Source organism: Mercenaria mercenaria, chromosome 1, assembly GCF_021730395.1.
Source record: "Mercenaria mercenaria strain notata chromosome 1, MADL_Memer_1, whole genome shotgun sequence".
Classification (NCBI taxonomy): Eukaryota; Metazoa; Mollusca; class Bivalvia; order Venerida; family Veneridae; genus Mercenaria; species Mercenaria mercenaria.
Window position 1 is genome coordinate 4,225,971 of NC_069361.1, and position 144,179 is coordinate 4,370,149.

At 35.0% G+C, this 144,179-nt stretch overlaps 4 protein-coding genes across 8 annotated transcripts; 3 read left to right on the forward strand and 1 right to left on the reverse strand.

Annotated features, from left to right (window-relative positions):
- Positions 1-4,677: 4,677 nt before the first annotated feature.
- On the reverse strand, positions 4,678-34,143 carry LOC128555584 (cyclin-K-like). Of its 3 annotated transcripts, none has more exons than XM_053538340.1 (10): positions 34,041-34,143; positions 22,105-22,271; positions 20,990-21,071; positions 20,429-20,560; positions 17,736-17,856; positions 16,148-16,205; positions 15,689-15,864; positions 7,753-7,898; positions 6,420-6,608; positions 4,678-6,219 (listed from the first exon to the last, which is right to left on the reverse strand). In XM_053538340.1, exons 2-10 carry the CDS (start codon positions 22,239-22,241, stop codon positions 5,530-5,532), a joined length of 1,731 nt encoding a protein of 576 aa, XP_053394315.1. In that variant the 5' UTR covers positions 22,242-22,271; positions 34,041-34,143; the 3' UTR covers positions 4,678-5,529. The 3 variants fall into 3 exon arrangements, with proteins under 3 accessions (XP_053394315.1, XP_053394321.1, XP_053394310.1); XM_053538346.1 differs by having other exon boundaries at positions 17,751-17,856; positions 34,020-34,126; XM_053538335.1 differs by having other exon boundaries at positions 34,020-34,126.
- Positions 34,144-44,065: 9,922 nt separating this feature from the next.
- LOC128555593 (CAAX prenyl protease 2-like) lies at positions 44,066-79,867 on the forward strand. The gene is made up of 9 exons (XM_053538353.1): positions 44,066-44,184; positions 64,074-64,179; positions 64,551-64,631; positions 65,443-65,503; positions 66,487-66,545; positions 68,357-68,465; positions 69,092-69,163; positions 70,071-70,133; positions 73,616-79,867. The coding sequence occupies exons 1-9, from the start codon at positions 44,069-44,071 to the stop codon at positions 73,816-73,818; spliced, it is 870 nt and encodes a 289-aa protein (XP_053394328.1). The 5' UTR covers positions 44,066-44,068; the 3' UTR covers positions 73,819-79,867.
- Positions 79,868-80,810: 943 nt separating this feature from the next.
- Positions 80,811-111,323, forward strand: LOC128555594 (golgin subfamily A member 6-like protein 22). 2 transcript variants are annotated; one of them, XM_053538364.1, is made up of 9 exons: positions 80,811-82,143; positions 84,274-84,399; positions 89,875-90,126; positions 95,768-95,847; positions 100,964-101,135; positions 106,699-106,779; positions 109,282-109,448; positions 110,018-110,153; positions 110,821-111,323. In XM_053538364.1, the coding sequence occupies exons 1-9, from the start codon at positions 82,114-82,116 to the stop codon at positions 111,058-111,060; spliced, it is 1,284 nt and encodes a 427-aa protein (XP_053394339.1). In that variant the 5' UTR covers positions 80,811-82,113; the 3' UTR covers positions 111,061-111,323. The 2 variants fall into 2 exon arrangements, with proteins under 2 accessions (XP_053394339.1, XP_053394334.1); XM_053538359.1 differs by having other exon boundaries at positions 81,366-82,143; positions 110,568-111,323.
- Positions 111,324-122,325: 11,002 nt separating this feature from the next.
- On the forward strand, positions 122,326-128,011 carry LOC128553353 (uncharacterized). Of its 2 annotated transcripts, XM_053534578.1 has the most exons (4): positions 122,326-122,403; positions 125,474-125,639; positions 126,176-126,311; positions 127,312-128,011. In XM_053534578.1, exons 2-4 carry the CDS (start codon positions 125,530-125,532, stop codon positions 127,831-127,833), a joined length of 768 nt encoding a protein of 255 aa, XP_053390553.1. In that variant the 5' UTR covers positions 122,326-122,403; positions 125,474-125,529; the 3' UTR covers positions 127,834-128,011. The 2 variants fall into 2 exon arrangements, with proteins under 2 accessions (XP_053390553.1, XP_053390495.1); XM_053534520.1 differs by lacking the exon at positions 122,326-122,403 and having other exon boundaries at positions 124,342-125,639.
- The last annotated feature ends 16,168 nt before the right edge of the window (positions 128,012-144,179 follow it).

Sequence of the window (144,179 nt, forward strand, 5' to 3'; positions counted from 1 at the left end):
ATCAATTTTGATGTCATATCTTCATTGATTTTGTACTTGAGCAACAAATATGTTTGACGTAACAACATAATACAAGGCCACCGCCTGAAAGTGTCTCGCCCATAGGAGCTTGACTCATGAAATAGGTGCAAAATGAGTTTTAAAACCATCTTCATTGAAAACATGTCAATTTTGTGAATTTTCAAAGGCTTATTCCTTCAAGGTCAATGTCACTAGGGGGCCGGGACTCGCTGTAGATAAGTAAAATTTTGAACCATCCTTACAATTTTAAAGCAATATGACATTGTGAGTAAATGTCATTTTTGTGAATTTTCAAAGAAAAAAAAAGTGCTAATTTCTTCAAAGTCAATGTCAATAGTGGGCCAGGACTCACCAGAGGAATGTAAAACGATTTTTGAGCCATCCTACAAAGTTACAAAGCAATATGTGTAACTTTTTTGGGAAGTCATTTTTGTCAATTTTCAAGGCATCAAACAATCTCACCATGGCAGTGTAAAACGAGTTTCACGGTTTCAAAGCATTATATATGTAACGGGTTTTGAGAAATTGTCATTTTTTTGTGAATTTTCAAAGGCGTCAAGAAAATCTAACAAAAAACTAATTTCTTCACGGTTAAGGTTACTAGGGGGCCAGGACTCACCATGGAGTGTAATATTAGTTTTTAAATCATCCTACAAGATTTAAAGGAAATATATAAAACTATTTTTGAGTAATTGTTGACGCCGTCGCCGGAATTTGGATCGCTTAGTTCTCTAAAAGTGGGCGAGACAAAAATGCTGATTTTGTCAAGGTCAAAGTCAGTAGGGGATAAAGACAGTTTCTAAATCATCCTACAAGATTTAAAAGAAATATATGTGACGGTTTTGAAGTTTTTCCCAACAGTTTCTGTTGATGTCGCTGCCGTCGCCGCCTCCGTAATTTGGATCGCTTAGTCTCGCTAACACTAATAGTGGGGAGACAAAAAGGAAGGACATAATCTCCCAACGATCTCTTATAAAAAATATGTGTGAAGTTTGAATAGGATCCCCTCTGTGGATACGGAGATACTAGCTCGTAGACAGAACATAACCAATTCAGGATGCAGACACAGACGAGAGCATTTATCTCTTCCTATGCCTTGAAAAGTCTAGCAAAAAATTATATACCCGGTATTGCAATTTTCTCATTGTTGTAAGTTAAACAAGCTGCAAATCATATTTTTGATATAAGGAGTTTTGTATGTACAAATATTTTTACATCACTCATTTGAAACTGTATAATATAATAAAAATGCATACATGCATTTCATTTGATTACATATTTCCTGCCTTACCTATGCTAATTTTGGCAGACATTAAAACTGTTGCCACTATAACAGTTACAAAATTTAATTATGCCCACCCCCCACCCCTATTGATTTTGAGGTCTGTATGTCAAGGGTCAAGGTCACAGTGACCCTGAACAGTAAAACGGTTTCCGGATGATAACTCAAGAACACTTAGGCCTAGGATCATGAAAGTTAATAGGAAGGTTGGTCATGACCAGCAGATGACCCCTATTGATTTTCAGGTCAGTATGTCAAAGGTCAAGGTCACTGTGACCAGGAACAGTAAAATAGTTTCCGGGCAATAACTCAAGAGTGCTTGGGCCTAGCGTCAGGAAAATTGAAAGTTAGGTTGGTCATGACCAGCAGATGACCCCTATTGATTTTGAGGTCATTAGGTCAAAGGTAAAGGTCACATTGGCCAGGAACAGTTAAACGGTTTCTTATCTTCTTGTCCAAAACCATAGGCCCTAGGGCTTTGATATTTGGTATGTAGCAAAATCTAGTGGTCTACCAAGATTGTTCAGATTATTTCCCTGGGGTAAATATGGCCCCACCCCGGGGGTCAAATGGTTTATATAGGAAAAAACTTTGAAAAACTTCTTGTCCAAAACCACAGGGCCTACGGCTTTGATATTTTGTATATGACATCATCTAGTGGTCCTCTACTAAGATTGTTCAAATTATTCCCCGAGGGTAAAATATGGCTCCGCCGTGGGGGTCACATGGTTTACATAGACTTATATAGGGAAAAACTTTGAAAATCTTCTTGTCCAATCCACAAAGACTATGGCTTTGATATTTTGTAATGTAGCATCATCTAGTGGTTCTCTACCAAGTTTGTTCAAATTATCCCTCTAGGGTCAAATATGGCCTCGCACCAGGGGTCACATGGTTCATATAGACTTATATAGGGAAAAACTTAGAATCTGCATGTCCATAACTTACATCATTCAAATTTGGACCACATGTACAGTTTTGAGTGGCAAGATGAACCGTGACATGAGTTGACCTAGTGACCTACTTTCACATTTCTGTAGCTAAAGCCTTCAAATCTGGACCACATGCATAGGTTTGTGTACCGAAAAAAAATTTGACCTTGTTATTGACCTAGTGACATACTTTCACATTTTTGAAGGTACAGGCTTCAAATTTGGACCACATGCATAGTTATTTGTTTCAAAATAAAATTTTACCTTTATTTTGACCTAGTGACCTACTTTCACATTTCTGAAGGTACAGGCTTCAAATTTGGACCACTTGCATAGTTTTTGTGTTCCGAAATAGAATTTGACCTTGATTTTGACCTAGTGACCTACTTTCACATTTCTCAAGCTACAGCCTTCAAATTTGAACCACATGCATAGTTTTGTGTACTGAAATGAACTTTGATCTTGAGATTGATCTAGTGACCTACTTTCACATTTCCTCAAAATTGGACCGCATGCATATTTTTGTGTCCTGAATTGAAATTTGACATTGATTTTTACCTATTACATACTTTCACATTTCTCAAGATACAGCCTCCAAATTTGAAGCAAGTGCATAGTTCTGTCTACCGAAATGAACTTTGACCTTGAAATTGATCTAGTGACCTACTTTCACATTTCTCAAGCCACAGCTTTCAAATTTGGACCACAAACACATTTTGTACCGAAATGAAATTTGACCTTGATTTTGACCTTGAGCTAGTCTTGAAATTTGAAACATTCAAAAATGGCTCAGTGGATGGCGCTAAGATCACTCTGTAATCTCTTGTTAGGTTAATAAGTTAAAGGTCAAGGTCAGATTAAACCAGAATGGTAGAACTTTTGTTTACAGCGAGCATATAATTTCTGTTCCTTGTGCGATTACTGAATGCATCAATGGGGAGCATTTCGTGTTCGACGAGCTCTTGTTTTTTATTTGATATAACATCAAGCGACTATTCGAAAAATTGATGCAATTATGGGGTCAAAATATTACCAGAGATTTTCAGACAAAAGAATTAAAAATAGAGAAAACAAATAATGTGCCTGTGTTTGTGGAACTGGATGAATCTTGCACTATATGGCAATGCATGACCATGATGGTAAGCAAGTGTTCAAAGTTTCAAAGCCATACAGATCAAACAGTTCAGACAAAATATGGAATGGTATGCAAAACTCAACTAATGTCTATGTCAAACAAGTGTTCAAAGTTTCAAAGCCACATGACAAAACGTTTTTACAATACATAGACTTGTACGAAATCTGAGCCGATTTCCAAGTCCAAAAAGGGCCATATTTCACCCAAAATACTTGACAGAGTTATGTACTCTTGCCTGCAGGTAGAAACTGTTATAATGAACAAGAGCTCAAAGTTTGAAGAAAAAATCTTTGATGGTATACAAGATATTACCACTTCATACAAACTTTAACGCCGACCCCGGGGTGAGTAATATAGCTTTCCATATTCTTCGAATATTCGCGCTAAAAACCGAATATTTTCCCAGATTGTTTGAACTGTTTATTATGCCCCCCTTCGAAGGAGGGGTGTATTGTTTTGCAGATATCGGTCGGTCTATCGGTATGTAGACCAATCCGTTTCTGGATGATAACTCAAGAACGCTTGGGCCTTGGATAATGGACGTTGATAGGGTGGTCGGTCATAACCAGATGACCCGTTGATTTTGAGGTCAGTAGGTCAAAGGTCAAGGTCACAGTGACCAGTAACAGTTTAACGGTTTCCAGATGATAACTCAAGAACGCTTGGGCCTAGGATACGAAAGTTGATAGGGAGGTTGGTCATGACCAGCTGGTGAGCCCTATTGATTTTGAGGTCAGTAGGCCAAAGGTTAAGGACACAGTGAGCCGGAACAGTAAAACCGTTACCAGACGATAACTTGAGAACGCTTGGGCCTAGGATCACAAAACTATATAGGGAGGTTGACCAGCAGATGATCAGGGTCACTTTGACCAAGAACAGTAGAACTTTTGTGCACAGTGACCAAATAATTTCTTTTCCTTGTGCAATTACTGAATGCATCAAGGGGACATTGCGTGTTCTATGAGCTCTTGTTATGAGCAAGGTACGCAAAATATACATGTCATCGATTTAGCTTACAACACCAGGAGGAGGATCCCCTCTAACTGTGAATTTACTTCATAAACACCCCTGTGACCAGACACAAAATGTGATGGTCAACATGCACAAGAAATAGTACTTGTATGGCCAGAGAACAGTAATGTTTGTTACAATACACTATTTCTGCAATAGCAATCTATTTTTGACATCATCTGGCCATTAGTAATGATGAGGTAGACACATGACCTTATCTGTGATAATGGTCAATAGACACAGTCCACTAGATTGCAATTTGGCCAAAGTTAGGATCAGAAAGGAAAGTACACAGCAAAATTGTTAAATTTATTTCATGATCTGATTTTTAACACTTCATATTTAGAATTTAAAAGTCAATCAAGACATCCTGGGTCATGTATAATTGCATTAAGAAGTCACAGTCAATGCTGAAAAGGTCCAGTACTTCAATATTCAACACTACAAGCATAATTATGTTGTAAATTACTTAGGCAACTGCAAGATGCATGTGTTGCATGTACATCCACATTTCACTTTTAACATGCCTTATATTCACTTATTATAACATATGTTACATTAGCACAGAGGATACTTCATTTGAGTGCTTTCGTGAAACAAGGACAGTAAAAACCTCAAAAATGTTCTTTCGTCGTAAAGTTAAAATGACAAACCACTGTAGGTAAACCTGATGATGAAGAGAAAGTAATGCTCTTCTTTTTGTTTTACCTGGGTTTAACATTAGTGTTAACCCTATACAAAACCATTGTTCTGTACAAGTACTTAATCATTTCCTTTGAGGTATTGATAAATTCCTACTATAATTTCAGCAAACGAGGTGAGATGATTTCAGACAAACTGTATGGAGAAAACTGCCTTCACTGCTGGAGATCACACCTAGACCTTTAGATAATTCTTGTTAAGCTTCAGCTATTGGGCTCACCAGGCTTTCACCAGACACTGTTTAAAAGGAAATTATGTAAATGACAAATTTCTATATAAAAGATTGAATACTGTATGCAATAAAAAGCAATCATTCAATGGTGGCTTCCATGACAGATTTTATAAAAGTCATCCATAACTTGCTTTAACACAGCATGCTGCTGCTTGTCTTGACATATGTGGTAGTGAACACAATACAATAATACCAAATATCACTGTTACAATCTTCATCTGCCTGTAATCCTTACAGTTGTTATATTAGAGTTCCCCCTCGGCTGCTGGGCTCTATGTGAGGACTGGGGGGTTCTCTGTCTCTGTCCCTGTCCTCCACGCCCACTCCCGCTGTAGTTTCCCCCACTCCCTCTATACTGATCATAACTGGTCTGTTGATTTGAATGGCTTTGTTGTTGATAATTAGAGTACTGGGGATATTGAGAGTAAGATGTCCCTTGAAACTGCTGTGTCTGCTGAATGTTTTGTTGCTGGAATGGAGGCTGGGTTCCAGCCACAGGGGGTCCAGGTACCGCTGCACTGGCAGGATACTGAGAAGGGTTATAACCTGGTGGGAACTGTTGAGGTGCCCCTGGCATGGTATACTGTGTACTAGCTGGTGCCCCAGCAGCTGGTGGCGGAGGATAACCAGAATACTGTTGTTGGGTACCAGCTTGTGTGTAGGTTGAAGGCTGTGAACCCATCAAAGTCTGTAGACTCTGGACCCCTTCACCAGACATGAATGAAGACTGGTACTGATTTGCAGATACATAAGGATTATACTGTGAGAAGTCAGTTGTGGTACCAGTCTGGTACTGGGATGATGGGTAGGAAGTGGGTGGAGCCTGGGGGTTGCTGGGATTGGTTCCATACACTTCCTGTCCAGCACCACCTACACTGTTACTTGTTGATGCTGCTGCAGGAACCTAAAAATAAACATAAATTAAAGTGTGAAAATATCCAACCAGAGTAGCTGTGAAAATAAGCCCTCAGCACAACAAAATGTTTTACTTCAAATAAATGTATTCACTACCATTACTGACAAAAATTGCTTCAGAATGTTAACATTCAATGAAATTAATCTAAAATTCTGCACCACTCCCATCTAAAGAACTCTCAAACTTACTGCTGCAGCTGGGTGTGCCTGTGACTGGTCCACAATTTGTGCTTGACTGGGCTGTCTACTCAATGAAGCAGATTCTCTCCCTTTATCAATATTTTTCTGGGGAGTAGATTTTCTAGACTGGTTCGCTGGGTCAAGCTTTATAGATTTAGCAGACTGTCCCCCAGGTGTTACAGGATCTGAAGGTGTGGACTGGAAAAAGACAAATTTCAAATAATTTAATTGTAAAACAGATAAAATTTTTCTTCATCAGATTATACTTGCTTAATGTATGTCTATGAAATAGCACTGAACAAATTTTAAGATTTTTCTTTAAAAACTTGCTACTGTGAAATCATTTAAATTCGCTGGCATGAAATTTCACGCAAACGACAAAAAAGACATTTTCGCGCAGGCTTTAATTCGCACATTTTCAATTTTAAGAATTTAAAAAATAAAAAAAAAAATTCAGAAATCGCCACTATCAAACATGTCACTATCATGTACCGTCTGTCAATAAAAGCAGCCCGGTTATGACCTTGTTAAAAAAACAATATGACAGTCCAGCTGATATTTTTGTTAATTGACAGTATGGTTAGGCAAAGTGTGAAAGAGTATCAAAGGATCGATTAAAATAAAAGGAATTTTAAGTCTTATTATGAATGGCGCTTGTCCAATTACTTCAAAATAACAATGGCAGGTGCAAATAATTAGGAAGCTGTGCCGCTACATTCAATTACACAGTGTGACAAACTTGAAATTTGTGGACGACACACATGAATTCAAATATCTATATAGTTTTCTGTCAAGGATTAAATAATAAATAAAATAAATATTTCGTAGCAGTTGTAAGATGACAACGATATAAAACTAGCATCAGTAACTGAAGCGTTCGTAAAGAATAACCAATTAACCAATTAATATAAATAATTTAATCAGATTTCATAATCCATTTTGGTAAAAACAAATAAGTTCCTATCAAGACAAGCTTTAACTAACTGCAGATAAACTGTGAGGTTCTGAAAAAATTCGAAATACACAGTTCTTGATACATACCTATATTTCTGACACGAAATAAATTCGGATAACTATATACTAAATGGTTAAATAATAGCGCAGTCTTAAATTCGCGCAAAATACGCGAAAATTCGTCCTGCATGAATAAAAATGATTTCACAGTATATAATAAATCAACAACTGCAATTTATATGTCTGAAAAAATGACCAAAGTGGTTATTCTTTTAAAACATCTGCCCATTAATCTTATATATGGAGTCAAATGGATGTGTACTATAGCAGTCTGCAAAATCTTTTTTATAGTATTTAGTGTCTTACAAAGTTGATAAAATTCTATTACCTGTAAAGATCTTTTCTTGTCACTACCCTGTGAATTTGGTGTCCTTGAGGGATTCAGTGCAGGTGGGGGAGGGGGTGGGGATTCCCCAGGGTTAGCTGAAGCCTGGTTAGATGGAGAATACAGATCAAGTACTTGATGACAAACATCTGAAATATATAGGTATGAGCATACTTTAAGTACTTTATAACAAACATGTAGATACTTGTTTATAAATATCCTTAAATCCCAATAGGAAAGAAGATTTTAATCACAGCCATCTGATTTACTGAGTCCATATAACAAAACCCTTGTTACTGGAGGAGACTTCAGTTTTACACAGTATTCAGTAACAAAATCCTTGTTACTGGAAAACACTCAAATGTTGTTTCAGAGTATTCAGAGGCCATCTTACTTTTTTATGAACAATTTTAGTGTGTGATTTAACGTTCTGGATCTGTAAAATCTGGTAAGATAAAATTTACCAGTACATTTAAGTAGAGCTATGACTAATATACACATACTGAATGTCTTGCCAGTCAATACGGCTCCCAAGTTTACATATTTGAACATTGTTTGTTTGTTTTGGGTTTAATGCTGTTTTTCAACAGTATTTCAGTTATGTAATGACAGGCAGTTAATCTAACCAGTGCTCCTGGATTCTGTACCAGTACAAACCTGTTCTCCACAAGTAACTGCCAACTTCCCAACACAAATCAGAGATGGAGGAAAAATGATTTCAGACACAATGTCTTTTATCAAATTGTCTCAGAGAACACAAGCCCCTGGACTGAACTTACCAATCGATCCGTAGATCTATGTTCTCCTCATTGAGCTAAGCTGACAGGCTACACATCTGAACAAGTCCATTATCATAATTGATTAACATTAACAAAATGTCTACCTAGTATAATGATCACCTGTCTAACCATCAAAGTCTGTTTTTCTGCTCATAAAACAAGAAAAATTCCATATCTGAATGGAACTATATACCATGTAAATAGGCTGCATATATTGCTAAATTTGATTTGATTAAAATAAATTATTCCATTTCCTAAATGTCAAACAGTGCCAAACATCATTAAAATGTCAAAAACAGCCTTGCTTTTGTGAAAATACTACTCAAGATTTCTTTGAATTTGTGAATGCTTTTCCTTGTCACTTCGCGAAAAAAATGCATTTATGACTGTAGACCCCTTTAGAAGGGATGGGGGGAATTAATTAAGCCCTGTGTCATGAATGAAGGCAGTAAGTGAAGGCAGTTTCAATAGTATCATTTCGAATTTGAAAGATCCTGTAAATGTTTACTAAATTCTGTAAGGCCTTATCAATCAATAGTTAAAAACTATTTGCCCAAGGTCGGAAAAGTCCTCGAGGTCAGAAGGAATGAGCACAAATAGTTCTGACTATTGACTGGCAAGCCATTCAGTTAGAGATTTATTACAAGACATATGGTAATAAATAAAGTTTGTTTTTTTTGTTTTGTTTTTTTACTTTAGCCCAGCAAACAGGTGTTGAATACAGACCAGTCATAAAGCACAAACTATAGATAGGAAATCTTTAATAAGAAATCATGTCAGGAAGGTGGTTAATACCCCAATATGGTGTTTTGATACAGAGGAAGTAACAGTGAATTAAACATTTCATTAAATGATTCCACTTAATTCAACCTTAATTAAAGCTTGATCTAGACTAACGTGGAATGGTAGAGTGAATTCTCATGCTAAAACTATATAAACGAGAAACAGACACAGTCTAGTGTAAATGTCATTCTGTAAAGATCTAGTGTGCAAAGATAGCTTATTTATCAATTAACAATATTCAACAAGAAGATCCATTAGAAGCATAGAACACAACCAAGTAAAGTTATAGTAGACTTTGTCTAACTGAGTCTATTAAACGTGAAACACTCCTCAAGCCCCATTGGCACCCACTTAAGCAACAAGAGCTGTCACAGGAGACAGCGCGCTCGACTATTTCGATGTTGGATAGGGAAATTGGGCACATCTGAGGAAGCTGAAGCTGTCACTGGAGTGTTTAATGACTCAAATGTGGATGAAGATATTGGACAATAGCTTAAGTCTCAAAACATTAAATCAGTACAAAAGGAACTTAATTCATGGAAAACTTCTGCAAAAGTAATGCATCATGTGTCATATCATGCAGGTATTTCGGAACAACTAATTTAAGTTTGAATCAAATCTATTTAGTAATACTGGAGATACAGCAAAAGTGCATCGCAACTTGAACTGGAAATTCTATTAGTAACAAGAGGGCCATGATGGCCCTATATCGCTCACCTGTTATCATTGCACTTGAGGACAAGAAGGTCCTCAGAAAAAATATCTAAGTCCAAAGGACAGGAACAACAAAATGAAGAAATGAAACCAAAAAGAAAAAAAAAATTCTTACAAGGTACAGATATGTCAAAATACACCTAAAACTTGGAGGTACCATCCATGTTGTAGCACAGAAAAGTGGTCTCGGTTTTTCCCTACTGCCAATAATAAAAAAGTTACTAAAAACAAGCTATTTATAGTAATGTAAAAGGGAAGTAATTAAAAAAAAATGATTGTAAGTTAACAAAAGAAGGATCTGACAAATAAATCTGCTGACATAAATGAAATTTCAGATCAGTATCTTCATTAGTTACAGAGATATACCCATTTTCAGTGTGCGACATTAACTTTTTAACACTGTAGCCAATGGGGCTACGGACTTCCAATTTTTTGTAGCCCGACAGAATTTTTCGTAGCCCCACTAATTTTTCACTCAAGAATGAACAAGACTTTCATTCTAGTAATATTTAATTTCTTTCAATATACTGCTGTAGGTTGGTGAATACTGATATATTTCAGAAATTTGTATGAGGTTTTCAGAACTGATTTTAAAATCTGAAACAGTGTTCACAAAATTGTGCAGAAAGTCAAAGACACAGAGTCATGAAAAGAGATCTAAACAGCTTTGTAGACATGGTAGACAAGAAATAGCTTGGCAGTAGACTGACCAGGGGTCTCGCTAGGCCCATTATTTTTTTGGGAGAAGTCAATTATCCCTCAAACTGATTTAAGGAGAAATGGGGAGACTTTAGGGAGAAGTTGGAAGACTCCATTAATTTTTATATTTCTACCTCGACGCTGTGAATTGACTCAATGACCATTCATTTTCTTAGTTACATCATTTTACCATACACATTTATACCCAGTCACCACTTGTGTGAACAGTTTCTCATTCGAATAAAACTGAAAGTAAACTGTGTCAAATCTAGAAATACATACCAGTATTCAAATCAATTCATCCATCAAAGTTAGTTTTACGAAGTTAATACTTTACATGTCGTTCTTTTACCATGGATACCAAATAATTGTGTCTATAATTCCAATTAATCGCATATGTAAACTGACAATTCTTTAGAAAACGACTCGCACGTGTTGACAATTAAATGCTAAGTGTCAAAGACGTAACCGCAGCGCTGATTGGCCTATTACAATTGCCTCTGGTGAAACCGATAATTTGATTTGCTTTCACACTTCTCGCGAACATCTCACAAGTACCTGAAGTAGGCGGAGCTTAAATTATGCTATCGGCGAGTGTGTATGTGTATTCAACGCACATTATGACATGGTGGTGCAAATTGTCAAAAGATTAGCGGGTGCACATCCAAAAAACAAGAGGACCATGATGGTCCTGAATCGCTCACCTCTTCCCACATGACCCAGTTTTGAGTATGACTCCCTTTTTTCTATTATTTGACATAGTGACCTAGTTTTTGAGCTCATGTGACCCAGTTTTGAACTTGACCTAGATATTATCTAGATAAAAATTCTGACCAATTTTCATGAAGATCCATTGAAAAATATGGTCTCTAGAGAGGTCACAAGGTTTTTCTATTATTTGACCTATTGACCTAGTTTTTTAAGGCTCGTGACCCAGTTTCAAACCTGACCTAGATATCATCAAGGTGAACATTCTGACCAATTTTCATGCAGATCCATTCAAGGGTATGGCCTCTAGAGAGGTCACAAGGTTTTTCTATTTCAAGACCTACTGACCTAGTTTTTGATCGCAGTTGACCCAGTTTCAAACTTGACCTAGATATCATCAAGATAAACATTCAGACCAATTTTCATACAGATCCCATGAAAAATATGGCCTCTAGAGAGGTCACAACATTTTTTCATTATTTGACCTACTGACCTACTTTTTGATGGCACGTGACCCACTTTCGAACTTGACCTAGATATCATCAAGATTAACATTCAGACCAATTTTCATACAGTTCCCATGAAAAATATGGCCTCTAGAGAGGTCACAAGGTTTTTCTATTATTTGACCTACTGACCTAGTTTTTGATGGCACGTGACCCACTTTCAAACTTGACCTAGATATCATCAAGATGAACATTCTCACCAATTTTCATGAAGGTCTCATGAAATATATGGCCTCTAGAGAGGTCACAAGGTTTTTCTATTTTTAGACCTACTGACCTAGTTTTTGATCGAACGTGACCCAGTTTCGAATCTGAACTAGATATCATCAAGATGAACATTCAGACCAACTTTCATACAGATCCCATGAAAAATACGGCCTTTAGAGAGGTCACAAGGTTTTTCTATTATTTGACCTACTGACCTAGTTTTTGAAGGCACATGACCCAGTTTCGAACTTGACCTAGATATCATCAAGGTGAACGTTCTGACCAATTTTCATGAAGATCTTGTGAAATATATGGCCTCTAGAGAGGTCACAAGATTTTTCTATTTTTAGACCTACTGACCTAGTTTTTGACCGCACGTGACCCAGTTTCAAACTTGACCTAGATATTATCAAGGTGAACATTCTGACCAATTTTCATGAAGATCTTGTGAAATATATGGCCTCTAGAGAGGTCACAAGGTTTTTCTATTTTTAGACCTACTGACCTAGTTTTTGATGGCACATGACCCAGTTTCGAACTTGACCTAGATATCATCAAGATGAACATTCTGACCAACTTTCATAAAGATCCCATGAAAAATGTGACCTCTAGAGTGGTCACAAGCAAAAGTTTACGGACGGACGGACGGACGGACGGACGCACGGACGGACGGACGGACGGACGACGGACGACGGACACCGCACGATCACAAAAGCTCACCTTGTCACTTTGTGACAGGTGAGCTAAAAATTCGGACGACTTGAATTCGCTTTGAGATTGGATTTGAGCGAAGTTTGAAGCTTCAAAGCAACTATTTTGCTCCGACATTTGCATTGATCTTTTTGGTAAATTTATTCCTCAGAATTTTTCATAGCCCGACGGGCTACGATCTGCCGATTTTCTGTCGCCCGAGCCGAATTTTCGTAGCCATTGGCGATCGGGCTACCGTTAATGTCGCACACTGCATTTTAATTTGAAATAAAGGGAGGTAATTTGACATAAAATCAGTCCACAGTTATCTACCCTCATTGACTCAGTCCAACTAATGACAATAATGAAATTTCAAATAAGTACTTACAGATATAAATCCATTTTGATTACAATCAGGGGAGGTAATCAGGTATAAAATAACTCTGGAACCTTTGAAGGGATCTGATTTGTCATGGAATCCAAGATTTATTGTTGTTGAAGATATTTTGGAAGTTTGTATCAAATAAAACCATAAATGAAGTCTCTATATGGCTGCAAAAGCCAAAATAGACAATTTTGGACCTTTAAGGGGCCATAACTCTAGAACCCATGAAGGAATCTGGCCAGTTCAAGAAAGGAACCAAGATCTTGTGGTGATACAAGTTTTGTGCAAGTTTGGTTAAAATCAAATCATAAATGAAGCTGCTATTGTGCAGACAAGGTCAAAATAGCTAATTTTGGCCCTTTCAGGGGCCATAACTCTGGAATCCATTAGGGGATCTGGCCGGTTCAAGAAAGGAACCGAGATCTTATGGTGACACAAGTTTTGTACAAGTTTGATTAAATTCAAATCATAAATAAACCTGCTATTGTGCAGACAAGGTCAAAATAGTTAATTCTGGCCCTTTCAGGGGCCATCACTCTGGAACCCATAACGGAATCTGGCAAGTTCAAGAAAGGAGCCAAGATCATATGGTGATACAAGTTGTGTGCAAGTTTGGTAAAAATAAAATCATAAATGAAGCTGCTATTGTGCAGACAAGGTCAAAATAGCTAATTCTGGCCCTTTCAGGGGCCATAACTCTGGAACCCATAATGGAATCTGACCAGTTCATGAAAGGAACCAAGATCTTATGGTGATACAAGTAGTGTGCCAGTTTGGTAAAAATCAAATTATAAATAAAGCTGCTATTGTGCAGACAAGGTCAAAATAGCTAATTTTGGCCCTTTCAGGGGCCATAACTCTGGAACCTGTAATGGGATCTGGCCAGTTCAAGAAAGGAACCGAGATCTTATGGTGATACAAGTTGTGTGCAAGTTTGGTTAAAATAAAATCATAAATGAAACCACTATCGTGCAGACAAGAAATTGTTGACGGACGAACGGACGCACGCACGAGACGGACGGACGGACCGACGACGGGTGATCACAAAAGCTCACCTTGTCACTATGTGACAGGTGAGCTAAAAAGAGGGCATTACTCACAACAGACTGGGTGATATGTGGAACAACCATTTTAAGTTTGATTAATACCATTAAGTAACAACAGATATAAAAAGTATAAAAATTAAACTGAAATTCTAAGTAAAAAAGGGATTTAACTCATAAAATATTTGCACCAGCGTTAATGACCTTGTGTCATATAAAGAGGATGAGGATCTGGAAAAACTAATTTAAGTTTTAATCAAATTCATTAAGTAATGCCAAAGATACAGTGAAAGTGCACCATAATTTAAGTGCACCTTTAATTCTAAGTAAAAAGGGGACATAATTCATACAATATTTGTGCAAGAGTTACGGCCCTTGTATCATTAATGTGGGTGACAATGTGGTACAACTATTTTAAATTTGAATCAAATCCACTTGGTAATAACAGAGATAAAGTGACAGTGCAACAAAACGTTAACCTGAAATTTTAAGCAAAAGAAGGGGGATAATTAAAAAAATATTGTGCAAGAGTTATTGTCCTTGTGTCATATTATGTGGATGATGATGTGGTACAACTGTTTCAAGTTTTAATCAAATCTGTTTGGTAATAACAAAGATAGAGTGAAAGTGCATAAAAACTATAACCTGAAATTTTAATTAAAAAGGGGGATAACTCATAAAATACAGGTGTCACAGTTATGGTCCTTGAGTCAAATTATGTAGGCGATGATGAACAATTATCTAAAGTTTGAATCAAATCCCTTTTGACAAACAGAGACATAGTGAAAATGCATCAAAATTAACATAAAATTCTAAAAGGGGGCATAATTCATTAAAAATTGGTGCCAGAGTTATGAATCTTGTGTCATATGATGTGGGTGATGATGTGGAACAACTATTTTTAGTCTGAATCAAATCCATTCAGTAATAACTGAGATAAAGTGAAAGTGCACCAAAACTTTAACCTGAAATTCTAAGTAAAAAGGGGGATAGTTCATGAAATATTGGTGCCAGAGTTGTGACCCTTGTGCCATATGATGTGGGTGATGATGAGGAATAAATATTTTAAGTTTGAAGCAAATCCTTAAGTAATAATAAAGATAAAGAGAAAGTGCATTAAAACTTTAACCAAGGTGGGGATGCAGAAAGACACAGACACCGGGTCTAGAAGAATAGCTCTCCATACTTTGTATAGTTGAGCTAAAAATCTACTATAATTAAACTAGATACATGAAGGACCAACTCAAGTCCTACGTAAAGTACAGCAAATTTCATTGACTAAGAAAAGTATACAGCCAGACTGGTCCACAAACTTATAGCCACAGAAAACTGTTTTGATCTTCTACTGACTGAACTTCCTACAATGTTGAAACAAGTTCTAAACCTTGAAGAATTCATATTTATATAAGACCAGTAAGTACTAACCTTCCATTAATTCTACAGTTAGATCAGGTACAATGGATTCCCACCATTTTTGTTTAGTTCCAGGAACTTTGCCTTGCCACTCTGTAATTTCAAATTTGTTAAGCCGGGTACCAAGATACATTAGTGAAATAGCAATTATTTCTGGCTCCCACTGCAGACTTAATGTTGTACACAGGCTGGAAAAAAACATTTTAAAACAAATCTAAATATTTTCTAGTGTAAATGCATTACAGGTATCATCGACTATGTGAAAACGTTTCATGCAAGTATGAGAACAAGGATTTCCAAAAAATATGAATAAGTAAAATTGCTGTAAGAAAGTAAACAACTGACCAGGTATCTACCGGTAGGTCAGACCATGCATCAGAAGCAGTAAGATCTGTGAACTTGACTGGGAATTTAAACTAGTATAAAAAACCACTTAAGTTCAACTGATTGTTGTCATGAAATTTCAAATACCTGTCATTTATAAATGTCCATGCCATCTGAACTAGCTTCTGTACCTTCTCCTTGTCAGCTGAAATACATTAAATGATTCCTACAGTGACTTACAATGACATTACGTCACAGAAACAATTTTGTCTACATTCAACAAAACACATTTGTTATCAATATAACTTTACTAAGTGCTACAACACATTATCCATAATTGGTCAAGTTTGAGGAAATGCTGGGGATAACTTCAGATCACTTGCCGCTCATTACTTTGTGTATCTATTTCATAGAGAACATTCTGACAAGGTTTCTGAATATCAAACAGAAAATGTGGCCTCTAGACAAATAAAAAGGTTTTTCTATTTTCCATTTAACCATGTGACCTAAGGTAATTCAATTTTGAACTTGACCCAGATGTCATAGAGACAAAAATTCTGACAAAGTTTTAAGAAGATGTGGCCTATAGTGTTTACAAGTTTTTTTGTATGATTTGACCTAATGGTCTTGTTTTCAACCTCTGGTAACCCAGTTTTTACCTTGACCTAGTTTTCTAAGGGACAAACATTCTAAGAAAGTTTTAAGCAAAACAAACAAAAAAATGTGGCCTCTAGAGTATTAACAAGATTTTTCTATGAATTCGCCAAGTGACCCAGTTTTTGACCTCAGGTAACCAAGTTTTGAACTTACCCTAGATTTCATGGAGAAAAACATTCTAACAAAGTTTCATAAAGTTGAGGGTGAAAATGTGGCCTCTAGAGTGCTAACATGGTATTCCTATTAAATGACCTAGCGACCTAGCTTTTGACAAGATGACCCAGTAGTGAACTTGTACAAGACTTTATTTACGGTAATATTCTGATGAAGTTTCATTAAGACTGGGCTAAAACTGTTACCTCTAGAGTGTTAACAGTCTGAGTCAAAATGCTGACAATGGACAACAGACAACACATGACACAGGGTAATCACAATAAAAGGGGCATAATGTTGTAAACATGCAAAGGAGAGTTATGGTGTCAGATTATCACAGTGTACAAGTATATGAAGTTTCAATCCATTCCTATTAGTGGGTTCTGGGATACCCGCTAACATATAAAATCTTTACCAAAAATTATTAAGTCAAAAAGGGGCATGTTTGTTAAAGAGCAAAATAGCGTTATGAAACCTGCGGACTGCAAGTCAATTCATCATAGTGAATATATGTGTGAAGTTTCAATCCTTTCCGACAAGTGCTTGCTCACATACAAAAACTGAATCAAACTGAGATACTGGAGCAGACAAATGGGCGAGTGCAACAGCTCTACCTGTTCTTAACATAGCCCAGCTAAAAAATTATAACACATGCTAAGAAAAGTCTATTATCCCTATACATGCCACATTTAACAATAAGATCTGAATGTGCAAGAAGTCTACATTTAGTATGTGGATTTGTTTACAAGAAAATCATCTTTTGCAGTGAACATCACTTTCTATAGATCTCCATGTGACAAGTTACCAACCAACGAGATAACCGCTATTTACCACTCATAATATACATGTTTTTATATACATATATACAGTGCAAGAGAAAATATGTAAAATATTTACCTTAACAGAGAATAAAAAACATAGATACCTTTAGGACAGTTACCTTTAACAAGTTTAGCAAACTTTATAAGGTAAGCATAAGGATGTTCAGCCTGAAGATCAAACTTTATTGTCTGCAACAAAATTCTTTCCAGGATCATAACTTCCTCCTGAAAAAAAAAAAAACAACAGTTAACTGAAATCCATCTGTGTAAATCTGCTTTAAATGAAGTGAAGACAACTTGCATAATTTGCAGTTCTGCAGTCCAAGTCAAAGTTTCAAGCTTAAAGTAGTTCTGCAAATTTTTTCTGCAATGTAGAATTTGATTAAATGCTGATTTTTCAATACTTCAAAATACACCTAAAAAATTCAGCAAATAACAAGAGCTGTCCGTAAGACAGCCAAGCTCGACTATTCGAAATATTGTCCCAGAAGCAGGAAAATATTACCCAAAAAGGTTAAATATCAAAAGAGTTTTAAGTTCAAAAAAGGGGGCATAATTTGACCAAAATGCATATCAGTTATGGGACTTGCTGCTATCAACTAGTTTTATAACCCCGAAGGCACGAAACCCCGAATATCTGCATTAGTTTTGGAGATAGAAACTCGCATATAAAACTTTAACCAGAATTTTCAAAGTCCAAAAGGGGGCATAATTTGCCCAAAATACATGCCAGAGTTATGGGACTTGACCCAGTGAGGTTGGTAATTGATCTAGAAAAAGAAAAAGTAAGTTTCAAATCTATATGCCTTTTAGTAATTGCTGTATGTACTTGCACGCAAAACTTTAACCAGGATTTTCTAAGTTCAAAAAGGGGAATAATTTGCTCAAAATACATGTAAGAGTTATGGGACTTGATCCAGTGAGGTTAGTAATTGATCTAGAAAAAGAAAAAATAAGTTTCAAAGCTATATTCCTTTTAGTTATAGCTCTATGTACTTGCACGCAAAACTTTAACCAGAATTTGCTAAGTCCAAAAGGGGGCATAATTTGGCAAAAATGAAAGTCAGAGTTATGGGACTTGATGCTATCAACTAGTTTTATAACCCCAAAGACACATGTGAAGTTTCAAATCAATATCTGCATTAGTTTTCGAGATAGTAACTTGCATGTAAAACTTTAACCAAAATTTTCTAAGTCTAAAAGGGGGCATAATTTGCTCAAAATACATGTCAGAGTTATGGGACTTGACCCAGTGAGGTTGGTAATTGATCTAGAAAAAGAAAAAATAAGTTTCAAATCTATATGCCTTTTAGAAATAGCTGTATGTACTTGCACGCAAAACTTTAACCAGAATTTTCTAAGTCCAAAAGGGGGCATAATTTGGCCAAAATGAAGGTTTGAGTTATGGGACTTGCTGCTATCAACTAGTTTTATAACCCCGAAGACACATGTGAAGTTTCAAATCAATATCTGCATTAGTTTTGGAGATAGTAACTTGCATGTAAAACTTTAACCAAAATTTTCTAAGTCCAAAAGGGGGCATAATTTGCTCAAAATACATGTCAGAGTTATGGGACTTGACCCAGAGAGGTTGGTAATTGACCTAGAAAAGGAAAAAAATAAGTTTCAAAGCTATATGCCTTTAATTGATGGCTGTATGTACTTGTATGCAAAAACTTAAGAAGGTGTGACGCCGAGCTGACGCCAGGGTGAGTAGAATAGCTAGACTATTCTTCGAATAGTCGAGCTAAAAATGATTGGGTCGTATGTTTGATTTTTTGCTAGAATAATTTGAACAAGAGCTGTCCTTAAGACAGCCAAGCTCGACTATTTGAAATATTGTCCCAGAAGCAGGAAAATATTACCCAAAATGTTAAATATCATAAGAGTTTTATGTTCGAAAGGGTACATAATTTGACCAAAATGCATATCAGAGTAAAGGGACTTGATGCTATCGACTAGTTTTATAACCCTGAAGGCACATGTGAAGTTTCAATTCAATATCTGCATTAGTTTTGGAGGTAGTAACTTGCATGTAAAACTTTAACCAAAATTTTTTAAGTCCAAAAGGGGGCATAATTTGCCAAAACTACATGTCCGAGTTATGGGGCTTGACCCAGTGAGGTTGGTAATAGATCTAGAAAATGAAAAAATAAGTTTCAAATCAATATGCCTTTAAGTAATAGCTGTATGTACCTACACGCAAAACTTTAACCAGAATTTTCTAAGTCCAAAAGGGGGCATAATTTAGCCAAAATAAAGGTCAGAGTTATGGGACTTGGTGCTATCAACTAGTTTTATAACCCCGAGACACATGTGAAGTTTCAATTCAATATCTGCATTAGTTTTGGAGATAGTAACTTGCATGTAAAACTTTAACCAGAATTTTCTTTCAATATCTGCATTAGTTTTGGAGATAGTAACTTGCATGTAAAACTTTAACCAGAATTTTCTAAGTCCAAAACGGGGCATAATTTGCTCAAAATACATGTCAGAGTTACGGGACTTGACCCAGTGAGGTTAGTAATTGACCAAGAAAAAGAAAAATAAGTTTCAAAGCTATATGCCTTTTGGTAATAGCTGTATGTACTTGCATGCAAAAACTTAACCAAGGTGTGATGCCGACGCCAGGGTGAGTAGAATAGCTAGACTATTCTTTGAATAGTCGAGCTAAAAAATTCCAAAAAAACAATTTTTCCAACCTACCTACCCTTATTTTATTGAGCATGTTACCGGAAACAAAGATTTTTTTTAGGCCTTATAGGGAGAATTATCATAATTATACTTTATTCCTTACCTTTGGATCATTGCCAAACTGTGCAAACTGTTTCGAGTTGAGAATCTGCTGGGAGATTTTGATTATATCTTTACATTTCTTGGGTGTTTCCTCAACCTTCCCTGCTAGAAATAGGCAACAAGCTGCAGATACCTGTACAATAAAGAACAGTGAATTCTGGGAGAAGATATCTACCAACACTGAACAAGTATAAATTAAGATTTCATAAATTTACAATTAAAAGTATCCAATAGCTTGACATTACAAAATCTTATACTCTGGTTTGCATTACATTATTATTAATTTATACCATGCATCAGTTCAAAATGTCTCCTTTTTTTACCTTTAAAACCAAACATTGATCTAGATAAAAACAAGACACGTGTCCATTGGACACAGGTGCCCCCTATTCCTGTTTTCATGACTCTAGGTGAAATATTTAACATAAACTTTGTGTTGTTTTTTTCACTAAGGCATACATGGACAGGGCTAACACTAAAAACCCTCCACTAACAATTTAAATACATGTAATTGTTATTAACAATCTAATGTTCTGTCACAAGCATCATCTGTGGTACTTACATATCTAGGGAAGTCTTTGAAGGAATGAAACATGTAGAATCTATGAAAATACACAACTCCTGTCGCACAAGTGTCATATCTCCTGTGACTAGTTAAGGAAATAATCTGAATACAAAATTCATCTAATGAGAAAATTCAACACAGAATACTACAGTTACATTAACATCCAGTCAAATACAAAGAAAGTTTTCATACTTTATGACAATCAACTGTTACAATGGACCAGGTACAAGGCTGTTTTTATGACTTCTGACCAATGCTGATCTCCACTTTGACAACAGAAGCTAAGAAATTGTACATTACAAACTAAAAATCTTCCACAGACACATAATTATGAATTATATAAAACAGGCAAATTCAACGAATTTATATCCTCCACCGAATAGGTTGTTTTGTGGAGAGGTATAACAATTAAACTGTAAAGAGCAATAACATTTTCTATATTTTGAAGAGATCCTGATGAAAGTTGCTCATGCACCACAGCTCTGTAGTGATCTAAATTTGTATCAAGTTTCATGAAGATCCGTCAATGGGTTTACTTTATTTTGCGGGAATTTATTAATTTTAAAACAAACGGCAATAACTCCGCAGTTACTGGAGAGATCCTGATAAAAGATGTGCAAAAACCACCATCCTTTAATGATCTATATTAAATTTCATGAAGATTCATCCATTGATTAGTTTGTTATGTGAAAATTCAAGGACTGTAAAAAAATTAAAAGGCAATAACTCTACTGAAGTGATCTTGACAAAAGTTATATGTCCAACAATGTCCTACAGTGATCTACATTCATCTTAAGCTTCATGAAGATCCGTTGATTTGTTACTTAGATACAGTCAAAAATCCATACTTTTTATCCAAAAAAAGGGGAAAACTCAGCTTTTATTAAATCATGGGGGATAATACTGCATTCGAGTAAAGGCCATGTGCTAATTAGTAATTAAGGGTGGTTAAAATACTTCTTAAATTATAAGCATTTTCAATTTCAGATGGATGGACAAACAGCTGGACTGACAATGCTAAATCTCTATCCACCAACCCCCAACCTTCAGCTGGGGATAATCAAACAAGTTTTAGTGCAATACTGTTAACGAAGCTTCAGTAAAAAGGATACAGTCCAAGTTTAGTACCAGCATCAACAATGAATCTTGCCCCTTCACGTCTGTATCTTGCCTCTGTGGATGTGTCAATACCATCGCGGTATGATGGTGAGTTCTTGATTTCTTTCTTCTCATAATACCAACAAGGCATTCTTGGTTTGCATGTGAAGATTTATGTTCACTAAAGAAAAGAACAAAAAAATAATAATCACAGGATAGAGGACATCATAAATATAAGAGATGTTCATGGCCAGTCAGTAATGGGGGTGATGAAGAAATACTAACTAATTAACGTGAAACAATTTCCATCCCTGATCTTGATGTCTGATCTATTGATCTGATAAAAGATGTTAGGAAAATGTGTGAGCACAACTGAGCAGTTGGTTATTGCAGTCAAATCAGCCCTCAACCTTTGACCTATGAATCAAAATAATCTGAACAATTTTGGTAGAGCCATTGGTACATACTGGGAAAAAGTGACCAAGCCCTCTGGTGGCCATGTTTTTGATGAATCAGAACAATCTTGGCAGAGGGTCACACAAGGACCATTCACCATTGGTAAGAAATTATTTTAACAAGAGCTGTCCATAAGACAGCCAAGCTCGACTATTCAAAATATTGTCCCAGAAGCAGGAAAATATTACCCAAAATGTTAAATATCAAAAGAGTTTTAAGTTCAAAAGGGTACATAATTTGAGCAAAATGCATATCAGAGTTATGGGCCTTGATGCTATCAACTAGATTTATAACCCCGAAGGCACATAGTTTCAATTCAATATCTGCATTAGTTTTGAAGATGGTAACTTGCATGTAAAACTTTAACCAAAATTTTTTAAGTCCAAACAGGGGCAATATTTGCCCAGAATACATGTCAGAGTTATGGAACTTGACCCAGTGAGGTTGGTAATTGATCTAGAAAATGAAACAAGAGCTGTCAGTGGACAGCGCGCTCGACTATTCTCAGTGCTTGATAGTATAATATAAGCAATTACTATAAGCATATTCTAAGTCGAAAAGGGGCCATTATTCAGTCAAAATGCTTGAAAGAGTTGCCTCCTCCTTTTTACAGACTGGGGCCATGATGGTAAACAAGTATGCAAAATATGAAAGCAATATCTCAATGGACTTTGAAAATATTTGGGGTGGTACGCAAACTTTAACATTTGTGTGATGCTCACGCTAACGCTCACTTTAACATTTACTCTAAGTCGAAAAGGGGCCATAATTCAGTCAAAATGCTTGATAGAGTTGCCTCCTCCTTTTTACAGACTGGGGTCATGATGGTAAACAATTACGCAAAATATCAAAGCAATATCTCAATGGACTTTGAAAATATTTGGGGTGGTACGCAAACTTTAACATTTATTCTAAGTTGAAAAGGGGCCATAATTCAGCCAAAATGCTTGATAGAGTTGCCTCCTCCTTTTTATGGACTGGGGTCATGATGGTAAACAAGTATGCAAAATATGAAAGCAATGTCTCAATGGACTTTGAAAATATTTGGGGTGGTACGCAAACTTTAACATTTATTCTAAGTCGAAAAGGGGCCATAATTCAATCAAAATGCTTGATAGAGTTGCCTCCTCCTTTTAACAGACTGGGGTCATGATGGTAAACAAGTATGCAAAATATGAAAGCAATATCTCAATGGACTTTGAAAATATTTGGGGTGGTACGCAAACTTTAACATTTGTGTGATGCTCACGCTAACGCTCACGCCGACGCAAGTATGATAGCTCCTCTATTCTTCGAATAGTCGAGCTAAAAATAAGTTTCAAATCTATATGCTTTTAAGTAATAGCTGTATGTACTTGCACGCAAAACTTTAACCAGGATTATTAAGTCCAAAGGTGGCATAATTTGGCTAAAATGAAGGTCAGAGTTATGAGACTTGATGCTATCTACTAGTTTTATAACCCCAAAGACACATGTGAAGTTTCAATTCAATATCTGCATTAGTTTGGGAGATAGTAAATTGCATGTAAAACTTTTAAAACCAGAATTAAGTCCAAAAGGGGACATAATTTGCCTAAAATACATGTAAGAGTTATGGGACTTGACCCATTGAGGTTGGTAATTGATCTAGAAAAAGAAACAAGAGGGCCATGATGGCCCTATATCGCTCACCTGATATCATTGCACTTGAGGACAAGAAGGTCCTCAGAAAAAATAGGACAAGGAACAACAAAGGGAAGAAATTTAACCAAAAAGAAAAAAAAAATCTTACAAGGTATAGATATGTTAAAATACACCTAAAAATTGGAGGTACCATCCATGTTGTACCACAGAAAACTGGTCTCGTGTTTTCCCTAAGGCCAATAATAAACAAGAGGACCATGATGGTCCTGAATCGCTCACCTGTCCCCACATGAACTGAGTATGACGTCGTTTTTTTTATTATTTGACATAGTGACCTAGTTTTAGAGCTCATGTGACCTAGTTCTGAACTTGACCTAGATATCATCAAGATAAAAATTCTGACCAATTTTCATGAAGATCCATTGAAAGATATGGCCTCTAGAGAGGTCACAAGGTTTTTCTATTATTTGACATAATGAACTAGTTTTTGAAGGCATGTGACCCAGTTTTGTACTTGACCTAGATATCATCAAGGTGAACATTCTCACCAGTTTTCATGAAGATCCATTGAAAAATATGGCCTCTATAGAGGTCACAAGGTTTTTCTATGTTTAGACCTAGTGACATAGTTTTTGACCGCAGTTGACCCAGTTTCAAACTTGACCTAGATATCATCAAGATGAACATTCAGACCAACTTTCATAAAGATCCCATGAAAAATATGGCCTCTAGAGAGGTCACAAGTTTTTTCTATTATTTGACCTACTGACCTAGTTTTTGACCACATGTGACCCAGTTTCAATCTTGACCTAGATATTATCAAGATGAACATTCTGACCAATTTTCATGCAGATCCCATGAAAAATCTGGCCTCTACAGAGGTCACAAGGTTTTTCTATTATCTGACCTACTGACCTAGTTTTTGATTGCACGTAACCCAGTTTCGAACTTGACTTAGATATCATCAAGATGAACATTCTGACCAATTTTCATGCAGATCCCATGAAAAATATGACCTCTAGAGAGGTCACAAGGTTTTTCTATTATTTGACCTACTGACCTAGTTTTTGACCGCACGTGACCCAGTTTCAAAAAAGACCTAGATATCATCAAGGTGAACATTCTCAACAATTTTCATGAAGATCCATTGAAAAATATGGCCTCTAGGGAGGTCACAAGGATTTTCTATTTTTAGACCTACTGACCTAGTTTTGGAACGTAGTTGACCCAGTTTCGAACTTGACCTATATATGATCAAGATGAACATTCTGACCAATTTTCATGCAGATCCCATGAAATATATGGCCTCTACAGAGGTCACAAGGTTTTTTCTATTATTTGACCTAGTGACCTAGTTTTGGACCGGACGTGACCCAGTTTCAAACTTGACCTAGATATCATCAAGATGAACATTCTGACCAATTTTCATGCAGATCCCATGAAAAATATGACCTCTAGAGAGGTAACAAGGATTTTCTATTATTTGACCTACTGACCTAGTTTTTGACCGCAGTCGACCCAGTTTCAAACTTGACCTAAATATCATGAAGATGAACATACTGACCAATTTTCATGCAGATCCCATGAAAAATACGGCCTCTACAGAGGTCACAAGGTTTTTCTATTATTTGACCTACTGACCTAGTTTTGGACCGGACGTGACCCAGTTTCGAACTTGACCTAGATATCATCAAGATGAACATTCTGACTAATTTTCATGCAGATCCCATGAAAAATATGACCTCTAGAGAGGTCACAAGGTTTTTCTATTATTTGACCTACTGACCTAGTTTTTGACTGCAGTTGACCCAGTTTCGAACTTGATCTAGATATCATCAAGATAAACATTCTGACCAGTTTTCATGAAGATCCATTGAAAAGTATGGCCTCTAGAGAGGTCACAAGGTTTTTCTATTTTTAGACCTACTGACCTAGTTTTTGACCGCACATGACCCAGTTTCGAACTTGACCTAGATATCATCAAGGTGAACATTCTGACCATTTTTCATAAAGATCCCATGAAAAATGTGACCTCTAGAGTGGTCACAAGCAAAAAGTTTACGCACGCACGGACGGACGACGGACGACGGACGCTGCGCGATCACAAAAGCTCACCTTGTCACTTTGTGACAGGTGAGCTAAAAAGTTACTAAAAATAAGCTATTTATAGTAACGTAAAAGGGAAGTAATTAAAAAAAATAAATATTGTAAGTGGACAAAAGAAGGATCTACCAAATAAATCTGTTGACATAAATGAAATCTCAGATCACTATCTTCATTAGTTATGGAGATATAACCATTTTAATTTGAAATAAAGGGAGGTAATTTGACATAAAATCAGTCCATAGCTATCTACCCTGCTTGTCTCAGTCCAACTAATAACAATAATGAAATTTTAAATAAGTCCTGTAAGTACTTACTGATATAAATCCATTTTGATTACAATCAGGGGAGGTAATCAGATATAAAATAACTCTGGAACCTATGATTGGATCTGATTAGTCATGGAATCCAAGATTTATTGTTGTTGAAGATATTTTGGAAGTTTGTATCAAATAAAACCATAAATGAAGTCTCTATATGGCTGCAAAAGCCAAAATAGCCAATTTTGGAACTTTCAGGGGCCATAACTCTGGAACCCATGATGGAATCTGGCCAGTTGAAGAAAGAAGCAAGATCTTGTGGTGATACAAGTTGTGTGCCTGTTTGGTTAAAATCAAATCATAAATGAAGCTGCTATTGTGCAGACAAGGTCAAAATAGCTAATTTTGGCCCTTTCAGGGGCCATAACTCTGGAACCCATTATGGGATCTGGCCAGTTCAAGAAAGGAACCGAGATCTTATGGTGACACAAGTTTTGTGCAAGTTTGATTGAATTCAAATCATAAATGAAGCTGCTATTGTGCAGACAAGGTCCAAATAGCTAATTCTGGCCCTATCAGGGGCCATAACTCTGGAACCCATTAAGGAATCTGGCTAGTTCAGGAACCGTGATCTTATGGTGATACAACTTGTGTGCAAGTTTGGTAAAAATCAAATAAAAAATAAAGCTGCTATTGTGCAGACAAGGTCAAAATAGCTAATTTTGGCCCTTTCAGGGGCCATAACTCTGGAACCCATAATGGGATCTGGCCAGTTCAAAAAAGGAACCGTGATCTTATGGTGATACAAGTTGTGTGCAAGTTTGGTTAAAATAAAATCATAAATGAAACCACTATCGTGCAGACAAGAAATTGTTGACGCACGGACGGACGGACTGACGACTGAAACTTTAACCAGGATTTTCTAAGTCCAAAAGGGGGCATTATTTGCCCAAAATACAGAGTTATGGGACTTGACCCAGTGAGGTTGGTAATTGATCTAGAAAAAGAAGAAAAAGTTTTAAATCTATATGCCTTTTGGTAATAGCTGTATGTACTTGCACGCAAAACTTTAACCAAAATTTTTTAAGTCCAAAAGGGGGCATAATTTGGCCAAAATGAAGGTCAGAGTTATGGGACTTGGCGCTATCAACTAGTTTTATAACCCCGAAGACACATGTGAAGTTTCAATTCAATAACTGCATTAGTTTTGGAGATAGTAACTTGCATGCAAGTCCAAAAGGGGGCATTATTTGCTCAAATTACATGTCAGAGTTATGGAACTTGACCCATTGAGGTTGATAATTGACCTAAAAAAAGAACAAGAGGGACATGATGGCTCTATATCGCTCACCTGAGTATCATTGCTGTAACCAAAAACAAAAAGAAAAAAATTCTTACAAGGTACAGATATGTCAAAATACACCTAAAAATTGGAGGTACCATCCACAGAAAAGTGGTCTCAGTTTTTCCCTATGGCCAATAATAAAAAATTTACTAAATAAGCTATTTAAAGTAACATAAAAGGAAAGTAATAAAAAAAAATATTGTAAGCGAACAAAAGAAGGATCTGCCAAATAAAAACAAGAGCACTGCAATGCAACGCAAATGCAGAGCAATATTCACATAAAACAAAGTCATATGACCTTTGACCCCTAAGTGTGACCTTGACATTGAATTTAGCCATCCAAAACATGCACTCTGCACATCCTTTCAATGAGTGAACATTTGTGTCAGGTTTCTCTGAAATCCATCAAGGGATTCAAGAGTTACAGAGCGGAAGGGAAATTGCTAATTAACACACAGACGGACACCGAGGCGATAACATAATACGTCTCTGCGGGCGTATAAAAAAGAATTGAGATCTTATGGTGATACAAGTTTGGTTAAAATCAAATCATAAATGAAGCTGCTATTGTGCAGATAAGGTCAAAATAGCCAATTTTGGCCCTTTCAGGGGCCATAACTCTGAAACCCATTATGGGATCTGGCCGGTTCAAGAACGGAACCAAGATCTTTTGGTGACAAAAGTTTTGTGCAAGTTTGATTAAATTCAAATCATAAATGAAGCTGCTATTGTGCAGACAAGGTCAAAATATCTAATTCCGGCCCTATCAGGGGCCATAACTCTGGAACCCATGATGGGATCTGGCCGGTTCAAGAAAGGAACCAAGATCTTATGGTGATACAAGTTTTGTGCAAGTTTGGTTAAAATCAAATCATAAATGGAGCTGCTATTGTGCAGACAAGGTCAAAATCACTAATTTTGACCCCTTCAGGGGCCATAACTCTGGAACCCATAATGGAATCTTGCCAATTCCAGAAAGGAACCAAGATCTTATCGTGATACAAGCTGTGTGTAAGTTTGGTTAAAATCAAATCATAAATAAAGCAGCTATTGTGCAGACAAGGTCAAAATAGCTAATTTTGGTCCTTTCAGGGGCCATAACTCTGGAACCCATTATGGAATCTGGCCAGTTCCAGAAAGGAACCAAGATCTTATGGTGATACAAGTTGTGTGCAAGTTTGGTAAAAATCAAATCATAAATAAAGCTGCTATTGTGCAGACAAGCTCAAAATAGCTAATTTTGGCCCTTTCAGGGGCCATAACTCTGGAACCCATAATGGGATCTGGCCAGTTCAAGAAAGGAACCGAGATTTTATGGTGATACAGGTTGTGTGCAAGTTTGGTTAAAATAAAATCATAAATGAAACCACTATCGTGCAGACAAGAAATTGTTGACGGACGGACTGACGACGGACAAAGGGTGATCACAAAAGCTCACCTTGTCACTATGTGACAGGTGAGCTAAAAAATAAGTTTCAAAGCTATATGCCTTTAAATGATAGCTGTATGTACTTGCATGCAAAAACTTAACCAAGGTGCGACGCCGACGCCAGGGTGAGTAGAATAGCTAGACTATTCTTCGAATAGTCAAGCTAAAAACAGATTAGTGGTTTAGGATGAGATGTTGTTTGAAGATTTTTCTATTTTTAGCTCTATGTGCAACTAAGCAGAAACATTTAAAAGACCTGGTATGCAAGGAACATCCAAGTCAAGTTTTATCACCTTCCAACACACAGATTCAGAGGAGATGTCATTTAAAAAAATTGAAAAAATGTTCCAACTGAAACAAAATTATAAAGAAATATTATGGGTATTATGGGTGTGACATTGAAGTGACACTTTTATTCAGCCTGTGTTTATGACAGTGGTTTGTTTTACACATGCACCACACGGATACAGCTAGAAGTCACTTCTCCTTATAGAAAAGTGGAGCGGCTTCTAGGTGAAAAATAGAGTGTTTCCTTCAAATTAAATTTATCATTTCTGACTCTATATACACCCCCCACCCCAGCAAGCTTGTGAAGCAATTTGAAAAGATGGCTATAATTTTCTTGTTTATGGATAAAAACTCTTGATGTGACATCATTTTCCATGCAATGAGTTTTACTTCATTCCATATTCCATAATTCTGAAAAAAAGCTGTTTTCAAAAATTCAAGCAGACGCTGGTAAGTATCACCCGCTGAGTTTTTATAATATTTTTTGCTGCTATATCTTGCTGCAACATATAGCAACAAAAACAAGAGGACCATGATGGTCCTGAATCGCTCACCTGTCCCAACATGACCCAGTTTTGAACTGAGTATGACGTCGTTTTTTTTTCTATTATTTGACATAGTGACCTAGTTTTTGAGCTCATGTGACCCAGTTTTGAACCTGATCTAGATATCATGAAGATGAACATTCAGACCAACTTTCATACAGATCCCATGAAAAATATGGCCTCTAGAGAGGTCACAGGGTTTTTTCATTATTTGACCTACTGACCTAGTTATTGATGGCACGTGACCCAGTTTCAAACTTGATCTAGATATCATCAAGGTGAACATTCTGACCAATTTTCATGAACATCCATTCAAAAGTATGGCCTCTAGAGAGGTCACACGGTTTTTTTCTATTTTTAGACCTAATGACCTAGTTTTTGACCGCAGCTGACCCAGTTTCGAACTTGACCTAGATATCATCAAGATGAACATTCAGACCAAATTTCATACAGATCCCATGAAAAATATGGCCTATAGAGGGGTCACAAGGTTTTTCTATTATTTGACCTACTGACCTAGTTTTTGAAGGCACATGACCCAGTTTCGAACTTGACCTAGATATCATCAAGGTGAACATTCTGACCAATTTTCATGAAGATCTTGTGAAAAATATGGCCTCTAGAGAGGTCACAAGGTTTTTCTATTTTTAGACCTACTGACCTAGTTTTTAACCACAGTTGACCCAGTTTCGAACTTGGCCTAGAAATCATCAAGATGAACATTCAGACCAACCTTCATACAGATCCCATGAAAAATATGGCCTCTAGAGAGGTCACAAGGTTTTTTTATTATTTGACCTACTGACCTAGTTATTGATGGCACGTGACCCAGTTTCGAACCTGACCTAGACATCATCAAGGTGAACATTCTGACCAATTTTCATGAAGATCCATTCAAAAGTATGACTTCTAGAGAGGTCACAAGGTTTTTCTATTTTAGATCTATTGACCTAGTTTTTGACCGCAGCTGACCCAGTTTCGAACTTGACCTAGATATCATCAAGATGAACATTCAGACCAACTTTCATACAGATCCCATGAAAAATATGGCCTCTAGAGAGGTCACAAGGTTTTTCTATTATTTGACCTACTGACCTAGTTTTTGATGGCACATGACCCAGTTTCGAACTTGACCTAGATATCATCAAGATAAACATTCAGACCAACTTTCATACAGATCCCATGAAAAATATGGCCTCTAGAGAGGTCACAAGGTTTTTCTATTATTTGACCTACTGACCTAGTTTTTTAAGGCACGTGACCCAGTTTCGAACTTGACCTAGATATCATCAAGGTGAACATTCTGACCAATTTTCATGAAGATCTTGTGAAATATATGGCCTCTAGAGAGGTCACAAGGTTTTTCTATTTTTAGACCTACTGACCTAGTTTTTGACCACACGTGACCCAGTTTCGAACTTGACCTAGATATCATCAAGATGAACATTCTGACCAACTTTCATAAAGATCCCATGAAAAATGTGACCTCTAGAGAGGTCACAAGCAAAAGTTTACGCACGGACGCACGGACGGACGCACGGACGACGAACGCTGCATGATCACAAAAGCTCACACTGTCACTTTGTGACATGTGAGCTAAAAAGTTATAAAAACTCAGCAGGTAATACTTATTTAGCACTCAATAAAAATGAAAAGTAATTTGTAGAAAATTGCCCGATGAAAGTCAGTCTGCAACCGGTCATTTTGTAAATATTTATAAACAAGCAGCTTACGAGTCTTTCTTTTACAAACTGAGACCAAATAATTGTGTAGTAAATACCAGCTGACCGCTTAATTATTCAACAACTTGTTGAAAACACATTCAAAAACATTGTTTTTGCACTCGCACATGTTGACAATTATCGGAAAGTATCAAAGATGTAACCGCGTCGTTGACTGACTGAACACTGTTACGTCTAGTTTAACGAATAATTTGATTCCCTGTCACAGTTCTCGCGAAAATCTCACAAGTACCTGAAGTAGGCGGAGCTTAAATCATGCCATCGGCATGTGAATTCAACTCGTCTTGACACGTAGCAAATTGTAAACAGTGTAAATTGCGATAATTTGCGTGTGCGGATCAAAAATAAAGTCTGGTTGCTTGAATTTTGGCTCTTTATGGACGAACAATGTATTTTCTGTCAAATTTTTTACCCGTGCATTGTGCCCGAGGAATTTTAAAACTTGCGTGCAAGTGACTTTTATGCGTTAATTACGCAGATTTTTGGGTGAATGGGAATGCTGATATAGTCCATTATAGTCATAAGAAGCAGACAGGGGTCAGGTAATAGTCACTGCCTGGTATAACCTCAGATTCTAGAGGTACGGATCCGATCCACTCCTAGTCTAAGCTTAGGTTTATATGCAAACTGTCTAACTTGTTTTAATTTTTATATCTTGTTTTAATGGTGATTCTTAATATTTGCAACTTTTGTCTGTGATACCTAATTTATTGTTTGCCTTGTTGCCAGGGTTGGCAAAAAGACGGGAAATACGAGACGGCGGAAATACTGGTAATTCCCGGGAAATACTGGGGAATACTCTTCAGGCCTTACATTTGTTGTAAATTTGACCCAAAAATTTTATCATACTAACTTCAGACAAGATTACACTCCTTTCAAATAGTCCAATTATACACTCCAAAATACAGGGGAGGTGTTACTGCTAATTGGTACTGCTATTGACAGATTCTATTGATACAGAATAAACAGTATAGCCCCAAGCACTAAACTTAACCAGGCTGGTAACATTGCCCGATCGGGCTTATGACACAAAAAGTAATATTTCTTGAAAAATAATGAAGATATTTCTTTCAAACTTGGTCCATTTGTTAAGCATAACAAATGATACAAATTAGAATAAAAATAACTTGGTTGCCTTCAGTTTTGGTAGAATTATTTCCCCTTTTCAGATTTTTAAGACGCATAATTTTTGAAGTCCAAGAAAACAATGTTCTAATGCTAAGTTTAAAACAAAAAAGGGTTAAATGGCTTTCTAATGCTCTAAATTATTGCGCTAGTACATGAATGTAAGCATTTTACTCTGCTTTCACCTACAACATTATAGAGAAATGTTAGTCCTAAAAAAATTGCTCATACATCTGCACTAGAAACAAAGTATTTACCCTAAATATATAGAATAAAGGTATTGGCGCACAAGTTTGGAGCACTGGAAAGCCATTGAACCCTTTTCTGTTTTAAACATTGCATTAAAACATAATACTTTTGGACTTCAAAAATTATGCATCATAAAAATCTGAAAAAGGGAAGTAATTCTAACTAAACTGAAGGCAACAAAGTTATTTCTATCTTGATAATCATTATATGTAATGCTTAATAAATGGACCAAGTTTGAAAGAAATATCTTCATTATTTGTCAAGAAATATTACTTTTTGTGTCATAAGCCCGATCGGGCAATGTTACCAGCCTGTTAACTACCCTATTGGACATGTTTGTTGCAAATAAAGTAACAATACTTTGCTGTAAAATAATTCCCACCATTGTGATTTCACAAAACAGTGAAAGAAATTCATCAGTCAAACCTCTGAGCATTTATTCACTTTCTCAAAATACATGTAACTGCTTTTTATTTTTCAAAAGTACTTCATTCCGCTTTTCATCCTGTGACAGTTAGCATTAATATGAAGCCCAAAGATCCTGTGTGGAATTTTTATGATATCACAGAATCTGATGATGGTTCAAAACAAAAAGCAAAGTTTTACCAAATGCACAGCGCAAATAACAAATATGCGCGTAACAGGCCCTTCCCATCCGAAAGATTTTCTTCTGGATACTACAATCCTTTTTGCTATATCAAATTTCAGAGCAAAAGGCAGGTATTTTATAAAATAGTTTGTCAGAAGAATAGGATTTAACATACATTCAATAAATTAAACAAGACCTGGTAGAATAAAATCCGAAGAACTGTGTTTTATTACAAATTTCACAACTTGATCATGACATTCGTCGACAACTTCAGGCGGCGTATTCAATTTGCTATCTGTGATAAACACGGTTATTAATAAAACCCGGACCGGCCCGGCCCGGCCCAAACCACGGAAATAGCCGATTCTGATTGTACGGAAACCACCGGAAACTTACGGACGGAAGGCTAATATAATTACGAATGATATCGTGTCAATATCAGTTTACATATTTAGAATTTAGTAAAAAAAAAAACACTGAACTTTATGATGCCCGCGAGGAACTTCTTTGATGAATGGGTTAAAACTGCGTGTTCTTTCTGGTTGCAAAAACGTCTTAATATAATTTGTAAACTTGTACACAGGAAGTCGTTATACATAGCGTTGTTTTGACGAGCCTTCTAATTAGTTCCCGATATTTTGTATCGTTATCATTATATACTATTTTATAATCACGTTTTGTCCAACAAGTTGTTATATTTCGAAGAAAGGAATTCCTCTCGGGCCTCAAAGAGTTTTTATTTCACCTGTGCATTCCCAAAGCCTAAATAATTCTTTGTGTCCGGTAACATGCCTAAAAAAATAGGTAGTAAAAAGGCAGGATTTTTTTATACTTTTTTGTTCAATGAGACTTTACGGAAATTATTTTTATGTCAAAAAATGAATACGAATAATTTCTAATATCACTGACAATTTTTAAAGAATAGAATGAGCAGTTTTTTAAAACTTGTTATTAAAAAGTTTTTAAAAAATCTCAAAGACCATAAAACATTTAGGGTCATGTAAAAAAAATAGGATAGGTCGGGATACCGATTACGCACGAAGAATACAGCGTTGAATATTGAAAAGTTTTACACACGGTACCCCATATTTTTAAAATATTCCTGTATAAATATATAGAAACAAATACTGAGATAGGTTTGTTCACGCAGTATTCTGAGTATCTCTTGAACTTAGTCGACTGAATTGACGTACGATGAAAGTCACAAATTGAATATATTGTGGTACATTGCAGCTTGTGGCATAGCCTTTGCACTTTCGGTAATCGATTTCATATTCGGCAGGTTGCTATAATGTTTTAACATATTTTTTTTTTTAAGTTTGCAAGTAATCTCTGAATAAACTGACTAACTTAAGTTATATTCAAATTAGTTCAAAACTATATAGAGTAGAATCGAGATACAAATTTTACCTTTTTTCATTTTTGTACAGATGTCTCGTAAACCGGAGGTCGCGGGGTCGAATCCTGTCAGCGGACTTTGACCGTGACTACAACAGTCCCTTCTTTCGGTGCGAGTACTGGTTACTTTCCTGGAAGCAGTCATCGAGTGTATTTCACATTAGTTGGTGAACCAAAACTCGACGCGAAAAAGAAATCTTTTAAATGGGAACAAAATTACCATTTAACTGCACTCAATATACAGAACGATTCACACTGTTCCGTGAAAAAAGACCAAGTAAAAACTTGTTAAGGTTCGTTTGGATATTTACCAATGCTCTACACTTTCAGATTATGAATTTAGATACTTCAAAATTAAACTTCAATGGTTAGACATATCTTGCAAAACTTTGCAATTTATTTAGGTTGATTTGATATATTATTGTATACAGAATGCCTTTTCAGTCAGTTTGCTAGTGCTCGGCATTTTTGATACATAACAACTGAAGAATCGTTTGAGTCCGCTAATCATAATTTACAAATAAGTCTCGAAAAAGCAAAATAAAACTTTGAACGGATGTTGTTTCTTCAAATCTCACAAATTTCTTCATTAAGATTTTTTGTTGTTGTAAATTTATCAATATCACAATGTACTGCAGACGATTTACTCTAACACTGCTTACTTTACTATGGTTACGTGACCACACCGGAAGTGAACTGTACTTTGATCTATATTGAGCAACTTTAATCGCATTCTGAGACCTTACGTTTTGTGAGTTTTTCATTGGTAGAACTAAACCTATTGTAATTATGCAAATAAAACTGTTGCTCTGCTTTTGTATATACCGAGTAATTGTATGATAGTTTGCAGTTTTTTTACGAAAGATCTGAGTGTAATTCTTCAGCTATAATTGGTTTGTTAAACTGCCCATGTGTGGCCAAATCCATAAAGCATCTCAGAAAAGTTTTAACCTCACAATTTTTTTTTCAACTTTACGGTAAAGAAAGTGTAATGAGCGGGATTTTCCAAAAACAAGTTGCATTCTTCATAACTTGTTTAAATAATAGTAAAAGTTGATCTTCACCCGATATTACATTGTATTGAAACTCCTTACGCAAATCGCGTCGAGAAATCACATTTTAGCTCAACCCTAAATATATATAGTTGTGACGTTTCTGTTTTACGGAGATAATTTATTTTTTGGGTTTCCATTATATCCAAAAAGTAATTATGTTTCATTTGGTATAACTGGCCCATTGAAACCTATATGTTTTCAAATGGAATGACTAAGTAGTGTGTTCTTTTTTTCACAAATACAATTATGATAAAAAAAAAAATGAATTGTAATATGAGCGAAAAATAAACAGGGATCTCCTTCGTTTTCGCGGTATTGTCTTAATTTTCTCCTACCCTATTTTCACGCGCAGCTATTGCACACTCAATTTTTACATACAAATACCTGTATCTAAGGGAAAAATAAGTTAATCACCACAAAAAAGTTTACAACAGCATAAATTTCATTTAATTATATTCTTATTTTGTTAGCCATTTTCGATTTCTTTCCGATCTTTATTGTTACGCGTGTATCCCTGAATACATGTTACACACAAAAGCGGCGTAATGAAAAACATAATATAGTACTTATTATCAAACATTTTACTGGTCGTTCGCCACTTAGTATGTACCTTTTATTTTCTGAAAATGTTCCTGAAATGTTTTTGAATGAAATAAAATTATAAATGACTATCAGGTCCATTTTTATGCTGTGGTGCTAGGAAAATTTTGATTGTGCATATCAAAGTCCCGACCAACTTAAAAGTCAGAATTAGCCGGGAAAGAATTATTTCCTGTTGTGGCCTTTAGGATTTTAAGCCCATTTTCGTTAACATTTTATTATACATTTACATTTTAAATACTAAATTCTTTCTCTAAAGTAACTTACAATTGTCGCATTGAAAAATATTAGTCACGGATAGAGTTATTTGAGGGATCACTCTCTCAGGAATACATTATTTATTTTATTATACCGAAAAAAATAATGAAATGATTTATTTAACATTAAAAAGTTATTACTTACCAAATAATGAAGACAGAATTAAGGAGACTTTACTAGTAAGCACTTAGAAATTGTCGCGACTTTGCTGTATAAAAATCATTACTTTTTGATAGGTATCTATAGTCTTGAGGGTACATAACGCTGTATTTATGGGCATACTTCAACTAAATCAGCAGCAGTAACATTCGAAAAGCGGCGATAACTACGGAACATATAATGAGAGCACTCATTTTCTTAGTAGTTAGTAGTTAGTTAATTTCCAATCTGATGGTGATAGTTTCAGTTTGATATTTGATAAAAATTGTTTTCAAAATGTTGCATGTAGAACAAATCATTCAAAAGCAGAAAAGAAAAATAGGCCGGGTTCACACATGTATGAACACAAGATAAAGTAATTTAATCCTATGTATAAATAAGCGCATCATCTTTTAATCAGTACGAAAATATCGATCTCTCATAGGGAGACATGAAAATGTAATATCATATGCGCAGAAAAACAAAATAGCGTTGTTGTGCATGTGATATGAAATTATTGTTTTTATCATTAAATCTATATTTATAGTCCTTTCCATTGTTCTAGATGTAGTCACATGTTCAACGATAAAAAATCGCATTTTCTCGAAGGCAGAGCCAAACAATGCGACGTCGTATACAATTAACCACGAAAGATGACCAAAGACTGCAGACATTTGTATCTAATGTTTATACTTATGGGTAGGCTGGATCTGATAATAAAACAATTGTCGTTTTTATGTGTGGTCGATATGTGGATTTACCGACCTGTTAAAGCGATATCAAGTCTATAAATTCGCCCGAGGTTGATATTGCTTTTATCAGGCCGATAAATCCACATATGAGCCAAGCCATGAGAAAACCAACATTGTCTATTGCAATTAGTTTTTAGTTTATACAAATTTGTTTTAGCTCGATTGTGATGAAAGCTTCAAGCTTATTGTAACCACTCTCGAGTCCGCTTCCTGGAAAAACCAGTACTGGTGTCATATGAGAAGTCATGGTCGTGACCCCAGTGGGGCTCGAACCCACGACCTCTGGATTGAGCGGCCAACACCTTATCCACTAGACCACCGCTCCCTATTGCGATTAGAGAAACCGTTAGCAAACAGCATGGATCCTGACCAGACTGGGCGGATGTTGGTTTTCTCATGGCGCGGCTCATATCGACCTCACCAAAAGGCAATTATTGTATAATATCACATGCGCAGAAATTGAAAATAACGATTTTGCGCACGAGATATAAAAACGCTTATGATATATTATTCAAGTTAAACTAATGGGAAAAGTGCATTGGACATTGTGTGGGTATAATAATTTAACATCTGAATTGCACACATTTGTAATCCATGCTTTAAAATGTTCATTTTAAAAACAAAAAAGTTAACATTGTGTGAATAGTTGTATAAGCATATAGCAAAAGCATAGTTCGTAGTCCGACCGGACCGGTTTTTTTTTTAATTCTGTGTTAAAAGATATGCTAGAATTATTTCAAATATAAAAGAAAGAGAAATCAAAAATTAAGTAATCTAAAAACAAAAATAACGTTACATCAAATTGTTAAAACATGCAAGTTCATTGCTATCACTACCCTCCCATTTATCCGTATTAGATATTTACCGTTTTTTTTATTGTTTTGTTTTAAACAGACTGAGCGGGCATGTTCGTGGTGTGTGTGTGGGGGGGGGGGGGGGGGGGGGGGTCCGGGTTAGAAACTTTGCGACCGATCTTTCATATTTTATACTCCAGTTCATTCATTTCTACAACTTACTGTAACTTCGGGTATCATCTCCATACAAAATCACCCGGTTTGTTTAAAGCTAAATCATATGATTTATCATTTGAGCAACATTTTATGATATTCTTTTTTCAGTTTTCTTGTATTTCAGGAACAAAGACCTATTACATAGAGTTATACCTCTTCTGGAAATGTTTACTTTGATATTTTTTTTATGAAATTTTGTAATTGCCTTCCTTTAATATGAAAAAAAAATGTAAAAACAGCGCATAGCTTCGTAGTTCATCTATTTTCGAGCTATCTTGGTTGCGCAACCGAGATAGGCAAAAGGAGTATAATGATAATTTCATAAACTTACATTTCTAGTTAATTTTCGCAAAATATGTATTTATCAATGCAAATGTTTGACAACCTTAATATAAGAGTGATTATATTCATATGTTCCCTAAGACAAGATATTTTCATTAAATTAAAACTTAATATGCTAAAACGCTATCTTGGTCGGGCAACCAAATTTTATAAATACTTCCAGTGCACGGTATAGACCCTTTCGCCTTACTACAAAACCTAGTGTCACATCGTTAGGTGTGAAATAACGACGTACATTTAACTAGCCTGTCCAGTTCTGTTGAAAGTATCCTGCAAACTGCTATCTCGTGTCTGTCCGGTACACAAAATGACACATAGACTGCCGAACGTATTACTTGTTTGATTGAGTGTGATTCAAATACATTTGTATCTTGTTATTTTAGGTCTTTGCTTATGTCAAGTGCAATACTTCATCAAACATACGTATCATCAATATTAAATACTTTGCTTCTACTTTTGTAATAATGAAATAAAATACACATAATTGCCTTGATAAAGATGACGGTATCACCATTCGTAATTATATTAGCCTTCCGTCCGTAAGTTTCCGGTGGTTTCCGTACAATCGGAATCGGCTATTTCCGTGGTTTAGGCCGGGCCGGGCCGGGCCGGGTTTTATTAATAACCGATAAACACCAAGCGGTAGGCCTAAAGTACGAAAATAAGGTTATTTTCGCGAAAATAAGATTGTTTTACGAAAATAAGCCATATATTTTTTATTTCTTTATTTTTTAAAATTCTTTCTTTGGTTTCTTAAAGACTATATTAGTATATGCTTCCATACGAAAAATGAGCGATTTTTATCTAATAATAAAGAAATAATCATCATTTATATGCAAACCGCGCTGATTTTACTTACGAAAATAACCGTAATAAATGCGAAAATAAGGCATATATTTTATGTCAGTTCTTTTTTCTAAATTCTTTTTTTAGTTTCTTAAAGACTATATTAGCACATTCCTCCATACGAAAAATGAGTGATTTTTTTCCAATAATAAAGAAATAATCATCATTTATATGCCAACAGCGCTGATTTTACTTACGAAAATAACCGAAATAAATGCGAAAATAAGCTATTTCTTTTATATCAGTTTATTTTTTAGATATTTTTCTTTAACTTTCTTAAAGACTATAACAATACATGCCCCCATACGGAAAATGATTAGTTTGAATCTTATAATAACGAAATAGTAAGCATTTATGTGTCAGCCGCACTGATTTCAATTACGATAATAGCAGTAATAATTGCGAAAATAAGCCATATCGTTTAAACTTTTTTTAAAAATATCTTCTTTTACTTTCTTAAAGACTATAACAGTTAATGCCTCTATGTGAAAAATCAATCATTTTTATCTTTTAGTGAGAATAACGGGAATTATTAACGAAAATAACGGGAATTTGGTATTAGATTACGGGATTTTAACTACTAAAATAACTTTAATAAAGTTACATATTTTAAATCTCTTTTTATTATTTTTTTTTTTATGAATGATACATGCATCTCATTTCAATGGGTTTCATCCAAATATAAATATTTGTAATGTTATTCAAAGTAGTTTATGATGTTAATATTTACAATCATAAACAGGAAAACGTTATATTTATATATGCAGAGAGATGCAGGTTTCGCATTTTAATAAACGGGAATAAGAATTACTTTTTTTGGTGAAATTTCCGTAAAATACATAGAAAAATAGTTTATATCATACAAAATAACGACTTATGTCTCTTTGAAATAATATGGTATATAATAATATTTCTCTCCATTGTTCCCTTTAATTGCTACTACAAACAACATATCACTTTTGATTGGATTATCACACCTTGATTAATTGTTTGTTTATATAAAGCACGTGTATATTATATTATCAAGCGATTGTGCTGACATCGGGTAACGCTTTGGTGTATATACTTCAAAGAAAAGTACGACTATTGTGAAAATATTTCTTTCTTCATATAATTGATCACTATCTTATCATTAGTCTACCAAATTTCAGTAACTTATTTTCGCATATAAAAAGTTATTTTCATTACGATTTGAGGTATGTTAATAAATTTCGCTAATTATTTCATAAAATTGTTGGACTAAAATCATTAATTTTCGCTTCATAAGTGTCTTATGATCGTATCTATATAATGATATAAATTCAAGTTGAATTAGATAAAAAAAAAAAAAATAAAATATAGCTTTTTTCACATATAAAAAGTTATTTTCGCAAGCGATTTTGACGCATGTTAATTAAAATCGCTAATTATTGGACTAAAATCACTTAATTTTGCTTTATAAGTGTCTTTATAATAATATAAATTAAAGTTCATTTAGATATTAAAAGAATAATATATAGCTTATTTTCGCACAAAAAAAGTTATTTTCGCAAGCGATTTTGACGCATGATAATTAAAAATCGCTAATTATTTCATAATTATCGGACTAAAATCACTTATTTTTGCTTCATAAGTATCTAATGATCGTATATATATAATGATATAAATTAAAATTGAATTAGATAAAAAATAAATAAAATATAGCTTATTTTCGCATATAAAAAGTTATTTTCGCAAGCGATTTTGACACATGTTAATTAAAATCGCTAATTATTTCCTAATTATTGGACTAAAATCACTTAATTTTGCTTTATTAGTGTCTAATGATCGTATCTTTATGATGATATAAACTAAAGTTCATTTAGGTAATAAATAAATAAAATATAGCTTATTTTCGCACATAAAAAGTTATTTTCGCAAGCGATTTTGACACATGTTAATTAAAATCGCTATAATTTCCTAATTGTTGGACTAAACTCGTTTAGTTTTGTTTTATAAGTGACAAATGATCGTCTCTATATAATGATATAAAATAAATTTTAATTAGATATATAATAAAAAATATATGGCTTATTTTCGTAAAAAAATCTTATTTTCGCGAAAATAACCTTATTTTCGAACGTTAGGCCTACCCAACACCAAGCACACAAGCAACAGGCCTAATCATGCTAAATTTTGTGCTCAATCTAAATTTTTCTTCTTCTTTTTTTACGATAATGGCCGCATTTTAATTACTGGTACATTTTGGCCATGCGTACAACTGTTTATTAATTTCTTGTTTAAAAATTGCCGCTTATGGTCATGTTTACTAAGTGATGCTATTATTGTCCAATAGTATCGCAATTTTCCAAAAGATATACCATCATCCCTCCGCTTCTACTACTATCTTCTATCTATCTTCCGTAACCGTCAAACCCCTTGCGGGGACGTAGACGTTTTGCGCGTTAAAATCATAAAGAGAAAGAATATAGTGATAAAAATTTAGAGTGGAAGAAACTAAAAAATAACTTTGGTGAAATAAAAAGGTTAAAACTTGAGTTTGCAGGATAACTAGGGCGAGACATGTTCAAGGCTGCAAACTGCGGCACTGAACTGCTCTAGGGTAGGGAGGAGGGAGGAAGTTGGTTTCAATGATTCACAGTTCTCGGAAAATAAGAAAACTTGTAATAGTCAGATCATGGTGAATCTTATAGAAGAGTGATAACCTAGAATCTATATGCCTTAAATCCATTCGACGAAGGTTTAGGGAGTGTAGCATATCTGTTACACTAGAAGTACGGTTGCAGTCAGTCTTGATCCAATGGGCGGTTCTCCTTTGGACGCTTTCAATTTGGTCTATCTGGGTTTGGGTGTGGGGCGACCATACCTCGGAGGCATATTCTAGCTGGGGTCGGACTAGAGTCTGGTAAGCAATGGTCTTAATGGGTTGGGATTTGACCTTAATGTTTCTTCGTAAGAACCCTATCTAGGTTTGGTTAGCTTTTTAGGTTGACCTATTTATGTGATTGTCCCATGATAGGTCATTTGAGATATCCACGCCCAGGTATTTAGCTGAGCTGACCGATTCAAGTTGGACTTCATGTATGTAATACTGGGTAGGGATAGGATGTTTCCTTCTAGTGGCATGGATCACTTGACACTTGGAGGGGTTGAACTCCATATCCCACTCCAACTCCCACTTTTCTAGAAGTTTAAATTATAAGTACCCATTTTTTAACTAATTTATTATTATTATACCAGATTTATATAGCGCCCTTTTCATGATAAACACGTTCAAAGGCGCTTTACAGCAACTTCAGCCACAGAGGGCGCGAAATCATCCTCTACTAGTACAGACACAGAGCGATCTGCCCAGAGGGACAGAGTGAAATAAAACCCCCAGAACAGACAGAGAGAATGACCATATCCATGGGAAACAACTCAATATGTAATATTATTAATGTTGGCTTTACCTCCCTTTAACATTGATAAAAAGTTTGTTTCAGCTGATGTTCTTAGATGTATTTCCTTGAACAAACATATTCTAAAGGTTATTTTAACTGTATTAACATGTCTATTATATACATATATTCAATAAATGATACAAATAAATTAATATTCTAGGTGTCTTGGGGTGTTTTGGGGTGTCTTTGGGTGTCTTGGGGTGAAAAGACCTTCCGCTCATTAATAGTCACTTGTACATCCTAAGTGATCCTTAGTGCTTCCTTAGTGGTCCTTAGTGCCTCCTTAGCGGTCTTTGATGCCCCTTAGCGGTCCTTATATAGATTGGTGCGGATGGCCTCGGCCAGAATTGGTGGTCTCTGACCAAATTTTAACGACTTATCTCCCTTATTAGCTCTTCAAATAATGGCGGGTGTTGTATTCGATATTGATGCTTGGCAGTCAATTTTGCTTTGTTTTCTGTTTGCTATTCTTTATGTGGGGAGTCTTTATGTGTGGAGCGAAAGTAGCAATAAAAGCAGGTATAGCTGTTTCAGAAGCGATCAGTTCAAGTTACTTATTTATTGATTTTTATTTTATCAAAGTGAAAAAATAAGGAATTTTATTTCCACGTTTTATCGATTTGGTTAGGGTATAGCAGGTCAGAGAGATGGCCTGTTTGAACCAGGCTGGTCCATTTGACCCATAACAAGACATGTACACTTGGGCCTAATGAACCATATTTGTGCCCAGGGATGTGGAATTCCTATGTCTGACTCGGGACTTTTTGACGGCGGACAAGTGAATTTTCGCATTCCGTTTGTCTGTGGACAAGCACAAATTTTCTGGTTTGAAATAAAAAAGGAAAGAATAATTTAGAAACGCTGAACAGTGCTTCAAGGTTTTGGAGTCTATAAAAGAATTTGACGTATGAAACGGATGTTTCACCAGCCGAGGGCCTCTCGATTTCTTAAGTTTTGGGAAAACCATACTGCGTCTAAATTTAGCATCTCTTTCTCTGCATTCTGATTTGTTCCCTGTCATGCTCTCATGTGATTTTTGCACACGATATCTCGGCGAATAGAAACTGGAAACTTAAACAATTAATCAATTATCATAAACTTTTAGACAAATTCGTTGTGACAACTTCGTCTACCAACAAAAATGGAAGACAACATTCAAAGCACAAAGCACACACTAGTACGAGACAGGAAGTATGATGTTTTCTGACAGTCAGAATGTTTCATGCTTACTCACATGGCTTCACATGGCATGATGGGCAGTCTTTTAGATATTTCTGTTAACTGTTCGACAGCCTCGCAGACGAATTCAAGCTAAAGTGTCAAAAGCTTATTTTTTGAAACAGCTACAGTATTACACTTTACTATGTTTGCTTTTGTAACTACTTGTAGATTTTTGTCCAAAATAAAGAATTATTTGCATGCTGAAATGTTGAAAATCCGGGCAAGTAAGTTTTGACTCTGGACAAGTAGATTTTTAAGTCTCACTTGTCCGTGGACAAGTGAAAAATATTGAGATTTCCACACCCCTGTTTGTAGGGCTGTCATTGATTGGGTCTTTGTCATATCGACGATACTGAAATACTGGAAGACAGATATCGACAATACATCGATATATCGATTATTAAGTTAGTGTAACAACCTATTTGATCATGTACATGCTATATACCTTCTTGTTAATGTTATTTTTAGTTTAATTGCATGCCTTTCATGTGTTATATTTGAATTTATATATTTCCCCATACAGGTAGTGCCGACTAGTTGGAAAAGACTGCTACGGGACAAGTTTAGACATGACCTTTATTGACAACTTCCGTTACTTAGGGTGCATTTTTGCAGGCAGAAAAGTTGTTTTAGAGGGTCTGAGTGTTTATCTGGATAGTTTTTTTTCTCTGTGTAAAATATCGATTTTTAAAAATGGGAATCGATAATCGATCGACCAAAAAATATCGTTGATACATCGATATCGTTTCTATTGATGACAGCCGTACCTGTTTGTCATAAACTGATAAATATCAAATTTTGTTGAAATACTTGTATAAATGTGTGCTTAATTCACAATCTTGTTTTGGTGTGTACGTTTACTTCTGTGCGTGTACTTCGTGCTCAGACAAGCTATATAAGCTGCCTTGACTAGATTTTTGTCGCAGAACGAAGAGAATATAGAACAGATTTAGAACTGTCAGTAAAGCAAGAGTTACTTGCATCAAATTTACGGTAATTTTCAACTTTTATACATTACCCTCGAGTAACCAGTTTCTGTTATAGTAAGGAAACAGCATGCAATTTCGTGACTAATAATTGTATAACTAAAACTATTTTGCTTAGAAATAAAGTAAAAATCATTCCTCGTGTCATCCCCACAGTTTCAAATCGTATTTTGTGTTGCTTACTGATGGGCGCTGTCATTTTTAAACATCAACCGGAACTGACTTCTATTAAGACTGGTAGAACAGTTTTTGTTACCTTTGCGAAAAAAGTGTGGGGAATCACGTGACCCAAAATGGTATGGAACACGGAAATCAAGATGGCAGATTTTTGACTTTTTTACCAATTTTCAAAGGTTAGTAAAAACTACAGCATCTATTTCGCTCCTTTTATAGCGCAGTCTATGCGCATTTTAATGCTTTTTCCAGCGATGTATGTGTCTTGTCTACGTTCTCTCTAGTTTCTAAGTTACCTTTGAGGTTTTGACCGAAGCGAGGATAATTTTCTTTAAAAACACAATGGTACGATACACGTAATTACTCTTTGCACACAAAAATCTATGTAATTTGCAGCTGTTTTAACTTGTTTAAATCTGTAACTGTTAGATCTTTATCATAGAGTAACTATGCACAGGGTTTGTTAATAATTGTTCGCGAATTCTTGAGAAAAATCGACAAACTATCGAAATGGTACGCAACACATGCTATGATACGCAACACGTGCATGTGTCACCAACGGTGATTTAACTTCAAATTTGTGTCATAATTAATTTACTAACTGTTTCAAATGTTGTTTTCAGTTTTTAAGATCGTTCGGAAGCACTGCAATCATTATTTATGTTTAAAGAGGTGAGCACGCTAAGACTTTCAGGTTTCAAAATTACATAAAATGTTTATTTTATTTCAGAATGGCGCAGTGATCTAATCTTGTATACTTTTCCTTTACAGACATGGCCAGACCTAAGAAGAAACCGGGTCTGACACTTGGGAAAAAGAAGTGGTAAAGAAGCAAAACACGAATGTCAATAACTTTCCAATTGCAGCAATCCGTCAAGCAATCACCAGCGAGAAACCATCTAAATCACCTCTGTACAACTCATCTCCAGCAAATGAAAAAAAATAAAAGTGAATTTGGTCACCTGTCGTTTCCAAAAAACAATTTACAATAACTCCCGATAAAGGTCTTCAAGATCACTTTTTGGACATGTAGAGGAAAACAGTGATACCAGAGACGATGTAGAACATTTCTTAAACACTGAATTACTGTGTGAAGAAATCACATGTTCGATACTGCAAGCAGAAAGAGACTTCCTGTGAAAAGAAAACAGGGAACTGTTAGTACATCAAGGAACGCAGTTCAGAAAGGAGCTCTGTGTATAAGGTGGGAGAAGGCTAGGACGAATGAAATAAAATGCTACCGATGAAGAGGATGGAACTGGACTGAGAAGTGCTTATGAACGAGAAAAGAAATAGTTACGATATCAGTACCGAAAATAAAAGGAAGATAATATAAATACAACTGGAGAAAAGAAACATTATTTGAGTACTTAATGTGAAAGGGAATGTGATATAAATATACACTAAATGAGAACAAATACCGGAAGTGAAATAGATACTGAGTGAAGAAAGAACCGATGTTTTTAATAGTAAATGGTAGGGAAAATTTGATACATTCAGTAAACAATGTGAAAACAGTGTGATTAAAATCATGGGGCTAAATTTTATGCAAAAGGACATTATGTGATATAAATTGACATACTAAATGGGAATAGAAAGACTCAATGACATTGAGAAAAAGAAATTTTAAGAAGTTTAAATTTATTGTTGGAAGTTTGCTGTATAGATTCTGTATAGATAATGAAAATGAGCTTTGATAGCTTTTTTGTCAATTGAAAAAATGATATGTTCTTTTTCTTTGCACACGTTTTTGTGACAAAATTTTGTTTAATTATGTTTTTAATTGCAATAAAGAAGTAACCAAACTGTTATTCAAGTTTCTAATCACTGTGAAATTGAAAAGATAGAGGGTTTATGTTATAGCCCCACTAATACCAGCCTCTTTATATGAGAAAACTAGGTAGGATCTTGTGTTGGTTCTTCCAAAGCCTCTTTCTGCTCGTAAGTATCTGGAATACTGTTTCAATGGACAATATAGCCACCAAAAACAACGTCAGTTTAAATGATTATAATTATTTATTAATTGTCCATCTTTTGTACGTAAATATAAAATACGTATTTAACTTGAACTCCTGGTTAAATCACACTTTACTCACACATAAATAATACTTGAGCAAATTGCAAGTATATATATATATATATATATATATATATATATATATATATATATATATATATATATATATATATATATATACGGATTTACAAAACTGAAACTAGAAACAATGTCAAAATGGTGATACCGTCACATAAAAATGCCAACAATAAACATAGTAACACAAAATCCTTAAAATCGCGAGAAGAGTATTATAAAACAATTACAGATATACAAAGACGATGTATTCGCTCCAAAATATCACTGTGAAAAACATACCCCCTTGGCCAGACCCCCATATTAGTTACGCCCATATACAGTATTGTACATTCCGAGACATAAAACAATCGTACATAATGTAAAAGCTCACTCAGTTCGTAAACATGGTGTGGCGGGTGAACATTTTAAAACGTGATCCAATGAAGACTGTTTATTTTGTATGATTGTTTTATGTCTCGGGATGTACCATAACATTAAAATATACTGTACAGGGGGTAGCAGATAATGTTGGCTTGGCCAAGGGGGATAGGTTTACCAGACCCCATATACAAAATGTAGTGTAGTATTTTGTTCAATGAAACTGAAAAAAAAAACGTTTTCTGTTAAATGTTTCCATGAAGAAACTATCGGAACTATCGACTAAAACTGCGTCAGAAAGGTATATAGTAACATTTATTTAGAGTTCAATAATTAGTTCAAATTTTAAATGATGTTATTTGTTACTAAATGTTATGAACACTAGCAAATCTGGTACAGCAAAGTTTTATCAAATATGTTTAGGGTGATGCCAGCCCTTGATCTGACATTCCCAATACGTTCTCTACCCTATTTTTGTATCCGCTCATAAAACAAATAAACCGTCCTCCAAACATTCTCCAGCCAAGTATCCAAACATCTTAGTTTTGTTCGAGTATCTCATTTGTGTTGTATTAGTGCACCCAAACCAATAAACAACCTCCATCCACGAAACAACATGAATAAAATGCTATACTGTTTACTGGGATTTTTTATCTTTAGCCAATTTTAGAAATTTTATCATTACTTCATCAAGTCCATCTTCCTCTTATAATACCGAGAAAACTTCTGACAATAAATTTTCATTAATTTCTTCATCAGTCACATCAACGGGGACTACATTGTCTGTATTATGCAGCTCTTCACACTTGCAATCCAGTGTTTAAGAAGTGCTCTAAATTGTCTTTAAATATCACTGTTTTCTTCTACAGGTCCAAAAAGTGATCTTGAAGACTTTAAGTTTAATCAAGAGTTATTGTATGTTTGTATTTTTTTGGAAGCGACAAATGACCTAAATGCCTTTTTTCTTCAGTTTGCTGGATATAAATTGTAGAGTGGATTCAGATGGCGTAAGCAGTCTTTTTGTTTGTTTTCTCGCTGTTGATTTCCTGGCGCATTGCTGCAATTGGAAAGTTACTTTGATATTGATATTCTTGTTCTGCTTCTTTATCCACTTTTTTCTCAAGTGTCAGACTCCGTTTCTTCTTAGGTTTTGCCATGGCTGTAGAAGAAAAGTATACAAGATTAGAAAACTAAACAACTGCGCATTTTTGAAATAAGATTAATAGGTTTTATGTAATTTTGAAACATGAAAGTCTAAGCGTGCTGACCACTTTAAACATAAAGATTGCAGTGCTTCTGGACGATCTTAAAAACTGAAAACCACGTTTGAAATAGTTCAATAGATTAACTGTGATGCAAATTTGAAGCTAAATCGCCGTTGGTGACACATGCAAGTGTTGCGTATCAGACTGCCAACAGTTAGTACGTGTTGCGTATCATAGCACGTGTCGCGTACCATTTCAATAGTTTGTCTATTTTTTGCAAGAATTCACAAAAAATCATAAAGAAACACTGTGCATGGTTACTATATGATAAAGATCTAACAGTTACAAATTTAAACAAGTACGAAAAGCTGCAAATTACATAGATTTTTGTGTGCAAAGAGTAATTACATGTATCGTACCATTGTGTTTTTACAGAAAATTATCATCGGTTCGGTCAAAACCTCGAAGGTAACTCAGAAACTAGAAGAAACGTAGACAAGACACATACATTGCTGGAAAGAGCATTAAAATGCGCATAGACTGCGCTATAATAAGAGTAAAATAGATGCTGTAGTTTTTACTTACCTTTGGAAATTGGTAAAAAAGTCAAAAATCCACCATGTTGATTTCCGTGTTCCGTACCATTTTGGGTCACGTGATTCCCCACACTGGAAAGGGTTGAATTAAACAGAATGAAAGGTACTGCGATAACAGAGATCCTAGAACATTCAGAATTGATTTGTTTTCTATCAATTTTGACACAAATATACTGTTATGATTTCATTTGCATACACAAATTAACACTCTTATATGCCTTGCCAAGGATGGAGAATACTGTCTGAATTATTGTTTTGCTAGAGGTGGGCTTTTATAAACCTACAACGATTTTATATGGAAGTTTACAATGAACAATCTTATCTATTAATGAATATGACTGTTACCTGTGTATCGATAGCATGCTTTGACTGAAACAAATGAGCATGACCTTCTTATTAAGCAACAACAATACTTCAGGATGTTTTACTCTGTACAAAACTCTCTTCGAGTCTCTAACTATAAGGAAGTACCTTTTCCCTCCATTTCATTAAATTAATTAAAGCTTTTGAACCAGTCTTTCAAGACCGTGACTTTCTTATACAAAATGTAAACAATCGGCTGCAACATGTCATTTTAGGGAAGCCTCGATGTATTATCTATAATTTGATGGAAAAAGTAAGGTGAATTATTGCATGAATATGTTTATACTATTTCACGAGTATGGAAAGTAAAACTGTTTTCTCCGCCTCCAAGTACTAAACTGGGCATTTTTTGGGTGCAGAAAATGGCTTGACGTTTCTGAAGTTGGCTTCCAGGTTATGACATCAGAAAACACAACAGTGCGCGAGCTACCTGTAAATTTTCCGATATCACGAAATGAAGGGTATCACGATTTGGGGTTACTCGAGGGTATTTGACTGTGTTTCATCAGTTGGCCGCCATTTTACAATTTTCCCAGCTGTATTGTGATCATGTGACTGAAAGTAGTCTTTGATGCTGGTGAAAGCAGGGAGATAACCGAAATAGTACAAGGGAGAAAAATATTGCCATAGTTGTAGTTACATGTATGGATGCAGAGGGATACGAATATGTGGTTTCATCTCAAATCAGCGGAAGTCAGTATGTTTTCCTCCTCCTTTATCTCTCGGATTTTACAAATGGCCGAAATAAAGATTTTCCAACTATTACATTATTTTATTCTAAGATTTTTGTAAAATCTATGGTGACTTAAGTGTACAAAATAACGTACCTGTTTGCAAAGCGATTCGCAGATTGTTATGTCAGATTCATTAAAATGTATTTGCATAGCATAGATAAAAGTTCAGTAAACCTTAAAATGTCTTTACCATGATGCGAATATCCACATATGATTGTTAGCCCTCTTTTAAAACCAAAAAACTGTGCGTCTTACGATTTATCATGGTTCATTAGCCCTGTGTATACATGTCTTATTATGGGTCAGTTGAACTATCCTGGTTCAAACGAACCAGCCTGGTTCAAAAAGGCCATCTCTCTGACCTGTATAGCGGATGTTATAGTATAGAGGATAGGTCAATAATTTTGGCATTTAGACTTAAATGGTTATATATTTATCTCATCCATTTATTGGCTTGCACACTGACATTCATTTTAAGGCCTATGCTATTTTGAAATTATGAATAAGGTGGGTGGGGTACATGAAATTATTTCTGAGGAAATTTCAAAGTTACTGTAAAACAAACGTTATTCTAATGTGACAATACATCAAAAGCATGAAGTGCTGAACTCTTACTTTAATTAAAAAAGTAAAGTGGGAAACGTTACCAGTATGTTCGTGTCACAATTTTCGGGGTAAGTATTCCATGTCATCGTGCATAACTGCGAAAAACTATAACATACATAATAAAGGTAAACTATCCATGTAAATGAGCTGAGAGCTATTTTTAGTTCATCTGATTTTTTGAAAAAAAAATGATGAGTTATTGTCATCACTTGAGCGGTTGTCGGCGTCGGCGTCTGCGTCGGCGTTGCCTGGTTAAGTTTTATGTTTAGGTCAGCTTTTCTCCTAAACTATCAAAGCTATTGCTTTGAAACTTGGAATACTTGTTCACCATCATAAGCTGACCCTGTATAGCAAGAAACATAACTCCATCTTGCTTTTTGCAAGATTATTGGCCCCTTTTGTACTTAGAAAATATCAGATTTCTTGGTTAAGTTTTATGTTTAGGTCAACTTTTCTCCTAAACTATCAAAGCTATTGCTTTGAAACTTGGAATACTTGTTCACCATCATAAGCAGACCCTGTACATCAAGAAACATAACTCCATCTTGCTTTTTGCAAGATTTATTGCCCCTTTTGGACTTAGAAAATCAGTTTTCTTGGTTAAGTTTTATGTTTAGGTCAGCTTTTATCCTAAACTATCAAAGCTATTGCTTTAAAACTTGCAACACTTGTTCACCATCATAAGTTGACCCTGTATAGCAAGAAACATAACTCCATCTTGCTTTTTGCAAGATTTATGGCCTATTTTGTACTTAAAAAAATATCAGATTTCTTGGTTAAGTTTTATGTTTAGGTCAACTTTTCTCCTAAACTATCAAAGCTATTGCTTTGAAACTTGGAATACTTGTTCACCATCATAAGCAGACCCTGTACATCAAGAAACATAACTGTGAATATGTTTGTTTTACATGTAAGATCAAAGCATTAACCCCTTGTGAAAATATAATGCATGTGGCGTTCACTGTTGATATATAATTGTAACATTATATTTTGACGTTACACTGCAACAAACAAACCCGTTTTGCATATTCATTTATATAAAATATAAACAAACAAACAAACAAAAACGGGAACAATGTTTATTTTGTTTGAGTGAGAGTAACACCCGAAACGACACAATGAACTTTTCCCAGATTTTGTTGGTGGGGAAAGGCTCCAGTTGCCTCTCCAGACATTTTTTGGGGGCTCAGACTAGTACCTAGATCGAGACACATAACTACTCTCAATGACATTTACCACGTCGGAAATTACAAATGGTTTGCCGAATACACCATACTTTTAATTACAAAAGTTTACACACCATGTGGGTCGGAAAGCACAAAATTTACGTTCTTGAACATACATGTGAAGTCATGTTTGAAATGTAAATAAAGGCATAAAAGTAACTGTTTTCATGTTCGTGGTAAGGATCGACTTGTGATTGTCAATGTTCCAGGTACTGAATATATATGAATGTATAAACACGAGCCGTTTCATCTTACAGGACTTACAAGAACATAATAAGCGGTTGTTTATTAATTGTATTTATGTTCTAATAACCTTTGACACTGATTTCGATGGACAGGCCCAGTTTGTGACATATACATGTCTGTTGTTGGGCTGGAAAAAGATAGGTCCAAAATTTAAACTAAAAGCTATATTGCATAAATTTTTCGTTATTTCTGTACATACAGTTTGGTTGTTTAAAGGTTAGAATATCAGAAAATTACAGGAAATAAAACATATCTTTGAAGAAGTCCCGATCTTTCATCATTTGTTTGGTTGGCGCATGATTACAAATTTAACGTTAGTATGCCGTGATGTCCATGAAGCCGTGTAAAGTGATAATTTTGATGACACGTTGGTTTTATTTTGTAATTGTGAGTGATCATTAAGTGATCAGAAAGATCGGACAGTGGGAAGTTATAAAAAAGTGATGCTTTATTTAGATTAGAAAGTCAATCGTACTCTACAATAAGGAAATCTAAGGTAAAATTCTCCTTTTATTTCATTCACTGAAGAAAACATGGCAGACATATTTTTGTAAAAGAGCAGTGCACGTGTGATTCATGTAACACAGTTTTACGACGTTTTCTTAGAAAACTAACGCTCAGCTCATTTACACTAACATATCCTTGATTGAAGAATATATATATTGTATATATATGAGAGACTTACGGTACCAAATACTTACCCTGAAAATTTCTATGCATTTTCTTCTAGTGCACTGTTGGGACATGTTTTTGAGTGTCATTGATACTTTATAATTTATTCGGAGATTCATTTTTAGCTCCACTATTCATAGAATAGTAGAGCTATTGGACTCGCCCATGCGTCCACGTCGGCGTCCGCGTCCCGATTTGGTTAAGTTTTTGTATGTAAGCTGGTATCTCAGCAACCACTTGTGGGAATGAATTGAAACTTCACACACTTATTCACTGTGATAAACTGACTTATATTGCACAGGTTCCATAACTCTGTTTTGCTTTTTTACAAAATTATGCCCCTTTTTAGCTCTTCTGATTTTTTGAAAAAAAATGATGAGTTATTGTCATCACTTGAGCGGTTGTCGGCGTCGGTGTCGGCGTTGCCTGGTTAAGTTTTATGTTTAGGTCAGCTTTTTTCCTAAACTATCAAAGCTATTGCTTTGAAACTTGGAATACTTGTTCACCATCATAAGCTGACCCTGTATAGCAAGAAACATAACTCCATCTTGCTTTTTGCAAGATTTATGACCCCTTTTGTACTTAGAAAATATCAGATTTCTTGGTTAAGTTTTATGTTTAGGTCAACTTTTCTCCTAAACTATCAAAGCTATTGCTTTGAAACTTGGAATACTTGTTCACCATCATAAGCAGACCCTGTACATCAAGAAACATAACTCCATCTTGCTTTTTGCAAGATTTATTGCCCCTTTTGGATTTAGAAAATCAGTTTTCTTGGTTAAGTTTTATGTTTAGGTCAGCTTTTATCCTAAACTATCAAAGCTATTGCTTTAAAACTTGCAACACTTGTTCACCATCATAAGTTGACCCTGTACAGCAAGAAACATAACTCCGTCCTGCTTTTTGCAAGATTTATGGCCCTTTTTGGACTTAGAAAATATCAGATTTCTTGGTTAAGTGTTATGTTTAGGTCAACTTTTTCTCTTAAACTATCAAAGCTATTGCTTTGAAACTTGCAACACTTGTTCACCATCATAAGCTGACCCTGTACCGCAAGCAACATAACTCCATCCTGCTTTTTGCAATAATTATTGCCCCTTCTGGACTTAGAAAATCATTTTCTTGGTTGAGTATTATGTTTAAGTCAACTTTTCTCATAAACTATCAAAGCTATTGCTTTAAAACTTGCAACAGTTTTTCACCATCGTAAGTGGACACTGTACATCAAGAAACATAACTCTGTCCTGCTTTTTGCAAGAATGATGGCCCTTTTTAGACTTAGAAAATCATGGGTAGGACAATATTTCTATTACACAAAAAAAATCAGATGAGCGTCAGCACCCGCAAGACGGTGCTCTTGTTTGACTTAGAAATTTTTGGTTAAGGTTTTGTATGTAAGCTGGTATCTCAGTAACCACTTGTGGGAATGAATTGAAACTTCACACACTTATTTACTGTGATAAACTGACTTACATTGCACAGGTTCCATAACTCTGTTTTGCTTTTTTACAAAATTATGCCCCATTTTCGACTTAGAATTTTTTGGTTAAGGTTTTGTATGTAAGCTGGTATCTCAGTACTCACTAATGGGAATGTATTGAAACTTCACACACTTGTTCACTGTCATGATCTGACATGCACAAAGCAGGTCCCATAACTGTATTTTGCTTTTTTACCAAATTATGCCCCTTTTTCAACATAGAAATTTTTGGTTAAGTTTTTGTATGTAAGCTGGTATCTCAGTATCCACTAATGGGAAAGGATTGAAACTTCACACACTAGTTCACTGTCATGATATGACATGCAGTGCAAAGGGTCAATAACTCAACTTGGCATTTTACAAAATTATGCCCCTTTTTCAACTTAGGAGTTTTGGGTTCAATTCTTATATGTAAGCTGGTATCTCAGTACCCATTAATGGGAATGGATTGAAACTTCATACACTTGTCCACTGTCATGAGCTGATAAGCACTATGCAGGCTCCATAACCCTATTATACTTTTTTACTAAATTATGCCCTGTTTTCGACTTTCGTATTCATTCAAGCGACAAGGCTGTTGAATAGTCGAGTGTTGCTGTCCTCCGACAGCGCTTGTTTTTATTATTATTAGTTTCTTTTTGATCCCCGTGCATTTCTCGTGTTGTTACAACAATCTCAGTTTTACATAGGAATTTTGCAATGTCAAAATAGCATAGGCCTTAAGGCATCGCTACAGTCATAGCTCAATATCAGTTCATATTTTCAGGCCGAGTATTTTTCTCTTGAAAATTGCACTAAAGCCTTAACAGTTGGTCAAATTATCAACATAGAAGCATATGATGATTTGTAGTACATACGCAGCTTGTAAAAAGTTTACCCCAAAACACTGAAATCTTACGGGCAGTCAGACTCCATTATAACACATATTACAGTGACAAAATTTAGTACTTTTAAAAGTACAATATGTATACTACAAACCCTTACTGAATTTTTCTCGAAATTGTTCCTGGTTATTGCATTTGACACAAAAAGAATCACATGTAAATTTAATTTAAAATGTTGTTTGTACATGTATTACTGGCCACAGCTAGCTAGGTAACGGAAGGTCGGTGGTTCTACCCAGGTGCCCGCTCGTGATGAAATATGCACGGAGGGGCACCTGGGGTCTTCCTCCACCATTAAAGCTGGAAAGTCGCCATATGACCTAAAAACTGTGTCGGTGCGACAATAAACCCAACAAAATAAATAAATAAATAAATAAACCAGAACACATCCATGGTTCAACGCAACACTACACTAACTTGTGTGAATAGATAAAACAAATTGGATAAATTAATGGTTTGGATTTTTGTGTATAATTCAGTAACCAGGTAAAATTTCAAAATAATTTCAAAAGACTTTGTTCTTCACGGTCTGCTTTAGTTTTACAGTTAGATGTAATTATTATACGTCCGAAGGGATGTATTATGTTATACCCCCCGTGTCCGTCCGTTAGCAATTTCGTGTCCACTCTGTAACTCTTGAACCCCTTGAAGGATTTCAAAGAAACTTGATACAAATGTTCACCGCACCGAGACGTTGTGCAGAGCTCATGTTTTGGATGTCTTTCTTCAAGGTCAAGGTCACACTTAGGGGTCAAAAGTCATATCAGTTTGTTTCGTGTCCACTCTGTAACTTTTGAACTGTATGAAGGATTTCAAAGAAGCTTGGCACAAATGTTCACCACACTGAGACGACATGCAGAGCGCATGTTTTGGATGACTCGCTTCAAGGTCAAGGTCACACTAACACACTTAGGGGTCAAAGGTCATATATTACTTCGCTTTGTATATATTGCTCTGCATTGCAGTGCTCTTGTTTTTATTTGGCAGCTCCCTTTTTAGCTCGACTATTCAAAGAATAGGGAAGCTATCCTACTCGCCCTGGCGTCAGCGTCACACAAATGTTAAAGTTTGCGTACCACCCCAAATATTTTCAAAGTCCATTGAGATATTGCTTTGATATTTTGCGTAATTGTTTACCATCATGACCCCAGTCTGTAAAAAGGAGGAGGCAACTCTATCAAGCATTTTGACTGAATTATGGCCCCTTTTCGACTTAGAGTAAATGTTAAAGTTTGCGTACCAACCAAAATATTTTCAAAGTCCATTGAGATATTGCTTTGATACTTTGCATACTTGTTAACCATCATGACCCCAGTCTGTAAAAAGGAGGAGGCAACTCTGTCAAGCATTTTGACTGAATTATGGCCCCGTTTAGACTTAGAATAAATGTTAAAATTTGCGTACCACCCCAAAATTTTCAAAGTCCATTGAGATATTGCTTTCATATTTTGCATACATGTTTACCATCATGACCCCAGTCTGTAAAAAGGAGGAGGCAACTCTATCAAGCATTTTGACTGAATTATTGCTTCTTTTCGACTTAGAATAAATGTTAAAGTTTGTGTACCACCGCAAATATTTTCTAAGTCCATTGAGATATTGCTTTCATATTTTGCGTACTTGTTTACCATCATGACCCCACTCTGTAAAAAGGAGGAGGCAACTCTATCAAGCATTTTGACTGAATTATGGCCCCTTTTCAACTTAGAATACGCTTATTGTAATGTTAAAGTTTTACTCATAGCTTATATTATACTATTAAGCACTGAGAATAGTCGAGCGCGCTGTCCACTGACAGCTCTTGTTTGTTCACTTACAGTAAAAATGTTTTGAATTACTTCCCTTTTATGTTACTATAAATAGCTTATTTTGAAACTTTTTTATTATTGGCCGTAGGGAAAAACCAAGACCACTTTTCTGTGGTACAACATGGATGATACCTCCAATTTTTAGGTGTATTTTGACATATCTGTACCCGGTAAGATTTTTTGTGGACTTAGATTATTTTTTGGGGGACTTAGAATATTTTTTTGTGGACTTAGAATATTTTTTGGGGGACATAGAAATTTTTTGGAATTTCTTCCCTTTGTTGTTCCTGTCTTTTGGGCTTCAACAGTCAAGTTTTTTAAATTTTGCTCCCATCCTCTGATGTAACCCTTCGGGCGTATATTGCCCTGCTTAGCGGAGCTCTTGTTTTTTACATATATTGAATATATATACACATGTATTGAGTTTGACTGAAACTTGAAACTTGAGAATTTTCTAAAACACTTATTTCAACACACAAAGCATCTTCAATGGCGTTGTACACTCATGCATTAAAAACAGTAAAAACAGTTCATCAGTATTAACACAAAGTCTTGATTTGCTTCAATGTAATTGCTGTAGTATGAATTTTAGAACAATGAATAGTAGTCTTTGAAGAAGTGAGTTTTCAACTGCTTTTTGAAGATTTTAACTGATTCACTTTGAGATTTAATGGCAGTTCGTTCCAAAGTTTTGGCCTAACCGTACTGAAGCTTCTGTCACTGAATGTTTTTTTCTTGTTATAAGGGACAACGTAGCATCCTACTGATGATTCTGACGAACGTAGTGTACGTTTTGAAATTTTACTAGACAAAAGTTCTATTAGATATTGAGGAGCATTACCAACAAAGCAGTTGTACATATAAGTAAGGATCTTAAAATTGATTCTTGCCTTCACAGGTAGCCAGTGCAAGTCATATAATGCCTGTTTTGAACTATCACGCATCTTACGGTTGAGAACAAGTTTGGCGCACATATTCTGAATACGTTGTAATTTACCTACTTCACAATTTTAGCAACACCATAAAGAATAACATTACAGTAATCCAAGTGAGAAATTACTAATGACGAAACCAATATTTCAGTGGCTTCTTTGGTTAGGTATTTACGGATACTTTTGATCTTGAAATAATTCAACATTGCAGTCTTACATTTCCTTTTTATATGCTCCTTGAAATTAAGTGTGTCATCTAGAAAAGCGCCTAAGTATCTAATACAACTCTGCACTTAGATTTTATCACTGCATATTTTAATGTCTGTGGTGGAACACTTATTCAACTGTTGGCGACTACCAAACATTATAAATTCTGTTTTAGATGTGTTCATTTTTAGCTTGACTATTCGAAGAATAGTCTAGCTATTCTACTCACCCTGGCGTCGGGGTCGGCGTCGGCGTCACATCTTGGTTAAGTTTTTGCATGCAAGTACATTCAGCCATCAATTAAAGGCATATAGCTTTGAAACTTATTTTTTCTTTTTCTAGGTCAATTACCAACCTCTCTGGGTCAAGTCCCATAACTCTGACATGTATTTTGAGCAAATTATGCCCCCTTTTGGACTTAGAAAATTTTGGTTAAAGTTTTACATGCAAGTTACAATCTCCAAAACTAATGCAGATATTGATTTGAAACTTCACATGTGTCTTCGGGGTTATAAAACTAGTTGATTGCAGCAAGTCCCATAACTCTGACTTTCATTTTGGCCAAATTATGCCCCCTTTTGGACTTAAAAAATTCTGGTTAAAGTTTTGCGTGCAAGTACATACAGCTATTTCTAAAAGGCATATAGATTTGAAACTTATTTTTTCTTTTTCTAGATCAATTACCAACCTCACTGTGTCAAGACCCATAACTCTGACATGTATTTTGAGCAAATTATGCCCCCTTAAGGCTTTTAGACTTAGAAAATTTTGGTTAAAGTTTTACATGCAAGTTACTATCTCTAAAACTAATGCAGATATTGATTTGAAACTTCACATGTGTCTTTGGGGTTATAAATCAAGTTGATAGCAGCAAGTCCTATAACTCTGACCTTCATTTTGGCCAAATTATGCCCCCTTTTGGACTAAGAAAATTCTGGTTAAAGTTTTGCGTGCAAGTACATACAGCTATTTCTAAAAGGCATATATATTTGAAACTTATTTTTTCTTTTTCTAGATCCATTACCAATCTTACTGGGTCAAGTCCCATAACTCTGACATGTTTTTTGATTAAATTATGCCCCCTTTTAGACTTAGAAAATTTTGGTTAAAGTTTTACATGCAAGTTATTATCTCCAAAACTAATGCAGATATTGATTTGAAACTTCACATGTGTCTTCGGGGTTATAAAACTAGTTGATAGCAGCAAGTCCCATAACTCTGACCTTCATTTTGGCCAAATTATGTCCCCTTTTGGACTTAGCAAATTCTGGTTAAAGTTTTGCGTGCAAGTACATACAGCTATTACTAAAAGGCATATAGATTTGAAACTTATTTTTTCTTTTTCTAGATCAATTACCAACCTCACTGGGTCAAGTCCCATAACTCTGGCATCTATTTTGGGCAAATTATGCCCCCTTTTGGACTTTGAAAATTCTGGTTAAAGTTTTACATGCAAGTTTCTATCTCCAAAACTAATGCAGATATTGAATTGAAACTTCACATGTGCCTTCGGGGTTATAAAACTAGTTGATAGCAGCAAGTCCCATAACTGATATGCATTTTGGTCAAATTATTTCCCCTTTTGAACTTAAAACTCTTTTGATATTTAACCTTTTTGGGTAATATTTTCCTGCTTCTGGGACAATATTTGGAATAGTCGAGCTTGGCTGTCTTACGGACAGCTCTTGTTAGTTTGTTACTGTTCATCCAATCATTAATAACAGTAGCACAATTTTGAAGGTCTTGAATTGCAGTCTTTTCTGCAGTGATTGTTGGCTGAAAACGAACGTTCGCAGTATGGTCATCTGCAAATCCAAACACGGAAATAGATGGGGGTACAATGTCAAAGAGTGTCCCGGCATAGGTCAAATAGAGCCAGGGGCCCAAACAACTTCCTTGCGGAACACTACATGTTAGATCACGCTGAGATGATGATGTTTTATCAACCCTCACATTACAGCTACGAGGTCGTAGGTACGAATCCACCCATTCCAGTGCTGAACCACAAACACCTTATTGATTTTTCAGTACGTCGACAAGGATGTCATGATCAACGGAATCAGATGCCGCACTAAGGTCTATAGCTATTAAAGCTGTTACCTTGTGATGTTCCATCCCATCAAGCAAATCGTTCAGAAGTCGGAGCAAAGCAGACTCTCACGAGTGAAACTGTCTATAAGCAGACTGGTTCTTTTGGAGGAGGTTATGCTTTTGCACGTAAAATCGCAAAATTTTGTCATTGTGGCCAGAGAAAAATATTGAATAAAGGCATAATAGTAATTAATACAGGTAGTGGAATGCACATCCTTTTACTTGCATAATTATGTTCACATAGATATTTATATGTAGAACATAATTATGACAAAATTATTGACTTTATTGTTACCACTTAGTCATCATTTACTTTTTGAAGAACATTTGCATGTAAACTTTTGAGTAAAATGGCCACCACTGTGGCGATGCCTTAAGGAGGAAGTATACACCTTGTTACCAGGTATAACGGTCATAGATCTGTATTGTTGCGGTACTTGACGTACCACTTAATGTCATTAAACAAAAAGCAACACAACACAGTATTTCTGGTCTTTACCACAATATTACATGTCATATGCATAAAAAATTGTGTGAAAATGAATCAGATACCATCCATGAAACAACCATATGTACGTCAGACATCAGTAGGAGAGATCGCCGTGATGTCACGCATTGACACCTGTTTATCTGGTGGTGGGCAAAACAAAATGTTTTTACATCGTTTGTGTATGTGATCGGAATTTTTAATTCTTAATAACTTTTTCGCTCATTTATTGATTTTCATAATTCAAAAAGTTTTGAAATACTTACAATTTTCATATTTTCATATTCAAATATCTTTTTTAAATGAATAACCGTTTTAAATGACATATAATTTTAATAGCGGCTTAGTGATGTTCAAAACTTTTAGAAAACAAAGTGAGTTAAGCATTCATAATTAATCCATTTTATATCAAAGTAATAATAAAAAGTACTTAATAAATTGCTGGTTTTATAACCTTTCCGTTGATCAAAAAAATATTGATATAATTTTAAGAAAGTTTAGGCCGTTAGAAAAACATCACTGCTTACAAATAACATGGATGCTGCCCACCCGATCACTGTCTTATCAGTTCTAAAAATATGAAATACAATGGATTTGTATACAAACACGATCTCAGCTATAGTCAGCCATTGTAATCATGTGAAATCACACCACTGATTTCATGGTATAAGTCAACAACTGTGGCAATTAAACTATTATAGGCTAAAGAACACTAAATATTATTCAAACATTAAAAAGCTGTCTAACTAACAGAACATTTAAAATTCATTGAACATTAATTTAAACATTTTATATGAACTGTTAACATTGGCATTATTGCAAATATACTCCTCTGGGCAGTGGACACACCTGATACTTTGCAAGAAAATCACAAGGTCGCGGGCGGCTGCGTGGTCATAATTTTTCAGAGCCTTACTCTGGTATAATAACTGAATATTTTCTGCTTGATACTTAGTTAACATGTTCCAATTCACTGTTCAGTATCGTGGGTGTATTTAGAGGAGATGGTCCCAGGGCCCAATCTTCTTCTGCCCTTAAAATCCGTCGAGCTTAGACGTTCTGATAGCCTAATATTGATATTTCATTCATTTTTGTCTAGTAGCCTGAAGGATGTTACGTAAAATTTGTAGTTCTCTAACCAATGGGCAGGACTCAATTTGCATAACTAATGAGGTCAAATGTCGAGCGGCTATTAAATGAACCTTTAAACATTGCAAATATTTAAACTTTCTTAGGTATAATTTTATGAACTATATTAAAAATATTCTTTCATTTTTAAGTCAGTTAAGTTCATTAAATATGAAAAAAATCAATCTTGAAACTCAAAAAAAACCATGTGCTATGAACTTTGCATGACGTCATCAGTTTCTCGCGAGAGTCAGTGCGCCATAACTTAATGAACGTGACCAATAGAATATAAAAATAGCGTCAGTTAAGTCGTGGTAGCCAAAACTAGTTACCAGGGTAAATTCAAATTAATACTGGAACTGTAAATATATATTTAATAAAATTTATGCTTCTTATCTGGCAATTCTTGACGCTTGTTTGAAAAAATTGCATATGCGCAACAAATATGGGACGTACATGTATACCATTTGTGCATATAAACATAAATGCCTACAACTTTATAAACTTCTATCTTTTTCAAAAACAATGGCCAATGGATACCTTTTCATAGCAACCTTGACCATTTTGATCATTTGGATGCTCACTCATCGATTTGTAAATTCTACTTTAGGCTATGACGTCATGGAGGTACAGGTGTGCACCAAAATTTTTGTACTGCTTAATGTTAGTTTGGTTCATCCCAGTCCACTGTGATCTTTATTCGTTGCAGGATAACGAAAGCCAGTCTTCGTTGTAAATGGGTTACGCGAAGCCCGGGACAAGTAAATCCTGTGTCAGGCAAGTCAGTTACAGTGCTTATATAATTATGTTTGTTTCATGAAAAAATCTCTATAATTATGAAGGAAATAGGAAAATTAATTGTTTATTTTGCAAGTAAATAATTAATTTTAAAAGCTTTTCTCTTTTTCAGAGACCACCCTGAGACGATACGTAAACGTTTTATCAGTGTCACAGTTGTATCAATTCTTGTTGTACCAATTATTTGGTACTTTGGAACACCATCTAACACAGACAGGGTAAGTTAAATAGCTTGGTCATAAGTAAGAAATACTATTCAGATGAAAATATCAGTGACCATTTTTCCATTTTGTATAATGTGAGCTTAATTGTAATAATTAAAGTTGTTTAAGTTTAACTGACTAATTTCTCATCACATTCCTAATGTATTGAAAGAAAAACTGGTATTTGCTTACAGTGTAATGTAATGCTGTATATAGATTTAAACAGTATAAACTAATGTAAAAAAAACTGTACTGTACTTTGACAAAACAGCTTGACACAATGTCAATGTGGTGGTGTCACCAACAGAGGTAGAGATATTTGAATTGAAAAGGTTGCCCTCATATTTGTATAATTGTACATACAATATTTTCTTTTCTATTTGCAGGGTCACACTGTGTTAGAATGGCTTGGTATAAGATTTTCTGGGTTAATAACGGCACTAGTAATACCCTTGCTGCTAACAATGGTAGGTTCTTGAGGTCATAGTTTTGTCTGTCGAAACATGTATTTGCATGTGTTGACATGCTGTCATTTGACTGAGGCCCTACATGGGTAGCAAAATTCTGAGGTTTATGTATAAATCAGTTTCTTGAGTGGACTTTACTATTAACTTAAAACTCATGTGCAGAACTTCTGGGTGTCACTCCAGGCGACATATTTCGCAATATTTTAAGAATGTAAAATCACTGAACAATGTTCATTATGTTTCTTTTCTGAAATGAAATGTTATAAAAATATCTGTACACTGGGCTAGATTCTCTCCCCAAGAAGCCCACCAGCAGGTATCAATATGAAAATATTAGTTCTATGGATCAAGGGCTTACGAGTTTGATCCCGAGACAAGGAGTATGTTCTCTTTGACAATTTGAAGAAGATACTGTTTGTCATACTATTCATCTACCACCTCTAATTCCAGTGGAAAGTTAGCAATAACTTGTGCAGAACAGGTAAGTACTGGTACAGACCAGAATACAACAACGCTGGTAAGTTCGACTGCCTGGTGTTACATACCGGTAATTGAAATACTAAACCAGACAAACAAATTTCTCAGCTTGTTGCTGTTAACTGTTGTATTTATCTGAGAAGTCACAGTCTATTGCTGTAAAACTGTCGTATTTATGCTAGCAGCTCTTCCCAAGAAGCCTCCTGCTGTTGTAAAATGGTATAGTTATCCTAACTTCTGTCCTCAACAAGTAACTGCCTGTTGTTGTAAAACTGTTACTTTTATCCTAGCTTCTCTGGATGTATTGCTGTAAGTTGAACTTGATGTATTGTAGGTGCTGTTTGCGGGACCTCTCACCTTACACTATATGGACGGAGTGTTCAGGTTATATTTAGGTAAGCAGATGTATTTCTAAAACATTAACTTACCTGATCTTTGGTCAGGGTGAGCTATTAGTAATGGTCGGGTCAAAAGTTGCCTCACTGAGGGTTCAGTTGTTTTAGATAGGTACATAACAGAGAAACTTTAAAAATGTTCTTATTTGGAGCCTTCAGCACTTGATTTTAGATATTTTGTTTGTAGCTTTGTGTAGTGGTCCTCTACCAAGATTGTTCAAAATTAATAATGCCTGTGGGGTCAAAATTGCTCCTGCTCGACTTGTTTACATAAGAAAAATGTAAAACATTGTCCTGTCTAAAGCCTCAAAGACTGGAGCTTCAGTATTTGGCATATAGCATTGTGTAGACGTCCTCAACCAAGAATTTATGTACTCATTTGATTTTGAGTCGGGTGATTTATAGGGGTCAACATGGCCCTCTTGGGAACTGTTTATGGACTTTCCAATTAGAATTCCAAAAAAGACATGTAACATTCAATTTTGGGATGGGGTGAAATGAGGTGTAAAAAGATATATAAAATGGCAATTTGATAATATTTCTAGTCTTTTTTAATGGGATGTTCAAGAAAAAAACTGGTAAGTATTCTCCAAACTGCTCTTGCTTCAGCAATTGTTCACACAGCAATAACAATGTTATGGGTACAATAAAAATTCCTTCTCTGGTTAACATTTTGGGAAAAGTTTCATTTCAGATACTGGTTTATATGTGAGGTCAGTGTGACTTGTACTGTAGAATGATAAATGGTTTTGACATTATAATGTGTTTTAACTGACTTAATTGATTTGCTTATCTTTATCAAATTTAATTAACATATTACTTAGCAGTTTTACATACAGGATCATTTTATTGATATTACTTCATAACCAGTTACAGCAACTGCTGATACTTCCAGAATTTTGTATCAATACTAACATGACGAAACTTTTGTGTGGGTGGCTATTGTTCTAACTTTTACCTACATGTTGATCATTTTGTTACAGAACCTAGGTACTGGATCAACAGTCTCAATAACAGTATTTGGTTGAGGAATCATGTTGTTGTAAGTAGTTTCTGATCTCACCACTATACTGTCATTACTTTTTAGCACAAAGTGCTCATGGTGAGGTATTGTGATCACGCTGTGTCCGTCGTCAGTGCGTGCGTCCGTCAATCTGTGCGTCAAGTCGTCCGTCGTCAACATTTGTGTTTAAACAACATCTCCTCCAAAACCACTGAATGGATTTTGAAGAAACTTGGCCATGATGTCCCTTGGGTGGTCCGCTACCAAATTTGTTCAAAGGGTTCCGCTTGGTTGCACATAGGGGCTGCCAGAGCTAAAAATAGAAAAAACTTCAAACAACATCTCCTCCTAAACCGATGGTCCGATTTTGAAATAATTTCACACAAATGGTCCTTATGTCACCCTCTACCAAGATTGTTCAAATTATACGGATTCGTCAAAAAACATGGCCGCTAGAGGGCGTGGTCACTTTTCCCTATATGTATATACATGTAGTGGAAACTAAAAATCTTCTTGTATGAAACTGCTTGCCCGATTTTAGAATAATTTTACACAAATGGTCCTTGTGTGACCCTCTACCAAGATTGTTCAAATTATTTTGATTCGTCAAAAAACATGGCCGCCAGAGGGCGTGGTCACTTTTCCCTATATGTATATAGTGGAAACTTTAAAAATCTTCTTGTATGAAACTGCTTGCCCAATTTTAGAATAATCTACACAAAACGTCCTTGTGTGACCCTCTACCAAGATTGTTAAAATTATTTTGATTCGTCAAAAAACATGGCTGCCAGAGGGGGGTGGTCACTTTTCCCTATATGTATATAGTGGAAACTTTAAAAATCTTCTTGTGTGAAACTGCTGGCCCGATTTTAGAATAATTTTACACAAATGGTCCTTGTGTGACCCTCTACCAAGATTGTTCAGATTATTTTGATTTGTCAAAAAACATGGCCGCCAGAGGGTGTGGTCACTTTTCCCTGTATGTATATAGTGGAAACTTTAAAAATCTTTTTTTTGTGAAACTGCTGGCCCGATTTTAAAATAATTTTGCACAAAAGGTTCTTGTGTGACCCTCTACCAAGATTATTCAAATTATTCCGATTCGTCAAAAAACATGGCTGCCAGGGGGCATGGTCACTTTACTTCCCTGAATCAATAATAGCTAGAGCCTTGATATTTGGCGTATGATATCAGATTTGTAATGTCTACCATAATTGTTCAAATTATTGCCCTAGGTTCAAAAGTGTGTGTGACATGTATATAATATAGGCTAACATAAAAGAAACCTAACTCTGTACTTATACAAACACACTTGAAGCCTTGTACACAGGTGAGCGCTTTAGGGTCAATAACCCTCTTGTTATATAAGTATTATCTATTTTCCAGGCGTTTGCTTTTTCTTGTCTTACACAGATGTTTAACTGTCAAACCTGTCAACTAAAACTCTAATGGTTACTTCGGCAAGTCTCTTGAGGGTGTTTTGCAGTATTTCTATGATCCCTCCAAAAGTACATGTATCCTTTCTTGCATTGAAACAAGAAAGTGCAAATAATAAAACAATTTTATAGCTAAGTTTATTTCAGAATTTATTTAGTTTTAGTAGCAAGAAGAATGTAAAGTAGTACAGTTGTAACTTTTAAGTTCTAAGTGGAAAACAACACTTGCAGCAAAAATCATATTGGAAAGTCAATGAATGTTAAACAAAGTTATTTGAAAGAAATAGAAGACTTTGTAATTATTTTATGTAATTATGTATTGAGCAAGGTATTGATCAACCAGGACCTGGTCGTCAAAATTTAATGTCATCTTTCCCTGTTGCTGATCTGAGACTTATGTTTATATTTATCTAGGCACCACTATCAGAAGAGTTTATATTTCGAGCTTGTATGTTGCCATTATTAGTTCCTCAGTTTGGGGAAGGCTGGTCTGTGTTCATTTGTCCATTGTTTTTCGGTGTAGGTAAGTTAGTTTTTGACATTCCGTGCTGTTAACATGTCATTCAGTCTTGTTGACATGTTTTCATATTTACTATGTAGCAGGTCTGAGCTCTGTCCTACAGGACCAAGATCAATTTATTACAGATTACTTATAAATTTAAGAGAAGACTATTACTTAAACTATCTCTGTTTAAAATAATTTACCTAGCAGTGTTGTTCTTGGGGCATTTTGAAGTGTTGTTGTAAAATGCCTGTTTAGTCCATGGTTGTGCTAACTTGGGAATCTATTTTCATGCCAATCATATGATAAATATTAAGACATTACTAGACAAGTTTAAAGTTTTGCCATAAAGCACTTGATATTTTATTTAAGCATATAAATGTATAGCCAGATATCTAAGTAAAAAGATGAAAATGAACTCTTGTACTCCAGAAATATGAACAGATTTTATAATTATCTGCAAGTTTTGCACTGCTGAAAAATGTACAATTCACTGACGGTTTTAGTAATGCTATTTCAACCCTGATAACTTCCCTTTATTCAAGACATTGCTTCACACGAACTTAACAAAAACTTCTTTAAAAAGGAAATATTTTATCAAATTTCATACCATTGGATAAAACTTTCACTTTTGATATTACATATAGCACACCTTCATCATATGATAGAAAAGATAACCCAGAATAAAGAGGATGTGAAAGAAGCCTTCCAAACATCAGGTAAATATTTTAAGCTCAGTTATACGAAGTATATGGAGAGCTGTACTGTCTAGTATAACTAAATATGTTTGACTCTAGACTTCAACTGTTGGAGTCATTAAACACTCATTGACAAGTTATAGCTCTAGTTCCTCAGATGTTCCCTATTTGACTATCTGACATCAAATAGTTGAGCCCCTCGTCTGCTGAGATAGCTTTTGCTAGTTCAGTAGAGAGCTATTCTACTCACCTGGGTGTCCTTGTCAGCAGTAAACATTCATTGAAGTTTTGCTTCTCAGTAACCTTTGCCTTTATTGGTTTGAAACTTTACATAAGGCATCCTAATTATCAAACTTATTAGCCTTTCAAACAGGTAAACAATTTTAGCTGGACTGAAAAATTTCAGTAACTTTTGCCCAACGTGGCAAAGTTTTGCAACTTGCTTAAAAACTACAATGGATACTACAACTGCTTTCTCCAGTTTACATCAGTGGCAAATATGCATTCATTAGTTGTGCTTTTACACAGTTAGCATTGATTGATGAAGTTTTTACACAGTGCAGATTTCAGTCAAATGGCAACATTTTATCTACAAATTTTGATAAACTATCCAGCTGTTAGGTGTAAAACCAAACAGGTAGTTCAACTGTTAGCTGTAAAATCAACTGGGTAAACACATGACAATTGTTTAATTACTACCATGAAATCATTTTATTTTGTGGGTAAAAAAAAATAGGGTTTTGCTGCATTGCGTGTATTGACATGCTGCCTGCTGTTTGCCTGAGGCCCGATAGGGATAGCCGAATTTTGAGCTCTGTGTATAATTCTACTGCATTCTCAGCATGACATTGTTGAAATCTGCATTCTAGAAATCTCTATATAATGTGTTTATATAAAATATGATATGATGATATTATTCTATTTTCAGCATTTCAGATGACCTACACGACAGTGTTTGGGGCATATTCTGCTTTTTTATTTCTAAGAACAGGTAAGCCATTTTTCTGATTTTCACGCTCGCATGATTATAATTACACCGGATGTATGCGATTTTTCCATAATTCCTTAAAAAAAGCTTAACTTTTTACGATTTGTATCGTCAAAATAAGAAGAACTATCTTTGGTTTACTCTAGTCCTTAATATAAAATGAGCAAAAACGTCTCACAGATGATATTCCGAAAGTGGACCAGTATTTGGATAGTACATTTTGGATATTTGTTTACAGACTGTTGCAGCACTTTTCTGTTAATGAAATATTGTTGAAGGACATTCTTTTTGTATGGCTTAGTTGTCTTGTTTACATATTCTAACTTCTGATCAATATAACATGAATTATCATTACTATTAGTTTACAGTATGACCTAAAACATACATTTTTATTATGTTGTAAGATGATCTTGGTTTCAAGACTAAGCATATAAAGGCCCTCCACTCTTTCATATTCATTTAAATAAGTTGACATCCTAAGTGACATTTTTTAAGAAAAAGGCTTGAATAGTTTGAATAGAAAATCAAGTAAGGTAATGTAAAAAAAACCTTTGTAAACCCTGCCTCTTTTTAGCTGTAGAAATAACACTACCTCAGTAGTGATCAGTGTGAAATTTAGATGTGTATGCCATCTGCATATAAACCTAGGTAAAAAATGGCTAGATTTGTCAAATTCTTTGCTGTCTTTGCTACTTCTCCTATACCACAGGTCGGAATTCCACCAAACTTTACAAGCGTGTTCAGCGCCAAGCCTAGTTACATATATCATTGGATTGTTATGGTTCAGTGATTTTACTTGAGTTATGACCCTTAATTTTTGGTATTTTAGAATGTTTCATGTTAAGTGGTGGGTGACATATACATCTTTCATAAAAAACAAGCTCAAGTTGTTTGTTTTTTACCTTCAGTTCAGTCTCTTGATGTTGTATCTTAGTATCTGTTACTACTGTGTCTTGGTATGCCTCATCCACATCCAACATGACATGTCTCTGCCCCTTCAATTGTTTTTTCATTCTGCTTGCGGATGGGAGTAATGCTAAGTTAGGTGAAGCTCTTGTTAACTTTATATAGTTATTGTTCGCTGTCAACAGCTGACCTTTTAGTCACAGTAATCTTTAGATTGAAAATGGTTTCTTATTCATTACTGAAGAAGGCTTGGGCCTTTGACTGCCAATCTTCATAGGATTTCACCTTAGTCACAGTAGATAACCCCTGTTGTTTCTGAGGTCATTTGGTCAAAGGTGAAGATTACAACTTACTAAAACACATATCCATTTGCCTCTAGCAGGCCACCATTGGGTGCATATCAATTTCACAAATAGCTCTAGCTTGTAATTAATTTTATCCTCTATGTTTGTTGATATAATTACATGTATGTCTCCAACACCACTGTGGTGGGAGGCATACTGATTTACTCCTGTTTGTGTGTCTGTCACAAATCTTGTCCATGCTCTAAGTTGAACATTTCTCATCCAATCTTCACCAAACTTGAACAAAATGTGTTTGCCAATAAGTCCTCGGCCTAGTTCGATAATAGCCAGATTGGCCCAGGAACTTCGGAATTATGGCCCTTGAATTACAGAAAATACTGATGCCAGTGATACAGGTCTTGGTGCATGCTTGACTCAGATACATAATGGAGAAGAAATGCCAATCTAGATGATTAGGCAGTTTTGGGAGACATGCACTTTTCTCAAAAGCAGCTCTAGTTAACTACAGTCGAGACTGTTTTAAGAGACCGACTTTGGGAAGCAGCGAAAAAGGTCACATATGACAGGGAGTCTCTTAAAACAGTCTCACTTAACAGGATGACGCTGGTTTCATATATTTTTCCAATTAAAATACATGAATATCGGATACTTATATATTGGAAGTGTCTAGGTACGGATCCGTACCTCTAGAATCTGATTCTAGAGGTACGGATCCGTACCTCTAGACAAACCTATTAGGGGTTTTCTAGGGGTACGGACCTCCTTTTTCTAGAGATTTAGGGTTATTTATATCTTAAATTTTGTTGAAAATGAAATAACAAGTAAGACTTAAACAGTCTTCACTTAAAACTTGGATCTAATTGGTTTACAGATACCAGTGTTTACAATACTACCGATTGTTTATCTTCCCTTTCAATAGCTAAATAACCGAGGAATTCCAAATCAACACACTCGCTGATCCGTGCCAATTTACTGTTGATAACAGCTAGATTAATGAATGAATCTATCTCTTAAATGAGTTCTATTTGAAATTTAGCAACAAAAAAAATATATTAGGCATAATAATATGCACCTATTTATTTTGTTATTTAACAAGGTATAATGATAATCGGCACGGAACTGATTGTTTAATAATCAATCAGGCGACATTAAGTAAAACAAACTGTTTGTGAAAACGTCCCTTGTATCTCGTAACGGCTACCAAATGTGTGAAAAACATAAATACACTAAGGGTTAATTAGAAAGTAAAAAAAGTTTTATCCCAACATATGTAACATTATTTTGTTTAATCTTTATATCTTTTTTTCTGCCAGTTCGAATCCTCGTGATTTATTTGGTGTTCCTCGGTTATAAATAAATATAAATTTCAAATAATTTGCATCATTCGTATGATGTTGATAAAACAAATTTAAGCTCATGATCTGGCAAGAAAATAAAAGGTAGCAGTAAAATATAAATATTCCATTTGAACTATTTACACACTGAGGTTTATGATATTTATATTTTTGTGTACTAATTGTTCATTGATATTTATTCGATTATTGACTGCATCTTTAATCTGTGTTTACTTCGTCGTTTCCTGTTAAATACCGCCATATTTTTGTTTCACCAGGAATAAAGTTAATTTATGCACCGACTCCGAATTCTTCAGCGACTTTATACGCTGGTTTTCGCTAATCGAGCAATTCAAGTGCCTTAACACGCTGTTTTAATGTCAAAACAGTTTTTTTTTATGTTTTTCATCAACCATTTTTTGTAAACAAATAAGTTCTCGTCTCAAACAACTTCACGCGAGATAAAGAACGGTAACTCTATCGTGTAAAATCTTGCGAGGGAGCGTCTCAAAGTCGCTGAAAACGGTCTAAATATCGATTCGGGAGCCTGATTTCACAGTCGCTTGTCGCGTTAGGCAGGGGGTTGCTTAATTCAGACTCTTTTAATAGTAAATTGTGTCCGGAGCATTAAATAGGGTCGCATATGACAGGGAGTCGCTAAATTCAGGGGGTCGTTAAGGCAGTCTCGACTGTAATTACTTTGATAGCTTATGTGAGATCTTGTGTGCCTTACCCCTCAGTTATCTCTATAACACTAAGAAAGAATTGACTAAAATAGTTTGCTTGCAAGGTTTGGATTGCAATGAGAACACATATTTAATTGTGATAATTTACCTTTACTAAATAGGAGCTAGCTTTATAGAATCAATTTGTCACATTATATAAGTAAGATTTCTACACTCTAATGATCATTTTGCTCATTTCCTTTTCCATGTTACAGGTCATTTCATGGCTCCTGTTCTAGCACATGCATTTTGCAATCACATGGGATTCCCAGCATTTAATGAGGTACTGGCATACCAGGACAAGGCACTGAGACAGAAGCTTATTGCTGCCTTTGTGATAGGACTGCTAGCTTGGATTTATCTTCTTTATCCACTTACCTCCCCTTTTATTTATTCTAATGATATTTATGATTTGTAATTCTTTTAGATATTGAAGTGTGAACTTAATTGTTACAGTACTTATACTGGGTAGTTTTCATGTGATAACAAATAGGGTAACTTCTATTGCTGTGAACTTTTAAAACAGCAAATGAAGCATCTGTTATGTTATTTATGATTCATCTGTAAGCTAGTCATGTACTTCACCTTCATAACATACTATTTAGTTTCCTAAAATACAATTTAACATACTGTTTAGATTTTTAGCGTATCAGTTTAGGTTCATAACATAATGTTTAGGTTCATAACATAATGTTTAGGTAATTTAATAACATACTGTTTAGGTTCATAACATAATGTTTAGGTAATTTAATAACATAATGTTTAGGTTCATAACATAATGTTTAGGTAATTTAATAACATACTGTTTAGGTTCATAACATACTGTTTAGGTTCATAACACAGTGTAATGCAAATATCTGTTACCTTTAGATCTTTTTCTTTGAGCACTGAACTATGTTTTGAATTGTTGTTTTTGCAATGTACTAGTATTAGAGAACAGAGGTCACTGAAAATTACCCAGTATGCAGTATTGAGTGAACCACATCACATCAAAAGGTGCCTTATAATTCAGGTTTATATGAGATTAAATTCTCCATTTTTTAAAAGTTTCTAATGTACACGTTTTTTTTCATCTGTTTTCCTGCCCAGAAAGCTCAGAGGACCAAACTACCAGTCCAGATGACAAGTGATCATTGATCAGGCAAATGTTCTCTCTGACAATTTGACAGAAAACAATACATTCAATTAAAAACATGTGTTTTTCCAACTTTCTTTTAATAATGGGTATTTTTTTATACTTTTAAATCAATTTAATAATTTCTGTAAATCAGACAGTCCTCTTGTTATGTTAGTAGAGATGGTGTTAACTTAAGCAGATATGTTGTTTTATAATTTAAGGTACATTTTGATATGGCGTGGTTCAGTTGTTACTGATGATTTTACTCTGCAAGTCAAGTACATTTATAACCTATAAATATGGTCCTATATTTGTGACTTGTTAAATTAATAAAGCTGATCATTGAAAACAGCATTTCTCTTTGATATGTGTTAAAATGATGCATATTTTATTATTCTATTGTGATTATCATATTAAATGAAAGATATTTAATGCAGAGCATTTTATGTTCCGTCATGAATCACCTATTTAGTATTGATCATGATTTATTATTTCATGACTTTTAACAAATTTGTTTTTATGTTACAAAATATTTTTTGAAAGGAAAGTTTAATAATAGAAGAAGATAGTGTGAAGTCAGTGATATATTTGGGGGACTAATTTGATGTTAATCAGTGAAATTAGAATTATCAGCAACTAAATAATATTCCCATTCATCTGATCATCAGGATTTGAAATCCACAAATTTATATTCCCACAGAATAGCCACTTTACCATTTAAGTCCACAAAATTAAATGCTTTCACAGTACATCTGATATGTGTGAATTATTTTGTCAAAATGCATTAGTATAATGTTCATATTCTCATTACACAAATTTATTTATGTCAAGCATTCCTGATGGGTGATCAAAATAGACCTGAATTCGGGCAGTATTCTAGATTGTGACATTTTTGCTAGTACATGTAATTGAATTCTAGGCAATACATGTTTTCCCTGTGATCATTAACTGGATTCAGTTTGTCTTGGATCAGTACTGAGTAGTTCTTCATCTTAAATTGACAGGGTTCCCATGTTACTGAAAAATTGGGAATACTCCTTCATTCATTTAACTACATTTCAAGGCATGGACAGTCTGTGAATTTTAAAGGGGAACATAAAACTGGGGAAAATCCAGGAATTTTCCACAGGACAGTGACATGGGAGTGAGTTTTCTGGTGTATGTGGAAGGTTCCATTTTCCTGTGTCTCAGATGAGATGTGATTTCTCTAAATTGTCTAAATCAGTTGAGATATTCAGAGGTGCGGGCTTTTCTTCTAAATTTTAAACTTGCAACCCTTGTTCATCCTCAATAGCTGACGCTTTACAGCAAGAAACATAACTCAATCCTGCATTTTGCAAGAATTATGGCCCCTTTTGGACTTGGAAAATCAGATTTCTTGGTTAAGTTTTGTGTTTAGGTCAGCTTTTCTCCTAAACTATCAAAGCTATTGCTTCAAAACTTGCAACACTTGTTCTTCATCAAAAGCTGACTCTGTACAGCAAGAAACATAACCCCATCCTGCTTTTTGCAAGAACTATGGCCCCTTTTGGACTTAGAAAATCATGGGTAGGACAATATTTCTATTATACAGAGGCAAAAAAATCAGATGTGTCTGCACCCGCAAGGCAGTGCTCTTGTTTGGTTAAAGTTTTTCACTGTCAAAGCTCTGTTTCAGAGTCAAGCTCTGAGAAAAGTCGAGCACACTGTCATTAGACAGTTGTTGTTTTATTTTCAGCTCAGAAGAAGGCTTAACTTGCTAATTTCAGAGAGTTACAGAGGCCTCCAAAATGCATTGAAATATATGAGAAACTTGAACATTCAATTGGGAACCACATTATGAACACACATAAACATCTAAAGATGGTGCTTGCTTTTGTTGGAGAAGCCTCCCCTATCACAGTACAGTTAAGTTTTGGTCTTTGAATTCTGAAAAATATCCTTGAAAAGTCCTTGAATTTTTTACTCTGAAAAACATGGGAGCCCTATGTGGGGAAGTTGTCAGTTTCTTTTGAGAGAACAAATTGATATTGGTAAAGAATGCAGGTATACTGGTTAGATGAACAATGTGCTGAATGAAATACTGTTGAAATAATAGGGTTAACAAGAACAGAACAAACAAAACAGATTTTAGACAAGATATTTACTGTAGATTGAAGGTGATTTTTTGTTTGTTTAATTTGTGTGCAAGTTTTATTTATATAAATGAATCTGCTGGTGATTGTATGAGATGTAAAGATGTTTTCAAGGTGATACTGAACTTTCTGCAGCAGTGAAAATTGCAGCTAGATAAAAATTGGCAGCAAATTGTACCAGGCAGCTGAAGATGTTGTGCACCAAGTGTCCTTTTATGGTTTAGTTGGAATCATATTTGATATGTATAGAAGATTGTATAGAAGTATGACATTGAATAATGAAATGAAAATGGCATAAAAAAAGAGTTATTACATGACTTTGTTGTTGCAAGTTTTTGAAGCTATTTGTTTGGTATTGAACATCGTCGTTTTTTTATCTTTTTAATGTTACATTTAGGTTACATAAGCCAACGAATAAGTGTGAGCTATTTGTATAACTGTCTATTGTTCATAGATTTTCATGCAATTTTAGTTTGAATAACTTAACATTTCCATCATACAGTTTCAGCAATACCACTTCTTATTCTAAGGGGGTGATGACTGAAAATTTACTGACTGAATAACGAACAGTGCAGACCATCATCTGGCTGATCTTGGTCTGCACCGGTTGCAAAGGCAGAATCACTGAAGGCTAAAGGCTAAAATATTTTTGATGTTTTATTTAACTATATTTTGTTTTGAGACACTTTGTTGAACATAAATTTACTCCAAACTAGACAGGGTTATGTATAAAAATATGATTAAAAACAGGATAATTTGGTATGCAAATTTTGATTCCATACCTCATGTTTTTATTTCGATGTAAATGAGATGTGAAACCAAAATTTGTAGTCCTGTTTGGCACCATATAATCTATACTGTGTTGGTGCGCCGTAAAACCCAACTAAATAAATAAATTGCCTTTTAAAGACAGATTTATATGATCAGTTTTCTTATACTTCAAACCAGTAAAATAGTTTAACTGTAAACATTAAAATAAATTGATATTGCAATCTGTCTTCAAGCTTGAAACTTTCAAAGCACTAGTTACAATATACCCTTGATCATAACACAACATAGAATTCTTACTTTTTTATTAAATTTTAGTGAAACGTTTATATTTATTTATTGTATCATGTTTTGTTTTGTTATTTGCATTATTCATTGTTGTTAGGCTTACTTGCAGCTTCCAGTCATTGTTGTAACATGCTACAATAGTCTGCAAATATTTTATGCATCATTTACAGTATAACTAGTCACTTACATTGTGTTCAAATCGATTGTTAATATATATTAGCAGAGGCTGCAGAAAATAACATTTACATTTAGTAAGATGATGCATCCAGCCTTGCCTTTTAGCTCACCTGAGCACAAAGTGTTTACTCACTGTCTGCATCTATCTGTCCGTCCACACTTTTCTTTATACGACATCTCCTCTGAAACTGTGAGGTGGAAGTTGACAAAACTTGGCCTGGATGTTCTTTGAACTGTCATCTTTTGAATTTATTCAAACCATTTTGCTTATTTGCAAATAGGGGCCATCAGAGCTACAAATAAAAAATTCTCCAAACAACACCCTCTGAACCGAAATCTGTCTGTTGAAGTCTGTTTGTCTGTCTGTTAGTGTATTTTCATCTGTCATTTTCTGTGTATTTACCATTGCCTGTCTGTCATTGTCCATCTATCTTAGTTTCCTTATTTATCTCTCATTTTCTGTCACTGTCATTTTCTGTCCATCTATCACATCCTGTCCATCTATCATTGCCTGTCCATCTATCATTCCCAGTCCATCTTATTAATTATAATGGTTCTGGAGCTAAAAAAACAAATACATTTATACAGCTGCTTCCCATTGACCAGTTGATGGATCTTCACCAAACTTGGTCTGTAGCATCCTTATATGGACCATTCTCATCATGAGTGTTCAAATGGTTTGGCTTGATCACATTTAAATTTCTTATGAATCATTTGAAAAATTTTCTACAAACATGGTCTGTAGTGTTTTTGTATAGAAATCTTTCAAGTTTATTTAAACCATTCAGCTTGATCCTTTCAAGGGGGGACCAGAGTTGAAAATAGAAAAATAACATTTAAATGAGTTCTTCTGATAAACCACTTTCAAATTGAATCTTCCCCAGACTTGGTCTATAGCATTATTCTAGGAACCTTTCTTAAATTTGTTCACCAATTCTAAATATAGAAAAACTTTTAAGGACTTCTTCTCTCGAATCACTTGATGGATGTTTTTCAAGAATTTAATCTGTTTCAAATTTTTTAAATCTGGGGTGAAAACTATGTCAAAAAAGTCAGGTCATAGAAACACACAAGACCACTAGGTCAGGTCATCAAGAAATCTTAGCAGTTAGATTCTTGAACCACTGAAGTAGGTAGCATCCTTGCATGGAGGTATCTAGGATCTGTTGAAATGTTCTTCACCAAACATATCCTGTAGCATTCTAGGTTAAGGTAAAGTGAGGATTCAGGGCTTATTGACTGTCTAGTTTCATACATCATAAGCATGATTCTATTAAATTAAATGTCACTGAAATCCAGAGAGACCCAGTTTCCTGTTTAGCTCACCTGAGCAAAAAGGGCTAAGGCTGAGCTGTTGTGATCACTCCCCATCCGTCTATCCATCGTCTGCTAACACTTTCCTTCATTTGGTGGAAGTTAACGAAACTTGGCCTATATTTCCCTTGGATGGTACTCTATAAAAAGTTGTTCACAGGATTCCATACAATACAGAATTCTGGTTGACAAAAACTCTTCTCCAAACCTGCTCCAAAGGTAAAAGAAACAGTTCTGACACTTGTTTTACATAGACTTGTATAAGAATACTAAAAATCTTGTCTAAAACCTGAAGGCCTAAAGCATAGATATTTGGCATGTAGGATTGTTTAGTGGTCAACCAAATCATGCCTCAAGGGTCAGATTGTCCCTGCTTGGGGTCAATCGTTTATATCAGATATAATTAAAAAATCTTGTCTAAAAGCTTAGATATTTGGCTTGTAGCATTATGTGGAGGTCCTCTACAAAAAAAGGCATTTACCCATTTGAGTCAGGTGTGTGATTTATGTGTATAATGGCGCTCTTGTTTTATTTTTAGGTAAATAGACATTTTTCTTTGACCTGTTTTCAAATGTATCAGCCTGTTAAGATCTGCTTTTAAAAAATACCTACTACTACTATTATCTACTTATATTTCTTGCATAATGTCATGTTATATTTGCAAGATTATTAAAGGTCATGTAAAGTTAGTTTGATGTTTGTCTTGTTTTATAACTTAGGCTTTAGTAGCATAGTAAGGGCTGGTTTGAAAGTCATTCATTAAACATTTCGTCAAGTGGAATTTGATATTGTTTAGCTGCCGGCTTACAAAAGAAACTGGATTTGTGAGGCAAGAAAGGTGATTCAGAAGGTATATCTCACCTGATTTTTTTTCTTCAAATACCAGAAATAAAAATATAAAATGTTCACTGGTGTGGAATTATGTCCGTCACACTTATTTTCAGATCAATAACTGGAGAACCATTTGACCTAAAACCTTCAAACTTCATAGGGTGATAGGACTTGCAGAGTAGATGACCCCTATAATTTTTGGGTTACTAGATCAAAGGTCAAGGTCTTAGGGGCCTGAACATGGAAACCATTTCTGATCAATAACTTGAGAACCACTTTAACCAGAATGTTGAAACTTTGTAGGATGATTTGATATGCAGAGTAGATGACACTTATTGATTTTGAGGTCACTTGATCAAAGGTCAAGGCCACAGGGGCCTGAACATGGAAAACTGTTTCTGATCAATAACTTGAGAACTACTAGGCCCAGAATGTTGAAACCTCATAGGTTGATTGGACATGCCAAGTAGATGATCCCTATTACAGCCAACCATCAATATCTCTTTGACTTTCGCTCATGTCCCCTATTGCTTGCCTATTACAATTGTAGCAGTGTGTATATAATGTATATAATTAGTCTATGATATCAATTGTCCGATTAGCTCAGCTGGTAGAGCATCTGACTTGCAAGCAGAAGGTCGCAGGTTCGAGTCCTGTATCGGGCTGCACATTTTTCCGCTCCTATTACATTGACGCTCCTATTAATTGGTGCCGTGAGTGTGGTGACTAGCCTTGGAATCCTAGAGCTAGGGTGAAGCAATGGCTGGGTTAGTCAAAAGAACCTGAGTTTGTCTCTGAAAAAAAAGGAGGGAGGGATGTAGCAGTGTGTATATAATGTATATAATTAGTCTATGATATCAATTGTCCGATTAGCTCAGTTGGTAGAGCATCTGACTTGCAAGCAGAAGGTCGCAGGTTCGAGTCCTGTATCGGGCTGCACATTTTCCCGCTCCTATTACACAATTATGCATTGGGGGAGACATCGCGCTTTTCTACAAAAGCATCTTCTAGTTTGTTGTAAAACAGATTCCCCAAACGAGAGTGATTTCGATTTGTGTTACAAATACCCAGTATTGAAATTAGATCGTCCATGTCGGAGTCATCACCGACCTTAAAAGTTATTTTGAGACCAAAGGGCAATATGATACACGCTCAAAGCCACTACATTAGCATCGATTTTGACGTTTATAATGAAAATACTTTATGTTCATTCCCGTTACCGCTGGGTATAATGACATAAACACCAGTACAAATGTGAGCAGCTCGGAAAGGCATGTTATTTTTTTTTCTGTCCTTAATCTTAGCTTTATGCACTGCCCCACCCCATTCGCTCCCGCGAAATAAAGGTTAATATTGAAGCTTAAATTTATACACAAAAGTAACAACTTAAATTAATACACTATCTCCCATATAGATATTCATGCAGATAGAACATTTATGCGCTTGGTCTGTCAATATAGATGAAATATTAATGTAAAAGAAACATCTAGGAAACGCGACACATGATCCAGTAGACAAAACTATTCTTTAATTGAGTATAAGCTTACTGTTTATGACAGCGATTGTTATCAATAAAATGATTTTTCCAATAATCAATTTTCACTTTTGTTGACTTACATCTTATTACAACAGTAGCTTTGGATAATCTTTTATTTTATGATCCTTGTTGTATACAAATTGAAAATAGAATGGGCATTAATAACGCTTCAGGTTTTCTTGAGTTGTATGGGCGTTTTACTGTTTGTTGTAGGTAGTAAGTCATAATGTAAATGTACATAAGATATTATTGGATTAAACCGGTTAAAATCAGGTGTATGAAAACATTATTTATATAATTTAGAATATAATTAGATTAGGGGAAGATAGTTAATATATACGCTATATAACGTATATTCTATATAAAATTAAAAAATTATTTAAAAAGTTTATTTTTTATAAAGGAATAAATACTGGAATTAGTGATAAGGATAAGAAATGTTTTAGAGAAATACAAGAAATGAAGACATTAGATGACAAAATTGTTTGAAAGACAGTCTGTGGAATTTCCTGCCAGTTGTTACTCAAACTGTAGAGCATAGTTTTGCGAATCCATGTGGATATAAGGATGTCGGCACGTATTGGGCAAAGGCGAAAGGTAATTGCATTTTAGTTGTTAAATCTGACCATATCTTATATTCTTAATTGCATGAAATAAAAGTTGAACTGGCATTTTTAGAGAACTCATTCGTTACCAAATGCTTTGATATCTGGCTTTAAATGTCATTAGCTCGACTATTCATAGAATAGTAGAGCTATTGGACTCGCCCATGCGTCGGCGTCCCCGTCCCGATTTGGTTAAGGTTTTGTATGTAAGCTGGTATCTCAACATCCAATTGTGGGAATGCATTGAAACTTCACACACTTATTCACTGTGATAAACTGACCTACACTGCACAGGTTCCATAACTCTATTTTGCTTTTTTACAAAATTATGCCCCTTTTTCGACTTAGAAATTTTTGGTTAAGGTTATGTATGTAAGCTGGTATCTCAGTAACCACTTGTGGGAATGGATTGAAACTTCACACACTTATTTACTGTGATAAACTGACTTACATTGCACAAGTTCCATAACTCTATTTTGCTTTTTTACAAAATTATGCCCCTTTTTCGACTTAGAATTTTTTGGTTAAGGTTTTGTATGTAAGCTGGTATCTCAGTACTCACTAATTGGAATGGATTGAAACTTCACTAACTTGTTCACTGTCATGATCTGACATGCACAAAGCAGGTCCCATAACTTTATTTTGCTTTTTCACAAAATTATGCCCCTTTTTCAACATAGAAATTTTTGGTTAAGTTTTTGTATGTAAGCTGGTATCTCAGTACCCACTAATTAGAATGGATTGAAACGTCACACACTTGTCCACTGTCATGAGCTGATAAGCACTATGCAGGTTCCATAACCATATTTTGCCTTTTTTAAATTATGCCCCTTTTTCGACTTTCGTACTCATTCAATCGACAAGGATGTTGAATAGTCGAGCGTTGCTGTCCTCCGACAGCTCTTGTTTTATTAAACTTCTACATACAGCTTCTTTTATTACTATGTAGCAATAGGAAACTGCCAGTTGATACTATATCAACAGAAATACAAAAACACAGTCACTACTATCTACACACACGATATCTAACAGTTGTAAACTTTATAAACAGCATGGTGTTTTTCAATATGAAAGTAATTACTATAAACTTGATATGCAACTATTAATAAATCCAGTACTCAAGTACCTCAACAAATACAAATCTACTAAATAATTATATTGGTTAATATTACGCCTGTAAATACGTAAAATCGCGTTAATATGCAACAACTATATACACTTATTACAGAAATATTTTAAAACGTTATAGACAGCGGGAGAACAAGTTTTACGGGTCAAACCTTCTGTGTGTAGAAACAAAAACAAAATAGAGAATATGCCAAATTGCTTATTTATGTATTTTCATGTAATTTAATTGAAAACGCTACTGTTTCATAAAGCCGTGGAATTCTCTTGTCAAAATTTATTTTTTCAATCAAATAATACAAACAATTTGACATATAGCCTATTTTATTTTGAAATCGGTTTTAATTTTCTTTGACGTAGAACTTCATCATTGAAATAACTTCTATTGTTACTTTATAAGCCTTATCAATATATTTAACACAAACTCATATAGTGGCGTATATTTCCAAGCTTTCCAGGAAACTAACATCGGTTTACATCTCCTATATGTGTACATTAACACTTCACTACAATAGAATCAGCACGAGAACCATACACTGTAACTTGTTGCCCACTATGGTGCATCAGCTAATGGTGTACAGTCACGCATTGTCGATACAACTGCTGTCGGTAACAGTAATGCTTATCAAATCTCTCGTGCAATCATTTCCCCATAAAACTAGAGCTGATGAGCAGTTATTTGTGGGGGAAATTCAGTGACACGTTTTTATATTCTATCATATACAATAGTTCTATGGACCGGGCTTAAATGCATTCTTAAGAATATCATGTTCAGTGTCTACTCTAATCGCTCAAACCTGAGGTCGACGGTTCGAATTGCTTGGGCTTTACCTGGCTTCCGCCGTAGTTTAGTATATTATGACACTTGCGCTAGTTTACATGAAGGCGGATATGAGAGTGAATCAAACTAAGCTTAAGTTTGCCTTAAAACATTCGACTATTAGTGGGGAATTGTGTTACTATAAAAATTGCTTTCATTTTCTCATTTTGTGTCTAGATTTATCCAAGCAAATACCGACAGTACAAAGATGGTTCGATGAATGGCAATATTACTCGGATACTCAGCAACCCCTCGCCACCAGTCAAAAGTTACAGCAAAGTTCAGACGGAAAACAAGGTGTCCGTACGTTATTTATACAGCGTTATATCCGTTATACATGTCCCTATTGTATAGAACCATTTTAATATTTCACAAGTTCTGTTGTGTACTTTACCTTGTAGTTTTAAGACCATTATTACTGCTGTCATTCACTTGTTTCGAATACAAGTTAGAATTTACGAGGATCGAATACCCTTGAGTATGACTATGCTTTTGTTTTCCGTAGAACAGGACTTTATACAGTTCAAAATGTGGTATAATAAGTCGTATAAGGTTGTGACAGTTATATATTTTGTTTAGCTTTATTGGTTATTGTATTGAGGAATGATCTAGATCGCTTTCATTCTAAATTTCTAGGTTCTAGTTTTATTCATTTACGCACGAGTAATTGCTCACCAGCAATTTTTACGGGAGCATTTCCAGTGGGTGTCGCTTTTCGAAACATTATATTGTAACATATCATCTCAATAATCTAGTTTTCTTTTTTTTTTTTTTTTTTGGGGGGGGGGGGGGTTGGGGGGGGGGGGGGGGGGGGGTGGGTAATAAAGTATACTATACTAACTGACTTTCATGTCATTGGCATGCTCTAAAGTATCTCAAGATTTCACAGATTACATGAGAAATAACCAATATTATTATCTAAGTGTAAAATTAGGTCAGTATCGCCAAATGACTCGCAATTGAATGTATCAATCTCTGTGGTTCGCTACACTAGGGTAAGCCATTATCCTACAAAACAGTACGATCGCAGTTGGAGAGTATTTCTCTTGGCGGACGGATTTTTTTGTCTTTCTGTCAGTATCGCTAATTTTGGTCTACAATCGTCTAACTTTAAAGGCCGTAAGATTACATAAGATTATTGTCTATGGTCAGCAGATGACGACTATCGTTTTGGGAGTCAGAATGTTAAATTTAGGTCAAGGTGTACTTAATGCTTAACAGGCTCATTGACCTACGATGGGCCAGTATGGGAGCATATCAGCAAAGCCAAGGTAAATGGGCACTTTCATATTCCTCTGTGTTATATGTTGATTTCTGACAATATTTAAGGAACACAATATCATCTTATTCTTTTTTAAAAAGATATTTATAAGGGCTTTCTGGTGATGTATGGTTTATCATACTTTTGTTCAGTATTTTTTTATTTACAAGGGTTGGAGAGTCGGAAAATGGCTCATTTTTAATCGTTATGCTGTTGCACGGAAAATTCATTACTTTTTGACCATTTATTTAATTACTATTTTAGTTTGTTACAGTTTTTATTTCAAGTTTTCAAACTTCAAATGACATTCAGGTAAGACATACTTTTTACAGATTTGAAATTGGTCCGAAAATATTCAAGATATTTATAAATAACTAAATCCCTCACTTTGTTATGCGTTGATGGTTTTTACGTGCTCTGTTTCTACAAAGGGAATACCAAAGGTATTCTTTAAACTGGCAGATATAATCATTATAATCATGAAAAAGAAACACATTTGCCAGCATCTTAAAGCAAGATATTGATTTGCACTACATTATTTTCTGAAAAATGACAGCTGAATTTTGACATTTTTATGTAGAGTCCGTAGCCCCATTTTCAACAGTGTACCGCTTGCACAAAAACAAGAGCAATATAAAAATGAACCTTTGATCATTTTCGGGTTATCCTACATACTAACTACAGAAAAGACATTTCTTCAGAGAAGAAGCAGAAAAAAAGTTTTGAACAAAAAATGGTTGTCCGTAGCCCTGTAGAGTCCGTAGCCCCACCATATTCATGCAACTAAATCGGAATTTTTTATGCAATAATCATATCTAATACTAATAATTTTTCTCATTTATGATGTAACAAAAGAGCTTCATTCTTTCAAACATCTAAGATGTTGATAGTAAACAGTATAATGGGAAAAAAGATATAATTGTAATAAATTAATTATATTTTTGCCAATTTCCAACATTAATCTTACAGATCTAATGCATATTGATGTTTGTTTAGTATCATAAAGTATGGTTAAGGATACACTGTATCAGACTTACAATAAAAATTGTATTAACAAAGTATTTATATATTGATAATAAATACAAGTTAAAATGTTATACAAGGGGCCTACGGACTCTACACTTCCATAATGAGTCCCGTTTCTGTTACATTTACAAATCTATTTCCAGATAATGTAAAGAAACAAACATATCAAACATGAGACCTGTAACAAGGAACCAAATAGCTGAAGAAAGCAATTTCTTTGCATAATTTTGTGTACTGTTAACTGAAGCAGGGATGAAACATATTGTGTAGAGTCTGTAGCCCTATATTAGTCTGTATTTTAAATATGCAACCATTCTATATTTGAATTCAGGAACTTCTTTTCTAGGTTTAAACATGTTTAATTTAAGAAATAATTTATAGCAAAACAGTGCTTTGTCACTATTTATACTCAACGGGCGGTTATACGTCGGACATATTAATTTCACGAGGGCACAGGCCGAGTGAAATTATTTCGGACAACGTATAACCACCCGAGTGTATAAATAGTGATATTGATAAAGCACTATGGTAGTACGTCTTGCGGTAGAGTTCAATTCGGATGAAAATTATTGTGAATTATTCAGCAAAGCGAATAACTAAGTATGTTTGTAAATTAATCAACACATATGTGCAATGTGACATTTTGTTAGCCCACCATCATCAGATGGTGGGCTATTCAAATCACTCTGCGTCCGTGGTCCGTCGTCCTTCCGTCCGTCCTTCCGTCCGTTAACAATTTCTCGTTATCGCATCTCCTCAGAAACTACTGGGGGGATTTTGACCAAACTTTGTCAGAATGATGTATTGGTACCTTAGTTGTGTCCCCCTGAAAATCAGACTGGTTCAACAATTTTTTAGTAAGTTATGGCCCTTTGTTTATTTCTATAATTTACATAGATTTATATAGGGAAAAACTTTGAAAATCTTCTTGTCCAAAACCACAGAGCCTAGGGCTTTGATATTTGGTATGAAGCATCATCTAGTGGTCCTCTGCCAAGATGATTCAAATTATTTCCCTGGGGTCTAATATGGCCCCGCCCCGGGGGTCACATGGTTTATATAGACTTATATAGGGAAAAACTTTGAAAAATCTCTTGTCCAAAACCACAGGGCCTAGGGCTTTGATATTTTGCATGTGACATCATCTAGTGGTCTTCTACTAATATTGTTCAAATTATCCCCCTAGTATCAAATATGGCCCTGGCCCGAGGGTCACATGGTTTACATAGACTTATATAGGGAAAAACTTTGAAAATCTTCTTGTCCAAACCACAAAGCCTAAGGCTTTGATATTTGTAAAGTAGCATCATCTAGTGGTTCTCTACCAAGTTTGTTAAAATTATCCCCCTAGGGTCAAATATGGCCCCGCCCTGGGGGTCACATGGTTCATATAGACTTATATAGGGAAAAGCTTTTAAAATCTTCTTGTCAATAACCTAAACATTCAAATTTGGACCACCTGTATGGTTTTGAGCGGCAAGATGAACCTTGACATGAGTTGACATTGATTTTGACCTAGTGACCTACTTTCACATTTCTGTAGCTACAGCCTTCAAATTTGGACCACATGCATAGTTTTGTGCACTGAAAAAAACATTGACCTTGACATTGACCTAGTGACCTACTTTCACATTTTTGAAGGTACAGGCTTCAAATTTGGACCACATGCATAGTTTTGTGTTCCTAAATGAAATTTGACCTTGATTTTGACCCAGTGACCTACTTTCACATTTCTCAAGCTACAGCCTTCAAATTTTGGACCGCATGCATGGTTTCGTGTACGGAAACAAACTTTGACCTTTACATTGACCTAGTGACCTACTTTCACATTTTTGAAGGTACAGGCTTTAAATTTGGACCACATGCATAGATTTGTGTTCTGAAGTGAAATTTGACCTTGATTTTGACCTAGTGACCTACTTTCACATTTCTCAAGCTACAGTCTTCAAATTTGGACCACTTGCATAGTTTTGTGTACCGAAATAAACTTTGACCTTAAGATTGACCTAGTGACCTACTTTCAAATTTCTCAAGCTAAGCTTTCTAATTTGGACCACATGCACAGTGTTGTGTACGGAAATGAAATTTGACCTTGAGCTAGTCAATAAGTCTTGAAATTTGGAACACTCAAAAATGGCACATTGGTGGGCGCCAAGATCACTCTGTGATCTCTTGTTTAAAACATGTTATTAAATTAAATATTTCATGACATTTGAAAGTGCTATTTCTTGATGGGTACATGGCGCTAAATATCACATTGACGAGACGTCAGCATAATATCGTTGTGATGATTAAAGCATTGTTAGTCATATTAGAATGTGATTAATCTTCCTGTTAAAACCAAAAGTGAGGTACACTGACCTATTTCAATGATTTGTTCATGTTCTTCATGTTCATGATGAAACAGTTTGTTCACTTGTGTCTTTACAAAGTTTAAATAATCAAAATGCAAAAAAAAAAATTTAAAAAAAAATTGTTAGTTATATAATGCTCTTAAATGATCTAAGAATTATAAGACTGTCAGAAAATATCACTAATTCTGGAAACTGACTATGAAATATTATACTGCAGCAACTATTTTACTAGTAACCATACATGGATGTAGAGTCTGTAGGCCTTGATATCAATTTGTATTGGGTTCTGTATCAGAAAAGTGTTTAACCTTATTATCTGAAACCTTTAGTTCTATTTATATACATATTTCTTAATAGGTTTCAAGGAAGCTTGCCATACTCTTCTTAGTTTTCTGTTCAGAATGTAAATTGGAAGGCAGTGCATATTGTCTCATTTGATGGTACTTTGATATCCAGCTCTGGATATATTATGAAATTCATAAAATCAACTCTATATTCCATAAAGCAATATTGAAAACATCTTAATGCAACTATTTAACTTATTTTCAACACCATGAATAACTTTTTCTGTGTTATCTAGGTATGTTATGCTTTGGCATGTAGAGTCCGTAGGCCCTAAGAGGTGTGGTTCCTTGAGCATCCGTAACTTTTTTATTTTGCATAATTGAAGAAAACCCTGATAGATTCTTGTGCTCAAAGGATGTACCTTGAAATCACATGATAAGATATGAAATTTTGATTGAGTTTAAAATTCACCATATGTGCAACATCAGGGGTACCCTTTATCTTGGCTATGCCGATATGCGCTTTCCAAACGGCTCGTTTAAAGAGACTTTAATTTAAAAATAATGATGACTTTCAATAAGAATTCCCGGAACATACAAATCAACAAGCATTTGTTTCTTTGTAAAAGAAACAGAAACAGTCAGTACTGAAACTTTGCAAGTTAAATGATGCTGCCTGAGATATAATTGACGTATTACATTCAACTTTTTGACAGCAAAATTTATTTGTAAGTAAAATTGATCGAGTGTATTATAATCTACATATGCATTGTAAAATAAAATTCATCTTATCAATGCACTATATGTTGTAATTGCAAAAAGGCAAATATCTGAGCTACTTCTTTGTGTGCAGGCACCCAACAACAAAACCCCTCGAGAGATATACTCCAGAGAACGTGGATGTCTTCGTACAGTTATTAACTACAACAATAATCACGTGATGCCTGCAGCAGATGACAAAAATAGTTTCCAAGAAATGCCTGCGACAGACGGCAAGCAGAATTTCCAAGAAATGCCTATAGATGAGTGTCGACAAGTATACAGGGACGAGATTAATACACTTTGGCGGGAAGTTGAAGATTTCAGAATTACTTGCAAGAAAGAGGTATGTGGTTTAAATTCAGAAAGAAATCAGAAATTACCAAGTAAAATCTATTTGTTATTCATAATTTAGTTTTATTAAACACCTGCGATTTGATTTAGGATAATATCTTCTTATAATTGGTAAGTCAGTGGAGATTAAAATAGCATGTATCGTCAACGGTATAACGATATGTACCATCAACGGTGTTCGAGGCAGCATGTATCGCTAACGGTGCTCGAAACGGCATGTATCATCAACGGTGCTCGAGACGACATGTATCATCAACGGTGCTCGAGACGGCATGTATCGTCAATGGTGTACGAGACGGCATGTATCGTCAACGGTGCTCGAAACAGCATGTATCGTCAACGGTGCTCGAAACAGCATGTATCGTCAACGGTGCTCGAGACGGCATGTATCGTCAACGGTGCTTGAGACGGCAGGTATCGTCAACGGTGCTTGCAACGATATGTATCGGCAACGGTGCTCGGGACGGCATGTATAGCTAACGGTTCTTGCAACGGTATGTATCGTCGACGGTGCTCGATACGGCAACTATCGTCAACGGTGCTCGAAAACGGCATGTGTCAATAGTGCTCGAGACGGTATGCATCGTCAACGATGCTCGAGACAACATGTATCGTCAGCGGTGCTTGAAACGGTATGTATTGTCAACGGTGCTCGAAACGGCATCTATCGTCAACGGTGCTCGAAACGGCATGTATTGTCAACGGTACTTGCAACAGTATGTATCGTTAACGCAGCTCGAGACGGCATGTATCGTCAACGGTGCTCGAGACTGCATGTATCGTCAATGGTGTACGAGACGGCATGTATCCTCAACGGTGCTCGAAACAGCATGTATCGTCAACGGTGCCCGAGACGGCATGTATCGTCAGCGGTGCTTGAGACGGCATGTATCATCAACGGTGCTTGCAAAGATATGTATCGTCAACCGTGCTCGAGACGACATGTATCGTCAACGGTGCACGAGACGGCATGTATCGTCAACGGTGCTGCAGACGGCATGTATCGTCAACAGTGCTGGAGACGGCATGTATCGTCAACGGTGCTCGAGACGATATGTATCGTCAACGATGCACGAGACGGCATGTATTGTCAATGAAGCTTGAAACGGCATGTATCGTCAACGGTGCTGGAGACGGCATGTATCGTCAAGGGTGCTGGAGACGATATGTATCGTCAACGGTGCTCGAGACGACATGTATCGTCCACGGTGCACGAAACGGCATGTATCGTCAACGGTGCTCGAAACAGTATGTATCGTCAACGGTGCTCGAGACGGCATGTATCGTCAACGGTGCACGAGACTGCTTGTTTCGTCGACGGTGCACGAGACGGCATGTATCGTCAACGGTGCTCGAGACGGCATGTATCGTCAACGGTGCACGAGACTGCTTGTTTCGTCGACGGTGCTCGAGACGGCATGTATCGTCAACGGTGCTCGAGACGGCATGTATCGTCAACGGTGCTTGCAACGATATGTACCGTCAACGGTGCTCGAGACGTCATGTATTGTCAACGGTGCTTGAAACGGCAAGTATCATCAGTAGTCCCCAAATCTCAAATACCTGTGTTCTATGCTTTAGGATAATTACTTTTCCAGTGTAAAACTTTTTTTAATACATAATTAATTGAAGGGTAAAAAGTAACTTGGTCATATGCAATAGTACGACTTTTATTGTGCAATATAGTGGCCTAATTAGTGCTGAATGTTGCACGATCGCTCACAAATGTTCTTTAAGATGAAATTTATTTCAAACATTTTAAACATTATATAACAAATGGAAAATACATATAAAAATGAACCGAGCGATTTTCAAATAATAAAATTATTCCTACTTACTGGTGACCGAAGTTACTGCGCAGGGGATAGCTAAAATATGTACCGGGTATAGTTATGATGTATTTTAAACAATGAGACTGGGATAATAATAATCCTTTGCATATTGATGTTTATTCTTCGGAGAAGTCAGATGGATGTAGTTTCTAGGATTGTCAGTCCGCGTGTTCGTCTGTCTGTCCTTGTTCGTCCGTACCTCATGATCAAAATCTCTGTAATGATAGGATTTGACTTGATTTTGTATGATTACCTGTATGTTTTAATGACACCTAATGTCAATATTGATTAAGATTATAAAGAATGAATCGTGTTAGATGCAAGAAAATATCTTAAGTAACACAACCCTGACAAAATACTTTTTAGTAATTAGCTTAAAATTGAGGTCATCTATGGTTGACCATTCTATATTGCATTTTTCATTTGTTTTTAAAACTAACTAAAATATGATGGACTTGTCATTTAACTTATCATCTACTGAATGTCATTTCCATTAACAAACGGCTGTCATGGAAACAATGAAACTATACATAGTTCAACAGAGATTTTCATGGGAACGTATTTTATTACGCGCCCACATATTTATGTGGGGAGCATATAGTGTTGCTGCTGTCCGTATGCCGTCCGTACATTCCGAAATTTTGTACGCCATCTCCTCCCACACTATTAGCATGATTTGCTTCAAACTTTCACAAATTAACAAGATTCATGTGCAGATGACCATTAAGGAAGGATTTTTTTCTGTGACTATTTACCACAGTTATGGCCGTTTGATAGTTTTTGCTATAAAGAATATAGAGAAAAATCTTGTGTGTCCAACTCCTCCCACACTATTAATTTGATTCGCTTCAAACTTTCACAGCTGAACAAGCTTGATGTGCCGATGAAAAATTGTCTGGCCTCGACCTATGGGTTTTTGTTTGAAGTGCAATCGATCTCAACATTTTAGGCTTTGTGCCACTAATAACTCCCATTCCCCATAGAGAATTTCTACACTGTAATATTCTGAAAGCCCTTTGTCAATGGAGTATATTCCCAGTTCCTGTCGCTTGGACCTTAGACCGTCATAACCATTTTTCTACGTTACCAAAGTATGCATTATAATGTTTATGCAGCGGAAGTAGCTCAAAAGGCTATTTAGTTTTAAATATTTATTTCTAAAATATTTCTTAAATAGACGAATTACGAAAACTAAATGCACATAAAAATTTGGGACATGAGGCCTATCTTACAGATAACTGTAGCTTGTGGCAATAATGCTGACACGTTTGCTTGAAAATACTTGCTCGAATACCGGAGTTAAAAGAATATGTCCTGTCATATTACAAAACAATTTAGGTGACCTGGACATGCCAAAGGTCCTACTCCACCAACACTAACCTTCGTATATTTTGAAAAGAACTGCAGCATTACAAAATGCTGACACACGTTGAATGCATTAAGAAATAGCGTTTTTCTCGCTAAATGCTAGAGATATTCAAATACGACATGTATGTCCCTAGTGTACTGAAAACAAGCAGATTTGTTGCTACATACAGAATACACCAATAAATTTCACCAATAAAATAATTGGATATTTTAACAAGGACAGCTACTCAAAATCCTAAAATCTTCTGTGAAACTTCTACATGTACATCCACAGTCCTTATTTTACATGTGATAAGACTTTTGGTAACGTAAATTACATTAGTATTAGAATTTTAATATCATAAACTTTGTAAAAGTTAAATGATACTAAGTAAGGAATAACGTTGAAAAAGTGTTCTTTCTCGATGGTTACACGGTTAAGCCATTCTGAAACAGTTTGTTGAAAATATGTTACATAATGTTCGGTTTCACGAATAAGTATGAACAACAATCTTTTAATAAATTTTGAAATGAAACATTCAACGGTAATTATTATGAAACTAGAAATACGATGTTGTTGAACAAAAATACTCGCTTTGATATTCAGTAAATATGCACGCATTTTTGCGAGCAATTGTTGAATCAGTGAAAACTTTTTTTCCCTATTACATGGATACCTTCACCTAATATGGATATTTCTTATTTTATTTACATTTCCAAGAACCTAATATTTTAAGATTTCTTTGAAATAGAAATTTCTAACATTTTTATGTCTTTGAAATAGCCATTGCGAATAGATCTACAAATAGACTTGAAATGGAAAATAAGAAATGCCTAGTTAAGTCTTCAGCTGGATGTATAGTACAGATCTTTACTCTGCGTCATGTAAGTGGAGGGAGTGGTGTGGGGGTGGGGGCAGTTGTGCTATGTATGTAGTGAAAGATGTGACTGAATTTGAGTAATGAAACATGTTTTGTATTATTAAGGCACAGCTGCTTCGAATTGTACTACGCTACCTGTCCTTAAAAGTCAATTCAAAACGATTTTTTATAAAAGAAAAAAGTATCCTTTATAAGAAAATAGACATATACTGCAGTATCTTAAATGTTTGCGATTCATAATTATTCATAATTATGTTAAAACGATTGTATGAAGATGACCTTAATGATTTTGGGATCAGTAGGTCAAATATCAAGGATAAGGTCAAAGATTGAGGTCGCAGTGACTTTGAGACTGAAAAACGTTTTCCGATCATTTGCAGCAATTTGTATCGTCAACAGTATTTGCAATAACTTCTGTCGTCGTTAGTGTTAGAAACGTTTGCATCGTCAACATTAGGTCGCTTCTCGAAACAAGTTATACTTAATAGTTCGCAACGTCTCAATCGTCAAGGGGACTCTGATATTCGCAATAATTTTAATGGCACGTGTTGTTGACTATTGTAAACGGTACTCTGATTCTTGAAAAGACTTGTGCGGTCAACGGTGCTATTCGCAACGTCTCTTGTCGTCAACGATAATGGCAACATTTGCCGTCAACGTTTCTCTGCTATTTGCAACTTTTCCCGGCAACTCAACTCGCAACTTTGCCGTCAACTCTTATTACTCGTAGCGACTTAGGCCCTACTTTCCTACTCGCAGCGACTTTTGCCGTCAATAACGCTAGTCTGCCGCATGCAACGACTTTTGGCCTCAACATTACTATGGTACTCGCAACGACATTTACCGTCAACGATATTATAAGGACATTACATGCCTGCCTGTGTAAGACAGGTTTTTCCCTACCCGAGAGACAGTGTTGAATGAAAAACTGAGCGTTAGCGAGGTTTTTATCCAGGCTGTCCCGAGGGTTGGGAAAACAGCTGTCTTACATACGCAGACATGTTAGATGATTTTTCTTGCCTATCACGTTCAAAATAGACTGTTGATAAATAGATGTAGGTATTTCCTGGCATTATTTATATAGTTTATGACGTCACAATAGTGCCATTACTATGTAACATCACGTAAGTGTACGCTAATTTAGACAAGGTTTTTCCCTAGAGAAAGACAGGAATATCTATCCCTGGCACGTGCTCGGCCAAATGTATACTTTCCCCGCCAGATGGCAAGAACATGTTATTCGCGACGACATTTGTCGTCAAACGCTCGCTGCTTGTTTTCAACGCTGCACGCAACATGGCGTTATAGTTATAGGTCGAGAAATATGCACAAGTTCTGCAGCGGAAATTTAGCAGCGCAACAACGAGCGGGCAAAACCACTGAATAATATCTTATTGTTAAAATGACGTCACGATTCAGTATGAAATTCAGTCGTCAAAATGGAAAAATATTGCTGATTCTACTTCCGTTGTAACTTAATCGAGAGAAAAAAAACGAGTATGTAATATAGGTAGATAGATATATCTTTTGTGACGGCTAGTGTCACTAGCCGTGTTCCTTATTTTGTCTTCAGATGGTGCGACAAAGAACTTTGCTAGACAAACATCGCATAGAGTGCGAGGAGGCACTGAAGAATGGAAACGTTTCCTCGAGGTATTACTTTTTATATTACAATCTAACTCACGAGACAAAGTTCAAGTGGTTCACAATAGTAACTGCATAGGTGCGGCAACCGATATTCTGTACTTACTGTTTTATAAAATAAAACACAGTTTCTTCCCTTTCAACATGAAGCTCATATAAGCATCAAACAATGACGACCGGAGGCAAAATAAATCTATAACATAGTTTCAATATTTATTTACCAAAGCTATGGTGTCTGCCATCTCACTTGGGAATTCTTACGTCATTCTCCTCTGGTTCGTGTGGGGAAGTTGTGGTGAATAACATAGCACCATGCCGGGAATATAATTAAGTAAAGTACGTTTAAAACGCGGTGGTAAACCCAGTCACCAAGCAAACTAACAAACTGAACCTTTCTCCGAAATTGATGTCAAATAAATGCATAACAATAATCAGCCTCTACCCTCATTAATCTGTAAGTGACGCGGACGTCAATTGGACGCTCTGGCTGACACTATCTTGGCGTACTTCAGCCTTTCTGTCCCGGTTATTGAATCAAGAGACTGCTTTTGTCTGTAGCACTTCTTTATCGAGAAATACGGAGTGATATACGTTCTGTGACAGTCTATGGGGGACGGGTTAGATGTATGTTAGCTTTATCTGATAGATTAAAGATGTATAGTTGTGGTGGAATGTTATGTCTACTTTTCGTAATTTAATGATTTCCACTCTATAATCAGTATTAACATAGCACAAAAAAGAACAGATGAATAAGATATATCTCCTGCAACGATTCGCACTACACTTACGCGAATAGCTCTTAAATAATGGAGCGTTCAGTGCGAGTATAGACCAATCAAGATAGCATCTCTTATGTTTTCACATCACGTGCTTTTAACTAATTGTTGCAAAAAGCAACAGCCAAAATTTATTGTCAAGTTTTTTGCAAATCGAAACTTAATTTGAATTCGTCTGAGGGAAAATATCCGTCATGCGAGAAATTTAATCCTTTGGAATCTGAGAAATTATATCTGCAGTATTGATTTTCAATTTTCAAGTTCCTTTCTGTTAGAGATACAGTTTTTAGCTTTGTTAACAGTGAGAATTGTGTAAATTTGACTAGCCTTAATTATGCCGAGTTCAAATAAATTTCTGAATAAATATGGTTACCATATTTGGTCAGTTAAGTCAGCAGTAAGTGTTTGCAAGGCGAACGGAGGTTTTTAAGCTTATTTGAATAAAGCAGTACATGTTACATATACAGGAGAGGTACTGTCATGATTCAAGCCACGACCTCCAGGATTAATGCTTCAGAACAGCCTTATGGAAGTTTTTGCTCAAATTCCTGTCGATGCGGAAAGTTGTCTCGACGTAGTATCTCAATGTTTAGACCCCTACCTCAACATATTATAATTTCAATGTTTAGGTCCCTTCCTCAACATATTGTAATATCGATGTTTTAAATCCCTTTTTTCAACTAGTATTGTCTCGATGTTTTAGGTTCCTTCCTCAGCAAAGTATAATTACCTTTTAGACGATCACAATAGCATAATCTCAACGTTTTAGGTCCCTTTCTAAACATGATCTCAATGTCTACGTCCCTTCCTTATCAACTGGAAGGCCCCGTACCTGATGTAAGATATACCTATTTTGGTATGCTCTAATATCACGTGTTGCGATTTTGTCATTTCGTCCTAAATCAAGGCTATATTCATGCTTTTAATTTACAAATAAGAAGGATTTTATATTTAACCCTGATTAATCTAATAGCGCAAGATACTTCTAACTGCATGTATTAAACCTATTATCTTCTAACTGCATGTAGTAAACCTGTTATTTTAATAGAGGAACTATGGACTATTCTGCAGCTTGTATATTGGACGTCAGTTATACGTCAGAGAATACTAATGGGAATATTGAAGACTATTTTGTGCAGCCTTTTTTAGTCATAATTATAGGCTGATTGTGCTTGAACTTATTGTGCATTCTTTAGTTATAAGTAATCTTACTTTTGGGTTATAAAGAAATTCATTAAGCCCTTAAGGAATTTCACTAAAATCTGCACAATGACAAAAAATGAAAGAAAAAAAATCAACAACAGAAATGCCTTTAATCGATATCGTGTATGCCCAGAGACACTAATGTTTCGCACAGCCTTAATTTGATAATGGTAATTGTTAAATTACTGTCTGACTGGCTGAATATTTCAGTATATGCTGGTTTTTGTTGACTTCACTTGTCTTCCGTAGTTATTAAGTCTTGATATACTATCATTACAATATTTTATCAGATCACAGCTAGGATCAATTTATGTCTTATATTCAAAATTTCATAAACCACCAAGATGTAAATGAATAGCTATAGATCTACGTATTAGAGAACTTGTATTAATGTACTGACAAAATACAGTTCAAGTTGATTTTCAGATATAACTATAACTTACGTACTAAGTTAAGTATATGGCATAAAAGTGCGTCTAGTTGAGTGCCAGCTTCTTCGTTATCTGGAAATAAATTACTTCGTCGCATGTTCATAGAGACTCTATTACTGCTGTAACCAAATTCGTTACGTGTGCGGGGGCATATGGTATTGACTCCACAAGTAGATTTAGACAGCTCAGTTTTCTGTCAAAGGAACGATGGCCAGTATTGATAAAATTCCCATACCCAGTAAATATTATGTCATTATATAAGTGGAGTAGAAATCACTGGAGGATTATATTTCATTGTTTAGGCGGAATCGTTTCGTGATTCGTGTATATTCTTCTGTGTGGGCAGCTAAATAAATGTGCTATATATTTGTTTAGCATGGATTTAACTACGTAAAGTTTTCTGCGGAGTGAACTGTAACAGTGGATTTACAAGTTGCTCTGTTCTCAATTAGAGAATGTCTATACTAATCTTATATCATGCTAAATATTTGTACTATTTTGATGAAAGATGTTCCTGTAGCGACACCATATGAACTTTGTGCACAGACAATAGGCAATGTTTTCTAACGTACCAGATCTTATCACAATGCCTGGCAGATTTTTATCGTAAGTAGTTTAATGTGTAAGTAGTATTGTCGAGTGTAATGTGTAAGTAGTATTGTTGAGTGTAATGTGTAAGTAGTATTGTCGAAAGTATATTGTACGTACACTTTACCAATGTTAGAACAAAACGGAATGAACAATTTACTCTTATTTTCGTATTTTATGCACCAACACCTTACATGACTAAAATTCTGGTTTCACATGTCTATAGCTTTGCCAATAGTATAACATTTATAGTAAAATACAGTACCTATATTCTTATAACCTAAACACGATGTTTCAACACCACTTTGCAGTATTTTGTCAAACCAATTTAAAATAGTTTGTCAGTCGTCTATATTTCTATTATTTTATCTTTGAGACACAGGAGCGAACAATGTTTATTGTCTCCCTAACCGGTGTAATAGTGTTCGGAGTCGTTCACCTGTTGACCTGTTGTCTCCTATATGTTGTGGAACATACTTTAGTTGACGACATGCATTGTTTTTGTCCAATTAAGAGAGTTTGCAATTTTGAAAAGCATTCCCATGTTTTATGGTATGTACATCATATCCGAGATTTGATACAGAAACGAGAATGACTGACAATTTGATGATATATTACTATTATATGGAATAGAAATCCAGTTTTGATAATTTTACTTCAGTATTTTTAAATAAAAAATATAAGTGTTTTCCTAATGTCAACCAAATGTCTACATTATCAGTGTGTACTATATCCGTTCAGCAGGTTAATTTCTTTACTAATATTATAAATCTATTTGATTTTCTATTTTTTTTTCTTTGAATGAACTCAATGTTCGGACTACTTCGTGATGGCATAAATTGTCACTATACAGAAACTTTAACACGTGCTCATCACCTTCCTAACTTACGCCCATTTTCTTACAAGTATCAGAATGTATTTCCGTCTTTAAATATTTATGAAACACCCAAACACTTAAATGAACTTAATGAAATATCAACAGTACACTAGTTTAAACTATTGATTGTTTAGTCTTCAGGTTATATGATAAGATCTCTAAAATTGATTACACATGCGGGTTCAGTACAAAAATAAGGCAATGCTGCAAATTAGTTTTAGCGCAAATTTCGATTTTTGCATGAATACCCGCACTCTTATTATCTTTTCTCGAAATGAGCTGTTCTTACTTTGTAAATGCAACCGGTACCATCATACGTTTCTTGAAAGAAAACAGAGTAAAGTGTGCCTTTGTTTATGTTTGTCAAATAATAATTGAAGTTGTTTGATAGCTTTTTGTGCAGTCTATGTTACAGTTGACAAAATACCCCACATTATATACTTAACAGCAGCAGTATTTGCTTTACTGTCGCGAATACGAATTGTATTGCGTTTTAAAAGAAAACACGCCATAATTTTACATAAAGTGACGAACGTGACTTATATTTTAATACCCGAAATGCGTGACAAAATTTTGGATACAGTAACTGTATGTTATAGAGCTGAATAAAAAATGGTATTAAAAGTCTGGTCCCTGTCATTAATTTTGAATGGCGGGTAATTAACCAGAAGCAGACGAACTCTCTCGAGGCATGTCAGCTAATGTTCGATATTTAGTTAATGCCCATTGACACCAATTATTTTTTCATAGTCTTCCATTATTACATTCTGACATGCAACGACTTCCAAAAAATCGAAACCTGACAGTCTATCGGCACATCAGTTTACAAGAACAGTCCAATTTCATAAAAGAAACGGCCAAAAGATTTGCATTGATGATATGACCTACTGTTTAAACTGCTGACATGACAGGAGCATATGTGAAGCAATACGGTATTAAAGTTGAGTAAATATTGTCAAAATATACTGTTCCGAGATGAATGGTAACTGATAAGGAAAGGTCCGACTCACTTATTTAGTTTATGAAACAATATAACGTGTATATAAGACTAATCTTTTACACAAATTATCGACGTACCCCATAAAAGCGGCATCCATACAGAATGTATCAGATAAAGTTATGATCATTTGTACCACTGTTGACAATGTGCATGTTGAACTAAGGTAGTCCATAGAGTAAAAAATTGCTATAAAAGTAGACAAGTGCTTTTAAGTTGTTATTCTGATAAGCCATTCTATGTATTATAACAGGGCCCCTGATGTTACTGAAGGCAAAGACTATACAAATGAATTGAATACCTTGAAGGAAAACATGCAGATATTGGAGAAGAAACAGAAACTGCTAGACCAGGAAGAGGAGATTGTCGAGAGAGAGGAACAACTCGCAAAAAGACAGGAGAAACTAAAAGAATACGAAAAGGACGTAAGTTATATCAGATTTGTCATAAAACGAGACAGTTTTCTCTTTTTCATACTTCTTTTTTTTTCATATTTCAAAATTGCAACACATTTAAGTCGTATAGGATTGGGAAGAAAGTCTCCAGCCAGCGTTTTAGTTTTGCTTGTGCAAACCGTTCAGTACCTGTCATAGTTTAGCTATTTGGAAAACCTTCCGTCCGAAACATGGTTAATTTCTTAACAGGTAAAAGAACGAAATTGATTAATTAGAATAGCTTATGACTGTATAAGGAATGTCAGATTTCTCTCAATTCCCAGAACTTCAGTGATCCTATTTCAAATGAATGATGTTATGCTATTATGGTAATACACGTTTTAGTTTTCCAATTTTATATTTTCACCAAGTTTTTTGTGTACGAAACTTTTTTCTTAATCCCAATTGTTTAATGCGACCCCCACCCTTCCCCATATCCGTACTGGAATTAGAATTAGTATGATTTTGTCTTGGCAGATTTACATAAATATCTATAACCTTCTCTAGATGTCTGGTTATGTATGAGGATGTTTGTCCATTAAGCTACAGTCACACATACGGATATGTCTGTGCGTCGAGGTACGGTGCGGATAAGATTAGTCTGTGGGTGTATTACTACGGAGCAGTACGTCTTAGTACGGGAAAATGGTGAGAAACAGGAAACAAACAAAACAATACAGGACGCGAATAAGTACGGATAGGTACGAGGTACTACGTTGAATTACGTTTTACTGCGCCTTGCAACTTGCCCAGCGCACGGACGGGTCTGCGGTAAACTACTTTGAACTATGCTTAAGTACGAGCAGCCTCGGATAACTACGTTCGGCTACGGTGAGGTACGTAACAGCACGGATAACTACGTTTAAGTACGTTAAATGGAATAAGTTTTGAATACGTTTTGGTACGGATTAATACGAATGACTACTCTGAGGTACGGTTCAGGTACGGATCGATACGGATTACTACGTTTCTGTCCGTAGCTAGACGTAGGTATCCGCGCCGTATGTGTGACTGGGGTATTAAGCTACAGTCACACATACGGATATGTCCGTGCGTTGAGGTACGGTGCGGATAGGATTAGTCTTTGGGAGTATAACTACGGAGCAGTACGTCTTAGTACGGGAAAATGGTGAGAAACAGGAAACAAACAAAATAATACAGGACGCGAATAAGTACAGATAGGTACGAGGTACTACGTTGAATTACGTTTTACTGCGCCTTGCAACTTGCCCAGCGCACGGACGAGTCTGCGGTAAACTACGAGCAGCCTCGGATAACTACGTTCAGCTACGGCGAGGTACGTAACAGCGCGAATAACTACGTTTAAGTACGTTTAACTACGGATGAATAAGTTTCAGCCAAGTTGGACTAAAGTCACGCTCAAATGGCTACGGTTCGCTCAAACTTTTGTGCATGTTCAAAAGTTGGAGAAACTTGCAAGTTTGGAAAAAGTTTTGAATACGTTTTGACCACGTTTTGGTACGGATTAATACGAATGACTACTCCGAGGTACGGCTCAGGTACGGATCGATACGGATTACTACGTTTCTGTCCGTAGCTAGACGTAGCTACCCGCGCCGTATGTGTGACTGGGGTATAAAACTGACTTGCATTCTTTTTTAAACGAAAAAAAAAAAAACGTGAACAAATGTTTTCCGTGTCTGTTTATGACAACGAGCACAACCATAAACGAAATAATTGGAGCCAATTGATGGCACCTTCTCATTAACTTTTCTCAGAAAACATGAGTTTAAGATTATTTAATTATATTTTAATGCATTGCTGTAAAACCATAGGTTTTGGAAAAGACTAAAAACAAGTACGTTTGTCTGAAGCGTGTACTAGATCTCGACCCAGTTGTTTGTAATGTTAACAGACGATTAACTTTTAGGGTTATATCTCAACATTTTAGAAGACCTGTTTGAGTTAAGGATTTTGAACACATAAATTCATAACAGTTAAAGCAAAACAGCATACAAGTGTTTCCCACCAAAAATAATATTTTGAATAAAAATTTAATCAGCGGTTAATTTTTCAATTGGTTAAAGTTTCGAACAGCTAGGCCCTGGTCTACTGTTTTATTCATCATTTCCGAAAATAAAACAACCTTTAAGGAAGTATGCTAGAATTTGATGCGAAAATTTTCCCAATAACAGAATTTCTTCAAACTTTGGATATTGAAGGACAATCATCTAAGAAACAAAAAAAAAATGCAATAAAAATCATAGGTCACCGGTATCAAAAAAGAGTTATCTGCTCTTGAAAACGGAATTTCCCCCAAAAAATGACGTTTTCAAGGGCAGATAACTCTTTTTCGAATCCGGTGACCTATGATTTTTATTGCATTTTTTTGTTTCTTAGATGATTGTCCTTCAATATCAAAAGTTTAAAGAAATTCTGTTATTGGGAAAATTTTCGCCCATCTCATATACAGGGAATTCTAGCATACGTCTTTAAATGATTTCAGTCTAGATTTAAGACAGAAACATTACCAAAAACGATATTGACAGGGTATGTTCCATTGTAAAAGCCATAATTGACCCTACAAAAACTCCAAAATGTTATAAAATGAAGCTAAACCTTTCGAAAAAAAATTCTATTACGGATCTGGTGGGCCAAACAGAGACAATTCTCTTATCCAAACACAAGTGAACGCTATTGAGCGACTTATTTCCTTTCTGTACATTCAAACTCAAAACAGTGTGTCACTTACCAAATTCGCCTCAAACGGTAATTTTCTGTTCATTTGCCTTTGGCCTCCCACTTAGAAGTTTAAGTGATATGTAATTTACATAATTACGAAAAATAGAATGTCTTTTCTGTCTACATAGTAATCCCGTCTTTTAACTTTGTAAATTTAATTACTGAAATTACAGTATTATAATTGTTCAGAGAACTAACATCATTCCATTTTCTTATTAGTTTCAAGGCGGCATTAATTAAGTTGAGATATTTTAGGGAAGATTAAACAGTAAAAAGCACAACGTATAATTTAATTTCGCTGTATGAGATTAATAACCAAAATCTTCCTTTAGGTGTGAATCACAGTGTTTGCTTTTTACCAACAAGTATTATCTCTGCATAGAAAATCTATGAAAATATAGAGGAAAAGAGACCAATTCTGTCATAAATTACGAGTATAATGGAAAGTATTTTGTTTTCCTGTATCAGTTACTAACTCCAAACGCACTGCACTCTCCCCGACAGAATCAACAATGTGCTTTCTGGCTTCTCCATCTGTTTACTCCCTTTTGAACTCAGCGTCGGTTTAATTTTTGTCGATAACCGTGTATGTATTGAATCGAGTGTAGCTTGTGCCATTCGTTTTAGGAACATAGCAATGAATTTGGGAACTAACAGTCGGTATGTTTTTATCAAACTTTTCACATAATTCATATAAATCTTGAAAATGTGTGGTACTCATCTGTAACTAAATAAGTGTTCGTTACTCCAGTTAACTCAAATGTAAAATTATTGTTCTTGAAATTGTGTTCCTGTTTACCGAATTGATAAGTATTGTGCAAAATTGTAGGTATTGTCCTGTTTGTAATAACGAGAAATGAAAAGTAAAGTCGTTTTAAAACCTTCAATACATGCTTGTGGTAGTGTTGTTGACTTATGGGCCCCGTTATGGATATCTTAGAGAATGGTAATTAAAAATTGTACCGGAATCGTAAAGTCATCATATATGAAAACAATACATTTAGTCTTCAAGTCGTATTTTTATGCAAGAATAACGACAATACAGGTTTGTTTTGTGTATTAATGTCTGCAGAGGCACTTTAGAATGTTTTTGATCGTAAAAACGTGTATTATCACTATAATCTCGTTTTCATGGAAAGAAAACATTTACTGTTGGCTTTCATCCGAGACAAGCCATCTCCATTCATGAAAGCTTCTCGAAGACTATTTGCATATCAGTATCCAGACTAGCATATCAACTACTAGAAGGCTCAACGGGAGAGAAAGAGAATTCCAATGATAAAAAAATCCTTATAAGGATCTTACATGCCTGCCTGTGTAAGACTACACATTTCCTCTTATGTTCTGGAATTTCGTTAAGTTTGTATACAGGACCGATATCTATTTATGAATTTATGATATTAGGTCGATATTCAGCTGATGCCAGACATCAACGGAAACGATATCGGACCTGTATATACGTCGGCTGGAAAAAACAAACAAACCCGATAACGAGTATACATTTGAAGCTATCTGTCCGATGCCGGCGCTAAGATAGTAAGAAGGGGCTCCTCCAATGAGACAAACGATTTTTATTCAGTACTGTGTTAACCATTTTCCAGAGGGACAGCCAATGGCCTAGACTAATAACTAAAATGAGATGGCAAACTATAACTCTGTATATTTGTACAAGTTTTGGATAAAGTATTTCTTGAAAAATGCACTTTGTTTCACCGAGGTGTTTCATAATTATGGTATCATACTAACAAAAATTCAAATCTAAATCTTTAAAAGTTTGCGTAAACAGAAATAAATGTGCTAAAATGACAAATTAGGTTTATAACATACGTACACAAATGTACGTTGTAAATAGGTGGCTGTACTAAGACCTTTCAGATGTCGAGAAAAGTAGCTTCAAATGGAGTGAACAAAATTCAGAATGTCTTCTCTTCTCATTTTTTATGTATTCCATTTAGGAAATATTTTTGTCTGTTAAATATTGGTCACTGAAACAAGAAATGGTTTATTCTGTTCGGTTATATATGTAGACCTTCGCAGAAATCACCGTAAAATCCCAAAAGATGTCGCTAATGTTTATGGTTTATGGTAGTCTAGACATGACTTATAGTAGGATTGTAGTGGGTGTTAGTGAAGCAAAATTCAATTATCCCACCTTAGCCTACCAGACAATAAGTAATTCAATAAAATATGACGTATAATGTAATAAGTGTTGGAAATTCTTGAGTTCAGACAATGCTTGCAGCTTTATTACATGTAAGATTTTGCGAGTTTACGTAGCATCAGTAAATATATATTTCGGCTTCATTAAAGAAGGCGATATTCAGTTACGTTGCTATTAAATGTATGAAATTCTGAAATGTTGTTAATCAACAGATTCAGTAGATGTTGGCTTAAAGTATTAATTTGGGAATCTTTTGTGTACGTAAATACAAATTAAACATTGGAGATGAATTCCATTTACAGACAACATTGTCGAGAACCTAATAATACACCAGCAAATATTTTCATGGAATTCCAAAATCCCAATGGCTTATTGGGTGATTATATTAGCTTTAAAGTACGTGCTATACAGAAAGCTGCATTCGTCTACACAGATTTTTTAAGAGGTGGGGGGAGGGGGCATGGTTAATGTTATTCATTTTCTTTTCTTTTCAAAGGATTTTGTAATATTATTTTGTTTTCTTGTGATCAGAATATTAATTTCTTTATGTGAACAGAGTGAGTATATGCTTTCAAGTATTTATATTCGGTCAAGATGGTCAAGATACGCTATAGCCATACAGTTCTTGTACTGCTTATATCATGTACTGAGTGGAATGTGTTTATGTTTTTATTTGCATCTGCTCTTAAGGTTGAGGAAGCCGAGGCATTGCTTGACAAAAGACAAAATATTGCAAAGAGGCGGTCACAAGATGTAGAGTTTCTTAATCATGTAAGTAAAGGCATGTTGCACGTTGTTCATATACCTGATCTTGTAACATCCGTTTTAAGGTATCAAGTTTACATGCATTATACCTGGTAATACACGATCGAAGCTCGGCAATATGAAGTAAGTTTGCAGTAGACAATATATCATTAACTCAATATAAAAGGAATGCTATCGCTAACTAAGAATTTATTCTCTTCTTTATTTCGTTCACCATTACTATACAGCCACTCCAGTTACAAGCAGTGAAATCTGCTGTTCTTCTTAGCTCCTCCACGTTGCATTTAACTTTCTCTCAAGTGGGGTATTCTTATGCCACACATTTGTTTCTCTTCTGCTCTAGTAAGGGGCTTCGCTGCAGGATATGTTTAGCTGTGTGGTCCTCTAAGCCACAGGAACATTTGAGTGATGGGGGCAGTTTAAGTTTTCTGCACATGTGTGCATTCAGTCTGTAATGTCTGGTGACCAGGATACACTGCTCAGCTCTATCTCTAGGAGCTGATCAACTTTAACGTTTCAATTATCAAATATTATGAAATTTATTGAAAACAAATAAAAAGCTTTTAGTTAAATAAATAATTTGCTGATGGTCAGGGAAATGCTTTTCAACTAAATGAATGTGCCATAATAATAACTAAATCATTAGAAAGCTTTCTGTGAAAAGGATACATTTTTCGTATTTTCTGTTTGTGTATATTATCTAGAAAAAAACTTAATTATACCAGCATGTTACGTATTGACTTAAAGTCAAGTTATCCGTATAGATAGTAATGATTAAATGACACCTTCTCACACGGTGTTGTCAGCTAATTTACTATTTATTAGTTTTTTCTGTAACCAATATATCTGGAGAAAAAAGTCACCAGAACGCCTTTTACTTTTAAACAAAGGACTGGGAATTCTGGATTATATAAGGTAGGTATACTATTACTTTTGTTGCAGGAATAAACTTGGTCGTAACTGCGCTTTTATTTCATAAATTAGGAAAAAAGATTTTATTTAATTCGCGATTTAAGACTTCTTCAGTGACAAGGATTCTACATACGGGAATTTCAGTATTAAATAGAAAAGTCATATATGAGAGCTAGAATTTGTTGTTCCATTTCTACCGTAGATGAATTAATGAATGGTCGCCAATCATATTGTAGTATTTATTTTTCATGTTTTATTTTGACATAACGTTCAATGCAATTGCCAGTGCCAAGAATCAGTTACATATTACAAAGCACTGACGTTTGTTGTTGCCACTTCCGGACAAACTGTTTCAATAATTCGTAAACAAAGCTTTAGCGCGGTATCAAGGAGTGTTTGTTCGGTTTTATATGTCTATATCGTTTTACCCCAGTGCAACCTAACTGAACTTACCATTGAAGTAGACTCCTTGACTCCAGATAAAGGCCACCATAAATTCAACTTTAAGATCAGGACACCTACAAAATGCATGAGTCTCTTGTTTAGTAATATTTTTTTTATAAGGCAGTGTCATTTATCTAACTAAAATGGGACAAATGAACACACAAACATATTTATACAAATCTGATTATCATGTGTACCATTTTGCGGTCATGCTCATCTGATATTGCAGATCCAAAAATACGATGTGTCTAACGTAGTTTAGTAGCGACTAACGAGATTGCGTTGCTGCCACTTTGAGAATAGTTGCCGCACAAACACTGATTCAATGAAATATGTTCATAGTTAATATACTGGACTCTGTTTGCTTACGTCCAGAAATCATTTTTATCTTGTATGGTTCTGCAGCATTATTTTCAAGAATTATTTTGTACACAAAATTTTATGTTTTGACTCAAAATTAGCACCGGACCGTCATCCCCCAAAATCGGTCACATTGCTTTATTTTTTGTATTTTTTTTTTCTGTTAAAAATTTTCAAGGTTAAAAGTTGACATTGTATCAAATATATATGCGCAAAAGTACAGCATGCTGACTGCACCATGCCTAGGACCCCCATAGGAGTTACACCCCCTTTCAAACTGTGATCTGATTCGCCTTAAGCCTTGGCCATATCTTTAATATATATTTTACGTGGTATTATTTTGAAGGATATGTTACGGTTAACAATGATCTATCTGTTATATATACATGTAGGTCTGTTGTATCATTGTTAAGGCTATGCGTTGCAGTTTATTGATCCAAATTGAATTATTATAACATGTTTTTATTATTATGTAATTAATTTTATTCGTATCTTTAAATTGTATATGATTCTGACGGATAAATTTCATCATAATTTTAATGTATCTTTATGTCAAACTTGTTCATCATATTCGAAGATTCGCATGTTTTATTTCATTTTGTCCCTCAATATTCAATGGTTCATAGCACATTTTTGTATTCATACAGTCTGTTATACCAGATTCAGTGTTATATTTTTATCATATAGATAATTTAATGATTCCATCCATTTCAAAGACCTTGGTGTTTAATTTAATACTGTTTAATTGCAGTTAAATCGGCCAATGCTATTTTTTATTCTATTACATTATAGGATCTGCTGACGATAAAGCAGGACCTAGAAGAGTCTATTAGCTCAGAAGAGCGTAATATGGACAGTTCAGAAACCGGAAAGACTGAGGCGTCATGGGAACAAACGGCAAGTGATACTAGTGAGCTCATCAACTCTCCTGAAACGTCATGCAAAGCCAGGAGGAACTGGTAAGATATTTTGGAGAAATATTAAATGAGGGACGTAAGCCATGAAGCAGTTAAAGTAACTTTGGTATCTGTAACGACAAGCACCATTTGCTGATGCTTTCCTATTCTTTTGTGTAATTTCCGCTTCCAATGGCAGTATTGATCACGTGGAGTTTCAAGCAAGCCAATGCCGAAATCGCATAAGGAAAATACAATATCGGACGGTAATAGCAAGTTGTCAGTAAGGGGTCACTACGTTTATATCTTAATTTTCTAGATAGCATTCAGTTAAGCTGTATCAATTATGTGTTTTCAAATAACAATGCTCATTTGTTACAGTTTTAAAGTCGAGATATACACTGTATATGAAATATCTTGCAACCATTGCATCCGTAATTTTTTTGTTTTACCGTATGAAGGGAAACAAAATAATACAATTTTAATGAACATTGTACTTCCTGTGCAGCATTTTGTAGTGTTTTATCTGGTTCTTATTCGAAACAAAAAGAGTAATTTTTGCAAGAGACCAATCAGATTATTAGTTCGATAAGTGATGTAATAAACTGTCAAGAGCATAATAAATATTGCAGGCAGCTAGCCCGGCGTCATTTAATCGACAAGGTAACATTGTTGGAGACGACGATACAGAGATATAGGACCCAGGTAGCCTCTTCCTCGGCTACCATTACAGCCAAAGACATGGTTATCTCCAGACTACAGAAAGAGGTATATTTTGCTAATAAGTAAAGGTTGGATTATGTTTTATGATACGACGTGTGCAATTCAATGTTAACGCACGTACTGAATAAAATAATGTATAACCTTTCAGTTTGTAAGAGGGGGTGTTTCATGCGCAAACGTCAGGAAAATAATTACTAATATCCAATTTCAATTAAAGTTGGAAATGTGCTAGAAAGGCGGATAATTTTCTCCCGAGAAACATGTGTCTGATGGTTGGATGACAAATTACTTCAATACCGTGTGCGATGTTCACTATAGCTTCAATACATTTATTAATCTATGTACAATTACTTCCAGAATTTTGTCAAAATTGCAGTACATTTTCAAAAGTTTACAACTTTTTTCAAATTACATTTTGTGATGTTAGTGTATGCTATATGTAAATGGTTCTTTTTATAGACGACAGAATTGCGAGATGAACTCGAGCTGAAGGAGAAAAAAATTAAGAAGTTGGAGTCGCAGTTAGCTTTATCTATCGAAGATAAGACACGCAGTGATAGTAAATTGGAAATGCTTTTAGAAGAATTACAGAACATTGACTTGAATGCAACAGCAAAGGTTTTGTCGACTCCGGAGAAAACACCGTCGAAAAGTGATGCAACGAACAAAAGAAAACTCATGAAAAAACATAATTCAATGTTCTCATTTTTAGCTCAACATGTTGGTGACAAGCATGATAAGCATGACAAACACGAGAATTCGTTATCTCCTGGACTATTACGACGAAGAACTTGGGGAGATAAGGAAAACACAAACAGTCGACCAAATACACCCCTCAAAGGCGATTCAAAAAACAGTAAACCGGAAGACGTCCGTTCAGATAACGGAAGTACTCATATTAAATCTGAAATACATGAGGACATTGAAGCACAAAGTGACGCAGGTACTCTAGCAGAGAACTTGGATGAATTAGGAAGCAAAGCTTGTGCTGTTATGTGATAAAAGGTTATTAAAAACACAGAAATGATTTTGTATATGCTCAACTTTTGTCCGATTATAGATTGAAATGCTCATTTATTACGTATTAAATGCTTGTTTAAGTTATAACAGTCGGAAAAATTTTAAATGCAGAGCTCACTCAATCAATTTAATTCTTAAGTGTATATGAATGACATTATGTTTGAACACAATAAATAAACTTTCTATTGATATTAAGATTAATGTATCTGTCTGTATTTTATGAAAATACAAGACTATCACACTGTTGTCCGATATTCCCTGGATCCGGTTCCATTGAAACTGGTTTTCAATGATATAGATTAAATTTGATGGTAAATGTACGAAGAAATGAGTCAGGTTTTGTTTATAATTTTGAATAAAAACAAATAAAGAACATTGATTTCAAATTAATGCAAAGTGAAATCTCTGTGTAACAGTGCCTTTGAATACTTAATTGATCTACAAATACAAATTTTGCATATCGGTTTAAGTACAGGTGACATTCATGTGAGGAAGAACATTTACCTTTTAGATAGGTAGAAAAATGATCGCTTCAACAGTAACAGAGTTTTGAAAATTGTAAGCGGATCACAATAACTGTGAAAGCTATTTTTCTCGCAGTTGCCTGCAAACATCTCCTACCAAATCACAAAGTACGTTAAAAAAATATTTTCCCAAATTGCTACCACTCTCAGAGCAAACCTGTAATAAGGATTAAAAACGTTCACTGACATTTCTTTGAAAATATAGTTTTATAAATGCTAACAAAGTTTTCTAATATATATATATATATGAGATAGTAACATTATTTGGAAAATCCCCTGAGTAAAACAATTCTTAAATCTTCACATGAAACTGAACACCGTTAAATTATCGCCATACAAAGCATAAGGGGGAATTTCCTTAGCAAAGTAATGCGTCTTCATTTTTTAAGAAAATTTGACATAAGATCTGAATAGAATACGTCCGATATTTGATTACTTAATCTAGAAATAAACTGCGATATGGGGTTAGATAATCGAATAATGATTTCCTTCACATCAGATTGTAGCTCGATTTCTCTACAAAAGGAATATATTAAAGCATTTGCAGTATCTTGCCTAAGGCATATCGTTTTTGCTCGTTCGAGAAAAGTATCAACGAGCGCTTTATTTACTAAAAGATATTATTAACTCAGTTTTGTGCAACTGTATCACTCTAACACATTTGCAAATGCACCAAAGGAAATGAAATCCTTGAAAATATCTTTTACAAGCATAGAAGGTAACCAAGCAACGTAACACTAGTAGAAGACCCAGTTTTCATCGTGGTGATGAATCACCCTAGCACCTACTTAAACTGAAGTCTATTAAAACAAAATTGAATGATTTCCTTGGTACCAAAGACTGGAAAGTATAATTAAATATTTATATAAATAAGTACTAAGAAACTTTTTTTACAGCTGCCATTCGGTAATCAAAGACTGATGTTGTGATGGTTAATAAAATCTGTGAAAAGACGTTTAACAGTTCTTCAAGCATGGTTGCAGTTGAGATATTCGAAATGTCCGGAATTGTGCCCTATTCCTGAATGCAAACGGTCGTTTCCTTTCTATCAAATCAGTAATTGATAATACCATATTTTACTTTATGACACGTGTATTTTCAATCCACGAGTTCTGGCAGGAACATCAGTCGTCAACAGTTTTACATATTTACGTGCACATTTTTTGTAGGGTACGTGATGTCATTTGTAACGGCAATTACAAAATTCTTGATAAAACATTTTATAACTTATGAATATCTTTTTGATGATATACGCAAGAATTTATAAATTCCATGTGCCCTTTACACTGAAAATCACCAACAGAGCTCGTAGTGATCTAATTCCTTACGTCTTGTATTCAGATGGTGCGATAAAGAGCTTTCCTAGACAAATATCGCCTAAAACGCCAGGAAGCTATAGAGAACGAATCATTTTACGAAAATAGAAATAAATATATCATAAAAGGGCTTTACTTAGTACGTAAGTGATACGGAATATTTAAAAGAAATGGCCTCTGTTCCTCGCAGTTATTCAAGACTGTAAGTAACACGATCTTGTACATCAACTAATTTTTTCTAAGTGTATATCATCAACATTTCTGTTTTGGTTATAGAATCAGGAAACTATATGTCTATGACATTTCTGTATCCAGACATACAGAGTTATTTGGTCTCTATGCTGTTGGGGCTAAGAGATTTATATGAGCCGCGCCATGGGAAAACCAACATAGAGGCTTTGCGACCAGCATGGATCCAGACCAGCCTGCGCATCCGCGCAGTCTGGTCAGGATCCATGCTGTTCGCTAATAGTTTCTCTAATTGCTATAGGCTTTGAAAGCGAACAGCATGGATCCTGACCAGACTGCGCGGATGCGCAGGCTGGTCTGGATCCATGCTGGTCGCAAAGCCACTATGTTGGTTTTCTCATGGCGCGGCTCATATTAGTTTTTTTTCTGATATATAGATGTGAACATTTCTCGGAAAAGCCTATAAATGCTAAGATCTTTACTTCATTTTAACTAGCTTGACAAGTTTGAAATTCAAGATACAGGCTTTTGTGTTTGTTTATTTCGGAATACAGTGAAAACCCTGCAGAGCGAACTCTTTCCGCACATTAAGTTCACAGATAAAAATATAAAATCTGGGAGATGCAGATATTGACCTCTGTTGTGAGGTTTTTACTCCATAGAGGTTTAATTGGTAGTAAATTCAGCTATGGGAAATTTTGATGATGCTGTTGTGGAGAGGGTTTGCTATTGGAGAGGTTGCACTGTACTATATTAATTTGAGCCGCGCCATGAGAAAACCAACATAGTGGGTGTGCGACCAGCATGGATCCAGACCAGCCTGCGCATCCGCGCAGTCTGGTCAGGCTCCATGCTGTTCGCTAACAGTTTCTCCAATTCCAATAGATTATAAAAGCGAACAGCATGGAGCCTGACCGGACTGCGCGGATGCACAGGCTGGTCTGGATCCATGCTGGTCGCACGCCCACTATGTTGGTTTTCTCATGGCACGGCTCATTTGTTTTCACAATGTTCTATAACAAGTATACAATGTTCTACAACAAGTATTGAATTTATGTATTGAATTCTTTATGAAAAAATACCAACCATATATATACCTCCTGCAACGATTCCGGTAACGTCTATAAGACCAAGTCTCATAATTGAGCCAGTGCAGTGCAATTTTTCAAACCAAGCGTTCATAATACGAAGTTTCCAAAGGCAATTCTAAGCTTTTACCGTTATTTCAATTTATTATTAAAAAATGCCTTAATTCATCGCAAAGAAACACATTCTTAATTCGACTGAGGCAAACTATTCCAAAATGCGAGAAATCCGATCCTATGGAATCTGAGAAATTATATCTGCAATATTGATTTTTAATTTGCGAGATCATTATTTATAGTGGCACAGTTTTTAGCTTTTTCGACAGTGAACATTGTGTAACAGTTGTTGGCCCGATTCGTACCGAGTTCAAATTAATAGTTTATTTGAAATCACTCTCGGGTAAACTTGCACAGGCGTCATGTACTGAAGGGGTGTTTACGTAACCCAAGCAAAGTTACAATCTACGACCTACAGGATGAGCGTCCGGCATCATATTATAGTTTAAACTGAAATACCTTTTGATACCGAAAGGCTCAATGGTAACATCATCTCAAACTTTTAGGACTCTTCCTCAAGTTTAGATTCAAAGTGTAGCAGTAATCCGCCTTCCTAATGTACTGCCCAGACGGAGTTTACCTAGCACTTCTTACAAATATCAGAGAGTGTTTCCGTCTTCAAATATTTATGAAGCACACACAAACTTAATGGAACATCAAATAAGTAGCAAGAACAATATACTAGTTAAACTATTGATTGTTTCTTCTTCAAATTATAGGATAATATCTCTGAAATCGATCACACGTACGGGTTCATTACTTGAAAGAATTAGTTTTAAAAGCACGATGCAACTTTTGTCTAAAAACCAATGTTTCAGTTTCAGTGTTTTGTCTAATTTTCTCGGAAATTGTTGTCTTGTATAAAGAAAAGAGTATGTCCATAAGTATTTACCTAGCACTAAGTCATGTTTTTTTTTCGTGCATTTTTCGTTATTTTACGCGACAGTTATATCCAGAAAATATTTGTAACAACAAAGATAGCCTGTATACAGTCAACTGATGACACGGCGGCGAAGGGGTAAGATCTCTGACTTCTACGAAGATTACCAAAGTTCGAACTTAGTTCATTTTTTTTTTTGTAATTTTTATCGATATTGCGTTTATTTCACATTATGTTGTATAACACGGCTTATTGTTTGTTTATTTTCTGATGTTTTGTAACAGTATTCATTTTATGATGTTGTTTTATCGCCATTTTTACAATATATCAATGCGTATAAATAAATTCAATATTACTGAATTTTACATTGAAAAAAAGTTGAATACTTATGTTAGATAAAGGTTTATTTAGATTTTATTAACCGTCACTTTGTTAAACAATTAACATAAGCTCAGTAGAGCTTTTGAGCGACACATTTTTTAAGAACACTTAAAACAAAATATGACTTACCCCCAGCAACTTTCTGGTACCAGTTTACAGCTGGAACGCCTGAGGCAATCGTGACCAAGTACGCCTTGCTAAAGGACACACTGCAATACGAATAGCCAGGAATCGAATCCGGGGCCTTCTTATCCACAGGAAAGCGTCTTAGCCCTACCGTCCAGTGCGTCTACAAGTGTATATCTGCCAATAAAATAACCTCAAATATCATGACAAGTGTTGCAATTTTCCGCACATTAAGTTCACAGATAAAAATATAAAATGGTATGAAAATATAGAAGGATTGGAGTGAGACTCGAACCCATAACCACGAAACTTATAGTAAATGCATTGTTCATACACTTCTTTGCAAATGTGACACGAGATCAGTCCAGTTATGTATATTGTTTTTATTTATCTATAGTAATATCACTTTTAGGTTCGAACTCCGAATATGAATTTACAGAAACATACTGAATATTCAAGAATGCTAGGTAAATATTTACGGACAAACAATGGTGTTGTTGTTGTCAAATAATAATTGTGGATGTTTGGGTAATTACACACCAGGTTTTATGTACACAATTTCAGGCATTATATAACTATTATATATGCATTATACATTATATAACAACGGTGTCATTTTCTTTGTTTAGATTTAGCGTCAAAAATGCACGTTAGTGTTACAGTAACATGGAAATAAGAACGCAAAATTGGTGATTAGACCTCACACACAACAACTGCATTTAACACAGTTGAATAAAAATGATATAAAAATCAGGCCCATCTCATTAATTTTGAATGGAAGGTAATTACCCACATGCACATGAACCCCTTAAAGGCATAGTCTCGTAAATGTCATTTAATGTTGGATACTCAATTAATGTTAGTTGGCACTAATTATTTTTCAACAGGCTTCCATTATTACAATCTGACATGCAACGTCTTCCAAAAGTCGAAAGCTGTGTATCAATACTCGGAACGGTCTTATTTTCTGAAAATATCGATCAAACACAATAGGAAAAACAATTATTTCCCAGCAATTTTTGCATCAGCGACACGGCCAGCTATATGATTAACTTGGCGTGTTCCATATTCGTCAGTCGACACAAAGCTATGCATGATCTTGTTGTCCTCAAGTACATGTATACAATGCCGTATGCTTCGTTAAGTTTATAGAATAATGGAACAATCTGCTACGCAACAGGCCATTTATCTCATAAATATGGGATGGACATGACTATCAATAAAGTCATGATCATTTATTAGTATCATAAATGATGAATTCCGACGCTGACGATGCAAATGAACTGATGACCCCGAAGAAATAAAAATGCAGATATTGGAGAAGAAACAGAAATTGCTGAACCAGGAATTGTTGAGAACGACTCGAGAAAAAACTATAACACTATAAAAAAGGAAGTTTTTCAGATTTATTATAAAACGGTAGTTTCCTTGTAAACAGATACTGCTTTTTATTTTGGAACCTATGTTAGAGAACTTTCTGAAACAAACAAATAGAAGAGCAGATATAAACAAATCGGAAACAAACTGCCGAGATAAAACATCTGCATCCATAAGCATCGGCGACCTTCTCGTTTCTTATAATCGGAATGAATGTCTTCAAGGTATATGTAAACGTTTGATGATATTTTGTCCAGTAAAATCTTCAAGGTGTACCTCTTTATCATTATTGAAATATTTTAAACTATTATGATCAAACTGATGATATAGTTTATGACTACAAAAATAAATAGGTCACTCAAGGGAATAAAAGGTCTTACAGCTTGGGATAATCCCCATACCTAAAGGTTGTATCGCATTTTATAACAATTTACCCTACTGGCAGGAACTGTGTCTCAAAACATTTTTTGTTTTAACAGAGTTAAAGTTCTATGACACAGGCCAATGACCATTTAAAGGATTCATTCATCCGTTGATATATTCAGCTCTTTATTTGAATAAGCACTTAGCATTAATGTTTCGCATTTCACAAGTAGAATTTATCATTTTACCATTACTGTTTGACAGTCAATATTTGACATCAATCAATTTGTCAAATAGCATTTTTCATGAATTATTTTTGCATTTAGCATTTGACAATCAGAATGGCGCACCGGCCTTCTAGAATCGAAAAAACAACTAAAGGTTTAGAATCTTTTTTGAATTCGAGATCTTAAAGCACCATTAACGAAACTGAAAGAATCGTAACATTGAAACTGTAACTTCATCTATACATGCATCGTTAAGCATTGTCAGAAAACTTTATTTTAAAGTTTAATTCATAACGTTTTCATAGGTTTTTGAAAGAGAGATTTCAGATTTTACCTTTCAAAATAAGATCAAACGACTTCTATTTGTCTGTACAATGTTGTACAGTTGTGGGAAAAACGGATTTTTAAAATTGTCTATCCGACCAGTCTCTTATCTAAACCAAACTTAAAGGTCTTGCGTGAAAATTATTCAACGGTTTATATTCTTCATTGGTTTATTTCTACTAATGTCTAATTCAAGAATTACCAAAATAGACACACATTGTTTGGTTGTATAATAATTGGCTTCTGTTTAGTTGCCTCGTGAACGGAACTGTATTTTTTGTGTAATGTCTTTTCTGTTGTTAATACATTCCCGTCTTTTTCCTATAAATTCAATTATTGAAATTGTTTTCTAGGGAACCTTCATCCAATTCTTTAATTAGTTTCAAGACAGCGATATTTCAGTGAAGATTAAACAGTGTCTAATTTAATGTTGCTACCACCGTCGTCTTTTCGGTGTGAAATACTGTGTTTTCTCATTTTGCAACAACTTGTATCCCAGTGAAGAAAATATGTGAAAATGTAATAATAGTTATAAGAGATGGATTCTGTCATTAACCTTATACAGGAAAATAGAAGATGGTCCATTTAAATTTCTTTTAGAGTAGGGGCATAAATATTCTTTGAGATATCATGTAAAGCATTTTCACACTCCGAATTGGAATACGCGGTATGTAATAATTCCCTCTGGGCTACGAGAAATTATTCAACGACATTCATCGCACATTATATGTATTTTATTTAAACAAAAAGTTGAAATAGAGAAGCGCTATTTCATGGCACATGTATGTATAGTAGGTCAACGTGACGTCGTTTAGATAATGTTCGAATACGGGAGGTAACACGTGGAATAACGTCTAGTGAGTTATCGCTTACGAATCGTTCCAGGGAATGTGAATTAAGTGTTACACCGACCTGCATTATTTATAAGAATCTAAGTCTTTTATATGAATAGTAGATAAAACGTGACAGCATACAAACCCAAATACTATGTCGACTTGACGTCAATATTGCCGTGTTATATGATAGTAAAAACAAGATAACACTTGTCAATATCATATACCATGTGCAAGGAATGACTATAATCTGACATCATGGTCATGAAGGGTTTTGTCAGAACAGTCTTGTATTCGAGCGAAGGGAACATTTACATTTACTGTTACGAGGGTCATTCTAAAGATAATGACAATCGCGCACTTCCATAAAAGTTTGGCATGCACAAAACTACTGTTTTACGAATGACTTCTTTATATCCTGAATAGTTTTATTGAAAACTATCGTAAAGTTTCGGAGATATTTAGTTTTGTATCAGGTGAATGCAGGTACTCTGTGTACTGCATACTTCATATGAGAAGGTACTATATACTTCATATGAGAAGGTACTGCATACTTCATATGAGAAGTCAGAGAAAACTGTTTACAGGTGGGTACGTAAATTTAAAAATGGGAAGGCAGTCCTTTAAAACGGGGCTTGTCATGATAGGGCCAAAACAGCAGTGACGACAAAGAGCATTGCTGCTTGTTGAAGACGCCAGGTACACTGAAAAAAAAAATCAAATTTAGATTCAGCTTCTAACTGGAAATGAAACCTGGATATACATTTATGAGCAGCTAAAGCGTCGCGTTGACAAAAGACAATGGCTGCGGGGAAATGGGATCGTAGAACAGTTACTGCAAAAAAGAATTAAACTTGTCAGAAAGGTTTGGTATTCAGTCTTCTTTAACTCGAAGGATACTGTTGTACACAAGTCCTACACCGTCAGGAAAGTCTGTCACTGGAAAGTTTTATAGAGTACAGAAAGCTACAAAATGAAAATACAAGAAAACTATTCTTCGCGGTCTCCATGGAGATGATCATTGACGACGCTACAATTTTCACAAGTGCCATCGTTAAAAGTTTCTGGGTGCAAATTATTCATCCCGCTTATTCACCAGATTAAGTCCTTGAGACATTTTCCAAGGCCAAAAATGCAGTTAATTAGGACCATACCAAGGACAGACTGTTCTGCAGGGTTTACCTCATGGACTTCTCGACTACGAAAGAGCATGGAAATCAAGCGCGAATACATTGAAGGGATAAACTAAAATTGTTTGAAAGTCTGTACACAGAGTGTGTGCCATATTCCAACATGATTGTCATTATTTTAGAATGACAATCGTACCTTTCATCCAAAACAATCTATCATTCAAGTAGTTTTCTAAGGTTATTTTTCCGACGAGGTACACAGTTGAGCTTATTGAAAATCCAACAGAAGAAAAAGAGAATTCAAATGATCATGGATTTTATTTACTCGTTTCTTCTTATGTTTTGGAACTTCTTTTTAATGAATACTTAGAGACTTAACTCCTCGAAGTCGTAACTTGATTTTTGATGCGACGCTTGGTTAACCAAACATAAGAGAAACCGCCACACCGAGATACCAAGCTGTGCATGTCCATAATTTCATCATTTTTAGGATAACACATTGTTAGTTGTTTTCTAAGAGAAAATGTTAACATACATTAAGCACAGCTATTTGATACAGTAAAGCGGATATTTTACATATAGGTGTCCTGGCATACATGCAAAAACAGATAATGTTGCTCTTCCTTTGATCTTCATACTGGTCAATTTAAACGCGTGATCAAACTACAACTTTAAAGAACTGAAAAATATATTGGAAAGCTAAAATACAGTTGCTAGAAAGACAAATTCGATATGGAAATGGGCGTTCTAAATTTTTGAAAGAGGATGCTGAATGGAATTAATAAAATTCAAAATATTTTCTTATTCTCCCCCGTGTACTTATGTAGGACACATACTATTTTGTAAAATACGGGTCACAGAATGATTTATTCTGTCCGACTTGACTATAACCGGCCTTCAGACAAATAAAGTTATGGTAGGCAAGATAGAGATTATAGTAGGAGTGCTGCCGGTGTTAATGAAGCAAAACTCAATTATTGTACCGTACATAACAATAAGTAATTCAATAAATACTACGCATAATGTAACAATTGTTATCCAGGGAGGCAGTAATTATGTTCAGACAATGGCTGAAGCTATATTACATGCAAGATTTCCTGTAATAAATAATGAAATATGCGATATATCTACCTGTTTTTAGAAAACAACATCCGGTAATATCGCAATTCATACTACTGGTCTAATTAATGAAGTTTTTAATTTTGGTAATCTATACAGAAGTAGATGTTGGCTTGAATGTCGGTATGCAATATTTTGTTTTCTTCAATAACGAGTGTAAACTTTTCATTTTATTTCTGTGTTTCTTTTCCGGCACCACAGACACAATAACTTTTTTGTTTGATATATGTCTCATGTTCATGGGGAAGCGAGGCATTGCTTGACGAAAGACAACATATTGTCAAGAGGCGGTCACAAGACGTCGAGTTCCTTAATAAAGTAGGTAAAATATTTTGCACGAATTGTTCTTGATTCCAGTTGTATGAAGTAGGCTTACATTAGACAATACATCATTGGCTCACTCATTATCACATAAATCTTATCGCTGGCCAAAGCAAATTTATAATGAATTTTATTCAACATAAAACAAATTTTCTATTACATAAATAAATTGTTGATGTACGTGAAATACGCCCCAGTAACAAAGCTTAGATTTTTTCTTTGAAAAGAAAAAAAATACCACCATATTTGTATTTTCTTCAATTTCCTTAAACTCTATTTACACAAAGGAAACACACTGTTGACAGAGTGAAACTGCGGAATGAACGCTGTTTGTCAATCCTTATGTCGTCAATGCTATTTCTGTGCGATGAAAAATAATCGAGATATAATTTAGTGGCAATACTGTCAGTTGTAAAATTGTTTTCCTTATATAATATACCTTTCGAACTTCTGTGAGTTTTAACTTTTCTAAAAATATCGTATTTTATGATAAAATGTCACAATCCTATGATATAACCTTTACATACTTTCAAATCAATTAAATGCTTTGCTCAATTTTTTCATGTCTTGAAGTGAAACTTGCAAGGATTGTTTAAGAAGAAAAATATTTAGTAGCTCTACGTGAAGTTTTAGTGAAGCTGTCAAAATGTTGTTGTTTTTTTTTTTTCAAATATTTTACCCAGGATGATTTTTAGGCTCCTAAATGGTAACTAAACATAATATCTAAAATAAGTAGTGCCAACTTGAAGTCTGTTTTTGAAGTTCCACTGCCTAAATAATTATGTACATTATCTGAGAAACACGCTTTAGATTCTCGTACGTCACTTATTGATGAGTTTGACAATAGCACATTGTATAGATGATAATGATTTATTGTCACTTTCCACAAAGTACTGTCGGTTTATTTACATTACATTTGCACCCTTAGTTTTTCCTTTGCCAATAATTTCTGAGAAAAAATCCACACAACGCATTTTGCTTTCAAAGTATGTGTATAGGATAGTGAACAACGGAGAATATTAGGTAAATTTTCTATTTCTTTTGTTGCAAAAATAACTTGATAGCATAGCTGGGCATATCAGTTTACAACTTTACTTCATAACTTAAAAAAAAATAGATTTTCTTTAAGATTTTATTTCAAATGAAACACATTTCATAATCTCTGTCTGCTTGAAAGACATATATTCATCCTAGAACTGATGCAGTCGTTTGTGAATGGCAGGTGGACATACTAATGATAATTATGTTAATTTAGTTTTGTTTTTATTTAGAAAAAAGAACATGTCCGAAATATTGCGGATTAATACTAATTTCACTTGGGTAGTGGTTACAAAAACTCGGACATTATCGTAGACTCCCTGTGTTAGACATCAAACTTTAAACTAAAATCGATGTATTAAATCCATGTAAAATTTCAATTTGCCGCGGCCGTGCTATGTGCAGTCAAAATCTATTTTGATTTCTGAAATAATGGTGTATATATATATATATATATCTTATTGTTAAAATACTTCGTTTTACCCAAGTGTAAAATGGCAGGTACTTGAAAATGCAGCTCTCTGATTGGTCAGTTAGAACTCCTGATGCCATGATAAAGTTATGAATGCATTGCCAGTTGTGTCACTGCTCCAAGCTCTCGCCGCGTGCACGTCGCGGAGCAGGCATGCGGCTCTACCGGAAGTGATCATAAATAGATTGAGGACAGCCGGTAGAGTCACAACTAACAGCGAGGGCTGTGGCCCTAAGAAAGATCGTCTACCACCTCAGCTTTGTATTGTCATCTTCCACGAACGCCGAGATTGGTACTCCGCAAGGACTACTAGGGACAGCATGACAAGACGCCCGCTGACGCTCTATGATGGACAGTGAAGGCGCGAATATTCTCGCTCATATGGGACTCCCGGCAGCGAGTATAAATAAAATTACAACCAACCAACCAGTTGTTTCAGACAATTACATGATCGAGCACAGACTTTATTCCTCTTATCAATGTATCAATATTGTTAAGTACAGGCAATTAAGTTCTATTCTAAACACTTTTAGTGTAAGCAAATACCTTTCAGTAATATATAAACAAAAATTTAGATTTGTCGTTTGCAATCAAAGTCTGATACAGTCAATGTTATCCCTCAGTCGAGAGAGATTACGGAGATCATTATTAAATTTTACTTACTATTCGACGTGTATAATTGAAAGTCATTAAACTTATAATATTATTTCGTATACTTTTGGCTTCTCCAAATTAACTATAAGTACTTGAGAATATTTTCAAAAATATGTTGGAGCGGGCGATTAAACTTTTATGTTTTTTTTTTTTAAATTAAAATTTGTTTTGTTTTTGAGAGGCGGTAAAATTTTCTCTCTTTTTTTTTTCATTTTATTTATACACATTTTAACTATTTCCGTAATGATACCTCTCTGTAGCACAGAAGTTGTATATTGAAAGAAAGTTTGTCAATTACAAGAGCAATGATTCTGCTATTACCGATTGAATCCAATGTCAAAGCTGCAGACATGTGCATCTTGATACTGTATACTCTTTTGGATACATACAACACAGAGTTCTAACAGCCCATTTCATCAGAGTTTATCTTTGAATATTCAGGTACATTTATTCTTTCTTTTTTTGATCTAGGGTAGATTTTTCAAGAAATGTCTAAACACAGTTTCAGTTATGTTATACCGAATTTCAAAACTAAGTCATTCCTTACAGTTAAAAGTCTTACAAAATAGTTCTACACCTTCACCAAATGAGCCGTGCCATGGGAAAACCAACATAGTGGGTGTGCGACCAGCATGGATCCAGACCAGCCTGCGCATCCGCGCAGTCTGGTCAGGATCCATGCTGTTCGCTAACAGTTTCTCCAATTCCAATAGGCTTTAAAAGCGAACAGCATGGAGCCTGACCAGACTGCGCGGATGCGCAGGCTGGTCTGGATCCATGCTGGTCGCACACCCACTATGTTGGTTTTCCCGTGGCGCGGCTCAAATAATCTTTACGTATCATCACGCAGTCAAACTGATTGGAGAGAATATTTCTAAAAATGTGAATAATATAGATGCAATGTATATTATTTTTGGCATTTATTGTAGAGCGCAATACTACAGCTCTTGTATGCTGAAATCAGTTTGTGGAATTATCTGAAACACATGTTTACGTTGACGGAAAAACACTTGACCAGACTCCCCGTAGCGATTACTTCCCCTTACGGTACATCAAATTATAATGAACACAAGGGAAGGTAACCGCTTTGAGGAACTTGCACTTTGACACGGAGAATAAGCATGCAAGGGAGGCCACTGTATTTAACTAATCAAACCCAGAGAACGTTGGTATTGATTAGCTACGGACAGAATACTGCAAACCGAGGGTTGAGAGAAGTTTTGCGTTCAACCTTCGAAACGAATTCAACAAAATTCTGATTGGAAAAGTAATTTCGTAAAGCAGATAAAAGTATACAACGTATCGTTGTACCTGTATCTGGCAAGTATAGCCTTTCAGAAACACACACATTTTTCGAGAGAAACAATTAGAAATACTTAAAAAATAATGTTATTTCGCAAACGTTAAACACCGAACTCGCCTATGACCATTACAGCAAAAATTTCTTCTCCCCGGTAGTTTTCTGAAATATTTTAATTTTTCTCTTTCTGACTTAACAATATTACAACTACATTCCTGCCTTGTGTATTTAACTCCTACTGCATGCAGCTTCCATCCAATTTAAATGGAACTTACAATACATCATCAGCATGTGGTAGACATGTGCATATTATGGGAACGTTTGTGTCTAATATTTTATCTTAGTTATTCCCCCTTTTTTAAACGTATACTGTTACAATGTGTACTCATCTCTTACAGTTTCCATTCAGTTCAAATATCATTTTTAAGCGTTTAAGAGGATATGTGCATGTGGTTGGTCGTGAAAGTCATGTCCAGTTTGTTTTACATCTGCAGTTAGCCCCTTAGTTGACTAGTAATAATTTTGTCAATTATGTTCAGGTTGGGGTGGGGTGGCATATGTCATACAATGTTGACATTTTTTAATTACATTCAATGATTCGGTACTATTTTGGTTATATTATATAACAGGGTCATCTGACTATTAAACCGAATCTACAAGTGTCTGTTTGAACAGCACGGGTATCATGGACGGTTTGGAAACCAGTAAGACTGATGGATCAGGAGAACAAACAACAAGTTATACTACCACAGCCATCAACTCTCCTGCAGCGTCATGCAAAGCAAGGAGAAACTGGTAAGACTTTGATGAAGGTAAGCTGAGTCGTGAAGCAATTAATATAATATACTCGTATTAGCAATTTGTGTCACTAAGTCTTTTCAATTACAATATATTTTTGAAAGTAGCAAGCAAATGAATTTCTGTGCAAGCCGAGAAATGTCTAGGAAAGCTGAGTCCTGACGTCGTAACGTACTGGTTATAAACCGGACATCTGTATCAGTCTTAGACTATTAGTATTTCAAATTACGTGTCACTAAGATTTTAAGAAAACCAGCAGCAGTTGCAACTAAAAAACTTGTTTAAACAAGATAAATCAGTTAAATCCTGAAGTAATAAACTACTCTTATTCTATGCGTTTCCAATATTAGGATATAATCAGCTCTTCCTGTACAACACTTGAAAAAAAGCAATATAGCAATTTATGTTGTGTCATACGAGAAGCTAGTTATTATCAAAACACGAAGTAAATTTTTCAAATCAATTTTTATTAATTTCACAGGTAAATACTGATGTATAAGACTGTCACTGTATTTACATAATAAATATTGCAGGCAGCTAGCTCGGCGTCATTTAATCGACAAGGTAACATTGTTGGAGACGACAATACAGAGATATAGGACCCAGGTAGCCTCCTCCTCGGCCACCATTACAGCCAAAGATATTGTCATTTCCAGACTACAGAAAGAAGTACATATTTTATATCCTACTCTGAAAATATTCAAATCAGTCTGTCTGCTTGTCTGTCTGCTTGTCTGTCTGTCAGCCTTAATAAATTTCGGTAGTATACAGAACATGAAATGTAATTACATTTAATACATAAATATCTATTAGAGAATACAGCTATACTTGTCAGTTTCGTATCCGTTATATTTATATTTCAACTCACGCAAAGAAATAAAGTCAATACCTAATTTTGGTACGACATTGGTGTAATAAAGCTTTGACGTCGACGTCAATTTGCTGGTGTAAAAATTTACATAAAATATTGAAGTGACGCGTCTGTACTGTTGCATGATTATGATTGCTGTTTGGCAAGGTTTGATGTACGGTGAAAGAATGATATATATAAAAATCAAAATACCTCCCTGGTAATTGTTTCTAGCGATAAATTAAGTAATGAATGTCAATTTCGACTTGATAAGTTTTCCTAATGTAACGCTTACATTCAGTTATATCCTGAATAAGATTTATGTTATGTTACAAGGAATAGGTGTTTCATGTGCAAATACCAGGAAAGAAGTTCATAATATACAATTATGCGCCCTTGGTCGATATCACTTTTATCATGTCAATAAATCTACATAACGACCGAACCTAAAAGGCAACGACGTCGCATTGTTTTGACGTCGAACCGTGATGACATCACAGCTGTTGGTTAGTACGTGTTTCTGGTTCCGCCTTTAAGTCAGTACTAGTTTTTAACATTGATCATATGACTAAATGTAGCCCAGTAGAAAGGACTACAAATATAAAATTAATAATAATATGTAATTTCAATCGAGAGCGGAAGTCATTTTAATTCAATATCTTATCCGATATTCCACACTTACTTATACCCATGCCATGCCTTGTCGCAGTATGTACGATTTCTTCCCAAATTCTGTCAACAATTCAGATCGTTGTAAAAAATGTGTACAAAACAAATTACATCTAATATTATTACCTGATTCATTTTTGATATTTTTAGACGACTGAACTGCGAGATAAACTCGAGTTGAAGGATAAGAAAATTGAGAAGTTGGAATCACAGTTAGCCATATCTGCGGAAGATAAGGCAAGCAGCGAGAGAAAATTGGAAATGCTTCTAGAGGAATTACAAAATATTGACTTGAATGCTACAGCAAAACTGTTGTGCAGTCCGGAGAAAACACCGAAAAGTGATTCACAGAACAAACGAAAACTCCTGAAAAAGGAGAATCCAGTTTTCTCGTTTTTAGCAAATCATGTTAGTTACAAACACGAAAAACACGATAAGAAAAACAGTACCTTATCTCCTAGACTCTTGTTGGGAAGGACATTGAGGGATAAGGAAAACGCAAGAAGTCGGCCAAATACGCCTGAAATTGATAAACCGGAAGACTACCGGTCACAGAGCGAAACTTATGCTAGTGAATCTGAGAAACATGATGATGCGGAGGCACAAAGTGACACGGATACTGCAGAGGAGTACTCAGATGATTTAGGAAGCAAAGCTTGTGCTATTATGTGAAAAACGTTTTTTCAAAACAAAGAAATATTTTTTTCATATATGCTCAATTTCCTTGCAGAAAAAAATGTTCATCAAATATACAGATTGCACGTTCATATTACAACAAAGTCTAAAATATTTAAATGCAGACTCAAATTTATCAACTGGTATAAAACTTAAGAGTATGTAATTGACAACATATCTGAACACAATAAAACAATAACAAGAACAATAACACTTTTCTTTTGATAGTAAGATCAATGCCTCTTGCTTTACATTAACGAGTACAACTGTGAAAATGGATATTTCCCGATATTAACTGCAGTCCAGGTTCCTGGACCCCCCCCCCCCCCCCCCCCCCCAACACACACTCCCAGTCGGCTGAAAAGTGACCTCCACTCATCCAAGTTGCACCCCAAAATCGTAAATTAGTTCGAAATGAAATCACCTCAAGGATTTTAACTATTTAGAGACCTTTGAATATTTCGTTGTTGATTAAAAGAACCATGTTTTAACATATTTAAACACGACGAAGAGGTGACGTTATACCACAATAAAGTACTCGGCGATATATGGCCATTTTGTGTCGATTCGCCGTAAAACCCATTTCACTCGCTCACAATAAAGTAACTACAACGGTAGCCGTGTGTTTTGATTTGTCCAATATGACTTCCACCACGTAAGTTTTGCTGGTTTCGTCCATTTAACACATACTTTTTACCCAAAAAAGTTATTACGTTTTCAATTTTTATCCTCAAATACATTGGTTTTTCGATTATAAAAAAGATAAATTATGCTGACTACGGTAATCAAAAAGTGAAAACGAAGCTGTTAAATGATTAAAATGTTTTAAATTTTTAATCATATAGAAAAGGGGAAAGGAGAAAATAGAACATAATATCGCACATGTTACTGTTGTACCCAGTCTAGGGATATTGCTCAATTTATGGATCCCTAAAATGCGTGCGCAATCAGATTGCGCAGAGCAGGATTGGCCTGAAGACCGACATTCACCAGTTTGCAACATATGCTTGTCTATGAACATTATAATTATCTTTATTTCTGTCATATATAATTTCTAGATAAGTAACTTGTTAAATTCCGAGTAAACAAATTTTTAATTCTGTTTCTCTTGACAATTTTTATACTAGTAAATCGGAATAATTTCGTGTAGTGTCACAGAATATATGTCCACTTAACAAATGTCAATAACTTTGTCAAAAATGCTTCAATATTGACAAGTTTGGTCTCAAATGAAAAGTAATGGATGTAAGTTTTTCACGGTCTTATGACGTCATTCGTATTCAGGCTTCCAGTATGGCTGACAGTACTGAAATTATTAGACTCTACTGTGAAAATTGCAAATTTCCATCTATTGTGCGAAGAAAGTTTATCAAAATGCATCCTTCAATAAAGGCACCTTCCAATAAACAATTCATCCGAGTGGTTCAAACATTTGAGCAGCATGAAACAGTTTTAGATCGCAGGAAAGATAATGCCGAGCGACCGAGAAGTGCCCGTTCCGAAGAACTGATTCAAGCAGTGTCTGAAGTTGTAGGAGAAACTCTCAGAACATCTGTAAGAAAGGTACTGAGTGAAATTACAAATAGATCTACGAGTAAATCTGCATAGAATTTTAAAATATGACTTGAAGCTAACAGCTTATAAAATTTCAATGATGCAGCACTTAAAAGACGATGACATTTCAACAAGGATTGCATTTGCAGAGTGGATTCGGCACATGAAGAATTGACAGGTAGTATTTGGTTAAGCGACCAATCACATCTTGATGGCTATGTCAGTAAGCAAAACATCAGGTTCTGGGGATCCACCAAACCTGACTTTCCTGACAAGAAGCCACTGTATAGTCAGAAAGTTACCGTCTGGGCTGCCATGAGTGCATACGGGTAATCGTGCCATTCTTTTACGAGGAGAACGGCGAGTGTTGTACCGTGACTGCTAAACGATACTTGAACATTCTGCAGAATAAATTCATTCCAGAACTGATAAAAAGGGAACAGTGATTGAAAGATGTTGGTTTCAACAAGACGGGGCGACCCCCACACTGCAAATGATGTTTTTAAGTGGTTCGAGCAAACATTTGGCACCCGCATGCTTTCTTTGAAAACCGACAAAGTTTGGCCTCCGTATTCACCAGATCTCAGCCCCCTGGACTTTCATCTTTGATGATACTTGAAGGACAATGTTTATTAACCCAAACCAACATCCATTAGAGAGTTAAAAGCCGCTATTCGTAGAGAGATAAGAAACATTTCATGAGACACATGTGCCAACGTCATACGTAACTTTCTTTAGAGAGCGGATTGAGCTAGTCAGTCAAAATAATGGCGGTCACTTAGAACATGTACTATAGAAACTGTAAGTAAATAATCAAGGTAATTGTTTGATTTACAAAAACTTATACATGTACTCTTTCAAATGATATATAATTTGCTTATGTGTTACTCTTTTGTAAAAAGTTATTAGCATTTGTTAAGTGGACATATATTCTGGGACACCCTGTATTTTAGATATTTAAAAGCATCTTGGAATTGTTTAGAACATTTTTGTTCTGACCATATAGAATTATTGCCTGCCTTATGGGTGGTCACGCAACTCAAAACATAACCCTGTATGTGTTAAATTGTAAAATATCTAAACCATCTGCAACAAGCTATAAAGTACATAAGATGTGAATCCTTACTGTTAAAGTAACGAGATAAATGAAAATCATAACTATGCATATATCATATGCTTAAAGAGGTTGCGTATATCACCAGATGCGCTAATCAACTGCAGTTATTACCATACCATTGAAATGACTCGGTGATAATCGACATCTAATGCTATAGTACATTTATATGCATCCCTTTCTTTCACGAATTCGTAAAGGAAAAAATAATAGTTACTAAAAATTTGACATAAATCTTGTCCAGTATTTGAACAAAAAGGCAACAGCTGCATTATATACCAAAATGTCATAATATGCAATGTATTATTAAAATATCAATTATATTTTCCAGTATTGTCTATTTGAATATCAATGATAGTTTGACAGTCTCTAATAAAAAACCTCATGTTTGCAAAATCAACTGTTAGACGATTACATAGAGGATATCTGTTTGTTTCAGTGTAAGATCAAAATTTTCACGTGTGGTGCAGTCACGAGTAAAAATTAAAAAAAAAGTTCACGGGTGAAATAGCTTTCGATGTTACACTGAAACAAACCTGTTATCTTTTTTATTTTATGTATCATTTTACCTGCGCAGCGTCACGCGCATTGTACCTTGTCCACATTGCCGGTTAGATAGTTAATAAGAAATCGTCAGGTTTCTTTATATTTTAGTACGATGGAGTGTAGATATTTATATACATTTATATTCTAATTGGAGTTTTTTTTTTTTTTTTTGCAAAGAATTTCCGATTTATTATAACCATAGTAGTGTACATATTTTATTTCCATTCCAAAATATTGGCGAAATGTATAGTAAATATGTATGGAACGCCGACACAGTATTTTATAGTATCAAAAGTCTATTATCATCGTTCTGTGCTGCGCCTTTGAAGTTTAATTTGACAATTTAGAGGAGAATATTCCTCCCTTTTGAAGTAGTTGTGGAATGAAAATTATTTAAGCATGAATTCTTATGTTTCGCAAAAGGAACGTTATACCATGTGCACTAGTAGGATATGCAATTTAATTGTAATAAACATGTATTTGAGATATCAGTTGATTTGAAACGATTCTGTAAGTTCGGCAAAAGGGAGGAATGTTCCACCTTTTGTGTCAGTATAATATACATGTACACCTTATTGGTAAAAATATGTTTTGTTGAAAGTTTCATAAAAGGGAGGAAAGCTCCACTCTTTTCGTCAGTACAGTATAATCATTATTTGGAAAACATGTATTGTCTTATAAATTTCGAAAATAGTGTGAAATATACACTGTTTACATATGATTTCTCAAGCTTTGCGAAAGGTAGGAACTTTCCATCCTATCAATAGTATGATATACGCCTTATTTGTAAAAGACCCTAATGTTTAAAGAAGAGAAATAACAAGTTTTGCAAAGAGTGGAATGTTCCATCCTTGTAAAAAAAATATACACGTATCGTTAAAAGGGAGGAACATCTCTCCCGTACAAAAAGTTTTGAAATAAAAGCTATATCGATAAGAGAAAATTTTCTTTTTCTGGTCTGGAACTCCAAATTTAAGTAGCATGGAAATTACACTACAAAGTGAAGTGTAAAGTCGTGAAAACAAGGAACTTGATGGGAAAGCTTTGATGAGTATGAGCTAATATATATAGCCTACAGAAAACTAAAATACTTCTTTCATTTCTTATATTCCGGAGTTTGCAATTTATTTTTTGGAGGTGAGACTCTAATGCTTTTGCTTGTTTCCATACATGAATTGATTGTGCTGAATGTAATATCAGACTGAAGTGAAAATGACAGTTCAAATTACGTCACAAGTATCTTTCTAAAGGTATATTTTATTTAAGAAATAATTTATAGCATAAGAGTCTTTTATTTATGCACGATGGGCGGTTATACGTCGGGCGTAATAATATCACGAGGGCGCAGCCCGAGTGAAATAATTTGTACGACGTTTAATACCGCCCGAGTGTATAAATAGTGCTGAAACAATGTTTTGCTATCTAAAACAGTAGATAAAATTAAGAAGCGCTCTTTCTTTGTCGCAACAGAAACTTTGACGTCACCGCACGTTAACGTGACGTCATTCTAGCGTAAGAGTGTTTTAACAGAGACAAGCATACTAGAATATAACATCTAACACGTTAAAACATACCAAATAATGTCTTAAAATCTGCATGAAATGTGCTGGTCTCTTTAATCATGGGCAAATATCTCAAAAACAAACACATAAATCTAGATACATTTCATTTCATCATATTCTAGATCATATTTTTATTTTACGACAGTGAGAAGTTTTATTAAAATGTACAATATAGAAAAAATCTGTTAGACTCTAGTGCAATTTATGGTGGGATATTTCTGCCACGAGATAGCTGGATAGCTATCGCGGTACTTAAGGTGGAGTGCCCCTAATATGAAGTTATTTGGTGGGTTAGGGATAATAACAAGAAAAAAACGAGATTCAAACATCCTTTACTCCCGTGGCGGGGCGGTCAAGTCAATATTCATAAACTTTAAACATTTGAACTTGTTGTATAATATTGAACTATGATATTTTACATTAATGGTATATACAATTGCATATGCATAATTTCTTCATTTTAGCAGTGTATTACAACAGAAAACTTGTTTATTGGTATTTTGAATAAGAAAATAGACAACAACAACAAAAAAAAACAATTATTATGATGCAGAAAATATATCTAAAGCGATTTTCAAAAATAGCATGATCAGTATTTTAAGCAAAGTTTTCGCATTGGCGTATGATGAACATTCTGTATCGAAACCATTTCGCTCTTAAGTCGCAAGTTTAACAGTTATAATAAAAGTCATTTGAAAAGAAAATTCTCTTTCTCTCATCCACAACGATTCGTTTCCCATCTGTAGTGAGCCTCTGACGAATGAGAGTGTAAAATACTAAGATTTGAAAAGAGGCGTATCAGAAAAACATGCAGACTAAGCTATTATGTGATCTGAGGGTAGGGGTAGCGTAATGTAATTTTACGCGAAAATGAATTCGATGACCCCATAATTTTATACCTTCAATCGACAGAAAATAAAGTTTTCATTATTATGTTAGTTTTTTTTCTCTAAAATTCTATCGTTTGGGTTTTACATGAGACAAAATTAAAGCAAAATTTTTATTCAAAACTCAATGTCATATATGTCGCTCTGACGTCACTTTAACGTAAATATCGACTTTTGCGTTAAAGTGATCCTCACAAATTATACACCATTTTAAAGACATTTTTAAATGAAAAAATGATGAGTAAAGCAAATTAATTTTATTAGAACGAACAGAACGATTTACGGAAACAGTCTGACGGACGTGAAATCGCGGTTCATCAAAAATGGACGTCAATATTCGTTTTTGAAGGTTGTTGAGAAAAAAAGTTACAGAAATATCAAAAAAGTGAAATACACATTTTATGAGGAATATGCTGAATTTTATATTAAACAAAATATCGAAATGGACCCCAATAACTTCAAATTAGGCACTAATAATAAACTGAGAGATGTATATATCTAATTCTGATGCTGAAATATACTACCAGGTATTATTGGGGCAGCTTAAGTATCACAGGAGGCGTTGCGCAAACTACCAGGTATCCTTGAGGCAGCTAAAATATTGCACGAGATATATCGAAATGGACCCCAATAACTGCAAATTAGGCACTAATAATAAACTGAGAGATATGTACATCTAATTCTGATGCTGAAATATACTACCAGGTGTTATTGAGGCAGCTTAAGTATCACAGGAGGCGTTGGGCAAACTACCAGGTATCCTTGAGGCAGCTAAAATATTGCACGAGTCCTCGGATAAACGACCAGGTATTATTGAGGCAGCTTTAATATTGTACGAGTTTTCGGGTGTACAACCAGGTATTAATGAAGCAGCCTAACTATTACAAAAGGTCCTGGGTATTCTACCAGGTATGCTTGAGGTAGCTAAAATATTGCACGAGGCCTCTGGTATACCATCAGGTATGATTTAGGCTGCTTAAATAGATTTAATTTGTTTTTGTTGGGTTTAACATTGCCCGGTCATATGGCGACTTTCCAGCTTTGGTGGTGTAGGAAGACCCCAGGTTCCTGTCCGCGCATTATTTTATCATGGGCGGGTACCAGGGTACAACCACAGACCTTCCGTAAGCCAGTTGGATGGCTGTCTCACAGAATTCAATCATGAGGCCGCGGATCCACATCGGTGAGGGGTTGCTTAAAAAGAAGACATCCTTATCACTGTTTAAGTATTTTAACTTCGAATGTGAAAGGTGTTCATTATTGAAAACGATTTGAAATGTAAGACTTCCTGAAATATATCCTGAGGCGTAAGCTAAGGTTTACGGAAGAGCATTAGTGCCAGGTATATGTTATTTATTAACTCGAAATTTCGAGTTACTAACTTGAAATCTCAAGATATTAAGTCGAAATTTCGAGTTACTAAGTCGAAATTTCGAGTTAAAAGTTACGAAATTTCGAGTTATTTGGGCGAAATTTCGAGTTAATATCTCGAAATTTCGAGTAACGTATCTTGAAATTTCGAGTAACTAAGTCGAAATTTCGAGTTACTAACTCGAAATTTCGAGTTACTAACTACAATTGTTGACGTTGATGTATAGGTCCTGACCAAGATTAGGTACCTGGTGTATCAATTGGGTAGCCCTACAGGGTCATATGGCAGTGTTTGCTCATAGAAAATATCACTGTTTAAACCATGTTTCTTTATTTATTGATTTTGTTGGGTGTAACGTCGCACCGACACAGGCGACTTCCCAGCTTTTATGTTGTAGGAAGACCCCTGGTGCCTAAACCATGCTTAAGTCTGGAAGGTTTTCAACCTAGTTTGAGCCCATATGTCAATGAAATATAGACATACCTAAATGAAAGTGTAGTTATGAGTCTAACCAAGATTGGGTACCTGGACAGATCTAGATTTTGAGGAGAGGTCATAGAAGGTGACCGGGTAGCATTCAAACTTAAAATATTTCACTATTTTGACCATATCTGGAAGGTTTTCGACCTAGTTCGAGCCCCTAACACATGAACATATAATACATGTGAATGAGGGTATATATCCTGGATACAGGTTGAAATCTGGAGTAGTACTAGAGGCTATGGTAGGTTATACATTGATGTATGGTAGTATATGTTCAAGTGCCTACATGTTCGGTACAATATATGGATGTGTATACAGATAATTCCACTTTGAAGAGTCTAATTAGTCGTCCTTTACATTTTTGGCCTTTGACAAACGGATGGACGTTCAAATTTTGCGGATAAAAGGGCAAGATAGTAACTCGAAATTTCGAGTAACGTAAGTCGAAAATTCGAGTTAGTAACTCGAAAATTCGACTAACGTAACTCGAAAATTCTTCTTAGGTAACTCGTAATTTCGAGTTACGTAAGTCGTAATTTCGAGTTACTAACTCGAAATTTCGAGTTTATTAAAAAAAACGCACCTGGCACTGATGCTCTTCCGTAAAGGTTTACGAAAACAGGATGATTATAATCGAAATATGTTTAGGAAATTTAAAATTTGAAAACGCTAATATTTTTTTCCACTGAAATATACAGAGAGGAAGAAACGCATATAAAAACGTGTACAATAGGTATCTTGTAATGATGTATTATTGCAATGACAAAGGGATAATAATTTATGCACATATGAATAACCACCTTTCGAAAGTATCGCATTCAGGTTACTTTTTGTTAAATGAGTTTATTTTCGTCCTTAAGAACGCAAAAGACATTTTTTATGGTTTGACGTTTAAAGATCGTTAAAATTATGCATTGACTAATAATTGACTTAAATAGGATAATTTCTACATTATATTGTTGATGGACAAACAGGAAACAAACATTTCATGAGCTGCAGAGGACTGAAACATACAGTCGTCTGCTCAAATACAAACATGTAAATATCTAGACTAAAATAAACACTAGACTGTACCAAACAAACTAGTCTTTACCATAAAGTTGCCCCAAAGAACTAATACTGGATATTAGATATTATCTTGCGTTTACTACAATGATACGGGGCATTGATATAATCTAGCTCCGTTTACTATAATATGATACAGGAATTAGATAATATCTAGTGTTCACTATAATATGATACAGGACAATAGGATATAATCTAGCTCCGTTCACTACAGTATGATACAGGATATTAAATTTTATCTAGCTACGTTTACTACATTAAGATACTGGACATTAGACCTAATCCCGTTCTGTACTATATTATACTTAACATTATCTAGTTTCATTAACTATAAATATAATACTTTACATTATTTATTATCTAGCTCCATTCATTACAATATTATACTGGATATAGATTATCAATAAAATCTGTAAAAAGATCCTTTGGAGGCAAAGAATGTAACCAATAAGAATAATAGCAGACTCGTTCTGATTGAGTCTGTTCATGAGCAGTAATGGAAAATACAACACTGCCCACGCCCCCTAGCACCGGCTTAAGCGGAATTCTATTACACATATGTTGAATGGACTCCATGATCCCAAAGGACCAGAAAATATAACAACACTGAATCCAAGTACGTGGAGACTTTTTACAGCCGCCACACGGCACTTAAAGTTTCATGGGATACAAACTAGCTTTATGAACAATATGATGTTTTATATAAACTATGACTGGTTTCATTAACGACAATATGTCATGATTTTGGCAGTCCACATTGAATTAAACATCAGCAAATCATTGATAAGATCTTTAAGTATCTTACCAGTATCATGTACAATACGGTATTTGGTAAACCTATACCTATTCGAAACAAACATATTGATCTTTTGGCTCGAAAAAGATAATTTTTCAATTTGAAGTCGTAAATATTTCGCCCGTATTGTCCAGAACAATATTAAAGAACTTTATAATGTTGGACAAAATAATTATATAAATTAACCCTGTCCGCTACAATATGATAATCAGAATAGAATATGCAACTGTTCCATTTAATCAATATGGATACAGGTATAAGATAAAAACTGATGCCATTTACTGCAACATGATACTTTGCATGGTTCTGTTCACTGTGACACCATTTACAACAATATGATAATTTGAATAAGTTATTAATTTGTTCCGTTCACTTCGATATGGTTATGTGTATACGATATATACTGGTTCCGGTACAGTATAATTAAGAAATAATAAGTTCGCAAACGTGGTTTATCGTAGAATAACCCGAGTTTTGAGTTCTTATGCGTATAAATATATCACGAAGGCCGTAGGCCTGAGTGATGTATTATTTCGCATAAGAACGAAAAACTCGGGTTATTCTACGATAAATCACACTCGGTAACTTATTTCGATTCTAACACGACATACTAGTATCAACAGTGTTAGAAAAAGTGGTAACTACTTTTTACGACCGTGCTACGCACCTGGATCGGATGACGTCATTGCACGCGAGTGGTTTATTTAAGAAATAATATATCTCATTTAGTGATTTGTCGCTGAATAAATCATTGTTTGGAGTTCAGATGCGGAGGAATTATATCACGAGGGCGCAGCCCGAGTGATAAATTAATACATCTGAACGACAATGATTTTATTCAAGAGCAAATCACTAAATGAGATATATTATTTCGATTCTAACACGTTACCGAGGACTTTAAAGTACATCCTTGACGACATTCATTAAATATTTGCCCGTTTTTAATTGGTTTCTTTTCCAGCGCGCCGCTATGCCGTTTGACGCTATGACGTAATAATTGTGACGTCAGAACAGTGAATTGTTGTATAATAATTCACTGTTTTCAGCCTTCTTTGTTCAATAGGAAACAGAATCGGATCGTGTTAGAATGCAGAATAACCCGAGATAAATTTTGCTCTAGGGTCATGTATGTAGGTTATTTGCTGGTCGTGTTAGAATAATTAAGAAATAATAAGTTCCCAAACGTGGTTTATCGTAGAATAACCAAAGTTTTGAGTTCTTATGCGTAAGAATATATCACGAAGGCCTACGGCCTTCGTGATATATTGTTTCGCATAAGAACGAAAAACTCGGGTTATTCTACGATAAATCACACTTGGGAATTTATTACTTCGATTCTAACATGACATACTAGTATCAACAATGTTAGAAAAAGTGGTAACTACTTTTTACGACCGTGCTACGCACCTGGATCGGATGACGTCATTGCACGCGAGTGGTTTATTGCAGAATGCCCCGAGATAGATTTTGCTCTACATGTATGTAGGTTATTCGCTGGTCGTGTTAGAATTGATATTAGATGAAAATTTTCATTTCTGAGTACAATACAGTGGTTTTGTTCACTGCAATATGATGGTGATATCAACAGATTCGGTTTACTTCAATGGGCATTTGATATTAACAGAATTCCGTTCACTAATACAGCAATTAACATTATACATAAACTAGTTCAGTCCACTACACTATGATATTGTGCATAAGATATAAAGATATAAACAATTCATTCAAAGTTATACATTTGCAACGTTTTACTACAATATGATAATTAGGATTATAGATAAACTGACACTATTTACGCACGACAGTTTATAAACTGGCGGCATTCACCACAATATGGTATTTGGGATTGGATAAATACACTCTCTGTTCACTATTTTGTGACGTCTGTATATATATATCTACATAGATTGGATAAATACTGTCTCTGTTCACTATTTTGTGACTTCTGTATATATATCTACATAGATTGGATAAATACTGTCTCTGTTCACTATTGTGTGACTTCTGTATATATCTACATACTAAACCAATGTTTATTTTGGGTTTATTTTTCCACAGGGTTAAATCATAAAACAGTGAGCTGACATGTTTTTTCTACATCAGTTTGAACCTTTGATAGTTGGCCTTCACCTATACTATACTTGATACAAATAAAACTGATGATATTTTATACCGTCTATTTGATCTTTAATATTTCTATAGGCCTGCCTTCTATTTGATCTTTAATCCGAAACATGACATTGAACCTCGTAGGAGTCATCACTGGATAAAATGTGTTATTATGATTTAGATATCGTAAGTATTTGTGTGGGACTGATTCTTAACCTGCACTATTATCATTGTGCCCAATCAAATTTTAGTATAACATTTACTGCTCCCCATATTTTTTGTAAGAAAAGCACGTTACGGCATTGCGTATAGCCCGAGTTATCTTTATTTCCACGATAACAAAATACAATGTAATACTGAATCATAAGCTTAGGTACTGGCTGTAAATAATATATGCACATTATTAAAATAGATTTAATTACAAGATGGTGCCTTTTAACAAGAATAAAAATTGTCTCCGGATCTTGTTTATACCCCTATAGCCTTGAACTTAAATATATAGAACATTTATATCTATTAATATTATTTGTTATATAATATGTGAAAATCCTTGACGAATACACTTTATAGCGAAATATACATTTTCGTTGAAATTATCCGTTTTATATTGATATATGGAGATGTTTAATATGACTATTATGTCTCAAAACAGACTGTTTACCAAATATTTGATATTGTCGTTCAAGGACTAGTTTCTTTTTCAGCAGGTATAGATCACATGTAATAGAGATCGAGAGATTGGACTGCATCAATCAAAGGGATCAGAACAACAATGAATCTAAATATTTGGAGAATTAGTATAGCCGTTACACAGCAAATTTATATAAAAACTGTTTTGATATAGTTTACAAAATAAATAAAAAAATAAATAAATAAATTTTAAAAATACTCAAGCATATCACGTCCCTGGCACCGGTTTCAGAAAAACTCTCTCATTCAGATACATTGAAAGGATCCTTGGTCCCAGCAGCATAGAAAGGGTCTGTCATTTGACTTTCCCTCCTATCAGATTGCCTAAGCTAAGACTGATATGCACTTTTTAAATGTCCCTTTTGATAAGCCTCTTGACATGATTTCTGAACTAGCCTTGTGAAATACAAAACAATAAAAGATATGCAACAGCTGAGGTCGAGTTTAAATATAAACATCGGCATATATGTAACTATCTAATAACGTTTTATGTCAAAGCGTCTCCACATGTGGTCTTGTAGTTTGACACTATACGACTTTTAACGGTAATATGATCTATACTTGCTGAAATATAAAAGCAAGTCCTTGAACGGCAATATCAAATAAACGTTTTATGTCAAAGCGTCTCCACATGTGGACTAGTAGTTTGACAAGCTGAGCTGAGGGCATCTCTATAGTAAATGTTGCAGTTGCACATTTTTTATGTAACATTAATATCTTTAATAAAGAAAATTTTGCTACTATCTTGAACTATCGCTTTATGCTTCTACAGAGGTTTGTAATAGATTATACATTAAACATGTTGATTAGTTTTATTATATGTTACTTGCTCGTTTTTGTTCAGGCGAATGATGTATATGTTCGCTGAAGAAAAACAAAACGAAATAAAAACTGAGGTTACGTTGCTGTTCTCATCTGTCTGTTTAAAATGCATTGAGATTATTTTCTTTCTTCAATGAATAGATGCACTGAAATCTGTTTGAGACAAATGCCCGTCTATAAAGAACGAGGACGAAATTTTAAACTATCGTTAAAAATGTTATAAACTAGTTTCGGAACAGTGTAAAATTGTTATACAAACTGAGCCCGGATACATTTTACGACTTCTTTGCAATAGGTTGCTGTCCGATATTTGCAGTTATAAAAACAGCATGTTTTGGTAAACAAGGAAAAATGGATGCCGCAAGTTGATTTTTTGTGTGTAAAATATGCAAGGTCGTATCAAAATTAAATAAATGCGCAGTTTATACCAGACAGCTTAGATTATACAAATCGTGGCCTCAAGGCGAAACTAGTCTATGTGTATATAGAAATAGAAGCAGATAGACTAGTTTCGCGTTGAGGCCACGAAACGACATACATTTCTTGATATCTTGTTATAATCTTGAATATGCATAACTACATGTATATGTATTTGACAATGTATAGTGGAGAGAACGTTTTTAGGAAACAGTGATTTTCCATTAAAATAAGCCAAAATCAGGCTTTTAATCTATATACATTTCTAGTAGATAAAATACTCTCTTTCATGTATCATTTTTGGACTAATGAAGAAGTAACGCTTAACACTTGTATTCTCCTTGTAGGGGCCGCTGGAGCTAAAATATAAATATTTTTAAACAGTTTCTTTCCAAGAGTCGCTCTTTTGATTTTCATCAAAGTTAGTGTATACCCGGACCCCGATCCCACAGCTTTGCTGGACCCGCCTTTGGTATTGTACAATTTATTTGACCTGTCAAAACATTGACCCGGCTTTCATTATATTCTGTTAGAGATTAACATGAACACCGGGAACATGTTTTGACATGTCTATTAAATAGTACAATACATGCCGATGATGGAACTCGAGCTTATTGGATCTGATATATTGCCGTGCCATTGCGGCCGTCTACCGGTAATAGAAAGTGTATTACTGATGGCTAATTGAACAACATAAAGGCATTTTTCTTGATAGATGTGAATCTGCATTAAAGCAATGGCAATGCAACCGGATTTTCTATCCGAATATTTCAAACATCTTACTAGAAGAATAATCTGCAGATTACGAGGTTCAAACACATATAACAGTTTCTCCCATGTATAATAAGTACAAATGCCATAGCAGAATGATGAGCGGCAATCATCATTAGCCATGGGCGTACCTGCTATGATTATTCGCCACTCCTCGTCCTGGGAAACTTCGTTCGACAATAAGTTAAACGAGAAACGGGAAGCATGTTATTCATATTACTAAGCGTAACTATTATACATGTGTTTATTTTTTATAATATGTTTTGAGGGAAAATCGATGTGTATTTCGAGTCTCCTTGACGTGTCTTTTCCATTTAAAAAGTTCGGTGTAGAAATTCGAATACACATTTTTCAATATTATGGACCCGTGGCTTATAAATGCATTTTACTTATTAATAATGTAAATTTGGATTTTAAACGGTAATATAAATTATCAAAATTTGTAACTTTGTATCCGTTATTTAAAATTTTACTTATTAATATTTAGGCTGGTTTCCATAATATACAAAAATATGTCAGCATTCGTTTAAATCACCACTTTGAAGAAATTACTTTATGTATACTGGCAAAAACCTTCAAACCCTTGAAGAATGTAAATATTTTCTTCTTTTTTAAAGGTAAGCTAATGGATGTTAAACAACGTTTCATTGACCTGAATGCCTACACAAATATCGGTAAAATTTCAATTTTACAATTAGATAGATAGATAGATATTTTATTGAACAAAAGGTCATAGACCCGTGAGTCCACATTGTATATAAACAGTGCATAGTATATTATGTTCAATGGTGGTACAATCATGTAAAGCATATTAATATTATTACATAAGTTGATAATCACTATAAAATTTCAGTAACAATGTACATGATGTGGCAGAGAAAGATATAGCCTGAATGTGTCTAAATAATAATAATAATACAAGCTATTAATTTTGCATAGTAACTGACACGTAACCCATAAGCTATATTATATTGCAAAAAATAGAAGTATTCATGCGTCTGCGACGTACACAGGTGGGCCGGTGGTCTAGTGGTAACACGCTTGACTGTCAATCCAGACGTCCGGGCTTCGAATCCCGGTCCATGCACTTGAAATTTCTGAGATGCTCTTGAGTTTCTCCCACCTAACTAGAGGCCTGTACTTGTTCTTCCCAGGAAAGATGGCTTAGCGTGTATCGGTGCTATACATCGGGCACGTTAAAGAACCAGACTGTCTATTCGCAAAGAGCTAGGCTAAGTTAGCCGGACACGTTAGTATCTAAAACGTTTTCGATCTGTTCTGGGGGCTTTGTCTAAAAATTAAGTCATGGAAAAGACTGTTGTATTCTGGAATAGGGGTTTCACTAGGAGGCTTGGATATTCTTTATATAGGTAGCAATTAACCACTTCTGTGACAAACTCATTTCAAACATGGTTATAAGAGAAAAGAGAAAACATTATATATATTAAAAACTCTTTAATGTAGTAATAAAGCAATGTTAGACAATTTTTAAGTGTTCTAAAACAAACAAAATTAGTATTTTCAACATGCAGGTACTTACAAAATAAGTTATCTTATTTCCCCTTTTTGAATTATTTTATTCAACTCGTTTAATAAGACGCTGATGTAAAATCGTCTATGTAAAACACAGATATGCAAGACTCATCTGCTGACAAATTGTAAAAGAAAAACGCATTCTTCAGTTAGCGGTTGCAAATCGTTTCCCAAATTAAGGCAACCGTGTGACTTTGAAATTCGAACTAACTTTAATGACCTTTAGAAAACTTACAGTGAACCAATAATAATATATCAAACCCTATTCCGTGAAAATACAAAACATAAATATATACAATATACAGGTTATCTAACAGCAAACTAACACAAAAATACCATGATCAATCACAAAACGTCGTCTTGAATATTGCGTATTGAATATTTGGTCCGAGTAATAGTTACATTTTAAATGTATTAAACTTAAGAAGGCATAAATTACATTTGGAATGTTCACAACTCGATAATGGGCTTATCATGTTCGTCAAATTAATCAACAAAAGTCTGCACCAAATGTTCTAGTTTTAAATGTTCTTTCGGTTTACTTCTAGATGTCAACGATATTTCAGCCGTTTTCACATACATACAATTTACCGAAAACTCATTCCTGGGAAAAGATCAGTGC

What these genes read in the sequence shown, in the direction of transcription:
- LOC128555584 (XM_053538340.1), bottom strand. Translation starts at nt 22,241, where the DNA reads ATGCCTTGTTGGTATTATGAGAAGAAAGAAATCAAGAACTCACCATCA. An exon ending in TAAAGGTAACTGTCCTAAAG is followed by an intron (nt 16,206 to 17,735) that starts GTATCTATGTTT and finishes AATGTATTTCAG; the next exon opens with CTGACAAGGAGAAGGTACAG. An exon ending in ACAAGAAAAGATCTTTACAG is followed by an intron (nt 6,609 to 7,752) that starts GTAATAGAATTT and finishes GTCTTTTTCCAG; the next exon opens with TCCACACCTTCAGATCCTGT.
- LOC128555593 (XM_053538353.1), top strand. Translation starts at nt 44,069, where the DNA reads ATGGCGGGTGTTGTATTCGATATTGATGCTTGGCAGTCAATTTTGCTT. An exon ending in AGAAGCCTTCCAAACATCAG is followed by an intron (nt 69,164 to 70,070) that starts GTAAATATTTTA and finishes TTCTATTTTCAG; the next exon opens with CATTTCAGATGACCTACACG. An exon ending in TTTTTTATTTCTAAGAACAG is followed by an intron (nt 70,134 to 73,615) that starts GTAAGCCATTTT and finishes TCCATGTTACAG; the next exon opens with GTCATTTCATGGCTCCTGTT.
- LOC128555594 (XM_053538359.1), top strand. Translation starts at nt 82,114, where the DNA reads ATGTCGGCACGTATTGGGCAAAGGCGAAAG. An exon ending in AATGGAAACGTTTCCTCGAG is followed by an intron (nt 95,848 to 100,963) that starts GTATTACTTTTT and finishes GTATTATAACAG; the next exon opens with GGCCCCTGATGTTACTGAAG. An exon ending in TGCAAAGCCAGGAGGAACTG is followed by an intron (nt 109,449 to 110,017) that starts GTAAGATATTTT and finishes TAAATATTGCAG; the next exon opens with GCAGCTAGCCCGGCGTCATT.
- LOC128553353 (XM_053534578.1), top strand. Translation starts at nt 125,530, where the DNA reads ATGGACGGTTTGGAAACCAGTAAGACTGATGGATCAGGAGAACAAACA. An exon ending in TGCAAAGCAAGGAGAAACTG is followed by an intron (nt 125,640 to 126,175) that starts GTAAGACTTTGA and finishes TAAATATTGCAG; the next exon opens with GCAGCTAGCTCGGCGTCATT. An exon ending in TTTCCAGACTACAGAAAGAA is followed by an intron (nt 126,312 to 127,311) that starts GTACATATTTTA and finishes TGATATTTTTAG; the next exon opens with ACGACTGAACTGCGAGATAA.